A 144,179-nucleotide genomic window follows, 5' to 3' on the forward strand; every position below is an offset into this window, starting at 1 on the left:
GCTGTGCAACTCTAGACCTGGGTCAGGATATTTGCCCTTCTTCAATAGAAAGTAACACTTTACATTTGGGGGTGCTGTCAATACTGTTCACACTCTTTTCAGGTTTCTGTACCATTCCCAGAGCAATGGTGCATCCCCATGAGCTTGTCAGCCCAATAACTAAACAAGGAAACAATAAAAACAAGCATTTGCAATGCAATAGGTCTCGCATTAGGAAAGTTTGAGCTATTGGTATTGTAAATTACACATTTTTTATTTATGTGTTGGTTTTGAAAATAGCGATATTAATAGCTTTGTCATTTACAATGCCAATAGTTTTAACTTTCGCAAATGAGACACCTATAGCATTTGTAATGCAATATGTGTTGTATTTATGCGACTTAGATGTATTGATTTTACATATAACAATGACTTTTAATTTTTTTAAACAATTAATACTTAAATAAAAGTTATTGTAATTTATAATGGCAATACCTTAAACTTTTGTAAATAACTATTGTGAAGTTTGTGAAGATAATGTTCAGTGTATTTTATTATGACGAAAATCCAAGATCAGAAGTGAAATATTAACATCTTTTTGTGACATTTGTAATAAAGCTTGAAACATTGAGAGAACATATTTGAACCAGTTGTTGTTGAATGGTTGCACAGATTGATGCTGTGGTGGCGCTGAGTGATGTTGTGGTGGTGACGAGTGATGCTGTGGCGTTCAGTGATGCTGTAGTAGTGCATAGTTATGTTGTGGTGCGATAGATAGAGTGAGGGTGATAGATAGATAGATATATAGATAGTTAGGTAGATAGATAGATAGATAGATAGATAGATAGATAGATAGATAGATAGATAGATAGATAGATAGATAGATAGATAGATAGATAGATAGATAGATAGATAGATAGATAGATAGATAGATAGATAGATAGATAGATAGATAGAGGGCGATAGATAGATAGAAAGATAGAGTGAGGGCGATAGACAGATAGATAGAGTGAGGGCGGTAGATAGCTAGATAGAGAGCTGTGCAGAAAGCCTGGCTTCAGCACATGTCTTTTCGAAATAGAAGAGGTAAATAAAGCCATGTGACTGACGCTCTTTATTTCTGCCAGCCTACTTTGTTGTGCCACTGTGCATATTTTTGGATCACAAATCCTGTCCGTGCCAATCAGCGGACGTCTGTTACATGCGGAGTGCACGTAATGGCTTATTAAAATATTTCACAAAGCTACCTTCATGTTCGAGTTTGCGCTCTACAAATAAAAATATTTATTGAAGGTCTTCATTTAAAATTGTAGTCTGCATTTTTTTTTAAACGGTGTGGCACCGGTACAAACAAAGTCCAGGAATAACTGTGCGCAAAGAACTGTGAAACCTGAAGACAGTTCGAGTTTCTTAAAACGCCATTAAAGAAAACAAACAAGCACTTAAAGAACTGTAAAAGATAAAGACACTTCTGCTTTATTTCACCGCCATTAAAGAAATAAACAAACACGCGTGCATAGAGTTTAAGCTTTATCTAAGTAGTAAGAGGCAGTTCCATATGCATTAAGTGGGTGTAAAGGATATTATCATAGCAATACATTTATTGAAGGTATTCATTAAAAAAAATAGAGTCTGCATTTGTTTGAAACGATGTGGCACCAGTACAAATAAAGCCCCTGAATAACTGTGTGAGCACTGGTAGGAGCACTAAGTAAGGCCACACATATAGTGAAGTGAAGGGGCTGGCGGCATTGCACACTTCTCTGGTACAGTTTTCGGGTTCACAAATCCTGCACGTGGCAGTCACTGGGAGGCTGGTACATGTGGCTGCAGGCGAGGGGAAGGCAGCGACAGTTGATCTAGTGAATTGTGACGTCATTTCCTCCACTTTCATATGTAAATGTAGGTGGCGCCAGTTGGAATCGCTCTGCAGGATACCGCCACCTGTGGTTTAAGATAATGTCTGCTGTTTAAGGTGGTGAGTGTGAGGTGTTAGCAGTAAAAGCAATGCAAAATAGGTAAAGGAGGAGGCAGCAGAAGCATTGGCCTAGCCAATAGGTCTCGCCTTTGGGACCTTATACGTGTGTAGCCATGCACCATTTCTTTTCTCCACTTCAAATGAAGATTGGTTCAGATTTAGCAGTTTTGTTGAATTAAATGCAGTTTAAAACTGACACTCAAACACAATTAAGTTTTTAAAATCAGAGCAGTTGATCCCACAAGAGTATTAGCCTTTAACAATATTACAGTGCCAAAGGTAAGTTGTGGAGGCTCGGAGGCAGCAAGACACAGATGTATGCAAATAGCAAACACGATGGAAAGGAAAGATGGCCGCCCCTGAGCTCTGCAGATAGTCGGATGTGATCTTTGCATAGATAGGATTCCGCATATGCCCCCTAATTTTCTATTCCGCCAAAAATGCGGTTTTAGAACTTTGAGAGGCTTCGTTATTAACGTGCGCAAATCTTTCCACTCATGAGAAAGGGCCACGCATTAAATCCCTAAAACTCGAGTTGTGTACCAAAAAACCCTCTCTCTGGTGTGTATTATACGCACTTTAATCGTGCTGGATTTGGCCTGAAACTGGTTTTCTCATTGTCTACAGCACACAATGATAGAGGTACTGCACTCCAATCCAAGCGCACAGCTTTTCACACGTGATTTTCCGTGCACGGAAAAAGACCTGGATGGGCATATCCGTGGCATAAGAAGTTGTTAAAACATAAGCAAATCACGTGTGAACTCTTATAGACGGCTAGCCCCCGCCTCCTATCTGGCCTGTACATATTCACTCCACTTAAAAAGCAGCCTTATCGCCATTAGAATGGGCGACTGGTGATTCCTGAAAGATTTACCCTTCTGGCGACGCACCGCGGAAGATGTAACTTGTAGAGGGTGTGGCAAAACAGCTGAAACTATGTTGCATGTGATCTGCCTCTGCCCAGCTTTTAATTCAGAACGCAGGCGGAGACTTAAACCAGAATGGAATAGGCTGGGTGCTAGGACTTGCAGGCAGGCTATCATGGTAGCTTTGAATCCGGAAAACACATCCTTAAACATAAGACTCATAAACTTCATTCTGCAAGCATACCGTAATTTCAATCAAAAGAGGCCCTGTTAAAGTGTCCCTCCCACTTTCCAACTCTTAGGGAGGTTAAAATAAAACGATCAGTAGCCTCAGGAATGTCGGTTGCTTCCTAAAAGCAGGATACCATCGATGCCGAGTATAACATAAAAGGGTGGAGGAGACGACTTTTTTCCCTATACATCATGCTTCAAGCTATTCTATTTTGTTTAAAGAGGCTTAAGAGAAGACAATTTCTGTTTTTATAATGACTGTTAACTGACCATGTTTTTATCCTTCACTGATTTTTTATCTTATTTATTGATACACAATGTGAATTTTGTAACCTTCTTTTAAAGATATATGTGTTATACTAAATAAAGATAATTGATTTGATTTGATTTGACGTGTGAAAAGAACAAAGAAAATAAAAATGTAATGAAGTAAAATTAAGGGAGTGCACGGCAATCTCTATTTGTGAAATTTGATATAACAGCACACAATGAGACACATTAAATCTGAAACAGAGACAGGGATTAACAATCCCTGAGGAGTTGCATGTGCTTGACTACTCTGGGAAGGGTTTACAGTAAAAAAGAGCAGTTAAGGCCCTGCTCCCAAAAAAAGCTATTAATTAGGCATTAACCAGTGCTAATAGAGGAGGGTGCTGTCTGGATGGTGGAGCCAACGCCTATTAATTGACAAAGGCCCACGAGAAGCGCTGCACAACTTTCCCGTCAACTGTGCATTTTGCACCTATTGTGAGAAAAGTAGGACGCATGTGTCTGTCCAGATGGGAAACTCTGGATACTGCGGATGCTAGAAGCATGCTGGGAGAATTATCAACGTTAAAGGCGTTGGTGCTGAGGTCTCACGGGGCCTTTAGAAAAGCATAATCGGTATGTCATGTGTCCACATTTATAAAAATTAAAAAAATCATCACTTGATATCCACCCTTAAATTGATCTTGAGGCAAGTTGTACTTACACTGAGCCAGCTCATTACATGCCGGTTTCTGGCATTTCAGCCGTCTTCGGCCCAGATTGCTTGAATCCTGATGGTGCAGTGAGAAAGGGACTCATGTCTGAGTATACCCTGCCACACCTATAGTGGCCAAAAACGATTCAGAAAAGGGGGTGGTGATGAACAGAGTGTCTGAATTAAGCAGACCACTCTTACCCAGTCCAAAGATCAGGGCTTGATCCATCACCGTTATTTATCTCACTGCACCATCCCAGCTCAGAACCTGGCTATATGCAAATCAGTCTGTCCCTGGCCCAGTGCATCATGGGAACAGGGCAGACTAAACTACCAAGCCAATTCTTCACCAGAAAGGAGACAAGCTACCGGGGACCGGTTTCTGGCATTTCAGCCGTCTTCGGCCCGGCTTGCTTGAATCCTGATGGTGCAGTGAGAAAGGGACTCATGTCTGAGTATACCCTGCCACACCTATAGAGGCCAAAAACGATTCAGAAAAGGGGGTGGTGATGAACAGAGTGTCTGAATTAAGCAGACCACTCTTACCCAGTCCAAAGATCAGGGCTTTATCCATCACCGTTATTTATCTCACTGCACCATCCCAGCTCAGCACCTGGCTATATGCAAATCAGTCTGTCCCTGGCCCAGTGCATCATGGGAACAGGGCAGACTAAACTACCAAGCCAATTCTTCACCTGAAAGGAGACAAGCTACCGGGGACCGGTTTCTGGCATTTCAGCCGTCTTCGGCCCGGCTTGCTTGAATCCTGATGGTGCAGTGAGAAAGGGACTCATGTCTGAGTATACCCTGCCACACCTATAGTGGCCAAAAACGATTCAGAAAAGGGGGTGGTGATGAACAGAGTGTCTGAATTAAGCAGACCACTCTTACCCAGTCCAAAGATCAGGGCTTGATCCATCATCATTATTTATCTCACTGCACCATCCCAGCTCAGAACCTGGCTATATGCAAATCAGTCTGTCCCTGGCCCAGTGCATCATGGGAACAGGGCAGACTGAACTACCAAGCCAATTCTTCACCAGAAAGGAGACAAGCTACCGGGGACCGGTTTCTGGCATTTCAGCCGTCTTCGGCCCGGCTTGCTTGAATCCTGATGGTGCAGTGAGAAAGGGACTCATGTCTGAGTATACCCTGCCACACCTATAGTGGCCAAAAACGATTCAGAAAAGGGGGTGGTGATGAACAGAGTGTCTGAATTAAGCAGACCACTCTTACCCAGTCCAAAGATCAGGGCTTGATCCATCACCGTTATTTATCTCACTGCACCATCCCAGCTCAGAACCTGGCTATATGCAAATCAGTCTGTCCCTGGCCCAGTGCATCATGGGAACAGGGCAGACTAAACTACCAAGCCAATTCTTCACCAGAAAGGAGACAAGCTACCGGGGACTGGTTTCTGGCATTTCAGCCGTCTTCGGCCCGGCTTGCTTGAATCCTGATGGTGCAGTGAGAAAGGGACTCATGTCTGAGTATAATCTGCCACACCTATAGTGGCCAAAAACAATTCAGAAAAGGGGGTGGTGATGAACAGAGTGTCTGAATTAAGCAGACCACTCTTACCCAGTCCAAAGATCAGGGCTTGGTCCATCACCGTTATTTATCTCACTGCACCATCCCAGCTCAGAACCTGGCTATATGCAAATCAGTTTGTCCCTGGCCCAGTGCATCATGGGAACAGGGCAGACTAAACTACCAAGCCAATTCTTCACCAGAAAGGAGACAAGCTACCAAGGACCGGTTTCTGGCATTTCAGCCGTCTTCGGCCCGGCTTGCTTGAATCCTGATGGTGCAGTGAGAAAGGGACTCATGTCTGAGTATACCCTGCCACACCTATAGTGGCCAAAAACAATTCAGAAAAGGGGGTGGTGATGAACAGAGTGTCTGAATTAAGCAGACCACTCTTACCCAGTCCAAAGATCAGGGCTTGGTCCATCACCGTTATTTATCTCACTGCACCATCCCAGCTCAGAACCTGGCTATATGCAAATCAGTTTGTCCCTGGCCCAGTGCATCATGGGAACAGGGCAGACTAAACTACCAAGCTAATTCTTCACCAGAAAGGAGACAAGCTACCGGGGACCGGTTTCTGGCATTTCAGCCGTCTTCGGCCCGGCTTGCTTGAATCCTGATGGTGCAGTGAGAAAGGGACTCATGTCTGAGTATACCCTGCCACACCTATAGTGGCCAAAAACGATTCAGAAAAGGGGGTGGTGATGAACAGAGTGTCTGAATTAAGCAGACCACTCTTACCCAGTTCAAAGATCAGGGCTTGATCCATCACCGTTATTTATCTCACTGCACCATCCCAGCTCAGAACCTGACTATATGCAAATCAGTCTGTCCCTGGCCCAGTGCATCATGGGAACAGGGCAGAATAAACTACCAAGCCAATTCTTCACCAGAAAGGAGACAAGCTACCGGGGACCGGTTTCTGGCATTTCAGCCGTCTTCGGCCCGGCTTGCTTGAATCCTGATGGTGCAGTGAGAAAGGGACTCATGTCTGAGTATACCCTGCCACACCTATAGTGGCCAAAAACGATTCAGAAAAGGGGGTGGTGATGAACAGAGTGTCTGAATTAAGCAGACCACTCTTACCCAGTCCAAAGATCAGGGCTTGATCCATCACCGTTATTTATCTCACTGCACCATCCCAGCTCAGAACCTGGCTATATGCAAATCAGTCTGTCCCTGTTCCAGTGCATCATGGGAACAGGGCAGACTAAACTACCAAGCCAATTCTTCACCAGAAAGGAGACAAGCTACCGGGGACCGGTTTCTGGCATTTCAGCTGTCTTCGGCCCGTCTTGCTTGAATCCTGATGGTGCAGTGAGAAAGGGACTCATGTCTGAGTATACCCTGCCACACCTATAGTGGCCAAAAACGATTCAGAAAAAGGGGTGGTGATGAACAGAGTGTCTGAATTAAGCAGACCACTCTTACCCAGTCCAAAGATCAGGGCTTGATCCATCACCGTTATTTATCTCACTGCACCATCCCAGCTCAGAACCTGGCTATATGCAAATCAGTCTGTCCCTGGCCCAGTGCATCATGGGAACAGGGCAGACTAAACTACCAAGCCAATTCTTCACCAGAAAGGAGACAAGCTATCGGGGACCGGTTTCTGGCATTTAAGCCGTCTTCGGCCCGGCTTGCTTGAATCCTGATGGTGTAGTGAGAAAGGGACTCATGTCTGAGTATACCCTGTCACACCTATAGTGGCCAAAAACGATTCAGAAAAGGGGGTGGTGATGAACAGAGTGTCTGAATTAAGCAGACCACTCTTACCCAGTCCAAAGATCAGGGCTTGATCCATCACCGTTATTTATCTCACTGCACCATCCCAGCTCAGAACCTGGCTATATGCAAATCAGTCTGTCCCTGGCCCAGTGCATCATGGGAACAGGGCAGACTAAACTGCCAAGCCAATTCTTCACCAGAAAGGAGACAAGCTACCGGGGACCGGTTTCTGGCATTTCAGCCGTCTTCGGCCCGGCTTGCTTGAATCCTGATGGTGCAGTGAGAAAGGGACTCATGTCTGAGTATACCCTGCCACACCTATAGTGGCCAAAAACAATTCAGAAAAGGGGGTGGTGATGAACAGAGTGTCTGAATTAAACAGACCACTCTTACCAAGTCCAAAGATCAGGGCTTGATCCATCACCGTTATTTATCTCACTGCACCATCCCAGCACAGAACCTGGCTATATGCAAATCAGTCTGTCCCTGGCCCAGTGCATCATGGGAACAGGGCAGACTAAATTACCAAGCCAATTCTTTCACCAGAAAGGAGACAAGCTACCGGGGACCAGTTTCTGGCATTTCGTCCGTCTTCGGCCCGGCTTGCTTGAATCCTGATGGTGCAGTGAGAAAGGGACTCATGTCTGAGTATACCCTGCCACACCTATAGTGGCCAAAAACGATTCAGAAAAGGGGGTGGTGATGAACAGAGTGTCTGAATTAAGCAGACCACTCTTACCCAGTCCAAAGATCAGGGCTTGATCCATCACCGTTATTTATCTCACTGCACCATCCCAGCTCAGAACCTGGCTATATGCAAATCAGTCTGTCCCTGGCCCAGTGCATCATGGGAACAGGGCAGACTAAACTGCCAAGCCAATTCTTCACCAGAAAGGAGACAAGCTACCGGGGACCGGTTTCTGGCATTTCAGCCGTCTTCGGCCCGGCTTGCTTGAATCCTGATGGTGCAGTGAGAAAGGGACTCATGTCTGAGTATACCCTGCCACACCTATAGTGGCCAAAAGCGATTCAGAAAAGGGGGTGGTGATGAACAGAGTGTCTGAATTAAGCAGACCACTCTTACCCAGTCCAAAGATCAGGGCTTGATCCATCACCGTTATTTATCTCACTGCACCATCCCAGCTCAGAACCTGGCTATATGCAAATCAGTCTGTCCCTGGCCCAGTGCATCATGGGAACAGGGCAGACTAAACTACCAAGCCAATTCTTCACCAGAAAGGAGACAAGCTATCGGGGACCGGTTTCTGGCATTTAAGCCGTCTTCGGCCCGGCTTGCTTGAATCCTGATGGTGTAGTGAGAAAGGGACTCATGTCTGAGTATACCCTGTCACACCTATAGTGGCCAAAAACGATTCAGAAAAGGGGGTGGTGATGAACAGAGTGTCTGAATTAAGCAGACCACTCTTACCCAGTCCAAAGATCAGGGCTTGATCCATCACCGTTATTTATCTCACTGCACCATCCCAGCTCAGAACCTGGCTATATGCAAATCAGTCTGTCCCTGGCCCAGTGCATCATGGGAACAGGGCAGACTAAACTGCCAAGCCAATTCTTCACCAGAAAGGAGACAAGCTACCGGGGACCGGTTTCTGGCATTTCAGCCGTCTTCGGCCCGGCTTGCTTGAATCCTGATGGTGCAGTGAGAAAGGGACTCATGTCTGAGTATACCCTGCCACACCTATAGTGGCCAAAAACAATTCAGAAAAGAGGGTGGTGATGAACAGAGTGTCTGAATTAAGAAGACCACTCTTACCAAGTCCAAAGATCAGGGCTTGATCCATCACCGTTATTTATCTCACTGCACCATCCCAGCTCAGAACCTGGCTATATGCAAATCAGTCTGTCCCTGGCCCAGTGCATCATGGGAACAGGGCAGACTAAATTACCAAGCCAATTCTTTCACCAGAAAGGAGACAAGCTACCGGGGACCAGTTTCTGGCATTTCCGCCGTCTTCGGCCCGGCTTGCTTGAATCCTGATGGTGCAGTGAGAAAGGGACTCATGTCTGAGTATACCCTGCCACACCTATAGTGGCCAAAAACGATTCAGAAAAGGGGGTGGTGATGAACAGAGTGTCTGAATTAAGCAGACCACTCTTACCCAGTCCAAAGATCAGGGCTTGATCCATCACCGTTATTTATCTCACTGCACCATCCCAGCTCAGAACCTGGCTATATGCAAATCAGTCTGTCCCTTGCCCAGTGCATCATGGGAACAGGGCAGACTAAACTACCAAGCCAATTCTTCACCAGAAAGGAGACAAGCTACCGGGGACCGGTTTCTGGCATTTCAGCCGTCTTCGGCCCGGCTTGCTTGAATCCTGATGGTGCAGTGAGAAAGGGACTCATGTCTGAGTATACCCTGCCACACCTATAGTGGCCAAAAACGATTCAGAAAAGGGGGTGGTGATGAACAGAGTGTCTGAATTAAGCAGACCACTCTTACCCAGTCCAAAGATCAGGGCTTGATCCATCACCGTTATTTATCTCACTGCACCATCCCAGCTCAGAACCTGGCTCTATGCAAATCAGTCTGTCCCTGGCCCAGTGCATCATGGGAATAGGGCAGACTAAACTACCAAGCCAATTCTTCACCAGAAAGGAGACAAGCTACCGGGGAACAGTTTCTGGCATTTCAGCCGTCTTCGGCCCGGCTTGCTTGAATCCTGATGGTGCAGTGAGAAAGGGACTCATGTCTGAGTATACCCTGCTAAACCTATAGTGGCCAAAAACGATATCAGAAAAGGGGGTGGTGATGAACAGAGTGTCTGAATTAAGCAGACCACTCTTACCCAGTCCAAAGATCAGGGCTTGATCCATCACCGTTATTTATCTCACTGCACCATCCCAGCTCAGAACCTGGCTATATGCAAATCAGTCTGTCCCTGGCCCAGTGCACCATGGGAACAGGGCAGACTAAACTACCAAGCCAATTCTTCACCAGAAAGGAGACAAGCTACCGGGGACCGGTTTCTGGCATTTCAGCCGTCTTCGGCCCGGCTTGCTTGAATCCTGATGGTGCAGTAAGAAAGGGACTCATGTCTGAGTATACCCTGCCACACCTATAGTGGCCAAAAACGATTCAGAAAAGGGGGTGGTGATGAACAGAGTGTCTGAATTAAGCAGACCACTCTTACCCAGTCCAAAGATCAGGGCTTGATCCATCACCGTTATTTATCTCACTGCACCATCCCAGCTCAGAACCTGGTTATATGCAAATCAGTCTGTCCCTGGCCCAGTGCATCATGGGAATAGGGCAGACTAAAATACCAAGCCAATTCTTCACCAGAAAGGAGACAAGCTACCGGGGACCGGTTTCTGGCATTTCAGCCGTCTTCGGCCCGGCTTGCTTGAATCCTGATGGTGCAGTGAGAAAGGGACTCATGTCTGAGTATACCCTGCCACACCTATAGTGGCCAAAAACGATTCAGAAAAGGGGGTGGTGATGAACAGAGTGTCTGAATTAAGCAGACCACTCTTACCCAGTCCAAAGATCAGGGCTTGATCCATCAACGTTATTTATCTCACTGCACCATCCCAGCTCAGAACCTAGCTATATGCAAATCAGTCTGTCCCTGGCCCAGTGCATCATGGGAACAGGACAGACTAAACTACCAAGCCAATTCTTCACCAGAAAGGAGACAAGCTACCGGGGACCGGTTTCTGGCATTTCAGCCGTCTTCGGCCCTGCTTGCTTGAATCCTGATGGTGCAGTGAGAAAGGGACTCATGTCTGAGTATACCCTTCCACACCTATAGTGGCCAAAAACGATTCAGAAAAGAGGGTGGTGATGAACAGAGCGTCTGAATTAAGCAGACCACTCTTACCCAGTCCAAAGATCAGGGCTTGATCCATCACCGTTATTTATCTCACTGCACCATCCCAACTCAGAACCTAGCTATATGCAAATCAGTCTGTCCCTGGCCCAATGCATCATGGGAACAGGGCAGACTAAAATACCAAGCCAATTCTTCACCAGAAAGGAGACAAGCTACCGGGGACCGGTTTCTAGCATTTCAGCCGTCTTCGGCCCGGCTTGCTTGAATCCTGATGGTGCAGTGAGAAAGGGACTCATGTCTGAGTATACCCTGCCACACCTATAGTGGCCAAAAACGATTCAGAAAAGGAGGTGGTGATGAACAGAGTGGCTAAATTAAGCAGACCACTCTTACCCAGTCCAAAGATCAGGGCTTGATCCATCACCGTTATTTATCTCACTGCACCATCCCAGCTCAGAACCTGGCTATATGCAAATCAGTCTGTCCCTGGCCCAGTGCATCATGGGAACAGGGCAGACTAAACTACCAAGCCAATTCTTCACCAGAAAGGAGACAAGCTACCGGGGACCGGTTTCTGGCATTTCAGCCGTCTTCGGCCCGGCTTGCTTGAATCCTGATGGTGCAGTGAGAAAGGGACTCATGTCTGAGTATACCCTGCCACACCTATAGTGGCCAAAAACGATTCAGAAAAGGGGGTGGTGATGAACAGAGTGTCTGAATTAAGCAGACCACTCTTACCCAGTCCAAAGATCAGGGCTTGATCCATCACCGTTATTTATCTCACTGCACCATCCCAGCTCAGAACCTAGCTATATGCAAATCAGTCTGTCCCTGGCCCAGTGCATCATGGGAACAGGACAGACTAAACTACCAAGCCAATTCTTCACCAGAAAGGAGACAAGCTACCGGGGACCGGTTTCTGGCATTTCAGCCGTCTTCGGCCCGGCTTGCTTGAATCCTGATGGTGCAGTGAGAAAGGGACTCATGTCTGAGTATACCCTTCCACACCTATAGTGGCCAAAAACGATTCAGAAAAGGGGGTGGTGATGAACAGAGTGTCTGAATTAAGCAGACCACTCTTACCCAGTCCAAAGATCAGGGCTTGATCCATCACCGTTATTTATCTCACTGCACCATCCCAACTCAGAACCTAGCTATATGCAAATCAGTCTGTCCCTGGCCCAATGCATCATGGGAACAGGGCAGACTAAAATACCAAGCCAATTCTTCACCAGAAAGGAGACAAGCTACCGGGGACCGGTTTCTAGCATTTCAGCCGTCTTCGGCCCGGCTTGCTTGAATCCTGATGGTGCAGTGAGAAAGGGACTCATGTCTGAGTATACCCTGCCACACCTATAGTGGCCAAAAACGATTCAGAAAAGGGGGTGGTGATGAACAGAGTGGCTAAATTAAGCAGACCACTCTTACCCAGTCCAAAGATCAGGGCTTGATCCATCACCGTTATTTATCTCACTGCACCATCCCAGCTCAGAACCTGGCTATATGCAAATCAGTCTGTCCCTGGCCCAGTGCATCATGGGAACAGGGCAGACTAAACTGCCAAGCCAATTCTTCACCAGAAAGGAGACAAGCTACCGGGGACCGGTTTCTGGCATTTCAGCCGTCTTCGGCCCGGCTTGCTTGAATCCTGATGGTGCAGTGAGAAAGGGACTCATGTCTGAGTATACCCTGCCACACCTATAGTGGCCAAAAACGATTCAGAAAAGGGGGTGGTGATGAACAGAGTGTCTGAATTAAGCAGACCACTCTTACCCAGTCCAATGATCAGGGCTTGATCCATCACCGTTATTTATCTCACTGCACCATCCCAGCTCAGAACCTGGCTATATGCAAATCAGTCTGTCCCTGGCCCAGTGCATCATGGGAACAGGGCAGACTAAACTACCAAGCCAATTCTTCACCAGAAAGGAGACAAGCTACCGGGGACCAGTTTCTGGCATTTCAGCCGTCTTCGGCCCGGCTTGCTTGAATCCTGATGGTGCAGTGAGAAAGGGACTCATGTCTGAGTATCCCCTGCCACACCTATAGTAGCCAAAAACGATTCAGAAAAGGGGGTGGTGATGAACAGAGTGTCTGAATTAAGCAGACCACTCTTACCCAGTCCAAAGATCAGGGCTTGATCCATCACCGTTATTTATCTCACTGCACCATCCCAGCTCAGAACCTGGCTATATGCAAATCAGTCTGTCCCTGGCCCAGTGCATCATGGGAACAGGGCAGACGAAACTGCCAAGCCAATTCTTCACCCGAAAGGAGACAAGCTACCGGGGACCGGTTTCTGGCATTTCAGCCATCTTCGGCCCGGCTTGCTTGAATCCTGATGGTGCAGTGAGAAAGGGACTCATGTCTCAGTATACCCTGCCACACCTATAGTGGCCAAAAACAATTCAGAAAAGGGGGTGGTGATGAACAGAGTGTCTGAATTAAGCAGACCACTCTTACCCAGTCCAAAGATCAGGGCTTGGTCCATCACCGTTATTTATCTCACTGCACCATCCCAGCTCAGAACCTAGCTATATGCAAATCAGTCTGTCCCTTGCCCAGTGCATCATGGGAACAGGGCAGACTAAACTACCAAGCCAATTCTTCACCAGAAAGGAGACAAGCTACCGGGGACCGGTTTCTGGCATTTCAGCCGTCTTCGGCGCGGCTTGCTTGAATCCTGATGGTGCAGTGAGAAAGGGACTCATGTCTGAGTATACCCTGCCACACCTATAGTGGCCAAAAACGATTCAGAAAAGGGGGTGGTGATGAACAGAGTGTCTGAATTAAGCAGACCACTCTTACCCAGTTCAAAGATCAGGGCTTGATCCATCACCATTATTTATCTCACTGCACCATCCCAGCTCAGAACCTGGCTATATGCAAATCAGTCTGTCCCTGGCCCAGTGCATCATGGGGACAGGGCAGACTAAACTACCAAGCCAATTCTTCACCAGAAAGGAGACAAGCTACCGGGGACTGGTTTCTGGCATTTCAGCCGTCTTCGGCCCGGCTTGCTTGAATCCTGATGGTGCAGTGAGAAAGGGACTCATGTCTGAGTATACCCTGCCACACCTATAGTGGCCAAAAACAATTCAGAAAAGGGGGTGGTGATGAACAGAGTGTCTGAATTAAGCAGACCACTCTTACCCAGTCCAAAGATCAGGGCTTGGTCCATCACCGTTATTTATCTCACTGCACCATCCCAGCTCAGAACCTGGCTATATGCAAATCAGTTTGTCCCTGGCCCAGTGCATCATGGGAACAGGGCAGACTAAACTACCAAGCCAATTCTTCACCAGAAAGGAGACAAGCTACCGGGGACCGGTTTCTGGCATTTTAGCCGTCTTCGGCCCGGCTTGCTTGAATCCTGATGGTGTAGTGAGAAAGGGACTCATGTCTGAGTATACCCTGCCACACCTATAGTGGCCAAAAACGATTCAGAAAAGGGGGTGGTGATGAACAGAGTGTCTGAATTAAGCAGACCACTCTTACCCAGTTCAAAGATCAGGGCTTGATCCATCACCGTTATTTATCTCACTGCACCATCCCAGCTCAGAACCTGGCTATATGCAAATCAGTCTGTCCCTGGCCCAGTGCATCATGGGAACAGGGCAGACTAAACTACCAAGCCAATTCTTCACCAGAAAGGAGACAAGCTACCGGGGACCGATTTCTGGCATTTCAGCCGTCTTCGGCCCGGCTTGCTTGAATCCTGATGGTGCAGTGAGAAAGGGACTCATGTCTGAGTATACCCTGCCACACCTATAGTGGCCAAAAACGATTCAGAAAAGGGGGTGGTGATGAACAGAGTGTCTGAATTAAGCAGACCACTCTTACCCAGTCCAAAGATCAGGGCTTGATCCATCACCGTTATTTATCTCACTGCACCATCCCAGCTCAGAACCTGGCTATATGCAAATCAGTCTGTCCCTGGCCCAGTGCATCATGGGAACACGGCAGACTAAACTACCAAGCCAATTCTTCACCAGAAAGGAGACAAGCTACCGGGGACCGGTTTCTGGCATTTCAGCTGTCTTCGGCCCGTCTTGCTTGAATCCTGATGGTGCAGTGAGAAAGGGACTCATGTCTGAGTATACCCTGCCACACCTATAGTGGCCAAAAACGATTCAGAAAAAGGGGTGGTGATGAACAGAGTGTCTGAATTAAGCAGACCACTCTTACCCAGTCCAAAGATAAGGGCTTGATCCATCACCGTTATTTATCTCACTGCACCATCCCAGCTCAGAACCTGGCTATATGCAAATCAGTCTGTCCCTGGCCCAGTGCATCATGGGAACAGGGCAGACTAAACTACCAAGCCAATTCTTCACCAGAAAGGAGACAAGCTATCGGGGACCGGTTTCTGGCATTTAAGCCGTCTTCGGCCCTGCTTGCTTGAATCCTGATGGTGCAGTGAGAAAGGGACTCATGTCTGAGTATACCCTGCCACACCTATAGAGGCCAAAAACGATTCAGAAAAGGGGGTGGTGATGAACAGAGTGTCTGAATTAAGCAGACCACTCTTACCCAGTCCAAAGATCAGGGCTTTATCCATCACCGTTATTTATCTCACTGCACCATCCCAGTTCAGCACCTGGCTATATGCAAATCAGTCTGTCCCTGGCCCAGTGCATCATGGGAACAGGGCAGACTAAACTACCAAGCCAATTCTTCACCTGAAAGGAGACAAGCTACCGGGGACCGGTTTCTGGCATTTCAGCCGTCTTCGGCCCGGCTTACTTGAATCCTGATGGTGCAGTGAGAAAGGGACTCATGTCTGAGTATACCCTGCCACACCTATAGAGGCCAAAAACGATTCAGAAAAGGGGGTGGTGATGAACAGAGTGTCTGAATTAAGCAGACCACTCTTACCCAGTCCAAAGATCAGGGCTTGATCCATCACCGTTATTTATCTCACTGCACCATCCCAGCTCAGAACCTGGCTATATGCAAATCAGTCTGTCCCTGGCCCAGTGCATCATGGGAACAGGGCAGACTAAACTACTAAGCCAATTCTTCACCAGAAAGGAGACAAGCTACCGGGGACCGGTTTCTGGCATTTCAGCCGTCTTCGGCCCGGCTTGCTTGAATCCTGATGGTGCAGTGAGAAAGGGACTCATGTCTGAGTATACCCTGCCACACCTATAGTGGCCAAAAACGATTCAGAAAAGGGGGTGGTGATGAACAGAGTGTCTGAATTAAGCAGACCACTCTTACCCAGTCCAAAGATCAGGGCTTGATCCATCACCGTTATTTATCTCACTGCACCATCCCAGCTCAGAACCTGGCTATATGCAAATCAGTCTGTCCCTGGCCCAGTGCATCATGGGAACAGGGCAGACTAAACTACCAAGCCAATTCTTCACCAGAAAGGAGACAAGCTACCGGGGACTGGTTTCTGGCATTTCAGCCGTCTTCGGCCCGGCTTGCTTGAATCCTGATGGTGCAGTGAGAAAGGGACTCATGTCTGAGTATACCCTGCCACACCTATAGTGGCCAAAAACAATTCAGAAAAGGGGGTGGTGATGAACAGAGTGTCTGAATTAAGCAGACCACTCTTACCCAGTCCAAAGATCAGGGCTTGGTCCATCACCGTTATTTATCTCACTGCACCATCCCAGCTCAGAACCTGGCTATATGCAAATCAGTTTGTCCCTGGCCCATTGCATCATGGGAACAGGGCAGACTAAACTACCAAGCCAATTCTTCACCAGAAAGGAGACAAGCTACCGGGGACCGGTTTCTGGCATTTCAGCCGTCTTCGGCCCGGCTTGCTTGAATCCTGATGGTGCAGTGAGAAAGGGACTCATGTCTGAGTATACCCTGCCACACCTATAGTGGCCAAAAACGATTCAGAAAAGGGGGTGGTGATGAACAGAGTGTCTGAATTAAGCAGACCACTCTTACCCAGTTCAAAGATCAGGGCTTGATCCATCACCGTTATTTATCTCACTGCACAATCCCAGCTCAGAACCTGGCTATATGCAAATCAGTCTGTCCCTGGCCCAGTGCATCATGGGAACAGGGCAGACTAAACTACCAAGCCAATTCTTCACCAGAAAGGAGACAAGCTACCGGGGACCGGTTTCTGGCATTTCAGCCGTCTTCGGCCCGGCTTGCTTGAATCCTGATGGTGCAGTGAGAAAGGGACTCATGTCTGAGTTTACCCTGCCACACCTATAGTGGCCAAAAACGATTCAGAAAAGGGGGTGGTGATGAACAGAGTGTCTGAATTAATCAGACCACTCTTACCCAGTCCAAAGATCAGGGCTTGATCCATCACCGTTATTTATCTCACTGCACCATCCCAGCTCAGAACCTGGCTATATGCAAATCAGTCTGTCCCTGGCCCAGTGCATCATGGGAACAGGGCAGACTAAACTACCAAGCCAATTCTTCACCAGAAAGGAGACAAGCTATCGGGGACCGGTTTCTGGCATTTAAGCCGTCTTCGGCCCGGCTTGCTTGAATCCTGATGGTGTAGTGAGAAAGGGACTCATGTCTGAGTATACCCTGTCACACCTATAGTGGCCAAAAACGATTCAGAAAAGGGGGTGGTGATGAACAGAGTGTCTGAATTAAGCAGACCACTCTTACCCAGTCCAAAGATCAGGGCTTGATCCATCACCGTTATTTATCTCACTGCACCATCCCAGCTCAGAACCTGGCTATATGCAAATCAGTCTGTCCCTGGCCCAGTGCATCATGGGAACAGGGCAGACTAAACTGCCAAGCCAATTCTTCACCTGAAAGGAGACAAGCTACCGGGGACCGGTTTCTGGCATTTCAGCCGTCTTCGGCCCGGCTTGCTTGAATCCTGATGGTGCAGTGAGAAAGGGACTCATGTCTGAGTATACCCTGCCACACCTATAGTGGCCAAAAACAATTCAGAAAAGGGGGTGGTGATGAACAGAGTGTCTGAATTAAGCAGACCACTCTTACCAAGTCCAAAGATCAGGGCTTGATCCATCACCGTTATTTATCTCACTGCACCATCCCAGCTCAGAACCTGGCTATATGCAAATCAGTCTGTCCCTGGCCCAGTGCATCATGGGAACAGGGCAGACTAAATTACCAAGCCAATTCTTTCACCAGAAAGGAGACAAGCTACCGGGGATCAGTTTCTGGCATTTCGGCCGTCTTCGGCCCGGCTTGCTTGAATCCTGATGGTGCAGTGAGAAAGGGACTCATGTCTGAGTATACCCTGCCACACCTATAGTGGCCAAAAACGATTCAGAAAAGGGGGTGGTGATGAACAGAGTGTCTGAATTAAGCAGACCACTCTTACCCAGTCCAAAGATCAGGGCTTGATCCATCACCGTTATTTATCTCACTGCACCATCCCAGCTCAGAACCTGGCTATATGCAAATCAGTCTGTCCCTGGCCCAGTGCATCATGGGAACAGGGCAGACTAAACTGCCAAGCCAATTCTTCACCAGAAAGGAGACAAGCTACCGGGGACCGGTTTCTGGCATTTCAGCCGTCTTCGGCCCGGCTTGCTTGAATCCTGATGGTGCAGTGAGAAAGGGACTCATGTCTGAGTATACCCTGCCACACCTATAGTGGCCAAAAACGATTCAGAAAAGGGGGTGGTGATGAACAGAGTGTCTGAATTAAGCAGACCACTCTTACCCAGTCCAAAGATCAGGGCTTGATCCATCACCGTTATTTATCTCACTGCACCATCCCAGCTCAGAACCTGGCTATATGCAAATCAGTCTGTCCCTGGCCCAGTGCATCATGGGAACAGGGCAGATTAAACTACCAAGCCAATTCTTCACCAGAAAGGAGACAAGCTATCGGGGACCGGTTTCTGGCATTTAAGCCGTCTTCGGCCCGGCTTGCTTGAATCCTGATGGTGTAGTGAGAAAGGGACTCATGTCTGAGTATACCCTGTCACACCTAAAGTGGCCAAAAACGATTCAGAAAAGGGGGTGGTGATGAACAGAGTGTCTGAATTAAGCAGACCACTCTTACCCAGTCCAAAGATCAGGGCTTGATCCATCACCGTTATTTATCTCACTGCACCATCCCAGCTCAGAACCTGGCTATATGCAAATCAGTCTGTCCCTGGCCCAGTGCATCATGGGAACAGGGCAGACTAAACTGCCAAGCCAATTCTTCACCAGAAAGGAGACAAGCTACCGGGGACCGGTTTCTGGCATTTCAGCCGTCTTCGGCCCGGCTTGCTTGAATCCTGATGGTGCAGTGAGAAAGGGACTCATGTCTGAGTATACCCTGCCACACCTATAGTGGCCAAAAACAATTCAGAAAAGGGGGTGGTGATGAACAGAGTGTCTGAATTAAGCAGACCACTCTTACCAAGTCCAAAGATCAGGGCTTGATCTATCACCGTTATTTATCTCACTGCACCATCCCAGCTCAGAACCTGGCTATATGCAAATCAGTCTGTCCCTGGCCCAGTGCATCATGGGAACAGGGCAGACTAAATTACCAAGCCAATTCTTTCACCAGAAAGGAGACAAGCTACCGGGGACCAGTTTCTGGCATTTCGGCCGTCTTCGGCCCGGCTTGCTTGAATCCTGATGGTGCAGTGAGAAAGGGACTCATGTCTGAGTATACCCTGCCACACCTATAGTAGCCAAAAACGATTCAGAAAAGGGGGTGGTGATGAACAGAGTGTCTGAATTAAGCAGACCACTCTTACCCAGTCCAAAGATCAGGGCTTGATCCATCACCGTTATTTATCTCACTGCACCATCCCAGCTCAGAACCTGGCTATATGCAAATCAGTCTGTCCCTGGCCCAGTGCATCATGGGAACAGGGCAGACTAAACTGCCAAGCCAATTCTTCACCAGAAAGGAGACAAGCTACCGGGGACCGGTTTCTGGCATTTCAGCCGTCTTCGGCCCGGCTTGCTTGAATCCTGATGGTGCAGTGAGAAAGGGACTCATGTCTGAGTATACCCTGCCACACCTATAGTGGCCAAAAACGATTCAGAAAAGGGGGTGGTGATGAACAGAGTGTCTGAATTAAGCAGACCACTCTTACCCAGTCCATTGATCAGGGCTTGATCCATCACCGTTATTTATCTCACTGCACCATCCCAGCTCAGAACCTGGCTATATGCAAATCAGTCTGTCCCTTGCCCAGTGCATCATGGGAACAGGGCAGACTAAACTACCAAGCCAATTCTTCACCAGAAAGGAGACAAGCTACCGGGGACTGGTTTCTGGCATTTCAGCCGTCTTCGGCCCGGCTTGCTTGAATCCTGATGGTGCAGTGAGAAAGGGACTCATGTCTGAGTATACCCTGCCACACCTATAGTGGCCAAAAACAATTCAGAAAAGGGGGTGGTGATGAACAGAGTGTCTGAATTAAGCAGACCACTCTTACCCAGTCCAAAGATCAGGGCTTGGTCCATCACCGTTATTTATCTCACTGCACCATCCCAGCTCAGAACCTGGCTATATGCAAATCAGTTTGTCCCTGGCCCAGTGCATCATGGGAACAGGGCAGACTAAACTACCAAGCCAATTCTTCACCAGAAAGGAGACAAGCTACCGGGGACCGGTTTCTGGCATTTCAGCCGTCTTCGGCCCGGCTTGCTTGAATCCTGATGGTGCAGTGAGAAAGGGACTCATGTCTGAGTATACCCTGCCACACCTATAGTGGCCAAAAACGATTCAGAAAAGGGGATGGTGATGAACAGAGTGTCTGAATTAAGCAGACCACTCTTACCCAGTTCAAAGATCAGGGCTTGATCCATCACCGTTATTTATCTAACTGCACAATCCCAGCTCAGAACCTGGCTATATGCAAATCAGTCTGTCCCTGGCCCAGTGCATCATGGGAACAGGGCAGACTAAACTACCAAGCCAATTCTTCACCAGAAAGGAGACAAGCTACCGGGGACCGGTTTCTGGCATTTCAGCCGTCTTCGGCCCGGCTTGCTTGAATCCTGATGGTGCAGTGAGAAAGGGACTCATGTCTGAGTATACCCTGCCACACCTATAGTGGCCAAAAACGATTCAGAAAAGGGGGTGGTGATGAACAGAGTGTCTGAATTAATCAGACCACTCTTACCCAGTCCAAAGATCAGGGCTTGATCCATCACCGTTATTTATCTCACTGCACCATCCCAGCTCAGAACCTGGCTATATGCAAATCAGTCTGTCCCTGGCCCAGTGCATCATGGGAACAGGGCAGACTAAACTACCAAGCCAATTCTTCACCAGAAAGGAGACAAGCTACCGGGGACCGGTTTCTGGCATTTCAGCTGTCTTCGGCCCGTCTTGCTTGAATCCTGATGGTGCAGTGAGAAAGGGACTCATGTCTGAGTATACCCTGCCACACCTATAGTGGCCAAAAACGATTCAGAAAAAGGGGTGGTGATGAACAGAGTGTCTGAATTAAGCAGACCACTCTTACCCAGTCCAAAGATCATGGCTTGATCCATCACCGTTATTTATCTCACTGCACCATACCAGCTCAGAACCTGGCTATATGCAAATCAGTCTGTCCCTGGCCCAGTGCATTATGGGAACAGGGCAGACTAAACTACCAAGCCAATTCTTCACCAGAAAGGAGACAAGCTATCGGGGACCGGTTTCTGGCATTTAAGCCGTCTTCGGCCCGGCTTGCTTGAATCCTGATGGTGTAGTGAGAAAGGGACTCATGTCTGAGTATACCCTGTCACACCTATAGTGGCCAAAAACGATTCAGAAAAGGGGGTGGTGATGAACAGAGTGTCTGAATTAAGCAGACCACTCTTACCCAGTCCAAAGATCAGGGCTTGATCCATCACCGTTATTTATCTCACTGCACCATCCCAGCTCAGAACCTGGCTATATGCAAATCAGTCTGTCCCTGGCCCAGTGCATCATGGGAACAGGGCAGACTAAACTGCCAAGCCAATTCTTCACCTGAAAGGAGACAAGCTACCGGGGACCGGTTTCTGGCATTTCAGCCGTCTTCGGCCCGGCTTGCTTGAATCCTGATGGTGCAGTGAGAAAGGGACTCATGTCTGAGTATACCCTGCCACACCTATAGTGGCCAAAAACGATTCAGAAAAGGGGGTGGTGATGAACAGAGTGTCTGAATTAAGCAGACCACTCTTACCCAGTCCAAAGATCAGGGCTTGATCCATCACCGTTATTTATCTCACTGCACCATCCCAGCTCAGAACCTGGCTATATGCAAATCAGTCTGTCCCTGGCCCAGTGCATCATGGGAACAGGGCAGACTAAACTGCCAAGCCAATTCTTCACCAGAAAGGAGACAAGCTACCGGGGACCGGTTTCTGGCATTTCAGCCGTCTTCGGCCCGGCTTGCTTGAATCCTGATGGTGCAGTGAGAAAGGGACTCATGTCTGAGTATACCCTGCCACACCTATAGTGGCCAAAAACGATTCAGAAAAGGGGGTGGTGATGAACAGAGTGTCTGAATTAAGCAGACCACTCTTACCCAGTCCATTGATCAGGGCTTGATCCATCACCGTTATTTATCTCACTGCACCATCCCAGCTCAGAACCTGGCTATATGCAAATCAGTCTGTCCCTTGCCCAGTGCATCATGGGAACAGGGCAGACTAAACTACCAAGCCAATTCTTCACCAGAAAGGAGACAAGCTACCGGGGACTGGTTTCTGGCATTTCAGCCGTCTTCGGCCCGGCTTGCTTGAATCCTGATGGTGCAGTGAGAAAGGGACTCATGTCTGAGTATACCCTGCCACACCTATAGTGGCCAAAAACAATTCAGAAAAGGGGGTGGTGATGAACAGAGTGTCTGAATTAAGCAGACCACTCTTACCCAGTCCAAAGATCAGGGCTTGGTCCATCACCGTTATTTATCTCACTGCACCATCCCAGCTCAGAACCTGGCTATATGCAAATCAGTTTGTCCCTGGCCCAGTGCATCATGGGAACAGGGCAGACTAAACTACCAAGCCAATTCTTCACCAGAAAGGAGACAAGCTACCGGGGACCGGTTTCTGGCATTTCAGCCGTCTTCGGCCCGGCTTGCTTGAATCCTGATGGTGCAGTGAGAAAGGGACTCATGTCTGAGTATACCCTGCCACACCTATAGTGGCCAAAAACGATTCAGAAAAGGGGATGGTGATGAACAGAGTGTCTGAATTAAGCAGACCACTCTTACCCAGTTCAAAGATCAGGGCTTGATCCATCACCGTTATTTATCTCACTGCACAATCCCAGCTCAGAACCTGGCTATATGCAAATCAGTCTGTCCCTGGCCCAGTGCATCATGGGAACAGGGCAGACTAAACTACCAAGCCAATTCTTCACCAGAAAGGAGACAAGCTACCGGGGACCGGTTTCTGGCATTTCAGCCGTCTTCGGCCCGGCTTGCTTGAATCCTGATGGTGCAGTGAGAAAGGGACTCATGTCTGAGTATACCCTGCCACACCTATAGTGGCCAAAAACGATTCAGAAAAGGGGGTGGTGATGAACAGAGTGTCTGAATTAATCAGACCACTCTTACCCAGTCCAAAGATCAGGGCTTGATCCATCACCGTTATTTATCTCACTGCACCATCCCAGCTCAGAACCTGGCTATATGCAAATCAGTCTGACCCTGGCCCAGTGCATCATGGGAACAGGGCAGACTAAACTACCAAGCCAATTCTTCACCAGAAAGGAGACAAGCTACCGGGGACCGGTTTCTGGCATTTCAGCTGTCTTCGGCCCGTCTTGCTTGAATCCTGATGGTGCAGTGAGAAAGGGACTCATGTCTGAGTATACCCTGCCACACCTATAGTGGCCAAAAACGATTCAGAAAAAGGGGTGGTGATGAACAGAGTGTCTGAATTAAGCAGACCACTCTTACCCAGTCCAAAGATCATGGCTTGATCCATCACCGTTATTTATCTCACTGCACCATACCAGCTCAGAACCTGGCTATATGCAAATCAGTCTGTCCCTGGCCCAGTGCATTATGGGAACAGGGCAGACTAAACTACCAAGCCAATTCTTCACCAGAAAGGAGACAAGCTATCGGGGACCGGTTTCTGGCATTTAAGCCGTCTTCGGCCCGGCTTGCTTGAATCCTGATGGTGTAGTGAGAAAGGGACTCATGTCTGAGTATACCCTGTCACACCTATAGTGGCCAAAAACGATTCAGAAAAGGGGGTGGTGATGAACAGAGTGTCTGAATTAAGCAGACCACTCTTACCCAGTCCAAAGATCAGGGCTTGATCCATCACCGTTATTTATCTCACTGCACCATCCCAGCTCAGAACCTGGCTATATGCAAATCAGTCTGTCCCTGGCCCAGTGCATCATGGGAACAGGGCAGACTAAACTGCCAAGCCAATTCTTCACCTGAAAGGAGACAAGCTACCGGGGACCGGTTTCTGGCATTTCAGCCGTCTTCGGCCCGGCTTGCTTGAATCCTGATGGTGCAGTGAGAAAGGGACTCATGTCTGAGTATACCCTGCCACACCTATAGTGGCCAAAAACGATTCAGAAAAGGGGGTGGTGATGAACAGAGTGTCTGAATTAAGCAGACCACTCTTACCCAGTCCAAAGATCAGGGCTTGATCCATCACCGTTATTTATCTCACTGCACCATCCCAGCTCAGAACCTGGCTATATGCAAATCAGTCTGTCCCTGGCCCAGTGCATCATGGGAACAGGGCAGACTAAACTGCCAAGCCAATTCTTCACCAGAAAGGAGACAAGCTACCGGGGACCGGTTTCTGGCATTTCAGCCGTCTTCGGCCCGGCTTGCTTGAATCCTGATGGTGCAGTGAGAAAGGGACTCATGTCTGAGTATACCCTGCCACACCTATAGTGGCCAAAAACGATTCAGAAAAGGGGGTGGTGATGAACAGAGTGTCTGAATTAAGCAGACCACTCTTACCCAGTCCAAAGATCAGGGCTTGATCCATCACCGTTATTTATCTCACTGCACCATCCCAGCTCAGAACCTGGCTATATGCAAATCAGTCTGTCCCTGGCCCAGTGCATCATGGGAACAGGGCAGACTAAACTACCAAGCCAATTCTTCACCAGAAAGGAGACAAGCTATCGGGGACCGGTTTCTGGCATTTAAGCCGTCTTCGGCCCGGCTTGCTTGAATCCTGATGGTGTAGTGAGAAAGGGACTCATGTCTGAGTATACCCTGTCACACCTAAAGTGGCCAAAAACGATTCAGAAAAGGGGGTGGTGATGAACAGAGTGTCTGAATTAATCTGACCACTCTTACCCAGTCCAAAGATCAGGGCTTGATCCATCACCGTTATTTATCTCACTGCACCATCCCAGCTCAGAACCTGGCTATATGCAAATCAGTCTGTCCCTGGCCCAGTGCATCATGGGAACAGGGCAGACTAAACTGCCAAGCCAATTCTTCACCAGAAAGGAGACAAGCTACCGGGGACCGGTTTCTGGCATTTCAGCCGTCTTCGGCCCGGCTTGCTTGAATCCTGATGGTGCAGTGAGAAAGGGACTCATGTCTGAGTATACCCTGCCACACCTATAGTGGCCAAAACAATTCAGAAAAGGGGGTGGTGATGAACAGAGTGTCTGAATTAAGCAGACCACTCTTACCAAGTCCAAAGATCAGGGCTTGATCCATCACCGTTATTTATCTCACTGCACCATCCCAGCTCAGAACCTGGCTATATGCAAATCAGTCTGTCCCTGGCCCAGTGCATCATGGGAACAGGGCAGACTAAATTACCAAGCCAATTCTTTCACCAGAAAGGAGACAAGCTACCGGGGACCAGTTTCTGGCATTTCGGCCGTCTTCGGCCCGGCTTGCTTGAATCCTGATGGTGCAGTGAGAAAGGGACTCATGTCTGAGTATACCCTGCCACACCTATAGTGGCCAAAAACGATTCAGAAAAGGGGGTGGTGATGAACAGAGTGTCTGAATTAAGCAGACCACTCTTACCCAGTCCAAAGATCAGGGCTTGATCCATCACCGTTATTTATCTCACTGCACCATCCCAGCTCAGAACCTGGCTATATGCAAATCAGTCTGTCCCTGGCCCAGTGCATCATGGGAACAGGGCAGACTAAACTGCCAAGCCAATTCTTCACCAGAAAGGAGACAAGCTACCGGGGACCGGTTTCTGGCATTTCAGCCGTCTTCGGCCCGGCTTGCTTGAATCCTGATGGTGCAGTGAGAAAGGGACTCATGTCTGAGTATACCCTGCCACACCTATAGTGGCCAAAAACGATTCAGAAAAGGGGGTGGTGATGAACAGAGTGTCTGAATTAAGCAGACCACTCTTACCCAGTCCATTGATCAGGGCTTGATCCATCACCGTTATTTATCTCACTGCACCATCCCAGCTCAGAACCTGGCTATATGCAAATCAGTCTGTCCCTTGCCCAGTGCATCATGGGAACAGGGCAGACTAAACTACCAAGCCAATTCTTCACCAGAAAGGAGACAAGCTACCGGGGACCGGTTTCTGGCATTTCAGCCGTCTTCGGCCCGGCTTGCTTGAATCCTGATGGTGCAGTGAGAAAGGGACTCATGTCTGAGTATACCCTGCCACACCTATAGTGGCCAAAAACGATTCAGAAAAGGGGGTGGTGATGAACAGAGTGTCTGAATTAAGCAGACCACTCTTACCCAGTCCAAAGATCAGGGCTTGATCCATCACCATTATTTATCTCACTGCACCATCCCAGCTCAGAACCTGGCTATATGCAAATCAGTCTGTCCCTGGCCCAGTGCATCATGGGAACAGGGCAGACTAAACTACCAAGCCAATTCTTCACCAGAAAGGAGACAAGCTACCGGGGACCGGTTTCTGGCATTTCAGCCGTCTTCGGCCCGGCTTGCTTGAATCCTGATGGTGCAGTGAGAAAGGGACTCATGTCTGAGTATACCCTGCCACATCTATAGTGGCCAAAAACGATTCAGAAAAGGGGGTGGTGATGAACAGAGTGGCTAAATTAAGCAGACCACTCTTACCCAGTCCAAAGATCAGGGCTTGATCCATCACCGTGATTTATCTCACTGCACCATCCCAGCTCAGAACCTGGCTATATGCAAATCAGTCTGTCCCTGGCCCAGTGCATCATGGGAACAGGGCAGACTAAACTGCCAAGCCAATTCTTCACCAGAAAGGAGACAAGCTACCGGGGACCGGTTTCTGGCATTTCAGCCGTCTTCGGCCCGGCTTGCTTGAATCCTGATGGTGCAGTGAGAAAGGGACTCATGTCTGAGTATACCCTGCCACACCTATAGTGGCCAAAAACGATTCAGAAAAGGGGGTGGTGATGAACAGAGTGTCTGAATTAAGCAGACCACTCTTACCCAGTCCAATGATCAGGGCTTGATCCATCACCGTTATTTATCTCACTGCACCATCCCAGCTCAGAACCTGGCTATATGCAAATCAGTCTGTCCCTGGCCCAGTGCATCATGGGAACAGGGCAGACTAAACTACCAAGCCAATTCTTCACCAGAAAGGAGACAAGCTCCCGGGGACCAGTTTCTGGCATTTCAGCCGTCTTCGGCCCGGCTTGCTTGAATCCTGATGGTGCAGTGAGAAAGGGACTCATGTCTGAGTATCCCCTGCCACACCTATAGTGGCCAAAAACGATTCAGAAAAGGGGGTGGTGATGAACAGAGTGTCTGAATTAAGCAGACCACTCTTACCCAGTCCAAAGATCAGGGCTTGATCCATCACCGTTATTTATCTCACTGCACCATCCCAGCTCAGAACCTGGCTATATGCAAATCAGTCTGTCCCTGGCCCAGTGCATCATGGGAACAGGGCAGACGAAACTGCCAAGCCAATTCTTCACCAGAAAGGAGACAAGCTACCGGGGACCGGTTTCTGGCATTTCAGCCATCTTCGGCCCGGCTTGCTTGAATCCTGATGGTGCAGTGAGAAAGGGACCCATGTCTCAGTATACCCTGCCACACCTATAGTGGCCAAAAACAATTCAGAAAAGGGGGTGGTGATGAACAGAGTGTCTGAATTAAGCAGACCACTCTTACCCAGTCCAAAGATCAGGGCTTGGTCCATCACCGTTATTTATCTCACTGCACCATCCCAGCTCAGAACCTAGCTATATGCAAATCAGTCTGTCCCTTGCCCAGTGCATCATGGGAACAGGGCAGACTAAACTACCAAGCCAATTCTTCACCAGAAAGGAGACAAGCTACCGGGGACCGGTTTCTGGCATTTCAGCCGTCTTCGGCGCGGCTTGCTTGAATCCTGATGGTGCAGTGAGAAAGGGACTCATGTCTGAGTATACCCTGCCACACCTATAGTGGCCAAAAACGATTCAGAAAAGGGGGTGGTGATGAACAGAGTGTCTGAATTAAGCAGACCACTCTTACCCAGTCCAAAGATCAGGGCTTGATCCATCACCGTTATTTATCTCACTGCACCATCCCAGCTCAGAACCTGGCTATATGCAAATCAGTCTGTCCCTGGCCCAGTGCATCATGGGAACAGGGCAGACTAAACTGCCAAGCCAATTCTTCACCTGAAAGGAGACAAGCTACCGGGGACCGGTTTCTGGCATTTCAGCCGTCTTCGGCCCGGCTTGCTTGAATCCTGATGGTGCAGTGAGAAAGGGACTCATGTCTGAGTATACCCTGCCACACCTATAGTGGCCAAAAACGATTCAGAAAAGGGGGTGGTGATGAACAGAGTGTCTGAATTAAGCAGACCACTCTTACCCAGTCCAAAGATCAGGGCTTGATCCATCACCGTTATTTATCTCACTGCACCATCCCAGCTCAGAACCTGGCTATATGCAAATCAGTCTGTCCCTGGCCCAGTGCATCATGGGAACAGGGCAGACTAAACTGCCAAGCCAATTCTTCACCAGAAAGGAGACAAGCTACCGGGGACCGGTTTCTGGCATTTCAGCCGTCTTCGGCCCGGCTTGCTTGAATCCTGATGGTGCAGTGAGAAAGGGACTCATGTCTGAGTATACCCTGCCACACCTATAGTGGCCAAAAACGATTCAGAAAAGGGGGTGGTGATGAACAGAGTGTCTGAATTAAGCAGACCACTCTTACCCAGTCCAAAGATCAGGGCTTGATCCATCACCGTTATTTATCTCACTGCACCATCCCAGCTCAGAACCTGGCTATATGCAAATCAGTCTGTCCCTGGCCCAGTGCATCATGGGAACAGGGCAGACTAAACTACCAAGCCAATTCTTCACCAGAAAGGAGACAAGCTATCGGGGACCGGTTTCTGGCATTTAAGCCGTCTTCGGCCCGGCTTGCTTGAATCCTGATGGTGTAGTGAGAAAGGGACTCATGTCTGAGTATACCCTGTCACACCTAAAGTGGCCAAAAACGATTCAGAAAAGGGGGTGGTGATGAACAGAGTGTCTGAATTAATCAGACCACTCTTACCCAGTCCAAAGATCAGGGCTTGATCCATCACCGTTATTTATCTCACTGCACCATCCCAGCTCAGAACCTGGCTATATGCAAATCAGTCTGTCCCTGGCCCAGTGCATCATGGGAACAGGGCAGACTAAACTGCCAAGCCAATTCTTCACCAGAAAGGAGACAAGCTACCGGGGACCGGTTTCTGGCATTTCAGCCGTCTTCGGCCCGGCTTGCTTGAATCCTGATGGTGCAGTGAGAAAGGGACTCATGTCTGAGTATACCCTGCCACACCTATAGTGGCCAAAACAATTCAGAAAAGGGGGTGGTGATGAACAGAGTGTCTGAATTAAGCAGACCACTCTTACCAAGTCCAAAGATCAGGGCTTGATCCATCACCGTTATTTATCTCACTGCACCATCCCAGCTCAGAACCTGGCTATATGCAAATCAGTCTGTCCCTGGCCCAGTGCATCATGGGAACAGGGCAGACTAAATTACCAAGCCAATTCTTTCACCAGAAAGGAGACAAGCTACCGGGGACCAGTTTCTGGCATTTCGGCCGTCTTCGGCCCGGCTTGCTTGAATCCTGATGGTGCAGTGAGAAAGGGACTCATGTCTGAGTATACCCTGCCACACCTATAGTGGCCAAAAACGATTCAGAAAAGGGGGTGGTGATGAACAGAGTGTCTGAATTAAGCAGACCACTCTTACCCAGTCCAAAGATCAGGGCTTGATCCATCACCGTTATTTATCTCACTGCACCATCCCAGCTCAGAACCTGGCTATATGCAAATCAGTCTGTCCCTGGCCCAGTGCATCATGGGAACAGGGCAGACTAAACTGCCAAGCCAATTCTTCACCAGAAAGGAGACAAGCTACCGGGGACCGGTTTCTGGCATTTCAGCCGTCTTCGGCCCGGCTTGCTTGAATCCTGATGGTGCAGTGAGAAAGGGACTCATGTCTGAGTATACCCTGCCACACCTATAGTGGCCAAAAACGATTCAGAAAAGGGGGTGGTGATGAACAGAGTGTCTGAATTAAGCAGACCACTCTTACCCAGTCCATTGATCAGGGCTTGATCCATCACCGTTATTTATCTCACTGCACCATCCCAGCTCAGAACCTGGCTATATGCAAATCAGTCTGTCCCTTGCCCAGTGCATCATGGGAACAGGGCAGACTAAACTACCAAGCCAATTCTTCACCAGAAAGGAGACAAGCTACCGGGGACCGGTTTCTGGCATTTCAGCCGTCTTCGGCCCGGCTTGCTTGAATCCTGATGGTGCAGTGAGAAAGGGACTCATGTCTGAGTATACCCTGCCACACCTATAGTGGCCAAAAACGATTCAGAAAAGGGGGTGGTGATGAACAGAGTGTCTGAATTAAGCAGACCACTCTTACCCAGTCCAAAGATCAGGGCTTGATCCATCACCATTATTTATCTCACTGCACCATCCCAGCTCAGAACCTGGCTATATGCAAATCAGTCTGTCCCTGGCCCAGTGCATCATGGGAACAGGGCAGACTAAACTACCAAGCCAATTCTTCACCAGAAAGGAGACAAGCTACCGGGGACCGGTTTCTGGCATTTCAGCCGTCTTCGGCCCGGCTTGCTTGAATCCTGATGGTGCAGTGAGAAAGGGACTCATGTCTGAGTATACCCTGCCACACCTATAGTGGCCAAAAACGATTCAGAAAAGGGGGTGGTGATGAACAGAGTGGCTAAATTAAGCAGACCACTCTTACCCAGTCCAAAGATCAGGGCTTGATCCATCACCGTGATTTATCTCACTGCACCATCCCAGCTCAGAACCTGGCTATATGCAAATCAGTCTGTCCCTGGCCCAGTGCATCATGGGAACAGGGCAGACTAAACTGCCAAGCCAATTCTTCACCAGAAAGGAGACAAGCTACCGGGGACCGGTTTCTGGCATTTCAGCCGTCTTCGGCCCGGCTTGCTTGAATCCTGATGGTGCAGTGAGAAAGGGACTCATGTCTGAGTATACCCTGCCACACCTATAGTGGCCAAAAACGATTCAGAAAAGGGGGTGGTGATGAACAGAGTGTCTGAATTAAGCAGACCACTCTTACCCAGTCCAATGATCAGGGCTTGATCCATCACCGTTATTTATCTCACTGCACCATCCCAGCTCAGAACCTGGCTATATGCAAATCAGTCTGTCCCTGGCCCAGTGCATCATGGGAACAGGGCAGACTAAACTACCAAGCCAATTCTTCACCAGAAAGGAGACAAGCTCCCGGGGACCAGTTTCTGGCATTTCAGCCGTCTTCGGCCCGGCTTGCTTGAATCCTGATGGTGCAGTGAGAAAGGGACTCATGTCTGAGTATCCCCTGCCACACCTATAGTGGCCAAAAACGATTCAGAAAAGGGGGTGGTGATGAACAGAGTGTCTGAATTAAGCAGACCACTCTTACCCAGTCCAAAGATCAGGGCTTGATCCATCACCGTTATTTATCTCACTGCACCATCCCAGCTCAGAACCTGGCTATATGCAAATCAGTCTGTCCCTGGCCCAGTGCATCATGGGAACAGGGCAGACGAAACTGCCAAGCCAATTCTTCACCAGAAAGGAGACAAGCTACCGGGGACCGGTTTCTGGCATTTCAGCCATCTTCGGCCCGGCTTGCTTGAATCCTGATGGTGCAGTGAGAAAGGGACCCATGTCTCAGTATACCCTGCCACACCTATAGTGGCCAAAAACAATTCAGAAAAGGGGGTGGTGATGAACAGAGTGTCTGAATTAAGCAGACCACTCTTACCCAGTCCAAAGATCAGGGCTTGGTCCATCACCGTTATTTATCTCACTGCACCATCCCAGCTCAGAACCTAGCTATATGCAAATCAGTCTGTCCCTTGCCCAGTGCATCATGGGAACAGGGCAGACTAAACTACCAAGCCAATTCTTCACCAGAAAGGAGACAAGCTACCGGGGACCGGTTTCTGGCATTTCAGCCGTCTTCGGCGCGGCTTGCTTGAATCCTGATGGTGCAGTGAGAAAGGGACTCATGTCTGAGTATACCCTGCCACACCTATAGTGGCCAAAAACGATTCAGAAAAGGGGGTGGTGATGAACAGAGTGTCTGAATTAAGCAGACCACTCTTACCCAGTTCAAAGATCAGGGCTTGATCCATCACCGTTATTTATCTCACTGCACCATCCCAGCTCAGAACCTGGCTATATGCAAATCAGTCTGTCCCTGGCCCAGTGCATCATGGGAACAGGGCAGACTAAACTACCAAGCCAATTCTTCACCAGAAAGGAGACAAGCTACCGGGGACCGGTTTCTGGCATTTCAGCCGTCTTCGGCCCAGCTTGCTTGAATCCTGATGGTGCAGTGAGAAAGGGACTCACGTCTGAGTATACCCTGCCACACCTATAGTGGCCAAAAACGATTCAGAAAAGGGGGTGGTGATGAACAGAGTGTCTAAATTAAGCAGACCACTCTTACCCAGTCCAAAGATCAGGGCTTTATCCATCACCGTTATTTATCTCACTGCACCATCCCAGCTCAGAACCTGGCTATATGCAAATCAGTCTGTCCCTGGCCCAGTGCATCATGGGAACAGGGCAGACTAAACTACCAAGCCAATTCTTCACCAGAAAGGAGACAAGCTACCGGGGACCGGTTTCTGGCATTTCAGCCGTCTTCGGCCCGGCTTGCTTGAATCCTGATGGTGCAGTGAGAAAGGGACTCATGTCTGAGTATACCCTGCCACACCTATAGTGGCCAAAAACGATTCAGAAAAGGGGGTGGTGATGAACAGAGTGTCTGAATTAAGCAGACCACTCTTACCCAGTCCAAAGATCAGGGCTTGATCCATCACCGTTATTTATCTCACTGCACCATCCCAGCTCAGAACCTGGCTATATGCAAATCAGTCTGTCCCTGGCCCAGTGCATCATGGGAAAAGGGCAGACTAAACTACCAAGCCAATTCTTCACCAGAAAGGAGACAAGCTATCGGGGACCGGTTTCTGGCATTTAAGCCGTCTTCGGCCCGGCTTGCTTGAATCCTGATGGTGTAGTGAGAAAGGGACTCATGTCTGAGTATACCCTGTCACACCTAAAGTGGCCAAAAACGATTCAGAAAAGGGGGTGGTGATGAACAGAGTGTCTGAATTAAGCAGACCACTCTTACCCAGTCCAAAGATCAGGGCTTGATCCATCACCGTTATTTATCTCACTGCACCATCCCAGCTCAGAACCTGGCTATATGCAAATCAGTCTGTCCCTGGCCCAGTGCATCATGGGAACAGGGCAGACTAAACTGCCAAGCCAATTCTTCACCAGAAAGGAGACAAGCTACCGGGGACCGGTTTCTGGCATTTCAGCCGTCTTCGGCCCGGCTTGCTTGAATCCTGATGGTGCAGTGAGAAAGGGACTCATGTCTGAGTATACCCTGCCACACCTATAGTGGCCAAAAACAATTCAGAAAAGGGGGTGGTGATGAACAGAGTGTCTGAATTAAGCAGACCACTCTTACCAAGTCCAAAGATCAGGGCTTGATCTATCACCGTTATTTATCTCACTGCACCATCCCAGCTCAGAACCTGGCTATATGCAAATCAGTCTGTCCCTGGCCCAGTGCATCATGGGAACAGGGCAGACTAAATTACCAAGCCAATTCTTTCACCAGAAAGGAGACAAGCTACCGGGGACCAGTTTCTGGCATTTCGGCCGTCTTCGGCCCGGCTTGCTTGAATCCTGATGGTGCAGTGAGAAAGGGACTCATGTCTGAGTATACCCTGCCACACCTATAGTGGCCAAAAACGATTCAGAAAAGGGGGTGGTGATGAACAGAGTGTCTGAATTAAGCAGACCACTCTTACCCAGTCCAAAGATCAGGGCTTGATCCATCACCGTTATTTATCTCACTGCACCATCCCAGCTCAGAACCTGGCTATATGCAAATCAGTCTGTCCCTGGCCCAGTGCATCATGGGAACAGGGCAGACTAAACTGCCAAGCCAATTCTTCACCAGAAAGGAGACAAGCTACCGGGGACCGGTTTCTGGCATTTCAGCCGTCTTCGGCCCGGCTTGCTTGAATCCTGATGGTGCAGTGAGAAAGGGACTCATGTCTGAGTATACCCTGCCACACCTATAGTGGCCAAAAACGATTCAGAAAAGGGGGTGGTGATGAACAGAGTGTCTGAATTAAGCAGACCACTCTTACCCAGTCCATTGATCAGGGCTTGATCCATCACCGTTATTTATCTCACTGCACCATCCCAGCTCAGAACCTGGCTATATGCAAATCAGTCTGTCCCTTGCCCAGTGCATCATGGGAACAGGGCAGACTAAACTGCCAAGCCAATTCTTCACCAGAAAGGAGACAAGCTACCGGGGACCGGTTTCTGGCATTTCAGCCGTCTTCGGCCCGGCTTGCTTGAATCCTGATGGTGCAGTGAGAAAGGGACTCATGTCTGAGTATACCCTGCCACACCTATAGTGGCCAAAAACAATTCAGAAAAGGGGGTGGTGATGAACAGAGTGTCTGAATTAAGCAGACCACTCTTACCAAGTCCAAAGATCAGGGCTTGATCTATCACCGTTATTTATCTCACTGCACCATCCCAGCTCAGAACCTGGCTATATGCAAATCAGTCTGTCCCTGGCCCAGTGCATCATGGGAACAGGGCAGACTAAATTACCAAGCCAATTCTTTCACCAGAAAGGAGACAAGCTACCGGGGACCAGTTTCTGGCATTTCGGCCGTCTTCGGCCCGGCTTGCTTGAATCCTGATGGTGCAGTGAGAAAGGGACTCATGTCTGAGTATACCCTGCCACACCTATAGTGGCCAAAAACGATTCAGAAAAGGGGGTGGTGATGAACAGAGTGTCTGAATTAAGCAGACCACTCTTACCCAGTCCAAAGATCAGGGCTTGATCCATCACCGTTATTTATCTCACTGCACCATCCCAGCTCAGAACCTGGCTATATGCAAATCAGTCTGTCCCTGGCCCAGTGCATCATGGGAACAGGGCAGACTAAACTGCCAAGCCAATTCTTCACCAGAAAGGAGACAAGCTACCGGGGACCGGTTTCTGGCATTTCAGCCGTCTTCGGCCCGGCTTGCTTGAATCCTGATGGTGCAGTGAGAAAGGGACTCATGTCTGAGTATACCCTGCCACACCTATAGTGGCCAAAAACGATTCAGAAAAGGGGGTGGTGATGAACAGAGTGTCTGAATTAAGCAGACCACTCTTACCCAGTCCATTGATCAGGGCTTGATCCATCACCGTTATTTATCTCACTGCACCATCCCAGCTCAGAACCTGGCTATATGCAAATCAGTCTGTCCCTTGCCCAGTGCATCATGGGAACAGGGCAGACTAAACTACCAAGCCAATTCTTCACCAGAAAGGAGACAAGATACCGGGGACTGGTTTCTGGCATTTCAGCCGTCTTCGGCCCGGCTTGCTTGAATCCTGATGGTGCAGTGAGAAAGGGACTCATGTCTGAGTATACCCTGCCACACCTATAGTGGCCAAAAACAATTCAGAAAAGGGGGTGGTGATGAACAGAGTGTCTGAATTAAGCAGACCACTCTCACCCAGTCCAAAGATCAGGGCTTGGTCCATCACCGTTATTTATCTCACTGCACCATCCCAGCTCAGAACCTGGCTATATGCAAATCAGTTTGTCCCTGGCCCAGTGCATCATGGGAACAGGGCAAACTAAACTACCAAGCCAATTCTTCACCAGAAAGGAGACAAGCTACCGGGGACCGGTTTCTGGCATTTCAGCCGTCTTCGGCCCGGCTTGCTTGAATCCTGATGGTGCAGTGAGAAAGGGACTCATGTCTGAGTATACCCTGCCACACCTATAGTGGCCAAAAACGATTCAGAAAAGGGGATGGTGATGAACAGAGTGTCTGAATTAAGCAGACCACTCTTACCCAGTTCAAAGATCAGGGCTTGATCCATCACCGTTATTTATCTCACTGCACAATCCCAGCTCAGAACCTGGCTATATGCAAATCAGTCTGTCCCTGGCCCAGTGCATCATGGGAACAGGGCAGACTAAACTACCAAGCCAATTCTTCACCAGAAAGGAGACAAGCTACCGGGGACCGGTTTCTGGCATTTCAGCCGTCTTCGGCCCGGCTTGCTTGAATCCTGATGGTGCAGTGAGAAAGGGACTCATGTCTGAGTATACCCTGCCACACCTATAGTGGCCAAAAACGATTCAGAAAAGGGGGTGGTGATGAACAGAGTGTCTGAATTAATCAGACCACTCTTACCCAGTCCAAAGATCAGGGCTTGATCCATCACCGTTATTTATCTCACTGCACCATCCCAGCTCAGAACCTGGCTATATGCAAATCAGTCTGTCCCTGGCCCAGTGCATCATGGGAACAGGGCAGACTAAACTACCAAGCCAATTCTTCACCAGAAAGGAGACAAGCTACCGGGGACCGGTTTCTGGCATTTCAGCTGTCTTCCGCCCGTCTTGCTTGAATCCTGATGGTGCAGTGAGAAAGGGACTCATGTCTGAGTATACCCTGCCACACCTATAGTGGCCAAAAACGATTCAGAAAAAGGGGTGGTGATGAACAGAGTGTCTGAATTAAGCAGACCACTCTTACCCAGTCCAAAGATCAGGGCTTGATCCATCACCGTTATTTATCTCACTGCACCATACCAGCTCAGAACCTGGCTATATGCAAATCAGTCTGTCCCTGGCCCAGTGCATCATGGGAACAGGGCAGACTAAACTACCAAGCCAATTCTTCACCAGAAAGGAGACAAGCTATCGGGGACCGGTTTCTGGCATTTAAGCCGTCTTCGGCCCGGCTTGCTTGAATCCTGATGGTGTAGTGAGAAAGGGACTCATGTCTGAGTATACCCTGTCACACCTATAGTGGCCAAAAACGATTCAGAAAAGGGGGTGGTGATGAACAGAGTGTCTGAATTAAGCAGACCACTCTTACCCAGTCCAAAGATCAGGGCTTGATCCATCACCGTTATTTATCCCACTGCACCATCCCAGCTCAGAACCTGGCTATATGCAAATCAGTCTGTCCCTGGCCCAGTGCATCATGGGAACAGGGCAGACTAAACTGCCAAGCCAATTCTTCACCTGAAAGGAGACAAGCTACCGGGGACCGGTTTCTGGCATTTCAGCCGTCTTCGGCCCGGCTTGCTTGAATCCTGATGGTGCAGTGAGAAAGGGACTCATGTCTGAGTATACCCTGCCACACCTATAGTGGCCAAAAACAATTCAGAAAAGGGGGTGGTGATGAACAGAGTGTCTGAATTAAGCAGACCACTCTTACCAAGTCCAAAGATCAGGGCTTGATCCATCACCGTTATTTATCTCACTGCACCATCCCAGCTCAGAACCTGGCTATATGCAAATCAGTCTGTCCCTGGCCCAGTGCATCATGGGAACAGGGCAGACTAAATTACCAAGCCAATTCTTTCACCAGAAAGGAGACAAGCTACCGAGGATCAGTTTCTGGCATTTCGGCCGTCTTCGGCCCGGCTTGCTTGAATCCTGATGGTGCAGTGAGAAAGGGACTCATGTCTGAGTATACCCTGCCACACCTATAGTGGCCAAAAACGATTCAGAAAAGGGGGTGGTGATGAACAGAGTGTCTGAATTAAGCAGACCACTCTTACCCAGTCCAAAGATCAGGGCTTGATCCATCACCGTTATTTATCTCACTGCACCATCCCAGCTCAGAACCTGGCTATATGCAAATCAGTCTGTCCCTGGCCCAGTGCATCATGGGAACAGGGCAGACTAAACTGCCAAGCCAATTCTTCACCAGAAAGGAGACAAGCTACCGGGGACCGGTTTCTGGCATTTCAGCCGTCTTCGGCCCGGCTTGCTTGAATCCTGATGGTGCAGTGAGAAAGGGACTCATGTCTGAGTATACCCTGCCACACCTATAGTGGCCAAAAACGATTCAGAAAAGGGGGTGGTGATGAACAGAGTGTCTGAATTAAGCAGACCACTCTTACCCAGTCCAAAGATCAGGGCTTGATCCATCACCGTTATTTATCTCACTGCACCATCCCAGCTCAGAACCTGGCTATATGCAAATCAGTCTGTCCCTGGCCCAGTGCATCATGGGAACAGGGCAGACTAAACTACCAAGCCAATTCTTCACCAGAAAGGAGACAAGCTATCGGGGACCGGTTTCTGGCATTTAAGCCGTCTTCGGCCCGGCTTGCTTGAATCCTGATGGTGTAGTGAGAAAGGGACTCATGTCTGAGTATACCCTGCCACACCTATAGTGGCCAAAAACGATTCAGAAAAGGGGGTGGTGATGAACAGAGTGTCTGAATTAAGCAGACCACTCTTACCCAGTCCAAAGATCAGGGCTTGATCCATCACCGTTATTTATCTCACTGCACCATCCCAGCTCAGAACCTAGCTATATGCAAATCAGTCTGTCCCTGGCCCAGTGCATCATGGGAACAGGACAGACTAAACTACCAAGCCAATTCTTCACCAGAAAGGAGACAAGCTACCGGGGACCGGTTTCTGGCATTTCAGCCGTCTTCGGCCCGGCTTGCTTGAATCCTGATGGTGCAGTGAGAAAGGGACTCATGTCTGAGTATACCCTTCCACACCTATAGTGGCCAAAAACGATTCAGAAAAGGGGGTGGTGATGAACAGAGTGTCTGAATTAAGCAGACCACTCTTACCCAGTCCAAAGATCAGGGCTTGATCCATCACCGTTATTTATCTCACTGCACCATCCCAACTCAGAACCTAGCTATATGCAAATCAGTCTGTCGCTGGCCCAATGCATCATGGGAACAGGGCAGACTAAAATACCAAGCCAATTCTTCACCAGAAAGGAGACAAGCTACCGGGGACCGGTTTCTAGCATTTCAGCCGTCTTCGGCCCGGCTTGCTTGAATCCTGATGGTGCAGTGAGAAAGGGACTCATGTCTGAGTATACCCTGCCACACCTATAGTGGCCAAAAACGATTCAGAAAAGGGGGTGGTGATGAACAGAGTGGCTAAATTAAGCAGACCACTCTTACCCAGTCCAAAGATCAGGGCTTGATCCATCACCGTGATTTATCTCACTGCACCATCCCAGCTCAGAACCTGGCTATATGCAAATCAGTCTGTCCCTGGCCCAGTGCATCATGGGAACAGGGCAGACTAAACTGCCAAGCCAATTCTTCACCAGAAAGGAGACAAGCTACCGGGGACCGGTTTCTGGCATTTCAGCCGTCTTCGGCCCGGCTTGCTTGAATCCTGATGGTGCAGTGAGAAAGGGACTCATGTCTGAGTATACCCTGCCACACCTATAGTGGCCAAAAACGATTCAGAAAAGGGGGTGGTGATGAACAGAGTGTCTGAATTAAGCAGACCACTCTTACCCAGTCCAATGATCAGGGCTTGATCCATCACCGTTATTTATCTCACTGCACCATCCCAGCTCAGAACCTGGCTATATGCAAATCAGTCTGTCCCTGGCCCAGTGCATCATGGGAACAGGGCAGACTAAACTACCAAGCCAATTCTTCACCAGAAAGGAGACAAGCTCCTGGGGACCAGTTTCTGGCATTTCAGCCGTCTTCGGCCCGGCTTGCTTGAATCCTGATGGTGCAGTGAGAAAGGGACTCATGTCTGAGTATCCCCTGCCACACCTATAGTGGCCAAAAACGATTCAGAAAAGGGGGTGGTGATGAACAGAGTGTCTGAATTAAGCAGACCACTCTTACCCAGTCCAAAGATCAGGGCTTGATCCATCACCGTTATTTATCTCACTGCACCATCCCAGCTCAGAACCTGGCTATATGCAAATCAATCTGTCCCTGGCCCAGTGCATCATGGGAACAGGGCAGACGAAACTGCCAAGCCAATTCTTCACCAGAAAGGAGACAAGCTACCGGGGACCGGTTTCTGGCATTTCAGCCATCTTCGGCCCGGCTTGCTTGAATCCTGATGGTGTAGTGAGAAAGGGACTCATGTCTGAGTATACCCTGTCACACCTAAAGTGGCCAAAAACGATTCAGAAAAGGGGGTGGTGATGAACAGAGTGTCTGAATTAAGCAGACCACTCTTACCCAGTCCAATGATCAGGGCTTGATCCATCACCGTTATTTATCTCACTGCACCATCCCAGCTCAGAACCTGGCTATATGCAAATCAGTCTGTCCCTGGCCCAGTGCATCATGGGAACAGGGCAGACTAAACTACCAAGCCAATTCTTCACCAGAAAGGAGACAAGCTCCCGGGGACCAGTTTCTGGCATTTCAGCCGTCTTCGGCCCGGCTTGCTTGAATCCTGATGGTGCAGTGAGAAAGGGACTCATGTCTGAGTATCCCCTGCCACACCTATAGTGGCCAAAAACGATTCAGAAAAGGGGGTGGTGATGAACAGAGTGTCTGAATTAAGCAGACCACTCTTACCCAGTCCAAAGATCAGGGCTTGATCCATCACCGTTATTTATCTCACTGCACCATCCCAGCTCAGAACCTGGCTATATGCAAATCAGTCTGTCCCTGGCCCAGTGCATCATGGGAACAGGGCAGACGAAACTGCCAAGCCAATTCTTCACCAGAAAGGAGACAAGCTACCGGGGACCGGTTTCTGGCATTTCAGCCATCTTCGGCCCGGCTTGCTTGAATCCTGATGGTGCAGTGAGAAAGGGACCCATGTCTCAGTATACCCTGCCACACCTATAGTGGCCAAAAACAATTCAGAAAAGGGGGTGGTGATGAACAGAGTGTCTGAATTAAGCAGACCACTCTTACCCAGTCCAAAGATCAGGGCTTGGTCCATCACCGTTATTTATCTCACTGCACCATCCCAGCTCAGAACCTAGCTATATGCAAATCAGTCTGTCCCTTGCCCAGTGCATCATGGGAACAGGGCAGACTAAACTACCAAGCCAATTCTTCACCAGAAAGGAGACAAGCTACCGGGGACCGGTTTCTGGCATTTCAGCCGTCTTCGGCGCGGCTTGCTTGAATCCTGATGGTGCAGTGAGAAAGGGACTCATGTCTGAGTATACCCTGCCACACCTATAGTGGCCAAAAACGATTCAGAAAAGGGGGTGGTGATGAACAGAGTGTCTGAATTAAGCAGACCACTCTTACCCAGTTCAAAGATCAGGGCTTGATCCATCACCGTTATTTATCTCACTGCACCATCCCAGCTCAGAACCTGGCTATATGCAAATCAGTCTGTCCCTGGCCCAGTGCATCATGGGAACAGGGCAGACTAAACTACCAAGCCAATTCTTCACCAGAAAGGAGACAAGCTACCGGGGACCGGTTTCTGGCATTTCAGCCGTCTTCGGCCCAGCTTGCTTGAATCCTGATGGTGCAGTGAGAAAGGGACTCACGTCTGAGTATACCCTGCCACACCTATAGTGGCCAAAAACGATTCAGAAAAGGGGGTGGTGATGAACAGAGTGTCTAAATTAAGCAGACCACTCTTACCCAGTCCAAAGATCAGGGCTTTATCCATCACCGTTATTTATCTCACTGCACCATCCCAGCTCAGAACCTGGCTATATGCAAATCAGTCTGTCCCTGGCCCAGTGCATCATGGGAACAGGGCAGACTAAACTACCAAGCCAATTCTTCACCAGAAAGGAGACAAGCTACCGGGGACCGGTTTCTGGCATTTCAGCCGTCTTCGGCCCGGCTTGCTTGAATCCTGATGGTGCAGTGAGAAAGGGACTCATGTCTGAGTATACCCTGCCACACCTATAGTGGCCAAAAACGATTCAGAAAAGGGGGTGGTGATGAACAGAGTGTCTGAATTAAGCAGACCACTCTTACCCAGTCCAAAGATCAGGGCTTGATCCATCACCGTTATTTATCTCACTGCACCATCCCAGCTCAGAACCTGGCTATATGCAAATCAGTCTGTCCCTGGCCCAGTGCATCATGGGAAAAGGGCAGACTAAACTACCAAGCCAATTCTTCACCAGAAAGGAGACAAGCTATCGGGGACCGGTTTCTGGCATTTAAGCCGTCTTCGGCCCGGCTTGCTTGAATCCTGATGGTGTAGTGAGAAAGGGACTCATGTCTGAGTATACCCTGTCACACCTAAAGTGGCCAAAAACGATTCAGAAAAGGGGGTGGTGATGAACAGAGTGTCTGAATTAAGCAGACCACTCTTACCCAGTCCAAAGATCAGGGCTTGATCCATCACCGTTATTTATCTCACTGCACCATCCCAGCTCAGAACCTGGCTATATGCAAATCAGTCTGTCCCTGGCCCAGTGCATCATGGGAACAGGGCAGACTAAACTGCCAAGCCAATTCTTCACCAGAAAGGAGACAAGCTACCGGGGACCGGTTTCTGGCATTTCAGCCGTCTTCGGCCCGGCTTGCTTGAATCCTGATGGTGCAGTGAGAAAGGGACTCATGTCTGAGTATACCCTGCCACACCTATAGTGGCCAAAAACAATTCAGAAAAGGGGGTGGTGATGAACAGAGTGTCTGAATTAAGCAGACCACTCTTACCAAGTCCAAAGATCAGGGCTTGATCTATCACCGTTATTTATCTCACTGCACCATCCCAGCTCAGAACCTGGCTATATGCAAATCAGTCTGTCCCTGGCCCAGTGCATCATGGGAACAGGGCAGACTAAATTACCAAGCCAATTCTTTCACCAGAAAGGAGACAAGCTACCGGGGACCAGTTTCTGGCATTTCGGCCGTCTTCGGCCCGGCTTGCTTGAATCCTGATGGTGCAGTGAGAAAGGGACTCATGTCTGAGTATACCCTGCCACACCTATAGTGGCCAAAAACGATTCAGAAAAGGGGGTGGTGATGAACAGAGTGTCTGAATTAAGCAGACCACTCTTACCCAGTCCAAAGATCAGGGCTTGATCCATCACCGTTATTTATCTCACTGCACCATCCCAGCTCAGAACCTGGCTATATGCAAATCAGTCTGTCCCTGGCCCAGTGCATCATGGGAACAGGGCAGACTAAACTGCCAAGCCAATTCTTCACCAGAAAGGAGACAAGCTACCGGGGACCGGTTTCTGGCATTTCAGCCGTCTTCGGCCCGGCTTGCTTGAATCCTGATGGTGCAGTGAGAAAGGGACTCATGTCTGAGTATACCCTGCCACACCTATAGTGGCCAAAAACGATTCAGAAAAGGGGGTGGTGATGAACAGAGTGTCTGAATTAAGCAGACCACTCTTACCCAGTCCATTGATCAGGGCTTGATCCATCACCGTTATTTATCTCACTGCACCATCCCAGCTCAGAACCTGGCTATATGCAAATCAGTCTGTCCCTTGCCCAGTGCATCATGGGAACAGGGCAGACTAAACTGCCAAGCCAATTCTTCACCAGAAAGGAGACAAGCTACCGGGGACCGGTTTCTGGCATTTCAGCCGTCTTCGGCCCGGCTTGCTTGAATCCTGATGGTGCAGTGAGAAAGGGACTCATGTCTGAGTATACCCTGCCACACCTATAGTGGCCAAAAACAATTCAGAAAAGGGGGTGGTGATGAACAGAGTGTCTGAATTAAGCAGACCACTCTTACCAAGTCCAAAGATCAGGGCTTGATCTATCACCGTTATTTATCTCACTGCACCATCCCAGCTCAGAACCTGGCTATATGCAAATCAGTCTGTCCCTGGCCCAGTGCATCATGGGAACAGGGCAGACTAAATTACCAAGCCAATTCTTTCACCAGAAAGGAGACAAGCTACCGGGGACCAGTTTCTGGCATTTCGGCCGTCTTCGGCCCGGCTTGCTTGAATCCTGATGGTGCAGTGAGAAAGGGACTCATGTCTGAGTATACCCTGCCACACCTATAGTGGCCAAAAACGATTCAGAAAAGGGGGTGGTGATGAACAGAGTGTCTGAATTAAGCAGACCACTCTTACCCAGTCCAAAGATCAGGGCTTGATCCATCACCGTTATTTATCTCACTGCACCATCCCAGCTCAGAACCTGGCTATATGCAAATCAGTCTGTCCCTGGCCCAGTGCATCATGGGAACAGGGCAGACTAAACTGCCAAGCCAATTCTTCACCAGAAAGGAGACAAGCTACCGGGGACCGGTTTCTGGCATTTCAGCCGTCTTCGGCCCGGCTTGCTTGAATCCTGATGGTGCAGTGAGAAAGGGACTCATGTCTGAGTATACCCTGCCACACCTATAGTGGCCAAAAACGATTCAGAAAAGGGGGTGGTGATGAACAGAGTGTCTGAATTAAGCAGACCACTCTTACCCAGTCCATTGATCAGGGCTTGATCCATCACCGTTATTTATCTCACTGCACCATCCCAGCTCAGAACCTGGCTATATGCAAATCAGTCTGTCCCTTGCCCAGTGCATCATGGGAACAGGGCAGACTAAACTACCAAGCCAATTCTTCACCAGAAAGGAGACAAGATACCGGGGACTGGTTTCTGGCATTTCAGCCGTCTTCGGCCCGGCTTGCTTGAATCCTGATGGTGCAGTGAGAAAGGGACTCATGTCTGAGTATACCCTGCCACACCTATAGTGGCCAAAAACAATTCAGAAAAGGGGGTGGTGATGAACAGAGTGTCTGAATTAAGCAGACCACTCTCACCCAGTCCAAAGATCAGGGCTTGGTCCATCACCGTTATTTATCTCACTGCACCATCCCAGCTCAGAACCTGGCTATATGCAAATCAGTTTGTCCCTGGCCCAGTGCATCATGGGAACAGGGCAAACTAAACTACCAAGCCAATTCTTCACCAGAAAGGAGACAAGCTACCGGGGACCGGTTTCTGGCATTTCAGCCGTCTTCGGCCCGGCTTGCTTGAATCCTGATGGTGCAGTGAGAAAGGGACTCATGTCTGAGTATACCCTGCCACACCTATAGTGGCCAAAAACGATTCAGAAAAGGGGATGGTGATGAACAGAGTGTCTGAATTAAGCAGACCACTCTTACCCAGTTCAAAGATCAGGGCTTGATCCATCACCGTTATTTATCTCACTGCACAATCCCAGCTCAGAACCTGGCTATATGCAAATCAGTCTGTCCCTGGCCCAGTGCATCATGGGAACAGGGCAGACTAAACTACCAAGCCAATTCTTCACCAGAAAGGAGACAAGCTACCGGGGACCGGTTTCTGGCATTTCAGCCGTCTTCGGCCCGGCTTGCTTGAATCCTGATGGTGCAGTGAGAAAGGGACTCATGTCTGAGTATACCCTGCCACACCTATAGTGGCCAAAAACGATTCAGAAAAGGGGGTGGTGATGAACAGAGTGTCTGAATTAATCAGACCACTCTTACCCAGTCCAAAGATCAGGGCTTGATCCATCACCGTTATTTATCTCACTGCACCATCCCAGCTCAGAACCTGGCTATATGCAAATCAGTCTGTCCCTGGCCCAGTGCATCATGGGAACAGGGCAGACTAAACTACCAAGCCAATTCTTCACCAGAAAGGAGACAAGCTACCGGGGACCGGTTTCTGGCATTTCAGCTGTCTTCCGCCCGTCTTGCTTGAATCCTGATGGTGCAGTGAGAAAGGGACTCATGTCTGAGTATACCCTGCCACACCTATAGTGGCCAAAAACGATTCAGAAAAAGGGGTGGTGATGAACAGAGTGTCTGAATTAAGCAGACCACTCTTACCCAGTCCAAAGATCAGGGCTTGATCCATCACCGTTATTTATCTCACTGCACCATACCAGCTCAGAACCTGGCTATATGCAAATCAGTCTGTCCCTGGCCCAGTGCATCATGGGAACAGGGCAGACTAAACTACCAAGCCAATTCTTCACCAGAAAGGAGACAAGCTATCGGGGACCGGTTTCTGGCATTTAAGCCGTCTTCGGCCCGGCTTGCTTGAATCCTGATGGTGTAGTGAGAAAGGGACTCATGTCTGAGTATACCCTGTCACACCTATAGTGGCCAAAAACGATTCAGAAAAGGGGGTGGTGATGAACAGAGTGTCTGAATTAAGCAGACCACTCTTACCCAGTCCAAAGATCAGGGCTTGATCCATCACCGTTATTTATCCCACTGCACCATCCCAGCTCAGAACCTGGCTATATGCAAATCAGTCTGTCCCTGGCCCAGTGCATCATGGGAACAGGGCAGACTAAACTGCCAAGCCAATTCTTCACCTGAAAGGAGACAAGCTACCGGGGACCGGTTTCTGGCATTTCAGCCGTCTTCGGCCCGGCTTGCTTGAATCCTGATGGTGCAGTGAGAAAGGGACTCATGTCTGAGTATACCCTGCCACACCTATAGTGGCCAAAAACAATTCAGAAAAGGGGGTGGTGATGAACAGAGTGTCTGAATTAAGCAGACCACTCTTACCAAGTCCAAAGATCAGGGCTTGATCCATCACCGTTATTTATCTCACTGCACCATCCCAGCTCAGAACCTGGCTATATGCAAATCAGTCTGTCCCTGGCCCAGTGCATCATGGGAACAGGGCAGACTAAATTACCAAGCCAATTCTTTCACCAGAAAGGAGACAAGCTACCGAGGATCAGTTTCTGGCATTTCGGCCGTCTTCGGCCCGGCTTGCTTGAATACTGATGGTGCAGTGAGAAAGGGACTCATGTCTGAGTATACCCTGCCACACCTATAGTGGCCAAAAACGATTCAGAAAAGGGGGTGGTGATGAACAGAGTGTCTGAATTAAGCAGACCACTCTTACCCAGTCCAAAGATCAGGGCTTGATCCATCACCGTTATTTATCTCACTGCACCATCCCAGCTCAGAACCTGGCTATATGCAAATCAGTCTGTCCCTGGCCCAGTGCATCATGGGAACAGGGCAGACTAAACTGCCAAGCCAATTCTTCACCAGAAAGGAGACAAGCTACCGGGGACCGGTTTCTGGCATTTCAGCCGTCTTCGGCCCGGCTTGCTTGAATCCTGATGGTGCAGTGAGAAAGGGACTCATGTCTGAGTATACCCTGCCACACCTATAGTGGCCAAAAACGATTCAGAAAAGGGGGTGGTGATGAACAGAGTGTCTGAATTAAGCAGACCACTCTTACCCAGTCCAAAGATCAGGGCTTGATCCATCACCGTTATTTATCTCACTGCACCATCCCAGCTCAGAACCTGGCTATATGCAAATCAGTCTGTCCCTGGCCCAGTGCATCATGGGAACAGGGCAGACTAAACTACCAAGCCAATTCTTCACCAGAAAGGAGACAAGCTATCGGGGACCGGTTTCTGGCATTTAAGCCGTCTTCGGCCCGGCTTGCTTGAATCCTGATGGTGTAGTGAGAAAGGGACTCATGTCTGAGTATACCCTGCCACACCTATAGTGGCCAAAAACGATTCAGAAAAGGGGGTGGTGATGAACAGAGTGTCTGAATTAAGCAGACCACTCTTACCCAGTCCAAAGATCAGGGCTTGATCCATCACCGTTATTTATCTCACTGCACCATCCCAGCTCAGAACCTAGCTATATGCAAATCAGTCTGTCCCTGGCCCAGTGCATCATGGGAACAGGACAGACTAAACTACCAAGCCAATTCTTCACCAGAAAGGAGACAAGCTACCGGGGACCGGTTTTTGGCATTTCAGCCGTCTTCGGCCCGGCTTGCTTGAATCCTGATGGTGCAGTGAGAAAGGGACTCATGTCTGAGTATACCCTTCCACACCTATAGTGGCCAAAAACGATTCAGAAAAGGGGGTGGTGATGAACAGAGTGTCTGAATTAAGCAGACCACTCTTACCCAGTCCAAAGATCAGGGCTTGATCCATCACCGTTATTTATCTCACTGCACCATCCCAACTCAGAACCTAGCTATATGCAAATCAGTCTGTCGCTGGCCCAATGCATCATGGGAACAGGGCAGACTAAAATACCAAGCCAATTCTTCACCAGAAAGGAGACAAGCTACCGGGGACCGGTTTCTAGCATTTCAGCCGTCTTCGGCCCGGCTTGCTTGAATCCTGATGGTGCAGTGAGAAAGGGACTCATGTCTGAGTATACCCTGCCACACCTATAGTGGCCAAAAACGATTCAGAAAAGGGGGTGGTGATGAACAGAGTGGCTAAATTAAGCAGACCACTCTTACCCAGTCCAAAGATCAGGGCTTGATCCATCACCGTGATTTATCTCACTGCACCATCCCAGCTCAGAACCTGGCTATATGCAAATCAGTCTGTCCCTGGCCCAGTGCATCATGGGAACAGGGCAGACTAAACTGCCAAGCCAATTCTTCACCAGAAAGGAGACAAGCTACCGGGGACCGGTTTCTGGCATTTCAGCCGTCTTCGGCCCGGCTTGCTTGAATCCTGATGGTGCAGTGAGAAAGGGACTCATGTCTGAGTATACCCTGCCACACCTATAGTGGCCAAAAACGATTCAGAAAAGGGGGTGGTGATGAACAGAGTGTCTGAATTAAGCAGACCACTCTTACCCAGTCCAATGATCAGGGCTTGATCCATCACCGTTATTTATCTCACTGCACCATCCCAGCTCAGAACCTGGCTATATGCAAATCAGTCTGTCCCTGGCCCAGTGCATCATGGGAACAGGGCAGACTAAACTACCAAGCCAATTCTTCACCAGAAAGGAGACAAGCTCCCGGGGACCAGTTTCTGGCATTTCAGCCGTCTTCGGCCCGGCTTGCTTGAATCCTGATGGTGCAGTGAGAAAGGGACTCATGTCTGAGTATCCCCTGCCACACCTATAGTGGCCAAAAACGATTCAGAAAAGGGGGTGGTGATGAACAGAGTGTCTGAATTAAGCAGACCACTCTTACCCAGTCCAAAGATCAGGGCTTGATCCATCACCGTTATTTATCTCACTGCACCATCCCAGCTCAGAACCTGGCTATATGCAAATCAATCTGTCCCTGGCCCAGTGCATCATGGGAACAGGGCAGACGAAACTGCCAAGCCAATTCTTCACCAGAAAGGAGACAAGCTACCGGGGACCGGTTTCTGGCATTTCAGCCATCTTCGGCCCGGCTTGCTTGAATCCTGATGGTGTAGTGAGAAAGGGACTCATGTCTGAGTATACCCTGTCACACCTAAAGTGGCCAAAAACGATTCAGAAAAGGGGGTGGTGATGAACAGAGTGTCTGAATTAAGCAGACCACTCTTACCCAGTCCAAAGATCAGGGCTTGATCCATCACCGTTATTTATCTCACTGCACCATCCCAGCTCAGAACCTGGCTATATGCAAATCAGTCTGTCCCTGGCCCAGTGCATCATGGGAACAGGGCAGACTAAACTGCCAAGCCAATTCTTCACCAGAAAGGAGACAAGCTACCGGGGACCGGTTTCTGGCATTTCAGCCGTCTTCGGCCCGGCTTGCTTGAATCCTGATGGTGCAGTGAGAAAGGGACTCATGTCTGAGTATACCCTGCCACACCTATAGTGGCCAAAAACAATTCAGAAAAGGGGGTGGTGATGAACAGAGTGTCTGAATTAAGCAGACCACTCTTACCAAGTCCAAAGATCAGGGCTTGATCTATCACCGTTATTTATCTCACTGCACCATCCCAGCTCAGAACCTGGCTATATGCAAATCAGTCTGTCCCTGTGCATCATGGGAACAGGGCAGACTAAATTACCAAGCCAATTCTTTCACCAGAAAGGAGACAAGCTACCGGGGACCAGTTTCTGGCATTTCGGCCGTCTTCGGCCCGGCTTGCTTGAATCCTGATGGTGCAGTGAGAAAGGGACTCATGTCTGAGTATACCCTGCCACACCTATAGTGGCCAAAAACGATTCAGAAAAGGGGGTGGTGATGAACAGAGTGTCTGAATTAAGCAGACCACTCTTACCCAGTCCAAAGATCAGGGCTTGATCCATCACCGTTATTTATCTCACTGCACCATCCCAGCTCAGAACCTGGCTATATGCAAATCAGTCTGTCCCTGGCCCAGTGCATCATGGGAACAGGGCAGACTAAACTGCCAAGCCAATTCTTCACCAGAAAGGAGACAAGCTACCGGGGACCGGTTTCTGGCATTTCAGCCGTCTTCGGCCCGGCTTGCTTGAATCCTGATGGTGCAGTGAGAAAGGGACTCATGTCTGAGTATACCCTGCCACACCTATAGTGGCCAAAAACGATTCAGAAAAGGGGGTGGTGATGAACAGAGTGTCTGAATTAAGCAGACCACTCTTACCCAGTCCATTGATCAGGGCTTGATCCATCACCGTTATTTATCTCACTGCACCATCCCAGCTCAGAACCTGGCTATATGCAAATCAGTCTGTCCCTTGCCCAGTGCATCATGGGAACAGGGCAGACTAAACTACCAAGCCAATTCTTCACCAGAAAGGAGACAAGATACCGGGGACTGGTTTCTGGCATTTCAGCCGTCTTCGGCCCGGCTTGCTTGAATCCTGATGGTGCAGTGAGAAAGGGACTCATGTCTGAGTATACCCTGCCACACCTATAGTGGCCAAAAACAATTCAGAAAAGGGGGTGGTGATGAACAGAGTGTCTGAATTAAGCAGACCACTCTCACCCAGTCCAAAGATCAGGGCTTGGTCCATCACCGTTATTTATCTCACTGCACCATCCCAGCTCAGAACCTGGCTATATGCAAATCAGTTTGTCCCTGGCCCAGTGCATCATGGGAACAGGGCAGACTAAACTACCAAGCCAATTCTTCACCAGAAAGGAGACAAGCTACCGGGGACCGGTTTCTGGCATTTCAGCCGTCTTCGGCCCGGCTTGCTTGAATCCTGATGGTGCAGTGAGAAAGGGACTCATGTCTGAGTATACCCTGCCACACCTATAGTGGCCAAAAACGATTCAGAAAAGGGGATGGTGATGAACAGAGTGTCTGAATTAAGCAGACCACTCTTACCCAGTTCAAAGATCAGGGCTTGATCCATCACCGTTATTTATCTCACTGCACAATCCCAGCTCAGAACCTGGCTATATGCAAATCAGTCTGTCCCTGGCCCAGTGCATCATGGGAACAGGGCAGACTAAACTACCAAGCCAATTCTTCACCAGAAAGGAGACAAGCTACCGGGGACCGGTTTCTGGCATTTCAGCCGTCTTCGGCCCGGCTTGCTTGAATCCTGATGGTGCAGTGAGAAAGGGACTCATGTCTGAGTATACCCTGCCACACCTATAGTGGCCAAAAACGATTCAGAAAAGGGGGTGGTGATGAACAGAGTGTCTGAATTAATCAGACCACTCTTACCCAGTCCAAAGATCAGGGCTTGATCCATCACCGTTATTTATCTCACTGCACCATCCCAGCTCAGAACCTGGCTATATGCAAATCAGTCTGTCCCTGGCCCAGTGCATCATGGGAACAGGGCAGACTAAACTACCAAGCCAATTCTTCACCAGAAAGGAGACAAGCTACCGGGGACCGGTTTCTGGCATTTCAGCTGTCTTCCGCCCGTCTTGCTTGAATCCTGATGGTGCAGTGAGAAAGGGACTCATGTCTGAGTATACCCTGCCACACCTATAGTGGCCAAAAACGATTCAGAAAAAGGGGTGGTGATGAACAGAGTGTCTGAATTAAGCAGACCACTCTTACCCAGTCCAAAGATCAGGGCTTGATCCATCACCGTTATTTATCTCACTGCACCATACCAGCTCAGAACCTGGCTATATGCAAATCAGTCTGTCCCTGGCCCAGTGCATCATGGGAACAGGGCAGACTAAACTACCAAGCCAATTCTTCACCAGAAAGGAGACAAGCTATCGGGGACCGGTTTCTGGCATTTAAGCCGTCTTCGGCCCGGCTTGCTTGAATCCTGATGGTGCAGTGAGAAAGGGACTCATGTCTGAGTATACCCTGCCACACCTATAGTGGCCAAAAACAATTCAGAAAAGGGGGTGGTGATGAACAGAGTGTCTGAATTAAGCAGACCACTCTTACCAAGTCCAAAGATCAGGGCTTGATCCATCACCGTTATTTATCTCACTGCACCATCCCAGCTCAGAACCTGGCTATATGCAAATCAGTCTGTCCCTGGCCCAGTGCATCATGGGAACAGGGCAGACTAAATTACCAAGCCAATTCTTTCACCAGAAAGGAGACAAGCTACCGGGGATCAGTTTCTGGCATTTTGGCCGTCTTCGGCCCGGCTTGCTTGAATCCTGATGGTGCAGTGAGAAAGGGACTCATGTCTGAGTATACCCTGCCACACCTATAGTGGCCAAAAACGATTCAGAAAAGGGGGTGGTGATGAACAGAGTGTCTGAATTAAGCAGACCACTCTTACCCAGTTCAAAGATCAGGGCTTGATCGATCACCGTTATTTATCTCACTGCACAATCCCAGCTCAGAACCTGGCTATATGCAAATCAGTCTGTCCCTGGCCCAGTGCATCATGGGAACAGGGCAGACTAAACTACCAAGCCAATTCTTCACCAGAAAGGAGACAAGCTACCGGGGACCGGTTTCTGGCATTTCAGCCGTCTTCGGCCCGGCTTGCTTGAATCCTGATGGTGCAGTGAGAAAGGGACTCATGTCTGAGTATACCCTGCCACACCTATAGTGGCCAAAAACGATTCAGAAAAGGGGGTGGTGATGAACAGAGTGTCTGAATTAATCAGACCACTCTTACCCAGTCCAAAGATCAGGGCTTGATCCATCACCGTTATTTATCTCACTGCACCATCCCAGCTCAGAACCTGGCTATATGCAAATCAGTCTGTCCCTGGCCCAGTGCATCATGGGAACAGGGCAGACTAAACTACCAAGCCAATTCTTCACCAGAAAGGAGACAAGCTACCGGGGACCGGTTTCTGGCATTTCAGCTGTCTTCCGCCCATCTTGCTTGAATCCTGATGGTGCAGTGAGAAAGGGACTCATGTCTGAGTATACCCTGCCACACCTATAGTGGCCAAAAACGATTCAGAAAAAGGGGTGGTGATGAACAGAGTGTCTGAATTAAGCAGACCACTCTTACCCAGTCCAAAGATCAGGGCTTGATCCATCACCGTTATTTATCTCACTGCACCATACCAGCTCAGAACCTGGCTATATGCAAATCAGTCTGTCCCTGGCCCAGTGCATCATGGGAACAGGGCAGACTAAACTACCAAGCCAATTCTTCACCAGAAAGGAGACAAGCTATCGGGGACCGGTTTCTGGCATTTAAGCCGTCTTCGGCCCGGCTTGCTTGAATCCTGATGGTGTAGTGAGAAAGGGACTCATGTCTGAGTATACCCTGTCACACCTATAGTGGCCAAAAACTATTCAGAAAAGGGGGTGGTGATGAACAGAGTGTCTGAATTAAGCAGACCACTCTTACCCAGTCCAAAGATCAGGGCTTGATCCATCACCGTTATTTATCTCACTGCACCATCCCAGCTCAGAACCTGGCTATATGCAAATCAGTCTGTCCCTGGCCCAGTGCATCATGGGAACAGGGCAGACTAAACTGCCAAGCCAATTCTTCACCTGAAAGGAGACAAGCTACCGGGGACCGGTTTCTGGCATTTCAGCCGTCTTCGGCCCGGCTTGCTTGAATCCTGATGGTGCAGTGAGAAAGGGACTCATGTCTGAGTATACCCTGCCACACCTATAGTGGCCAAAAACAATTCAGAAAAGGGGGTGGTGATGAACAGAGTGTCTGAATTAAGCAGACCACTCTTACCAAGTCCAAAGATCAGGGCTTGATCCATCACCGTTATTTATCTCACTGCACCATCCCAGCTCAGAACCTGGCTATATGCAAATCAGTCTGTCCCTGGCCCAGTGCATCATGGGAACAGGGCAGACTAAATTACCAAGCCAATTCTTTCACCAGAAAGGAGACAAGCTACCGGGGATCAGTTTCTGGCATTTCGGCCGTCTTCGGCCCGGCTTGCTTGAATCCTGATGGTGCAGTGAGAAAGGGACTCATGTCTGAGTATACCCTGCCACACCTATAGTGGCCAAAAACGATTCAGAAAAGGGAGTGGTGATGAACAGAGTGTCTGAATTAAGCAGACCACTCTTACCCAGTCCAAAGATCAGGGCTTGATCCATCACCGTTATTTATCTCACTGCACCATCCCAGCTCAGAACCTGGCTATATGCAAATCAGTCTGTCCCTGGCCCAGTGCATCATGGGAACAGGGCAGACTAAACTACCAAGCCAATTCTTCACCAGAAAGGAGACAAGCTATCGGGGACCGGTTTCTGGCATTTAAGCCGTCTTCGGCCCGGCTTGCTTGAATCCTGATGGTGTAGTGAGAAAGGGACTCATGTCTGAGTATACCCTGTCACACCTAAAGTGGCCAAAAACGATTCAGAAAAGGGGGTGGTGATGGACAGAGTGTCTGAATTAAGCAGACCACTCTTACCCAGTCCAAAGATCAGGGCTTGATCCATCACCGTTATTTATCTCACTGCACCATCCCAGCTCAGAACCTGGCTATATGCAAATCAGTCTGTCCCTGGCCCAGTGCATCATGGGAACAGGGCAGACTAAACTGCCAAGCCAATTCTTCACCAGAAAGGAGACAAGCTACCGGGGACCGGTTTCTGGCATTTCAGCCGTCTTCGGCCCGGCTTGCTTGAATCCTGATGGTGCAGTGAGAAAGGGACTCATGTCTGAGTATACCCTGCCACACCTATAGTGGCCAAAACAATTCAGAAAAGGGGGTGGTGATGAACAGAGTGTCTGAATTAAGCAGACCACTCTTACCAAGTCCAAAGATCAGGGCTTGATCCATCACCGTTATTTATCTCACTGCACCATCCCAGCTCAGAACCTGGCTATATGCAAATCAGTCTGTCCCTGGCCCAGTGCATCATGGGAACAGGGCAGACTAAATTACCAAGCCAATTCTTTCACCAGAAAGGAGACAAGCTACCGGGGACCAGTTTCTGGCATTTCGGCCGTCTTCGGCCCGGCTTGCTTGAATCCTGATGGTGCAGTGAGAAAGGGACTCATGTCTGAGTATACCCTGCCACACCTATAGTGGCCAAAAACGATTCAGAAAAGGGGGTGGTGATGAACAGAGTGTCTGAATTAAGCAGACCACTCTTACCCAGTCCAAAGATCAGGGCTTGATCCATCACCGTTATTTATCTCACTGCACCATCCCAGCTCAGAACCTGGCTATATGCAAATCAGTCTGTCCCTGGCCCAGTGCATCATGGGAACAGGGCAGACTAAACTGCCAAGCCAATTCTTCACCAGAAAGGAGACAAGCTACCGGGGACCGGTTTTTGGCATTTCAGCCGTCTTCGGCCCGGCTTGCTTGAATCCTGATGGTGCAGTGAGAAAGGGACTCATGTCTGAGTATACCCTGCCACACCTATAGTGGCCAAAAACGATTCAGAAAAGGGGGTGGTGATGAACAGAGTGTCTGAATTAAGCAGACCACTCTTACCCAGTCCATTGATCAGGGCTTGATCCATCACCGTTATTTATCTCACAGCACCATCCCAGCTCAGAACTTGGCTATATGCAAATCAGTCTGTCCCTTGCCCAGTGCATCATGGGAACAGGGCAGACTAAACTACCAAGCCAATTCTTCACCAGAAAGGAGACAAGCTACCGGGGACCGGTTTCTGGCATTTCAGCCGTCTTCGGCCCGGCTTGCTTGAATCCTGATGGTGCAGTGAGAAAGGGACTCATGTCTGAGTATACCCTGCCACACCTATAGTGGCCAAAAACGATTCAGAAAAGGGGGTGGTGATGAACAGAGTGTCTGAATTAAGCAGACCACTCTTACCCAGTCCAAAGATCAGGGCTTGATCCATCACCATTATTTATCTCACTGCACCATCCCAGCTCAGAACCTGGCTATATGCAAATCAGTCTGTCCCTGGCCCAGTGCATCATGGGAACAGGGCAGACTAAACTACCAAGCCAATTCTTCACCAGAAAGGAGACAAGCTACCGGGGACCGGTTTCTGGCATTTCAGCCGTCTTCGGCCCGGCTTGCTTGAATCCTGATGGTGCAGTGAGAAAGGGACTCATGTCTGAGTATACCCTGCCACACCTATAGTGGCCAAAAACGATTCAGAAAAGGGGGTGGTGATGAACAGAGTGTCTGAATTAAGCAGACCACTCTTACCCAGTCCAAAGATCAGGGCTTGATCCATCACCGTTATTTATCTCACTGCACCATCCCAGCTCAGAACCTGGCTCTATGCAAATCAGTCTGTCCCTGGCCCAGTGCATCATGGGAATAGGGCAGACTAAACTACCAAGCCAATTCTTCACCAGAAAGGAGACAAGCTACCGGGGAACAGTTTCTGAAATTTCAGCCGTCTTCGGCCCGGCTTGCTTGAATCCTGATGGTGCAGTGAGAAAGGGACTCATGTCTGAGTATACCCTGCCACACCTATAGTGGCCAAAAACGATATCAGAAAAGGGGGTGGTGATGAACAGAGTGTCTGAATTAAGCAGACCACTCTTACCCAGTCCAAAGATCAGGGCTTGATCCATCACCGTTATTTATCTCACTGCACCATCCCAGCTCAGAACCTGGCTATATGCAAATCAGTCTGTCCCTGGCCCAGTGCATCATGGGAACAGGGCAGACTAAACTACCAAGCCAATTCTTCACCAGAAAGGAGACAAGCTACCGGGGACCGGTTTCTGGCATTTCAGCCGTCTTCGGCCCGGCTTGCTTGAATCCTGATGGTGCAGTAAGAAAGGGACTCATGTCTGAGTATACCCTGCCACACCTATAGTGGCCAAAAACGATTCAGAAAAGGGGGTGGTGATGAACAGAGTGTCTGAATTAAGCAGACCACTCTTACCCAGTCCAAAGATCAGGGCTTGATCCATCACTGTTATTTATCTCACTGCACCATCCCAGCTCAGAACCTGGCTATATGCAAATCAGTCTGTCCCTGGCCCAGTGCATCATGGGAACAGGGCAGACTAAAATACCAAGCCAATTCTTCACCAGAAAGGAGACAAGCTACCGGGGACCGGTTTCTGGCATTTCAGCCGTCTTCGGCCCGGCTTGCTTGAATCCTGATGGTGCAGTGAGAAAGGGACTCATGTCTGAGTATACCCTGCCACACCTATAGTGGCCAAAAACGATTCAGAAAAGGGGGTGGTGATGAACAGAGTGTCTGAATTAAGCAGACCACTCTTACCCAGTCCAAAGATCAGGGCTTGATCCATCACAGTTATTTATCTCACTGCACCATCCCAGCTCAGAACCTAGCTATATGCAAATCAGTCTGTCCCTGGCCCAGTGCATCATGGGAACAGGACAGACTAAACTACCAAGCCAATTCTTCACCAGAAAGGAGACAAGCTACCGGGGACCGGTTTCTGGCATTTCAGCCGTCTTCGGCCCTGCTTGCTTGAATCCTGATGGTGCAGTGAGAAAGGGACTCATGTCTGAGTATACCCTTCCACACCTATAGTGGCCAAAAACGATTCAGAAAAGAGGGTGGTGATGAACAGAGTGTCTGAATTAAGCAGACCACTCTTACCCAGTCCAAAGATCAGGGCTTGATCCATCACCGTTATTTATCTCACTGCACCATCCCAACTCAGAACCTAGCTATATGCAAATCAGTCTGTCCCTGGCCCAATGCATCATGGGAACAGGGCAGACTAAAAGACCAAGCCAATTCTTCACCAGAAAGGAGACAAGCTACCGGGGACCGGTTTCTAGCATTTCAGCCGTCTTCGGCCCGGCTTGCTTGAATCCTGATGGTGCAGTGAGAAAGGGACTCATGTCTGAGTATACCCTGCCACACCTATAGTGGCCAAAAACGATTCAGAAAAGGGGGTGGTGATGAACAGAGTGTCTGAATTAAGCAGACCACTCTTACCCAGTCCAAAGATCAGGGCTTGATCCATCACCGTTATTTATCTCACTGCACCATCCCAGCTCAGAACCTAGCTATATGCAAATCAGTCTGTCCCTGGCCCAGTGCATCATGGGAACAGGACAGACTAAACTACCAAGCCAATTCTTCACCAGAAAGGAGACAAGCTACCGGGGACCGGTTTCTGGCATTTCAGCCGTCTTCGGCCCGGCTTGCTTGAATCCTGATGGTGCAGTGAGAAAGGGACTCATGTCTGAGTATACCCTTCCACACCTATAGTGGCCAAAAACGATTCAGAAAAGGGGGTGGTGATGAACAGAGTGTCTGAATTAAGCAGACCACTCTTACCCAGTCCAAAGATCAGGGCTTGATCCATCACCGTTATTTATCTCACTGCACCATCCCAACTCAGAACCTAGCTATATGCAAATCAGTCTGTCGCTGGCCCAATGCATCATGGGAACAGGGCAGACTAAAATACCAAGCCAATTCTTCACCAGAAAGGAGACAAGCTACCGGGGACCGGTTTCTAGCATTTCAGCCGTCTTCGGCCCGGCTTGCTTGAATCCTGATGGTGCAGTGAGAAAGGGACTCATGTCTGAGTATACCGTGCCACACCTATAGTGGCCAAAAAAGATTCAGAAAAGGGGGTGGTGATGAACAGAGTGGTTAATTAAGCAGACCACTCTTACCCAGTCCAAAGATCAGGGCTTGATACATCACCGTGATTTATCTCACTGCACCATCCCAGCTCAGAACCTGGCTATATGCAAATCAGTCTGTCCCTGGCCCAGTGCATCATGGGAACAGGGCAGACTAAACTGCCAAGCCAATTCTTCACCAGAAAGGAGACAAGCTACCGGGGACCGGTTTCTGGCATTTCAGCCGTCTTCGGCCCGGCTTGCTTGAATCCTGATGGTGCAGTGAGAAAGGGACTCATGTCTGAGTATACCCTGCCACACCTATAGTGGCCAAAAACGATTCAGAAAAGGGGGTGGTGATGAACAGAGTGTCTGAATTAAGCAGACCACTCTTACCCAGTCCAATGATCAGGGCTTGATCCATCACCGTTATTTATCTCACTGCACCATCCCAGCTCAGAACCTGGCTATATGCAAATCAGTCTGTCCCTGGCCCAGTGCATCATGGGAACAGGGCAGACTAAACTACCAAGCCAATTCTTCACCAGAAAGGAGACAAGCTCCCGGGGACCAGTTTCTGGCATTTCAGCCGTCTTCGGCCCGGCTTGCTTGAATCCTGATGGTGCAGTGAGAAAGGGACTCATGTCTGAGTATCCCCTGCCACACCTATAGTGGCCAAAAACGATTCAGAAAAGGGGGTGGTGATGAACAGAGTGTCTGAATTAAGCAGACCACTCTTACCCAGTCCAAAGATCAGGGCTTGATCCATCACCGTTATTTATCTCACTGCACCATCCCAGCTCAGAACCTGGCTATATGCAAATCAGTCTGTCCCTGGCCCAGTGCATCATGGGAACAGGGCAGACGAAACTGCCAAGCCAATTCTTCACCAGAAAGGAGACAAATTACCGGGGACCGGTTTCTGGCATTTCAGCCATCTTCGGCCCGGCTTGCTTGAATCCTGATGGTGCAGTGAGAAAGGGACCCATGTCTCAGTATACCCTGCCACACCTATAGTGGCCAAAAACAATTCAGAAAAGGGGGTGGTGATGAACAGAGTGTCTGAATTAAGCAGACCACTCTTACCCAGTCCAAAGATCAGGGCTTGGTCCATCACCGTTATTTATCTCACTGCACCATCCCAGCTCAGAACCTAGCTATATGCAAATCAGTCTGTCCCTTGCCCAGTGCATCATGGGAACAGGGCAGACTAAACTACCAAGCAAATTCTTCACCAGAAAGGAGACAAGCTACCGGGGACCGGTTTCTGGCATTTCAGCCGTCTTCGGCGCGGCTTGCTTGAATCCTGATGGTGCAGTGAGAAAGGGACTCATGTCTGAGTATACCCTGCCACACCTATAGTGGCCAAAAACGATTCAGAAAAGGGGGTGGTGATGAACAGAGTGTCTGAATTAAGCAGACCACTCTTACCCAGTTCAAAGATCAGGGCTTGATCCATCACCGTTATTTATCTCACTGCACCATCCCAGCTCAGAACCTGGCTATATGCAAATCAGTCTGTCCCTGGCCCAGTGCATCATGGGAACAGGGCAGACTAAACTACCAAGCCAATTCTTCACCAGAAAGGAGACAAGCTACCGGGGACCGGTTTCTGGCATTTCAGCCGTCTTCGGCCCAGCTTGCTTGAATCCTGATGGTGCAGTGAGAAAGGGACTCACGTCTGAGTATACCCTGCCACACCTATAGTGGCCAAAAACGATTCAGAAAAGGGGGTGGTGATGAACAGAGTGTCTAAATTAAGCAGACCACTCTTACCCAGTCCAAAGATCAGGGCTTTATCCATCACCGTTATTTATCTCACTGCACCATCCCAGCTCAGAACCTGGCTATATGCAAATCAGTCTGTCCCTGGCCCAGTGCATCATGGGAACAGGGCAGACTAAACTACCAAGCCAATTCTTCACCAGAAAGGAGACAAGCTATCGGGGACCGGTTTCTGGCATTTCAGCCGTCTTCGGCCCGGCTTGCTTGAATCCTGATGGTGTAGTGAGAAAGGGACTCATGTCTGAGTATACCCTGTCACACCTAAAGTGGCCAAAAACGATTCAGAAAAGGGGGTGGTGATGAACAGAGTGTCTGAATTAAGCAGACCACTCTTACCCAGTCCAAAGATCAGGGCTTGATCCATCACCGTTATTTATCTCACTGCACCATCCCAGCTCAGAACCTGGCTATATGCAAATCAGTCTGTCCCTGGCCCAGTGCATCATGGGAACAGGGCAGACTAAACTGCCAAGCCAATTCTTCACCAGAAAGGAGACAAGCTACCGGGGACCGGTTTCTGGCATTTCAGCCGTCTTCGGCCCGGCTTGCTTGAATCCTGATGGTGCAGTGAGAAAGGGACTCATGTCTGAGTATACCCTGCCACACCTATAGTGGCCAAAAACAATTCAGAAAAGGGGGTGGTGATGAACAGAGTGTCTGAATTAAGCAGACCACTCTTACCAAGTCCAAAGATCAGGGCTTGATCTATCACCGTTATTTATCTCACTGCACCATCCCAGCTCAGAACCTGGCTATATGCAAATCAGTCTGTCCCTGGCCCAGTGCATCATGGGAACAGGGCAGACTAAATTACCAAGCCAATTCTTTCACCAGAAAGGAGACAAGCTACCGGGGACCAGTTTCTGGCATTTCGGCCGTCTTCGGCCCGGCTTGCTTGAATCCTGATGGTGCAGTGAGAAAGGGACTCATGTCTGAGTATACCCTGCCACACCTATAGTGGCCAAAAACGATTCAGAAAAGGGGGTGGTGATGAACAGAGTGTCTGAATTAAGCAGACCACTCTTACCCAGTCCAAAGATCAGGGCTTGATCCATCACCGTTATTTATCTCACTGCACCATCCCAGCTCAGAACCTGGCTATATGCAAATCAGTCTGTCCCTGGCCCAGTGCATCATGGGAACAGGGCAGACTAAACTGCCAAGCCAATTCTTCACCAGAAAGGAGACAAGCTACCGGGGACCGGTTTCTGGCATTTCAGCCGTCTTCGGCCCGACTTGCTTGAATCCTGATGGTGCAGTGAGAAAGGGACTCATGTCTGAGTATACCCTGCCACACCTATAGTGGCCAAAAACGATTCAGAAAAGGGGGTGGTGATGAACAGAGTGTCTGAATTAAGCAGACCACTCTTACCCAGTCCATTGATCAGGGCTTGATCCATCACCGTTATTTATCTCACTGCACCATCCCAGCTCAGAACCTGGCTATATGCAAATCAGTCTGTCCCTTGCCCAGTGCATCATGGGAACAGGGCAGACTAAACTACCAAGCCAATTCTTCACCAGAAAGGAGACAAGATACCGGGGACTGGTTTCTGGCATTTCAGCCGTCTTCGGCCCGGCTTGCTTGAATCCTGATGGTGCAGTGAGAAAGGGACTCATGTCTGAGTATACCCTGCCACACCTATAGTGGCCAAAAACAATTCAGAAAAGGGGGTGGTGATGAACAGAGTGTCTGAATTAAGCAGACCACTCTCACCCAGTCCAAAGATCAGGGCTTGGTCCATCACCGTTATTTATCTCACTGCACCATCCCAGCTCAGAACCTGGCAATATGCAAATCAGTTTGTCCCTGGCCCAGTGCATCATGGGAACAGGGCAGACTAAACTACCAAGCCAATTCTTCACCAGAAAGGAGACAAGCTACCGGGGACCGGTTTCTGGCATTTCAGCCGTCTTCGGCCCGGCTTGCTTGAATCCTGATGGTGCAGTGAGAAAGGGACTCATGTCTGAGTATACCCTGCCACACCTATAGTGGCCAAAAACGATTCAGAAAAGGGGATGGTGATGAACAGAGTGTCTGAATTAAGCAGACCACTCTTACCCAGTTCAAAGATCAGGGCTTGATCCATCACCGTTATTTATCTCACTGCACAATCCCAGCTCAGAACCTGGCTATATGCAAATCAGTCTGTCCCTGGCCCAGTGCATCATGGGAACAGGTCAGACTAAACTACCAAGCCAATTCTTCACCAGAAAGGAGACAAGCTACCGGGGACCGGTTTCTGGCATTTCAGCCGTCTTCGGCCCGGCTTGCTTGAATCCTGATGGTGCAGTGAGAAAGGGACTCATGTCTGAGTATACCCTGCCACACCTATAGTGGCCAAAAACGATTCAGAAAAGGGGGTGGTGATGAACAGAGTGTCTGAATTAATCAGACCACTCTTACCCAGTCCAAAGATCAGGGCTTGATCCATCACCGTTATTTATCTCACTGCACCATCCCAGCTCAGAACCTGGCTATATGCAAATCAGTCTGTCCCTGGCCCAGTGCATCATGGGAACAGGGCAGACTAAACTACCAAGCCAATTCTTCACCAGAAAGGAGACAAGCTACCGGGGACCGGTTTCCGGCATTTCAGCTGTCTTCGGCCCGTCTTGCTTGAATCCTGATGGTGCAGTGAGAAAGGGACTCATGTCTGAGTATACCCTGCCACACCTATAGTGGCCAAAAACGATTCAGAAAAAGGGGTGGTGATGAACAGAGTGTCTGAATTAAGCAGACCACTCTTACCCAGTCCAAAGATCAGGGCTTGATCCATCACCGTTATTTATCTCACTGCACCATACCAGCTCAGAACCTGGCTATATGCAAATCAGTCTGTCCCTGGCCCAGTGCATCATGGGAACAGGGCAGACTAAACTACCAAGCCAATTCTTCACCAGAAAGGAGACAAGCTATCGGGGACCGGTTTCTGGCATTTAAGCCGTCTTCGGCCCGGCTTGCTTGAATCCTGATGGTGTAGTGAGAAAGGGACTCATGTCTGAGTATACCCTGTCACACCTATAGTGGCCAAAAACGATTCAGAAAAGGGGGTGGTGATGAACAGAGTGTCTGAATTAAGCAGACCACTCTTACCCAGTCCAAAGATCAGGGCTTGATCCATCACCGTTATTTATCTCACTGCACCATCCCAGCTCAGAACCTGGCTATATGCAAATCAGTCTGTCCCTGGCCCAGTGCATCATGGGAACAGGGCAGACTAAATTACCAAGCCAATTCTTTCACCAGAAAGGAGACAAGCTACCGGGGATCAGTTTCTGGCATTTCGGCCGTCTTCGGCCCGGCTTGCTTGAATCCTGATGGTGCAGTGAGAAAGGGACTCATGTCTGAGTATACCCTGCCACACCTATAGTGGCCAAAAACGATTCAGAAAAGGGGGTGGTGATGAACAGAGTGTCTGAATTAAGCAGACCACTCTTACCCAGTCCAAAGATCAGGGCTTGATCCATCACCGTTATTTATCTCACTGCACCATCCCAGCTCAGAACCTGGCTATATGCAAATCAGTCTGTCCCTGGCCCAGTGCATCATGGGAACAGGGCAGACTAAACTGCCAAGCCAATTCTTCACCAGAAAGGAGACAAGCTACCGGGGACCGGTTTCTGGCATTTCAGCCGTCTTCGGCCCGGCTTGCTTGAATCCCGATGGTGCAGTGAGAAAGGGACTCATGTCTGAGTATACCCTGCCACACCTATAGTGGCCAAAAACGATTCAGAAAAGGGGGTGGTGATGAACAGAGTGTCTGAATTAAGCAGACCACTCTTACCCAGTCCAAAGATCAGGGCTTGATCCATCACCGTTATTTATCTCACTGCACCATCCCAGCTCAGAACCTGGCTATATGCAAATCAGTCTGTCCCTGGCCCAGTGCATCATGGGAACAGGGCAGACTAAACTACCAAGCCAATTCTTCACCAGAAAGGAGACAAGCTATCGGGGACCGGTTTCTGGCATTTAAGCCGTCTTCGGCCCGGCTTGCTTGAATCCTGATGGTGTAGTGAGAAAGGGACTCATGTCTGAGTATACCCTGTCACACCTAAAGTGGCCAAAAACGATTCAGAAAAGGGGGTGGTGATGAACAGAGTGTCTGAATTAAGCAGACCACTCTTACCCAGTCCAAAGATCAGGGCTTGATCCATCACCGTTATTTATCTCACTGCACCATCCCAGCTCAGAACCTGGCTATATGCAAATCAGTCTGTCCCTGGCCCAGTGCATCATGGGAACAGGGCAGACTAAACTGCCAAGCCAATTCTTCACCAGAAAGGAGACAAGCTACCGGGGACCGGTTTCTGGCATTTCAGCCGTCTTCGGCCCGGCTTGCTTGAATCCTGATGGTGCAGTGAGAAAGGGACTCATGTCTGAGTATACCCTGCCACACCTATAGTGGCCAAAACAATTCAGAAAAGGGGGTGGTGATGAACAGAGTGTCTGAATTAAGCAGACCACTCTTACCAAGTCCAAAGATCAGGGCTTGATCCATCACCGTTATTTATCTCACTGCACCATCCCAGCTCAGAACCTGGCTATATGCAAATCAGTCTGTCCCTGGCCCAGTGCATCATGGGAACAGGGCAGACTAAATTACCAAGCCAATTCTTTCACCAGAAAGGAGACAAGCTACCGGGGACCAGTTTCTGGCATTTCGGCCGTCTTCGGCCCGGCTTGCTTGAATCCTGATGGTGCAGTGAGAAAGGGACTCATGTCTGAGTATACCCTGCCACACCTATAGTGGCCAAAAACGATTCAGAAAAGGGGGTGGTGATGAACAGAGTGTCTGAATTAAGCAGACCACTCTTACCCAGTCCAAAGATCAGGGCTTGATCCATCACCGTTATTTATCTCACTGCACCATCCCAGCTCAGAACCTGGCTATATGCAAATCAGTCTGTCCCTGGCCCAGTGCATCATGGGAACAGGGCAGACTAAACTGCCAAGCCAATTCTTCACCAGAAAGGAGACAAGCTACCGGGGACCGGTTTCTGGCATTTCAGCCGTCTTCGGCCCGGCTTGCTTGAATCCTGATGGTGCAGTGAGAAATGGACTCATGTCTGAGTATACCCTGCCACACCTATAGTGGCCAAAAACGATTCAGAAAAGGGGGTGGTGATGAACAGAGTGTCTGAATTAAGCAGACCACTCTTACCCAGTCCATTGATCAGGGCTTGATCCATCACCGTTATTTATCTCACTGCACCATCCCAGCTCAGAACCTGGCTATATGCAAATCAGTCTGTCCCTTGCCCAGTGCATCATGGGAACAGGGCAGACTAAACTACCAAGCCAATTCTTCACCAGAAAGGAAACAAGCTACCGGGGACCGGTTTCTGGCATTTCAGCCGTCTTCGGCCCGGCTTGCTTGAATCCTGATGGTGCAGTGAGAAAGGGACTCATGTCTGAGTATACCCTGCCACACCTATAGTGGCCAAAAACGATTCAGAAAAGGGGGTGGTGATGAACAGAGTGTCTGAATTAAGCAGACCACTCTTACCCAGTCCAAAGATCAGGGCTTGATCCATCACCGTTATTTATCTCACTGCACCATCCCAGCTCAGAACCTGGCTATATGCAAATCAGTCTGTCCCTGGCCCAGTGCATCATGGGAACAGGGCAGACTAAACTACCAAGCCAATTCTTCACCAGAAAGGAGACAAGCTACCGGGGACCGGTTTCTGGCATTTCAGCCGTCTTCGGCCCGGCTTGCTTGAATCCTGATGGTGCAGTGAGAAAGGGACTCATGTCTGAGTATACCCTGCCACACCTATAGTGGCCAAAAACGATTCAGAAAAGGGGGTGGTGATGAACAGAGTGTCTGAATTAAGCAGACCACTCTTACCCAGTCCAAAGATCAGGGCTTGATCCATCACCGTTATTTATCTCACTGCACCATCCCAGCTCAGAACCTGGCTCTATGCAAATCAGTCTGTCCCTGGCCCAGTGCATCATGGGAATAGGGCAGACTAAACTACCAAGCCAATTCTTCACCAGAAAGGAGACAAGCTACCGGGGAACAGTTTCTGAAATTTCAGCCGTCTTCGGCCCGGCTTGCTTGAATCCTGATGGTGCAGTGAGAAAGGGACTCATGTCTGAGTATACCCTGCCACACCTATAGTGGCCAAAAACGATATCAGAAAAGGGGGTGTGATGAACAGAGTGTCTGAATTAAGCAGACCACTCTTACCCAGTCCAAAGATCAGGGCTTGATCCATCACCGGTATTTATCTCACTGCACCATCCCAGCTCAGAACCTGGCTATATGCAAATCAGTCTGTCCCTGGCCCAGTGCATCATGGGAACAGGGCAGACTAAAATACCAAGCCAATTCTTCACCAGAAAGGAGACAAGCTACCGGGGACCGGTTTCTGGCATTTCAGCCGTCTTCGGCCCGGCTTGCTTGAATCCTGATGGTGCAGTGAGAAAGGGACTCATGTCTGAGTATACCCTGCCACACCTATAGTGGCCAAAAACGATTCAGAAAAGGGGGTGGTGATGAACAGAGTGTCTGAATTAAGCAGACCACTCTTACCCAGTCCAAAGATCAGGGCTTGATCCATCACCGTTATTTATCTCACTGCACCATCCCAGCTCAGAACCTAGCTATATGCAAATCAGTCTGTCCCTGGCCCAGTGCATCATGGGAACAGGACAGACTAAACTACCAAGCCAATTCTTCACCAGAAAGGAGACAAGCTACCGGGGACCGGTTTCTGGCATTTCAGCCGTCTTCGGCCCTGCTTGCTTGAATCCTGATGGTGCAGTGAGAAAGGGACTCATGTCTGAGTATACCCTTCCACACCTATAGTGGCCAAAAACGATTCAGAAAAGAGGGTGGTGATGAACAGAGTGTCTGAATTAAGCAGACCACTCTTACCCAGTCCAAAGATCAGGGCTTGATCCATCACCGTTATTTATCTCACTGCACCATCCCAACTCAGAACCTAGCTATATGCAAATCAGTCTGTCCCTGGCCCAATGCATCATGGGAACAGGGCAGACTAAAAGACCAAGCCAATTCTTCACCAGAAAGGAGACAAGCTACCGGGGACCGGTTTCTAGCATTTCAGCCGTCTTCGGCCCGGCTTGCTTGAATCCTGATGGTGCAGTGAGAAAGGGACTCATGTCTGAGTATACCCTGCCACACCTATAGTGGCCAAAAACGATTCAGAAAAGGGGGTGGTGATGAACAGAGTTGCCAAATTAAGCAGACCACTCTTACCCAGTCCAAAGATCAGGGCTTGATCCATCACCGTTATTTATCTCACTGCACCATCCCAGCTCAGAACCTGGCTATATGCAAATCAGTCTGTCCCTGGCCCAGTGCATCATGGGAACAGGGCAGACTAAACTACCAAGCCAATTCTTCACCAGAAAGGAGACAAGCTACCGGGGACCGGTTTCTGGCATTTCAGCCGTCTTCGGCCCGGCTTGCTTGAATCCTGATGGTGCAGTGAGAAAGGGACTCATGTCTGAGTATACCCTGCCACACCTATAGTGGCCAAAAACGATTCAGAAAAGGGGGTGGTGATGAACAGAGTGTCTGAATTAAGCAGACCACTCTTACCCAGTCCAAAGATCAGGGCTTGATCCATCACCGTTATTTATCTCACTGCACCATCCCAGCTCAGAACCTAGCTATATGCAAATCAGTCTGTCCCTGGCCCAGTGCATCATGGGAACAGGACAGACTAAACTACCAAGCCAATTCTTCACCAGAAAGGAGACAAGCTACCGGGGACCGGTTTCTGGCATTTCAGCCGTCTTCGGCCCGGCTTGCTTGAATCCTGATGGTGCAGTGAGAAAGGGACTCATGTCTGAGTATACCCTTCCACACCTATAGTTACCAAAAACGATTCAGAAAAGGGGGTGGTGATGAACAGAGTGTCTGAATTAAGCAGACCACTCTTACCCAGTCCAAAGATCAGGGCTTGATCCATCACCGTTATTTATCTCACTGCACCATCCCAACTCAGAACCTAGCTATATGCAAATCAGTCTGTCGCTGGCCCAATGCATCATGGGAACAGGGCAGACTAAAATACCAAGCCAATTCTTCACCAGAAAGGAGACAAGCTACCGGGGACCGGTTTCTAGCATTTCAGCCGTCTTCGGCCCGGCTTGCTTGAATCCTGATGGTGCAGTGAGAAAGGGACTCATGTCTGAGTATACCCTGCCACACCTATAGTGGCCAAAAACGATTCAGAAAAGGGGGTGGTGATGAACAGAGTGGCTAAATTAAGCAGACCACTCTTACCCAGTCCAAAGATCAGGGCTTGATCCATCACCGTGATTTATCTCACTGCACCATCCCAGCTCAGAACCTGGCTATATGCAAATCAGTCTGTCCCTGGCCCAGTGCATCATGGGAACAGGGCAGACTAAACTGCCAAGCCAATTCTTCACCAGAAAGGAGACAAGCTACCGGGGACCGGTTTCTGGCATTTCAGCCGTCTTCGGCCCGGCTTGCTTGAATCCTGATGGTGCAGTGAGAAAGGGACTCATGTCTGAGTATACCCTGCCACACCTATAGTGGCCAAAAACGATTCAGAAAAGGGGGTGGTGATGAACAGAGTGTCTGAATTAAGCAATTCAATTCAATTCAATTTATAATCTTTATTCGGTTCTTAAAAAGACACCATAAAAGCACAGATACAAAATACACACATAAAATACACACATAAAAAGCTTTTAGTGTAACACATAAATAAATCACTAAATACGGGAGTCCTTGATTAAAATGTTCGTGCAATTTGACTCATCATGGGAACAGGCAAATGTCAATGGTCAATTTTCTCTAGTATTTCTTAGTCTTATCGCTACACGAATAAAATTTATGGTGCAAAAGAGGGTATATGCATCCTCTGCTTCCTGTAGGAATCTCAGAGCCGTTCTTGCATGTTTAGGTTTTATGTCTTTCAAAATCCCCACCAGGAACTTACGTCTAGGCATAGTATAAAATGGGCACAATAGGACGAAATGAAGGGTATCCTGCGGAGACCTGTGGTCGCAGCCGCAGGTACCCTTCTCCGCCAGTGTGTGAGTAAACCCTGCCGGGACCGCAAGAATATGATGTAGCATGTTTAGTCTGAACCGTGTCATGACAAAGCGGTCCTGGGCGTTAAACATGACTCTTAAATACGGTTCCATTCCATGCTTTACTGTGAGTTCGTTATAGGTGGAATTTGTGGGTTTACAATTTTCTTTTTCTGCTCTTAATAGCTTGAGCTGTGCCAAGAAGAGGTTCTTTACCAATGATTTACTCTCAGGTGTTATGGAGTCTGGGGATGTGAAAAAGTTTATGCAATCGATTTCGGCTAGGGATTTCTTTACATAGTTCAGCCAAGGGATGATGTCACCTTTATCTTTTTTGAGGCAGTCCTCGATGATTTGTCTTGTGAGGGCGGCCTCTGGGTTAGTCCATATTTTGACCCATGCCAGGAGGGGTTTAATTTTGATTTTATCTTCTATGAAGAGTTCTCCTAGTTCTTCATGGATTATGTGGGCCGGTACACTCTGAGGGACCTTCAAAATTCTCCTCATGAATTTGTTTTCTTCAGTCTGTATCTGCTGGGCTTTACTGTCCAAGAAGCCCCACACTTCTGCGCCATAGGAGACTTTCGCGCAACAAATTGCCCTGTAAAGGTTCAAGATTTGTTCCGGGGACCATTTTCCCAGTCTTTGCCCGTATCCCATGATAGCTCCTACTGAAGCTGCAAGTTTCGTAGAATGTTTTTCGGCCAAGGGTTTAAAAGTGAGGTGATGATCAAATAGTACCCCCAAATACGAAAAGGTCTGGACTTTGTCGATTTTGTGCGACCCAATGTGAAAGGAAAAAGATCCTTTTGTAGGTTTTCCGACGGACATGATGTAGGATTTTTCCAGATTAGTTGCCAGGTCTAGTTTGTCCATAAATCTGACAAACCCATCAATCAGTTTTTGCAGGCCTAGGGGGGTTCTAGCAAGCAGAACCGCGTCATCGGCGTATAATAACACAGGTACCGCACGATGACCAATTTGGGGTGAGTCCACCTTGAGATTAAGCAGGTCTTTTTCCAGCGAATTAATGTAAATGGAGAACAAAAAGGGCGCAAGGATACAACCTTGCCTTACTCCACTTGTGCAAGTGAAGGGGTCGGTCTTCTTACCCTCTTGGCTGTACCTTACACCTGCAGTGGTGTTCCGGTGGAGATTTTGCAAGGTGTCCACTAGCGGTTGGTCCACTCCTAGTTCTACTAACATGCTCCAGAGCTTTCTCCTATTTACACGGTCGAAAGCCGCTGAAAGGTCCATAAACCCCATGTGAATGGACCCCTTTCCAGCGATGGTATATTTGGCTATCAGAAGGTAAAGATTTAAACATTGGTCAGTGGTGGATCTGCCTTTCCTGAAGCCGTATTGCATTTCTGAAAGGATTTGATGTTCCTCGGCCCAATCTTGCAATCGCTGTAGGATGACTCGCCCTAGCACTTTTGCGGTCACGTCTATAAGCGATATGGGTCGGTAGCATTGGGGGTCATCGCGGTTCCCTTTCTTATAAATTGGGACTATGGTCGCCGTTGACCAGGACTGGGGTAGACCTGCCACCACCGCCTCATTTAAAACCCTGGTGAGTAACGGTGCCCACAAGTCAGGTTGACTCAGGTACAGGTCTGGTGGAATTCCGTCCGGGCCCGGGGCCTTATTTTTACTTAGTCCAATTATTCCCCTTTTGACTTCTTTCAAAGAGAAGTCTAGCTTTGCCGGCTGGTGTTTCCTCGATGTGTTCTCCAGAGCTAGGTGATTTGAGTGGTTATATAGGCTCTGGAAGTGGGTCTGCCATTGCTCCGGTAAGATGATGTTTGTGATTTTTGGAGCCCCTTGGTCCTGGAAGCAAGGGGAATTAATCACTTTCCAGAAGCTAACAATGTCTTTTCTTTCGGCGGCGTCCCTTAAGTCCTCCCAGGCCTGGTTTTGTAGGTTTTGCTTGCGGATTTTCAGGGCCTTTTTATACTCCGCTCTGCTCTTTGTCACCCTGATCTTATCCCTTGGTTTACAGTGGAGGCTATCATTCAGTTTTTTAAGTGCCTTGGTGCAGTTCGCATCGAACCAGCGGGGATTTGAGTTCATTTTATTAGATCCCGTGGTCGTTAGTGAATTATTTACGTGTTGTGCGATTTCTTCGAAAGCCTTGACCACCCGGTCTCCGCATACACTTGGGTCTAAGCATTTGTCAATTGCATCTTTAGCATCTATTAGTAATTTTTTATAAAAACTGACCCCATCAATTTTTGCCCATTTAATTCTTCTTCCCTGATCCACAGCTTTTTCCACGGTGTCAGGTTTCTTTGGGCATGTGTTAAAATCAAAACCTTCGATTGCAATAAAGACCGGGTTATGATCACTAAAACTGCTGGCCTCTATTTTAGTGTTGGTAATGTTTCTTTTTAGGATGGGCGAGACTAGAATAAAATCAATGTAGGAGTGGCACCCTCTTCCTTTGTACGTTGGTGTCAATTCTCCTAGTTCGCCCAATGCCATAAGGTCTAGCGTTTGGGTTAAGTTGTTCCTTTTCGTTAATCTCTCCAAATCCCATCCCTCTTTTGTATGTGCAAAATGCGGGCCTTTCATTAAAGTGCATCTTGACCAGTCTTTATTAAAAGGTTTTAGTTTGTCGCATAAATGACAGTTAAAATCTCCCGTTAGTATTACGCTCAGTTCATTTGGTGTCTTGTGTAAAAGGTTTAAGTTTCTTAAGCATTCCTCTAATTCAAAAATGGCTTTTCCCCTCTCCATCAGTGCTGGGGAGTTGTACCAATTAACTAGGAAGAGGGTTATTCTTGCTGAGGTGAACCTTAGAACTTGTAGGTTGTGTGATGCCCATTTGATGTTACTCCAGGTGCCCTTAATGTCTAGGTTGACATATATGGCCAGAACCCCACTTGCTCTCCCAGAAGTTACTTTTTTGGCTGGGAGACAAAAGCTTTTGTATCCTTCCAGGCTGTAGTCATTTAATTCAAGAGCCCAAGTTTCCTGCAGGCAAATGATTTGGAATTTTTTGATGTAGCTCAGCCATTCCTGTGATTCGAACTTGGCCGCTAGTCCTGCAATGTTCCAGGATGCTATTAGTAGATTTGCTGGCGTCATTTCTTTAGTGGTTCTTTTTGGTTCATCTGGTAGGGGCATAACCTGTTTGCTTGTTTCTGTTAGGGTGGCATTGTTGGAATGAGTGTCGCTAAGAATATTTGGTGGGTTTGTCCCTTTTTCTCTTCCAAGGCTGGTATTCGGAATTTTGGTGTATCCTCCTCTGTCGGGCACGTCAGCTATTTCATTGTCCATCCCCTTTTCCATTCCTGTTAGTGGTAGATTTTCCACCTTCAACCTCTCAGTCTTGGGGGACTGATTGTCCCATCCCTGTCAATCGACCTCTTCCAGCGCACCGAATCTGTTCCAGTGTGCATATTGCATTAGGGAGGAGTCGTAGTTTGGCACGGCAAAGTTTGGTCTTTGCCATTGTGGTGGACCATAGTGGGTACCAGGATATGGTAAGTTTTTAGGGAAGGTTCTGTTGTTCTGCCTGATTCTTTGGGGTGCAAAGGGATAGAAATAAGACAAGTGTACCGGGTGGATCTGTGATCGGGTATAGCTAGGTGGGGCACTACAGATAAAATTAACTGCGTCCATATCTCTAAAGTTTATCGTAATTATATCCCCTGCTATGGTCTTGGTGCCTTTGCCGATCCACTCCCCTCTTCTTACAGACAAGATTTCCCCAAAAACATTGGGGGGCAAGGTTCTGTGTATTTGTAGCCACTGTGCGCATTTATTTTTCAGTTCTATTTGGGTTTCCCGTTGGCCTTCCCTTAGAGGTGGAACTCCTGTTAACACCACTACATAGGGCAGTGCTTCAGGCGGGAGGTTAATTGACCTAAAGCGAGTAGATGTTTTGTTTTCTTTAGTTGGTGCAGTGGGCGGAGGCTTTGGGTTCACGTTGGGGGTTTGGATGTTGTTTACTTCCAACGTTTGGGGAGGTCCTGGGTTTGATTTGTTGTTTTCAGTAGTTGTTTTTTTACTGCTTTTCCCTCTGTCTGGTGTGGAGGAAACCTTTTGGTTATCTTTAATACTTTTTTGACTGGCTCTGTTTGGGGTTTTTGTGGGCGCATCAGGGATCGTAGGGACCTTGTCCTTAGTTTGGCTATGGGATGTAACGTCGGTCTGTTTTCTTAAACCGCCTTCTTGCCCTGGTTGGGTTTTTGTGCCATTCCCTCTGTAGTTTACAATTGAGGTTAGTCTGTCTATTTTTGCTATGAGGGGTTTTAGCAGCACAGTAATGGAGTGTTCGAGGTCCGTTTTAAGGTCAGCCACCATGTTGGTGATCCAACACGGTATTCCCGAGGCAGGTGGGTTTATTGGTGTAACCAGGTTGTGATTTCTAGTTTTAGAGGATCCTTTTGAGGATCCCTTTTTCCCCCCACGTTTAGGGCCTTCCTTGTGCAGATTTTTCTCAATGCTGCAGGGAGCGTTAATATGGTTGTGTGTTTGTACAACAGATCTCTCGCTGCGAATATCTGCAGAGACCTGCGCACAAGGTAGGTCAGCGAAAGAAGAGGGAGAAAGGGGCAAGCTGGTGTCGAATTCCTCTACCAAATCTCGAGAAGCCTCGGTCAGGTTGATGAGGGATTCCTGGGTTTCCTGAATAATTGTCACGGGTGGAAGTGACATTCTTCTTTCAGTATCTGCGATGGCATTTGACACTGCCCCTATTGTTTGTTTGAGCATTTTGTCAATCGCAGTCAGTGTTGGTAATGGCGGTGGAGGATCCGTTTTATTTTTTGCGCTCGATCTTAAAGTGGGCATCTTGGGCTTCTTGGTGGTCTTCCTCATAATCTGTAGTGCTATGTACAGATGGTAGATTTTACTAGAGCGGATATAACCGACTAGAAGCCTGGTTCAAGAGTTGTAAAGAACGATTTTTCAGGGGGGTGGCCCAGCCCAGCCTCTTCTGGCCTCTGAGGGCCACAGAGGGCCCGCCCTTTGCCCGGGCTTCGCTCGGCGTCCCGCTCGCGTCCCGCTAAGCGGTAAACTGCTGATTATAAGGAGGTTTTGCAGGCAGGGGGCGTGTCTTCCTGGGGGCGCGCCCGTGCACACCTGTGCAGCGCAGGGACTCCTGGTCTTTTGAGTCCCTGCGGCGCGCTCCCTCGATGTTATCTCGGTGCTCCTCCTCCTGGGACAGACCCAACAGCGCGAGTGCTCTCCCAGCCTCGACCCCACGCCACTCACCGCGCAGCAGCGCCCGCGAAGCGGGTGCTGCAAGTTGTAGCGTTGCGGGAGGGCGGTCAATCCCTCCTGGGACACAGGGAGGCCGGGTGTCAGCAAAAGGCGAGGGTAGAAAGTCTGGAAAGCCTAACGGCGACAGCAGCAACAGTCTGGTAAGAACAGAGAATCCCGCTGGAGGCTACACAGTTTCCCGCTTAAATAGGCTGGACAAGCAGGGGGCGTGTCTTCCTGGGGGCGCGCCCGTGCACACCTGTGCAGCGCAGGGACTCCTGGTCTTTTGAGTCCCTGCGGCGCGCTCCCTCGATGTTATCTCGGTGCTCCTCCTCCTGGGACAGACCCAACAGCGCGAGTGCTCTCCCAGCCTCGACCCCACGCCACTCACCGCGCAGCAGCGCCCGCGAAGCGGGTGCTGCAAGTTGTAGCGTTGCGGGAGGGCGGTCAATCCCTCCTGGGACACAGGGAGGCCGGGTGTCAGCAAAAGGCGAGGGTAGAAAGTCTGGAAAGCCTAACGGCGACAGCAGCAACAGTCTGGTAAGAACAGAGAATCCCGCTGGAGGCTACACAGTTTCCCGCTTAAATAGGCTGGACAAGCAGGGGGCGTGTCTTCCTGGGGGCGCGCCCGTGCACACCTGTGCAGCGCAGGGACTCCTGGTCTTTTGAGTCCCTGCGGCGCGCTCCCTCGATGTTATCTCGGTGCTCCTCCTCCTGGGACAGACCCAACAGCGCGAGTGCTCTCCCAGCCTCGACCCCACGCCACTCACCGCGCAGCAGCGCCCGCGAAGCGGGTGCTGCAAGTTGTAGCGTTGCGGGAGGGCGGTCAATCCCTCCTGGGACACAGGGAGGCCGGGTGTCAGCAAAAGGCGAGGGTAGAAAGTCTGGAAAGCCTAACGGCGACAGCAGCAACAGTCTGGTAAGAACAGAGAATCCTGAATTAAGTGGTCTGAATTAAGCAGACCACTCTTACCCAGTCCAATGATCAGGGCTTGATCCATCACCGTTATTTATCTCACTGCACCATCCCAGCTCAGAACCTGGCTATATGCAAATCAGTCTGTCCCTGGCCCAGTGCATCATGGGAACAGGGCAGACTAAACTACCAAGCCAATTCTTCACCAGAAAGGAGACAAGCTCCCGGGGACCAGTTTCTGGCATTTCAGCCGTCTTCGGCCCGGCTTGCTTGAATCCTGATGGTGCAGTGAGAAAGGGACTCATGTCTGAGTATCCCCTGCCACACCTATAGTGGCCAAAAACGATTCAGAAAAGGGGGTGGTGATGAACAGAGTGTCTGAATTAAGCAGACCACTCTTACCCAGTCCAAAGATCAGGGCTTGATCCATCACCGTTATTTATCTCACTGCACCATCCCAGCTCAGAACCTGGCTATATGCAAATCAGTCTGTCCCTGGCCCAGTGCATCATGGGAACAGGGCAGACGAAACTGCCAAGCCAATTCTTCACCAGAAAGGAGACAAGCTACCGGGGACCGGTTTCTGGCATTTCAGCCATCTTCGGCCCGGCTTGCTTGAATCCTGATGGTGCAGTGAGAAAGGGACCCATGTCTCAGTATACCCTGCCACACCTATAGTGGCCAAAAACAATTCAGAAAAGGGGGTGGTGATGAACAGAGTGTCTGAATTAAGCAGACCACTCTTACCCAGTCCAAAGATCAGGGCTTGGTCCATCACCGTTATTTATCTCACTGCACCATCCCAGCTCAGAACCTAGCTATATGCAAATCAGTCTGTCCCTTGCCCAGTGCATCATGGGAACAGGGCAGGCTAAACTACCAAGCCAATTCTTCACCAGAAAGGAGACAAGCTACCGGGGACCGGTTTCTGGCATTTCAGCCGTCTTCGGCGCGGCTTGCTTGAATCCTGATGGTGCAGTGAGAAAGGGACTCATGTCTGAGTATACCCTGCCACACCTATAGTGGCCAAAAACGATTCAGAAAAGGGGGTGGTGATGAACAGAGTGTCTGAATTAAGCAGACCACTCTTACCCAGTTCAAAGATCAGGGCTTGATCCATCACCGTTATTTATCTCACTGCACCATCCCAGCTCAGAACCTGGCTATATGCAAATCAGTCTGTCCCTGGCCCAGTGCATCATGGGAACAGGGCAGACTAAACTACCAAGCCAATTCTTCACCAGAAAGGAGACAAGCTACCGGGGACCGGTTTCTGGCATTTCAGCCGTCTTCGGCCCAGCTTGCTTGAATCCTGATGGTGCAGTGAGAAAGGGACTCACGTCTGAGTATACCCTGCCACACCTATAGTGGCCAAAAACGATTCAGAAAAGGGGGTGGTGATGAACAGAGTGTCTAAATTAAGCAGACCACTCTTACCCAGTCCAAAGATCAGGACTTGATCCATCACCGTTATTTATCTCACTGCACCATCCCAGCTCAGAACCTGGCTATATGCAAATCAGTCTGTCCCTGGCCCAGTGCATCATGGGAACAGGGCAGACTAAACTACCAAGCCAATTCTTCACCAGAAAGGAGACAAGCTACTGGGGACCAGTTTCTGGCATTTCGGCCGTCTTCGGCCCGGCTTGCTTGAATCCTGATGGTGCAGGGAGAAAGGGACTCATGTCTGAGTATACCCTGCCACACCTATAGTGGCCAAAAACGATATCAGAAAAGGGGGTGGTGATGAACAGAGTGTCTGAATTAAGCAGACCACTCTTACCCAGTCCAAAGATCAGGGCTTGATCCATCACCGTTATTTATCTCACTGCACCATCCCAGCTCAGAACCTGGCTATATGCAAATCAGTCTGTCCCTGGCCCAGTGCATCATGGGAACAGGGCAGACTAAACTACCAGGCCAATTCTTCACCAGAAAGGAGACAAGCTACCGGGGACCGGTTTCTGGCATTTCAGCCGTCTTCGGCCCGGCTTGCTTGAATCCTGATGGTGCAGTGAGAAAGGGACTCATGTCTGAGTATACCCTGCCACACCTATAGTGGCCAAAAACGATTCAGAAAAGGGGGTGGTGATGAACAGAGTGTCTGAATTAAGCAGACCACTCTTACCCAGTCCAAAGATCAGGGCTTGATCCATCACCGTTATTTATCTCACTGCACCATCCCAGCTCAGAACCTAGCTATATGCAAATCAGTCTGTCCCTGGCCAAGTGCATCATGGGAACAGGACAGACTAAACTACCAAGCCAATTCTTCACCAGAAAGGAGACAAGCTACCGGGGACCGGTTTCTGGCATTTCAGCCGTCTTCGGCCCGGCTTGCTTGAATCCTGATGGTGCAGTGAGAAAGGGACTCATGTCTGAGTATACCCTTCCACACCTATAGTGGCCAAAAACGATTCAGAAAAGGGGGTGGTGATGAACAGAGTGTCTGAATTAAGCAGACCACTCTTACCCAGTCCAAAGATCAGGGCTTGATCCATCACCGTTATTTATCTCACTGCACCATCCCAACTCAGAACCTAGCTATATGCAAATCAGTCTGTCCCTGGCCCAATGCATCATGGGAACAGGGCAGACTAAAATACCAAGCCAATTCTTCACCAGAAAGGAGACAAGCTACCGGGGACCGGTTTCTAGCATTTCAGCCGTCTTCGGCCCGGCTTGCTTGAATCCTGATGGTGCAGTGAGAAAGGGACTCATGTCTGAGTATACCCTGCCACACCTATAGTGGCCAAAAACGATTCAGAAAAGGGGGTGGTGATGAACAGAGTGGCTAAATTAAGCAGACCACTCTTACCCAGTCCAAAGATCAGGGCTTGATCCATCACCGTTATTTATCTCACTGCACCATCCCAGCTCAGAACCTGGCTATATGCAAATCAGTCTGTCCCTGGCCCAGTGCATCATGGGAACAGGGCAGACTAAACTGCCAAGCCAATTCTTCACCAGAAAGGAGACAAGCTACCGGGGACCGGTTTCTGGCATTTCAGCCGTCTTCGGCCCGGCTTGCTTGAATCCTGATGGTGCAGTGAGAAAGGGACTCATGTCTGAGTATACCCTGCCACACCTATAGTGGCCAAAAACGATTCAGAAAAGGGGGTGGTGATGAACAGAGTGTCTGAATTAAGCAGACCACTCTTACCCAGTCCAATGATCAGGGCTTGATCCATCACCGTTATTTATCTCACTGCACCATCCCAGCTCAGAACCTAGCTATATGCAAATCAGTCTGTCCCTGGCCAAGTGCATCATGTGAACAGGGCAGACTAAACTACCAAGCCAATTCTTCACCAGAAAGGAGACAAGCTACCGGGGACCAGTTTCTGGCATTTCAGCCGTCTTCGGCCCGGCTTGCTTGAATCCTGATGGTGCAGTGAGAAAGGGACTCATGTCTGAGTATCCCCTGCCACACCTATAGTGGCCAAAAACGATTCAGAAAAGGGGGTGGTGATGAACAGAATGTGTGAATTAAGCAGACCACTCTTACCCAGTCCAAAGATCAGGGCTTGATCCATCACCGTTATTTATCTCACTGCACCATCCCAGCTCAGAACCTGGCTATATGCAAATCAGTTTGTCCCTGGCCCAGTGCATCATGGGAACAGGGCAGACTAAACTACCAAGCCAATTCTTCACCAGAAAGGAGACAAGCTACCGGGGACCGGTTTCTGGCATTTCAGCCGTCTTCGGCCCGGCTTGCTTGAATCCTGATGGTGCAGTGAGAAAGGGACTCATGTCTGAGTATACCCTGCCACACCTATAGTGGCCAAAAACGATTCAGAAAAGGGGCTGGTGATGAACAGAGTGTCTGAATTAAGCAGACCACTCTTACCCAGTCCAAAGATCAGGGCTTGATCATCACCGTTATTTATCTCACTGCACCATCCCAGCTCAGAACCTGGCTATATGCAAATCAGTCTGTCCCTGGCCCAGTGCATCATGGGAACAGGGCAGACTAAACTACCAAGCCAATTCTTCACCAGAAAGGAGACATCGAGGATTTGTGTGCTCTTATATTTTAGACATGGCCTTCATAGAGCATTTAAACCATCTGCTCACATGTGTACTTAAAGATTCCAGTCAGCCTTCAAAGCACGTTCATTCACTTCATGGAAAAACAAGTTTCAGTACATAGTGCGAGGAGGAGGGGTGAGGTCTGACCCGAAGCCTTCTTCCTGCACGGTTGCTTGGCTTTGGTTTATCTGCAAATACGGAGCTGAGAAGGAAAAGCAATTAACTAAATACAGGCACAGGATCGGGTGACCAAACAATGCAGCTAATGAGGCCTAGAAAAAGAGATCTTACGTGAAAAATAAAAATGGATAAGACGAGTAAAAACGGGGAGAATCAAAGTAGAGAGACACAGTAGAGGAAGACAGAGCTCGAGTGATAAATATACAGAGAAATGTTGAATAAACGGAGGGAAAGAGAGAGAGGAGAGAATATCCGAGCTCTGTAAGTAATACGATGTAAGGGGCGGGGTGAGAGAACCCAGCAAAGAGACATTAATATGCCGCCAGTAAGACAAATTGGGAGAGCAAAACAAGCGATGCGCGCTCTGTGCTGGGGGAGGGACATTAAAGGAAGGGGGCGGACACGAGCCTGTGAAACTCGCAGCGGAGATCAAAGGAAGAGTGGGAGGGACATTGGCAAGTGAGGGGTGAGGGGGTGTGCAGCTTGGTGAGCTGAAGTGGCAGCAGAGGCGGAGCGCAGAGCGCGCGGATGAAGTGTCTGGTAGCAAATGGCAGCTATTCATAATACGCGTGGTTGTGCTCACATGCACTGTACCGGACCCGCAGTTTGGGTACACTTTTGAAAGCCTTACTATAATCTCGCCAAGCATCCCTAACGGAATGGCTTGGGCGAGACCTTGAAAGGGGGGGTAATAGATTACACTGGCTGGCATAACAGCACACAATTCACCCTGATGCATTTTGATAAATACAGTGCTCGATTACACAAATGTTAGTTAAAACTCGCTAGAATTCACCATTATTGGTGCAGTCATTGCTGTCTATTTCAAGACATTTGTTTCAGGCTATTTGTCCTTCTTCATTAGAGAGTAGCACTTTAAGTTTGGGGTGCTGCAAAGCTGCTCGCAGTCTTTACATCTGATAACAGGCAGGCCTCTTTTCCTGTTTGGCCAGTCGCTTTGAACAGCTGTTAAGTTGCAGTAAATTCTGTGAGATTGTGCCTGCCTTTTGCGAAACAAATGACTGGGATGACAACTCCCTTTCTTATCAATACCCATCTAAATAGAGCTCCTTTTATTGATGTCAAGGGATAATCCGATTGAGAGAGTCCAAATGGTTATGACTGATTCATTTCTTAGCATGGCCACTGATTGTGTTACCTGCTGGTTTTATCAACATCGTGATGATGAAGTCGAGTAGGGCAGGGATATTACATGACCAACTGCGTACCACTACAAGACGTCCAAGTGTTTGTCGGGCGTACTTCCCTTCACTACAAATGAACATTAGAAGCCTTGTTTAATCGTCAGCAAAGATGCACTTAAATTAGATAGGTTACATCGTTCTTCACTTATCCTCATGGCTTGATGGACAAATGGTGCAAGTGGACATAAGTTAAGCATGTGATAAAACGTGATTAGTTGATAACTCATCGAAAGGCAAGAGGATGTAGACTAGCGGCCACAGCTGCCGACTTTGGAATGGGAGAACCATGTTTGAGTCGCTGCATCGCTTCAACATCCTGTGAATCTGAGCAAATCACAGGGGGGCAGATTTACAAGCCCCGTACGCCACTTTTGCGCCGCCGTTGCATCACTTCTGGGACGCAGCGGCGGCGTAAAGGCAGCGCCATGCTGCGGGGTATTTACAACGTGATGCATTTAGGGAGATGCGTCACGTTGTAAAGCCCTGCACCACATGAAACCTGTGTCAGGTTTCATGTGGGCGTTCTGGCGCATGGGGGCGTTATGGCGCAGGAACGCCTCAGAAAAGTGGCTGAGTGAAATCTATAAGATTTCACTCAGTCACTTTTCCAACCCCGCTGCGTCAAAACTTTACGCCTGCTTGTAGCAGGCATAAGGAGTGATGCAGCACAGCAAGTATAGGGGGCACCCGAGCAGTGCTGGAATTGCGTCGTGCTTGCGACACAACTCTAGCACTGTGGCGCATCCATGGTGGCGCAAGAGGTTTCTGCTGTGACCCAAAATAACTGGTGCATCCATGCTGATATGCAGGGAGCGCCGGTTATTGTTAATCTGCCCCAGGATTTTTTTGTGCCAAAAAATGTTATGTCTCGTTGTGTAATGTAACTGGTGCTGGTGCAAAGCGCTCCAGTACCTTCGGGTCGAATTCACGCTGTATAAACCTGCTCAAAAATAAAACCAAGACAAGCACGCATACAACCACATATGTCTATGCTTACGTTAGGCAGGCATGAAACATTGTCCTAGAATAAGCACAGAGATAAACGGCAAAATTATGAGTTACGAGCGGAAATCACACTCTGTTCAAACATGAGTGGGCCACTGTTCCCGCACTTGAATTTACTAGGTGCGGGATATATGGAAAAGATTTTTCCGACCGGAAAAAACAACCAGTGAAATGTCCTTGATCTCAGACTGCATTGCATCCTGGACCTGTTTTCTTGCCCCCGTGTGACCCTCCGCCGTGCACAGGGAGAGCATCTAAGTCTCTCCTCCACCACCTGCCAGACGACAGTCTTTCTTGGATGGCCTCAACCTCCCCAGCATCTTCCCTCTCCTTCAACCACATCAAAAGGGAAATACCATGAGCAATTCTGCCCAGGAAAAGGGGGACCGCAAGGTTAGTCCTCATTCCACGGAGATAAACTGTTGGTGTCTTTCTGCATGGATTTATGGGTGCAAACATGCCACCCCACCAGTACCGTGCAACTCATATTTGGGGCCCAAGAGGTGGGTTTCTCAAAGGGTGCCATCTAAAAAGAGACTGCTTGAGGAGTGGCTAAGTACATGCGATGAAAATGTGGTTGACATACATGAAGTTCAGAAACATACAAAAGAAAAGTCTAGAAATGCCACACTTTGAGGTGAGTTGTAAAGAAAGTTTGCCGGAAACACTCTAGAGGAAGAGAATATGTGTAAAAAAACATGTAGTAAAATGTTGTCGTGTGTAAAAAAACATGTACTAAAATGTTGTCATGCGTCATAACTCCCTTAACACGTTTTCATTGCACTTTAGCACTCCAATCTGACCATGGTCACGTGCCAGTACTTTACAAAACTCTGTATAAATTAATAAAAACACTTATTGTAATGCCAACACTGTTGACATTTCCTATCACTTTTAACGCCCCCCCCCTTAAAAATGTCCGTCTTCCTACTCAAATAAATAGGACTAACATTCTTTGTAATGCTTGTTTCAAAACCTTCTCAAATGTTTGCATACTCGTCTTGAGCATATCCATCGCCTTCGCAATTACTATCCCCACAGCAACAGGGTTGTAATGGTGGTAACCTTGCATAACACTGCACTGGGCTATGATAAAAGTCACAGCAGCTGTTTTATCAGAGCAGATCCCCGACAGTGGTTCCAGGATTTTTTTTTAAAGAAAAAGGCCATCATCGCCGATTAATTAAAATGCCTGGGGTCCTGGAAATGACATCATCCAAACGTTCAGGCGCTGTTGACATCGCCGGAAGTGGCATCACATTACATTTTGACTCTGATGATGTTAACGAGGGTGTTGCCACGACCTTTGACATAATGGCATTAAGGTAGTAACAATAAATTAAATATTCAACATTAAATGTCAGATTAATAAGAGAATGTAGCAGGTTTCTAAACGCACCACAGGGGGTGTTTGCAGAAATGTTACCTCAGGCCACGCCGCCTTCCTTCATCAATGTGCAAACGCGCCCCGTGATGCGTTTTAAGTTGGGGAATTAATTCTCTTTCAATACTGAGGGTCCCGGAGGACCAAATATCCCAACAGGTATCTCCAGCAGGTGCCAGGGAGCTGCGTTGCAGACAGGTGTTTAGAGGCCATGCCCCTTTTTACACCTCTCTGCAATGCAGCTCTGTGGTGCTTAGTAGAGGTACCTAATGGGCTAGTTTGACCCTAGGGATCCTTAGGATTGAAGGGGACTTAATCTCTCAACTTAGAACGGTCACAGGGCGCGTTTACACAGTGGTGAAGGGAGGGGACGGGATCTGACGTGATGTGTGCAAACACGCCCTGTGGCGCATTTTAAGTTGGGGAAAAAATTCAACTTCAAACCTGATGGACCACGGGGGCCAAGTAATCAACCAGGTGCTTCCAGGAAGCGCACTGCCCTGCGTTGCAGAGAGGTGGTGCATGCCGTGCCACTTTTTACATCTCTCTGCTACGCAGCTCTGTGGCGCTTACTGGATGTACTACGAATTCCAATTTACTCACCTGTTATCAGGAGAGACCTCAGTGCTGCATCTTTGAGCCCAGTACTGGTCCTCAAAAGTAATTCTAACCATACTTACCAGTAACCTGAATTTCCATTTTATAGGCTAACATTGACTGGTTTCACTTGGAAATTCTTCTAAGTGTGGAGTTTTGGAACTTTAAAATATTCCTCCAAAATCAGCTGAACTACGAATTCCGATTTACTCACCTGTTATGAGGAGAGACCTCAGTGCTGCATCTTTCAGCCCAGAACTGATCCTGAAAAGTAATTTTAACAGTACTTACCAGTAACTTGAATTTCCTTCCATAGGATATCATTGCCTGCTATATAAAATATATATATAAATAAAAAATATATAAAATAAAAATAAAAATATTACAATTTCAATATTTTTAAAAACTTTTTTTTCAATTTATATTAAACAAATGTATTGTAATTAAAAAAATTAAATATCTAAAAATAAATAGTTTAAAACAATGTATTAAATCAGTATACAAAAAATATAACAATTAATACATTTAAAAATTATCATTTACAAAACCTTTGAAATTCACTGAAAAAACCATAGGTTTCAGCCATGTTACAGTTAGGAATTAGCATTTATAAAACCTTAGAAATTCACTGAAAAAAACATAGGTTTCAGCCAAGTTATAGTTAGGAATTAGCATTTAAAAAACCTTAGAAATTCACTGAAAAAAACCATAGGTTTCACACATGTTATAGTTAGCTGGACATTTCACTCATACAAAACCATTGAAATGCCCCCGTTATTGTTAGTTCAGCTAACTATAACTTGCGCGCCCTCAATGCACTGCTGATGACGTCACATATTACATCACTCATGACATGGTCAGTGACATCACTGATGACATCACTGATGAGATCAACCTTGTAAAAGAGTGGCAGACCTCCTCTCACCGTAATGTAACCTTTGATACATACAATCAAAACTATAAACTAACATTTTCAAAACAATGGAGATACCAATTACAACAACCTATTTAGTAATTCCAAAATATACATAGACATCACTCATTAACCAACAAGTCTATATAGTTACTCATACATGTACTCACTCATCATATGTACTCATACACCTATAGATCCTGGTACACACTGACACTCATCCAGATTTACTCACACACATACTCACACATGCAAATAAACTATCAAACATCCATTTACTTGCATATACAGCTATACACACACCACTACACTTACTTCTACAGAAACGTACACATACTTACTCTCTTAAACAATCACTTATAGAAACACATACTTATTTATACAGGAACTCTTCTCACTCTCACATATACTCACTTATATACATCAATACTCACATATACTAGTTTAAAACATATGTAGTTACTCATAAAGATACTATTGACATTCATTCACTAACACACCCATACACACACTCATCCACCAATACAGTCCTGCACACATGCTGTCTTCAAAACACATATAAACAGTGAGTCAGTCATTCATGCATCTATGCGCTAAGTAATATCCCCCACCAAACCATACAGACAATCATACTGATACTCAAAAAACCAACTATTAACCCATATATACACTCATGTAGCTACTCACCAACCCATGCAGCCACTTATACACAAAGTGAGACAATTATACAGATATTTACATATTTAAACATTACTCGTTAATACATGTATTCACTAAGATACACTTAATAAGTCAGTTATACAATCAATTTTACAAAACAAAACATCCATTTAGACACTTATTTACCCATTTATTCTTCCATCGACCTTTAGATATACATAGATAAAAAATATTTATTTTTCAGAAAGACACACATTCACTGGATGATGTCATCAGTGATATCATCAGTGATGCCATTTGAGATGTCATCAGTGATCTCATCAGGTATGTCACTGACCATGTCATGAGTGATGTAATATGTGATGTCATCAGCAGTGCATTGCGGGTGCGCGAGTTATAGCTAGCTGAATTAACTATAACGGGGGAATTTCAATGGTTTTGTATGAGTGAAATGTCCTGCTAACTATAACATGTGTGAAACCTATGTTTTTTTCAGTGAATATATATATATATAATACACACAAGTGCAATACTCATGATTTCCCATTGTAGGTGGCTAGGTGGCCCCCACCAGTTTTATCTGTTGTCCCCATGGATCTCCCCAAAAAATCCTTCCTAGAAACATTTAGGGGCTCATTTATGAGCAAGTAACGCCGTACATTGCAAGTCACCATGCTACACTACACACTGTGATAGAGAGATGACCAGAATGTGCTGTATTTAAGTCAATATAGTGAATTCCTGTCTTTCCCTTGCACTGGCGACATTTTGGCAGCCTTGCGCCAATGCAAGCAACCTTGCACCATGGTTCCTGTGTTGCATGCAGGATTGTTTTGGTTCAGGAAGGGGCACCTTCCTGCACAAAAGCAATAGTGAGAGGCAAATTCCTCTTTTTATGTTTGCTGCAGAATACAGCACATATAGAAAGAGGAAGAAATGTGGAGATATATGCCCCCCCTGGGAAGGTGAATGATTTTGAGGCATTCCCAGGTTTACTAGTTCTTGTTTATCTGGCGATGGGTCAAAATACATGGGAGTTGAGTGGGAACACCCATGCAATGCCTACCCATTGCTGGGTAAAGCATTGCAATGATTTGCACTGCGATTCGTTACTCCAAATTTTTGAACACACTCGGAGCCACACAAAATGGCTTCTCGTGGGTTAAAAAATCTAACTTAGTAATTTTAGTCATACATGTGCCACTTTGCGTGATGCAAACATGATGCCACCCTCTCAAAAATTAGCCCCTTTGGATACAAATACATTAATTAACATGGCCCACTTTTAATCGAGCAACAAAAACTAAACAGGACTCATTTGAGCCCCATTTTCCTTCAGTTCCTGCCACTGCCTTCGTGGTCCCTCAGACCAGGAGTCGCAAGGAGCGAGCAAGGGCGGCCACAGCTGTGACCCCTAGTAACCCCCAAATGACGTCCAGATAAAAGGCATGAAAGTTAAAATTATATCTCTGACTCACCTGGTATTCTTGAAAAGGCCTTATGCTATTCCTACAGAGTATTCTGATAAAATGAATTAAGCAAAATGTTGATACACAAACATTGTGGAAACCAAATATTTATATTGGAAATTAAGATTGAAGTGCAACTAAGATAACTAATCAAATTGTGGAGGAAAAAAACACAATTGGACCATGCTATTGTCCCTATGTTACACAAGGAGATAAAAGTCAGCATTCCCTTACATAAGCTCATCTTTGGGTGTGGACATTTTAGTGTGTATATATACATTGCATGAAAACAATGTATCTGTAGAGTTTCCATTAAGTGCGATATTTATCTATAAGAACAATCCACATCCAAAACCACCCAGAATCACCTATGTGCAAAATCACAAAAGAAATCCCGGTAACAAAGGTTTACATTCCAGGCACAGAGGGAGAATTACTGGCAGACAACAGCAAATGACCAAAGTCCTAGGTACCAGGTAAACTGAAACCATGGGGTGCTTCCTCTTAGGCTACAGAATAACATCAAACACACTATGAACTGCATGACCCTCAAGTTGAACCAAAGTTCTAGATTGGTGGTTAAATCCCTGTACATCCTGTTCGACGGTGTTTGAAATTCTCTATCCTCCTTCTTGGATGTCAATGTCTACACCAAGATTGCACATCTCTTCCTGGGTGGTACTGGTGCTGACACTGTGTGATGCTATTGTTGACTGAAGAAACAGCAATGCTACCATTAGGATTGTTATTATTCTTTGCCTCACTACTGTGTCTCTTTCATACCTTCCTTCTATCATCAAGAGACCCATAGCAACGGTGCCTGTTCTTGACATTACAAATAAAGCCCCACGAGGGTTGTGGCAGTTCCTGTGCAAATAATGTGTACTCGATTGGTCAGAGTGCTTCAGTCCCAGTCAGTGGTTGGATTTCGTGCCCTCTGTACATTATTAGGTTATTTTCTTTTAGAGTACGCATTTATATATGTACGTTTGTATGTATACATGTATGTATATGAATTATGTAACTGTATGTATGCGTATATGGATATATGTATATATATATATATATATATATATATATATGTGTGTGTATATATATATATATATATATATATATATATATATATATATATATATATATATATATATATATATATATATAAATGTGTGTGTGTGTGTGTGAGTATTTTTGTGGTGCTTGCATAGTGCAAACCTATTTGAAAGCCTACAGAGTGCTGTGCAGGGTTAAAGACAAAGATACACTCAACATGTAATTGTATCTGGTTCCTAAGAGCAAAAGTGGACTGTTACTGCATTGCGAATATTGTTCTTCACTGAGGTGGGATTGTACAGTCCTGATAGATTAGGGAGCATCATCCAGCACCAGCGCTTTTTTCTTTGTGCTTTTCTTACTCTCCAGTCTGATGGTATCTTAGATACAGGTGAATAGAGATCTATCAGAGATTGTGAGGTTGTTAGTCAGAAAGGCAGGGGTGTCAGTTGTGATGGCTTTGTAGATGATGCATCTGGATTTAAATATGGTGTGAGATAGCAATGGACATTACTTGGAGGCTGACAAACATGACATTGCCACCGTCCAGCTACAAGTGTAGGAATCCATAAATGGCAGTTCTGAATTGCTTTCTATGATGAATGTTTTAATATTCTTTATTAGAAAGAGCTGATACCAGGCCATTTTGTTATTGGTGTTGTGTTCCTGAGGGTGAGGTGGGTGTCCTGGGTAAATGCACGTGATTTGTCATTGGTGAAAGCTGTAGCTCAAATCTGGCAAGGTTAAAATTATTGAGCCTGGTTTGTCTAGGTGTTACTTGTTGTTCTTGATGAGTAGCAGAAATCATGGTCTGCCTGGGTCAGGATTCAGAGGAATACTGGACATCCAGGTATGGATTAGGGGCAGGCAGTGTTTAAGGCATTGGGTATCTACAGCAGAGGAATCTTTCAAATATAGTTATGTGGCAATCAGTGCATTAGTACATTTTGATGCTTTTGTCTGTGAAAAAATTCTTGAGGTGCTCCATATTATGTTTGAAGATAATAGGGGGCAAGGTGAATCCCTGAGGGACTCTGCCGGCCAAAGGTTTCTTCTGGACCTGTAGGTGCCTATGTGAACAAACTGGTGTGTGTTGGATATGTAAGAGAAGCACCAGTGAGAATGTCACAGAGAATCCCATTTGAGATAGATTTCAGGGTGTGGATAAATATCAAATGGTTGAAGGTGTTATTGGCAGCGAAGAGCTTAATCAATAGTAAAGGCAGGGGTTGTCTTTATCTACAGTCAGGGGGCATTGCCTATGATGGGTATTGTAGCTGTTTCTCTACTGCAGTATGATCTAAAGCTGTATTGGTAGTTATAAGGACATGATTGGTGCTTAATGATCTCCAAGTGTTGTGTCAATTGCTTTTTTGATTGTCTGACGGATGAGTTGCAGGTGCATGATAAGCCCTTAGTTGGCAAGGTTATGTTATGGTAAATGGATTTTATAAAACGTATAGCTACTCAATTGAGTGTCGCGGCCCTAGGCTTGATGACAGTTTATTGCTGTGCAGTAGTGACCCCCGAACTGGGTGTTAGAGCTGAAACAACAATGTTTTCAGTGATTACCTGAATGCTATAAGATCCTGCGTCATCCTTAATTCCACCGGCAAGTTATTCCACCGTTTCGCCACTTGCACCTGGAAGGAGCGTCCCCAATCCGTGCATGGAGGTATCTGGGGGTTCTTGTCAGGTGGAGTGCTGAAGGCCTAAGTGAGCGGTGAGGGTGGTAGAATCAGACTCTCTTCACTATGTACCCGTCGCCAATGCCTTGGAGGGCCTTGAAAGCTATAACCTAGGCCTTAAATTGGATCCTCTTGCGAAATGGGAGCATGTGCAGGAATTTCAACTAATTATCAGTGTCTTGTGTGGGTTTTGTCAGGAGTGTCAGAATCTGGCCTGTCTTGAGAGCTTCAGGGAAAAAAACATTGAGAGAGGGTGGAATTGGGGCTTGTTAGTAAGGAAGATACCTTCTCTGGAGTGGACTTTGAAGAAGGATTAAGGTAAGACTTCATCTTCATGGGTGGTGGGTTTAAGGGAGTAGAGGATGTCAACAATGTCTACAACAGACAGTGGTTTGAAAAATGTCCAATGTGGGATGCAGCTCAGATTTGTGGGTGTTAGGGGAGGTGCAGGCCTGGTGCTGCCAAAGTACTGTTGGATTAATTGGATTTAGTTCATTAGTTTGAGGGGCAAAACGTATTTGCAATTTGGGCTTATCTGTGTGTTACTATACATGTTGATATTGCTGCTGTGTACATTTTGTTGCATTTCAAGGATGATTTTGTGTCCTGGGACACTTGAGGCATCTATCTTACTTTTTCACCTCTTTGTAAGCTCTGTTAACTTCCCTTACTATAAAGTTACACTGTTCCTTTATGGTGGCAAAATAATGTAATAAAACTTCTTTGTTTGTGTGTCTTAGGCTTTGTTAAGGTATGTGTGCGTCTGTGTATGTCTGGGTATGCTTCTGCATGTGTGTGTGTTGAAGGCCCAAGTTTGAACATTCCTGGATGTTGGAAGAACTAAAAAGTTTGAGTCATCCCTCAACTGTCATACATTGGTGCATTCAGTGGGCTGTAAGATTTTTGTCCTTCAATGAAACCAAGTGAAATGACAAACAAAACAAGAATTATTAGTTAAAGAAAAGACTAAAATGTGTTATATGGTGTTATCTTTTCATCATACAATACAGCAACACAAGCACATATGCTAGTTTACCAAATCACTGTTGTGTCACTTTCTCACTTGTTTTAAACTTGTTTTAAATTGCCATTTTCAACATTTGAAAATGTTCTTCAAATTCTAAATCATGTCAGTGTGCGCAGTGCATATTCTTGATGCATTCGCATTTGGTAGAGGTATTTTATTAGTGTAAATAACAAGGACCCCCTGTGAAGAAAATCAATTCATGGTACAGGGAAATAGACAGTGTAAAAAACTTTTTGGCATAATGTCAACACAATGGGAGGGAGAAATAGCACAAAAGAGGTAGGACTCAAAATATATAAAAAACCGATATCGTTTAATAAGTATAAATATTCACGTTAAAAGCAATTAATAACAAGACATAAGTATAAATCAATAAATCAATAATACACAAAAAAGCAACATACAAATACTACATGAAACATACAAATAAAGAGTACTTTTACAGTGGCAATATGTGTTGTTCGACGCGCGTTTCGGCGTTTGAGAAACGCCTTCTTCAGGAGCCACAAATATTATCTGGAAGACATATTAAATTCATAATCAAATAAAGAAATATATACATCACAAATCTGTTAAAAAAATTACATACAAAGAAGTGCATTTAAAATTATACTCAAATATAAAAACATAGTATAACAAAGAATACAACAATGTCCAAGTGCCAATAACTCCCTACTTGTTCAGCTGGTGGAATACAGCTGAAACAAGCTACAACTAGCAAACTTAACATTTGAGCAGTAGTAATTTTTCAAGGGGAAATCCCTTGTGGGCAAACCAAAGATAAAGACTATGGGGAAAATACGAATACACAGTACCCAGCTGATAGGTGATCTCAACCTCGAGAGGGTGGAGTGTGGCCAAAGTGGATGGAAGGACATCACTCTTCGATTCTACGATCTGTTCTAACACGATGGGGCAACCTATCAATTCCCAGTCTCAGATAGTCAGAGATAACAATGACACCGCTTGTCAAGTTCTATTTATTCTAAATCGATGTACCTATATTGTTGTATGAGCATAATTACATGTATAAGTCTCAAGTCCATAGGGGAAAGAACAACTTACTGCAAAGTGTAGCATGTTTTATAACTTGTGCTTACCGAGGCACTTGATTGCCAGGTTAATTCGGTGTAAAAAGCCTTTACCGGTTGAACGCTAATAGATACACATTCAACAAGACGGCTGGTTATCCTTACAAGTTGTATTGAAAATTAAAAATCTGAAAACAAGGAAAAAGGTGGTGAATAAACAACGAATATTTGTAGAAGGTGCCCTCCAATTGTATCAGCGTATCAATAAGATAAAAAACAGTTTGCAGGGGTATTCATACTAATAACAAGATGTGAGGGTATTAATTAAAAAAGTAACCCACTGTCAACTATGTGATCTCTCAAATAGTCATGTTGAAAAGGGGACCTACCGGTAGGTTGATTAAGGAATAACTTGTCCGCTTTGTAAAACCCACTGATAGGGACATACGAGGAGTGAGGTCATTAGAGTATTCACTTCGAGAATGATAGTGCAAAGTTTACGAAAAGAAGCTGTGAAAAAAATAACAAACAGCAACGGGCGGTCAGTTCTCACGACTCACTCGAACAAGGGGCGGTAATAATAATAATTCCGCTCACACAAGAACAGCTAAGATCGAACTGTGTGACACATAATAACTGATTATAGTATCTTACCGAAAGCCGGAATAGATAATTGTTGCCTTCCTTATCTGGATTAAATAGAAGAAAGCTGCCGGTGCTTGCCGTTGTAATAAGGCTGAGGGAGGGTGAGTTACCACGCCAAATTTGCACTTCTAAAAGTGAAGGTGGATAAAAAATATACCCGAATCAAACAGACTATACTTACAATGTCGGCTAGAAGACAGTAGTGCGATATGTTGTGTTAAAACTGATAATCCAATCTTACCGTGGACAAATATAAAAGGCTGTAGCTTTTATCGTCTATATCAGTCAATAGACGTTGGAGATTGCCGTTGCAATAGAGGAGTGGGAAGATGTATCACCACGCCAGGTTAGCGTTTCTAAAAATAGAGTTAGATAAAGCAAACTCAAATAAGTTGTAGATAGATATTCAGTATATAACTAATTTAAAACAAATTGGGGTTTACTAACGAGCGAGAACTACTTCCTTACCGGAGAAGAAGATATTCCGATCTGTATTTGACAACCTTCGGGAGCCGCACAAAGGATAAGTGCTGGCCTCCCGCAGCTGTTGGGAGTACGAAAGAACCCAATGTGCCGCCGTCTGGCTCCTTATATACGGGCCAATGGTTGATGTTGAAGCGATGCTGTAGTAGCTAAAGCCACGCCCTTAGGGGAGATATCCCTTTAACAGCTGAAGGTGGGGACTAAATTGTAAATGAAAGCACCTATTGAACACGCCAGGTAGATGACGTATCGATAGTCTGGAAACGCCTCTGGGAACAAAGTAATGCATGTAAACCAGGAGGCGGCAACAAAATAGACTGATGAAATGGCGTGCCCCGCAAATCGTGCCAAGGATGCACCTCAGTCTGGTGCATACTAAACTGCACGGTGAAAAATGCTAAAGAGGAGGGGGGATATATATGTTTAGCAGATTAAGAAGCTATATAATCTATAGGAGGACCCTCTCATGAACGTGGAAGGGAAATGGATACGCCTCTGGAAAATAGGGGAGTGGTTTTATAGGTGCACTAAGAATTAAAACAAACGGGCAAGCAAAGCCCAAGATGCCTACACTGAAATATTAGAAAATATCAGCAAAGATATTCAACGTGTCTAATGTGGACCTAGCATCTACTTCAATAACATGACAATGATTGGGAAAGTAATCACTATTATACAGCTAATGTGATCCTGAACGGACATCCCAAAACATAATGGGAAGTGAGATAAGATGATATTTTTATAACCGCGACAGCGAATGTACGCTGGAAAATTGATCGAGGATTGGAAAAAAGGTCACAAGATAGTACCTAAGATGTGCTAATTGTGTTTGCTGAAATTTAGGTCATTTCCCTGAATAAACTGGTTATGACATCTGAGAGCTGATTAATACCCTTATTACAAGTTAAATGAAGTACCATAGCGCGAGTCCCAGCAGCCGGACTCACTGCTACCAGCCAGAATCTTCACATAGAATTCCACCAATTATGAGTTAGACCCCAGAAACTGGAACATCTCTGGGGGTGTGGAATACTGCATTACCATTCCCTTTTACCACCTGCTCAGAACTGGTGGGTGGCAGTGGCTTCCCTGTGGGGCAGCGTGGGAGGAGAATGACTGGGAGGGCAGGGGAAAGAAAGAGAACACTGGTTTTGGCAGGGCGGGGGTTTATATGCACTCAAGGGACCGGGGACAAGGCTTCACCCAGGACAATTCTGCTCTGTCTGACTCATAATAAGTGCTGTTTGCGTGCTCGGGGTTGCTCGCGAATACGCATTTTGAAAGTGCAAACAAACAAAAAATTCCATGGATAGCGGTAATTTTTGGCAATTCCGCCTTTTCTGCAGAACGGAAAATTACCCAAATTCCACGAGCGGAACAGAATTTACCACCCAGGCCTAATAATAAGGGATCATGTGTATTTTAGATGTGGTCAAGGCCCTGCTAATGGTAAGGTTCTGTCCATTGTCTATGGCCATCGTTCACTATCTGTCTCATTTCACTGTATTCTATGAATGTAGCTACATTTCCCTGCTGTGGAGAGAATGTGAAATTAGTCCCTCAGTTTGATATATGGGTTATGACAACAGCCTCCAGCCTTAGACCTTAACCCATTATTCGATGCATTTAAATGTATTTCTCTTGACAAGTAGCTCTTCCAACATTGCAGGCTTCATTTTTACATGTTGTGGAAACTCCAGCTGATGAGGGTCCAGCTATCCCTAAATTCAGAGGTTGACTTTTACTTTCCTTGACCCGGTTCAGCACTCGCTGCCTTTCGGCTAGCTTTGTGCTATACAAATACCACATAGATAAATACATGAGTTAAGTGACTGCTCAGATATTCCATTGTTCCTATCTCTTCAAGCATATTGGCTACTAGCAAATGTCCATATGCATTTTAGGTCAGGGGATATGGGTTTCACCTGCAACATGTCCTTTCGAAATAGCCAAGTTTCCAAGCAATCTTAAAGATGCACAAATACCCAGTAGACTTAGGGCCTTTGCTCAGGATACACAGCAGTTCTAGAATAGACGGCAAGGAGTCCTGCTGTCCCAAGTGTGCGTTCCAAACAGAGCATGCAACAATGGATGTATGTATGTATGTATGTGTGTTCTTATATAGCGCTCGACTTACCCTAGGGCATCTCGGTGCTTGCCTCGGGAACCCGTCCTGGCTTTTCCCTGTGAGATAACCTGTACTGGGCATCCCCAAGGTGGAAGCCAGGCATCCCGCCACAGGGGGCCATAGCGGAGATTAAGCAAACTTAATGCCCAGAGTTGCAGAGTGTGAACCCGTGATTAGAGTGAGCACCAAACCGAGAATTATCGAGTCCGTGGACAATTGGGATCAAGACCCTGCCGCGTCGGTAATTGAACCCTGGTCCCGGGTCCGACCTCTGCTTCAGGGTATGCCTCCTTTAACCAGTGAGCCACACTTTTCCACGATGATAGAAAAACAGAACCTCTGGATACCAGAGTCACAGGGCAGGTTTGTGCTGTCAAGTACATAAAATGCCTGTACCCAACATGCTAAGGGACAGGTCAATCGTTAACCACAACTTGAAAAAAGTCAAAGACCAAGGACTATTAGTCTACCACAGGGACGTTCTTTTGATACTCCACACAAAAAAGCTATACCAAAATAAGGCACATCAACCTTCTACATTGTAGAAATTGATAATGAACAACACAGTCTTCTATGCAAATCGCAAGTCAGTGAAAACAGACATTCATCTCCACTGTCTACAGTCCTGTACTCACCACATCAGCTTGTACCACATCTGCGTACCTTATATAAATAGATAAATAAATAAATAAAACAAATAAAATAACATGTAATCATCTTTACAGTGCATTATGTTGAGTTTGGAATAGTAAATCTACTGCAGACCGAATTGAGGTCTTCAGAAAGTAAATTAACCATCAATTTGACATTTGGAAGTTCCCCACTGTTTACTTCAAGATTAGTCTGTTTTCAGAAGATAGGCACTGTAACTAATGGTGCCCAAACAAATACAACAAGCATTGGCATAGCCAATAGGTCTCGCTTTTGGGACCTTATAAGTAGTTATGCAGCACAATATCCTTGGTGCTATAAAGTCAACGGTTACATGGCTAAACACTTATAAGGTCCCAAAGGCGAGACCTATTAGCTATGCCAATGCTTGTTTTCAAGGTGAGGATGTTACTGGGTCAGGCCTGTTTTTTGTCTGTCCCTGATTGCTGCTTCAGGAAGGTCTTTCTCTTGATTGTGCCCTGTTATGGGTGAGCCAACACCTCCTGCTGTGAGAAACATCACTGTACACAAAGGCTGTGTCTGTAGGTCAGCCTGAGAGGCACTTGAAAGGAATGTTTGACGTTACAACGCATACTTTTACAATGCATACCTTTACAACACATTTTTTGCAACGCAACATCCATTACAACGCATTCCATTACAACGCATGCCATTACAACAAATTTTTAAAAACTACCTTTACAACACATTCCATTACAACGCATACTACCTTTACAACGCATACCATTACATTGCATGTATGGTAAGTATTGGATAGTGTAGGGGTAAAAATTACTATTCCAACTCCAGGGGTTTGCAACAGTAGGGTAAGTGTTGGATAGTGTAGGAGTAAAAATTACTATTCTAACTCCAGGGGATGCAACAGTAGGGTAAGTGTTGGATAGTGTAGGGGTAAAAATTACTATTCTAACTCCAGGGGGTGCAACAGTAGGGTAGGTGTTACATAGTGTAAGGGTAATATGCGTTGTGATGGTATGCGTTGTAATGGTATGCATTGTAATGACTATGTTGCAATGACATGCATTGTAGTGGTATGCGTTGTAGTGTCATGTGTTGTAATGGTTGCATTGTAATGGCATGCGATGTAATGGATGTTGTGTTGTAAAAGTTTTGTTGTAATGGTAGTGCGTTGTAAAAGTTGCATTGTAAAGGTTGTTTCCCCTTGAAAGAGAACCAAGTCATCCTAGTGTGTGCTTATCAAAAATAACATAAATGTAATCTCACAGAAAAGCGATAAGGATACGTTTTCTTTTGGTTATTAGGCTACGCGTTCTGCCTACAACCATGTAATTTAATTATAGCAATAATCTAAGTGGTTCCTACCTACGGGCTAGATAAGCAAAACTATTGGTGTGCACAGAAAACAACCATTCTAAACTCCACATGTCTCAGTAGCCAGTTCAGTATCTTGACTGAATACAGACAACAGACGCCCCCCCACCCCGAATTTCCAGCACTGACAATGTACACGTCACCGCCGGCGCGCATTTACAAGGTCTCTTTGCCACAGGCCACTGTGATTTAGACAAAGCGCCTTGAGGTGTCTGAAACATTGGATGTCAGCGCTATGCAAAACACGCTGCTTACATTAGACCGTTAAAGTGTCTATCAGCACATGGAGGTAGCCAGCATAATGGAAGTAACAAGGACTGAACGGAAAGTAAATATAATAAAACAAGGGCAAACATGTGCTTCGAGCAAAGTATAAACTGTAAACAGTTCATAAAACTGTGTGTAGCTGCACAGAAATGCAAAGCATAATTATATGCAAAGTATACATAAAATAAAAATGTGTTGTTGTGCTAAAGCCATAAAGCGCACCCTTTATATTCAGCGCTGCGGGTGTCGAGAGAAGCAGAAAGAACATTGGACACAGCGTTTGTGGAAGAAATATTTGATAACTGTAGCAGCAAAGTGATGATTACACAATAGATCGGTGTGCACAGGCAGGCTTAAAATCCAAGTTATTAGGGTAATAAAAACATGCCAATGTGACCAAAGAATGACAAGAACACAACACGCCAGTAAGAATGTAAAACATGCGACATTGCAATAGAAGCAAAAAGGAAAACTGAAGACAAGATAAAAACAAATGGGAGGGGTGGGGGAGTGCAGCTGGAAGCAGGGGCTTGCAGCGTTTACCTTGCGGGAGCGAGTGCAATAATTGCTAACATATGGTGCCGCTTGCTCCAGCAAGGGAATCGTCAAACGTGAACGCATTGCTATTGAAAGCAATGCAAAGCGTGCAGATTTTTGGGCGAAAAGCAGATCAATTTCAAGAGGTCCCCTCCTATGCAGCGCATGCGCGCTGCTTAGGTGAGACCAAAAAAGGGAGGTGGTGGAGCCAATATGGTGGAGAGAGTGGTTGCAATGCCATGAGGCTCCTGCCCGGCCCTTCAAATTCCTACAAATTGTCATACGTGTAAGGCCACTGGGACCATCACCAGCTAACATGCCCCCCCCCCACACCCCTGTGGATCGGGGGGAATCCAGAGAAATTAGCCTTTGATCGAGGCGGCAGCGCGGAATGCTGGCTGCATGGCCGGAGGGGAAGCCGAGGCAGGCCTGGGTTCCAGCGTGCGAGCCTGCACAGCTCCAACAGGAGGGTTGCAGCTGATAGGAGCGGGAGCCGAGACCTCCGAGTCGGGCCACCAGAGACCAGCCACCAGAGACCAGCATGCAGTACCTGCTGGACAAGACATGGAGCAGGGCTCCATCCAAACTGAAGAGGCCTGCTTGCCAGGGGCTTCGGCTGAGGCCTGGGACCACCCTTTCTGTGCTGGACTGTGCTGTGGAAGACTACACTGGGGGAATTGGCACTGGTGACTGCTGTGCCCCACGCCCTAGCTGGTGGCACAGCCTTAGATAGTTTGATGGCCCGCATCTTTCCCAGGGGCCTTAAGAAGATTATACAAAATGAGGAGGAGCTCCCCTGAGAGATGGGCTACACTGACATCGCTCAAAATAGTGCCTCCACGCCTACAGCTCGTGCAGCAGCTCCAGTGAGCTCAGGACCTTGAGGCCTGGGGCAGGGCAAGCAATAACAGCACTTCATTTAGGACGGTAAATCACGCTGGGAGACAGTGGCAAACATTCCAGGGAGGACCCCGGGCAGGGCGTTCCTGAGTAAGAGATGGTGCAGTGGCAGGAGGCAAGGCAGAGCATGTGATGACTGCCTGGCGAAGTGGGACTCCAGCGGACGGCCCTTCCTATCTCGCATCCTACCACCTTAAGATGAAGAGATTGGAGTCCCTGCTGTGAGGGGGGGTGGTGGATCATGTGCTCTGAGGTCCAGTGCCTGGTCAGATCGGACCGAAGGATGCTGTTTCTCTGGTGAGGGATACTTGTGGATGGATAGGACCCGGTCATAGTTCGCCTTAAGATTTCCAAGCTGCTGCCCCCAAAACGAATATGAGTATGCTGACGGCCTCTCCTGCGCCAGTGGATCCAATCCATCTGTTTGAGGCCACACTGGAGAAACACACCGGAATGTTTGACAACATTCTGCAGGCCTTACATGACCCAAAGACTGCGATAGAAGCCCAGATGGGAGTAAAACAAATGGTAACTGGGTTGCTGTGGGCTGATCATGCCAATCTTGTGGATAGGATGGAAAATGTGGAGTCCTCATTGATGTCAATTGCGACCATGCAGGCCCAGCTGAAGATGCTACAAGCAGAAGTGCAAGAGGTTAAGGCGTATGTGTTGGACTCTCTGTGAAACAATATCGGTGGGCCCGAACATGGGGTTATTCCTTAAACTGGCTGACCACTGTGGTCTTGGCTGATAAAATCCAGAAATTCCTTTCCGAGAGGTCACGCAAGATCCCAGACCGACCTCCCTCTCCGGGGGCCCCCGTGCATCCAGTGATAGTGTGTCTGCTGAATTTTAAAGACCGGGACCTGCTGCTGCAGCTGTTGTGGGCAAAAGGCCCCTGGCAGCAAAATGGTAATCTCATCACGGCTTATCTGGACTACCCTGAAGACTTGCAAAAGAAATGCAACACTTTTGGTACTATCAAGGAGCAACTCCAGATTCTAGGAATGTCTTTCGCCTTAATTTTCCAACCTTGAACCCGAGTGGAAGATTCTGATGTAGCCCACTTCATCCAGACACCAGATGAGGCCTGGGAATGGTTGAGACCCAAGGTGACACAGACCCACCTAACGCTGAAGGGGGTGACAACCTGAACTGGAGCAGGACCAAACCATGTCGCTGGTGCACCTGCCAGACACACACCTTCCCATCAAAGGAGCAGGCAGCCAAGGAACACGTGCACTACATGGTGTAAGCAGATATGAGGTCCTAGAGCCTGAGACAGACTTGGAGTCTGTAGTGGGTGTTCCCAGTTTGGAGCACAACAGGATTGTCATCCTGGAGGCCTCGCCATGGCGGCAGATACCTGAACTGTGATTTGGTGGGTGTGGTAAGTATAAGTGCACCTACTGCTATGTGCTGATGTGGGGCAGCACGCGGGTCCAAGACTACCCTGTGTGTTTTCATTACAGAAGTGCAGATATTGGACACAGGACCTGTGGTACCTGCTCAGAGGCTTTCTCTCTGATTCCTTCCCCCCCTAGAGACTTATCGTAAGGACATTCTGTTGGCAAAGTGCCTTATGTTTTGCTGTTGGGCTCATTTGGGGGGGGGGGGGTATTTGTTGCATGATGTACGTTTGCATTCAAGCCAAGGGGAAGGGTGTTATTGTTGTAATACGTTGTTTGTGGTTTGCATGAGGTACAATGCTAGAGGATGATTTGAAGTGTGAGGGAAGTGCAAAACGGGTGGATACACTGATGTCCTGCATATAGATCTCTATATATGGTGATGGTTATGTCGGTGCTGGGGAGGCAACACAGGGTGTGAACTTATCTCAGAAAACAACACATTCATATTGTGTGCATACAGGAATTGCATCTCACGAGGGAGGAGCTGGCAAAGTGATGGAGTGGGCAGGAGTTTGGGACTGAATATTCAGCCTGTGCTCATGGGGTACTGATCTGATCAGTCCTGGGAGTGCCCTTTGTACATACCAGGGTGGTGACTGACCCTGATGGGTGGTATTTGATGCTGGAGGGAGTATTAAATGGCAGACTTCTGACAGTAGTGGCCTTGTATGATCCCAATGCGCTCCAAGGGGAATTCTCTGATGCTTTGTTTTGTGATGGAAGGACGCAAAAATGGTTGTGAAGTGGATTTATTTAAGTATAATCAGAACGACCCCCAAAGTCTACGCCTCAGCTCCACAGCCAAGCTTCTCTGCTGGACTCCAACAGGCTGGATTCCAACAAAGAACCTTGTTGCTAGGAGAAGATCTAAACAATAGCAAGGGGTAAAACATAACACATCTCCCTCACTAACAATAAACAGAAAAATATCAACAAATGATAACATAATCAATAGCATAGCAAATACACTTCACATACATATATAATCATCGAATTTCTTAGGTCTTATTATTTGACGTGTACTGGGAACTCTCGTGAAATCATCCTTGGATTTCTCTATGATTTCAGAATTTTCTTTTAACCACAATTTTATCTCAGCATCGTTACACTTGCCGACTTTGCAAATGTTCCACCATTTCCCATCAGATGTTTTAATAGCATTACCCTTAACTTCAAAAACCTTCTTGGGACTGGATAATTTAAATTTACCTTTTTTTACTAGAATGTTAGGACAAACTCTCACAAAGTCTCCTTGGTTTATCTCTATTTTGTCCTTGCAAATTTTATCATTATGTCTTGTTTGATAGTTCATCTGATACCTAGCAAATTTATCACGTATTTCCAACTCTTTAACATTCTTCTTTCCACTTCTGCCCATCCATGAGGGTACTGCTACAGTACAAGGAACTCTTCCTTTGAGAAAACAAAATGGAGTCTCACCAGTTACAGAGTTTGGAGTGGTTCTGTAATTCCACAACATTTTTTTCTTCTGAGATCTCCAACAAATATTCATTGAAGTAGCCAACTGAATGTTTTCTACCAAAACTCGGTTGAAGCGCTCCACCAAACCATTTCCCCTTGGGTGATACCCAGGCGTCCCCAAATGTTTAATTCCCCATCTGTTTAGAAACTCATCAAATTCATGGTAAATAAATTGTGGACCATTGTCTGATAGAATTTCTGCCGGACACCTCTCTCTAGTAAAAATCTCTTCACAAAATGCAATAATGCTACTAGTCTTGACATCTGTTACCAATGTCACTTCCGGCCATTTAGAATAATAATCCAACAGCACTAATGCATATTTGTCTACTGAACCTAAACCTTCAAATGGTCCACATATATCAATACCAAGTCTCTCCCATGCTTTATCAGGTAACTTCATAGGTGTGATGGGAGAGTCTCTTTAGACATGTGACTTGTCACTCCTTGCACAAGATATGCACTCTCTCACATACCTTTCTATGTCCCTATTCATATTTGGCCTCCAAAAATTCCTCCTGGCCTTCATTTTTACAGCAGACATTCCTCCATGACCTTCATGCAGTAAAGTCATTAACTTGACCCTCAACGGACTAGGTACCACCTGTTTGTCATTCCGTCTAATTATTCCATTCACCACAGATAATTCTTTCCAAACATCTTTATACATTACAATATCTTCACCCATTTTACCACTAATACCCGAAGGCAAAACCTTTATCACCTTCACCAATGACGAACAAGAATTGATAGCATCCTTCCATTCACATTCACTGATGGCCTTATGAAGCTCTTCAATATTAGCAATTAACAAATCATTTTCTTCACTGCCCTCATCACACTTACATTCTACAGGCAATCGCGACATACAGTCAGCATTTATATTCCTCACTCCTGGCACATATTTCAATTCGAAAGTATATTCCTGTAACCTATATAGCCACTTTGCTTTGCGTGGGGTAGCTCTGCCAGCGCCTGTGGTAGTAAAAAAATCGAGTAAAGGCCGGTGATCTGTGCGAAGTTCAAATTTGTGCCCCAAATATATATTCTGAAATGTTGTACTCCCCACCAACAAGCTAATGCTTATTTTTCTATGGTGGAGTAGGATGGTTCAGAAACCTTTTAAAGTGCGTGACAAAAAGGCAATCACACATTCTTCACTGTCATGCTCTTGCATCAATATAGCTCCCAACCGGTTACTAGCAAGGCAGGAAGGTCCAAGGATTCCAAGGCTAAACAACGCTTAATAGCTGGTTTTATGAGTAGATGGAAACACACTCGAAGCTCTGGACCTCTTGAGCTTCATAAGAAAAAGCAAGTTTAAGGAAAGGAGAGTGTGTGTTCCATGAAGAGTCAGTATTGTACTTATTGGGATGAATGCCCATTCTTTCAGAATTTCATATAGAGGACACGACTACTTCAGGTTGCAGTGTGACATCTTTATTGTTATGTTGTGAAACATGGACAGCCGACAAGTGTTTCGCCCCCTATTGGCGAATTGCGCCGGGGCTTTCTCAAGGCGGAGTGGCGTTTCCATCGGGGGCAATCTCTTTGTTGGAATGTTTGAGCGGCAGGCCCAGCCACGGAGAAATGTTGTACTCCCCACCGACAAGCTAATGCTTCTTTTTCCATGGTGGAGTAGGATGGTTCAGAAACCTTTTAAAGTGCATGACGGAAAGGCAATCACACATTCTTCACTGTCATGCTCTTGCATCAATACAGCTCCCAACCGGTACCCACTAGCATCAGTCATAATAATGGATTTGTTTTGCGGATTAAAAGATTTTAAAGTAGTTGCATTGGTTACAGCTTTTTTTACGGTCTCAAATACAATTTGGCATTCCGTCGACCATATAAAATGTATACCTTTCTTCATTATATCACATAACGGCTGTACTATGTCAGAAACGTGTACAAACTTAGAATAATATTCATCTAAACCAAGGTAAACCAATCAGCTAGTGGTGGAGCTTTTTCAAAATTTTCTACCAAATTTAGTTTTGGTTTTATTCCCTTGAGAGACAGTGTATGTCCTAAATATTCCACCTCCTCTTCGCAAAATGTACATTTATTCAAACTTATTGTGAGACCTGCACCCTCAAGTTTCATTAACACACATCTCAGAATTTCATAATGTTGAATTTCATCTTTTCCCCATTTCAACACATCGTCTTCAAACACTAAGGTATTCTTTACATCCTTTAAAAATGTTTGCATTATTCTCTGGAAAATGCAGATGCCAATGCTAATCCCAATTGCATCCTAATAAATTGAAATGCACCCTCAAGAGTAATGAAAGATGTTAGGTGTTTGGATTCTGCTTGTAAACTTACCTGGTGGTAAGCACAAGATAGATCTAAAGTGGTGAAATATCTTCCACCTTCCACACTTGATAACATCTCATTTATACGGGGTAAAGGGTGCCTATCGACCCATATACAATCGTTTAAATCCCTCAAGTCCACACACATGCGAATCTTGCCGTTGGGTTTGTGCGCAATTACAATTGATGCTTCAATCGGCTCAATGATCTTTTCTTTACACAACCTCTGTAATTCCTCCCTCAGTTTTCACCTCATAGGCACATTGCACACTTTATGTACTTTGGGTTTGGCATCTTTCTTTACAATTATCTGATGTTTGAATTCTTTAAGACATCCCAATTCCTCTTTGAATAGATTAGGAAAATTCACTACCCATTTACTTGTTTTTTCTGCCTCTGTTATAATACTTGTAAAGGATGATTGGGATCCAATATGATCCTTAAACTCTTCTGTTCTTTCCACTCCAATAAGCATCTCCCAGATTGTACAACATATATTTTAGCTATAGTAGAACGACCTTTGAATTTTATATTTGCATTAAAATATCCTAACACAGGTAATTTGACTCCACAATATCCAAGTGGCACAACATCAGTGGGAATAAATGTGGTGGATTCTAAATTTTCCAATTGTTGTTATCTATTAAAGTAGAAGGAGAACATGAATCCGCCCATACCTGCCCATCAAAATCTTTGACAGAAATAATATATTTTGGAGGCAAATAAGTGTCATTCAAATTATTTTGCAAACTATTCACATTTTCAATTACCATGACTTCAATGTCACTCTCTTCTTCATCACCTAATACTTCTCCATTGCGATTCATATCTGATTCATTTATCGTACTTACATTTTTCCTTGCACTGGATATGTCATGTGGAGGTTGGGCCATCCAAAAGACAGCAATATTACTAGAATAACGAGGGGTTAGCGGGGACGCTATGCAGGTGGGTTTGAGAGGACACTGCATAAAAACCAAATGGGTGGTTAGAACATCTTTAACACAGGTTCTGTTTCCACTACAAGGGAAGCCATGGTGTGGCGAGAAGGAGGCAGAAACTGATCTAAGGGCCCTAATACAGGAGAAAGCACTACAGAAGCGGCAAAGAGATGTGGCTCAATGACATAGCAACATCTACTATAAATCCTATCTTGCTCGACAACATGCCAAGGGTGCTAAGCCTGGGTATATCCTGGCTTGGATGCTGAGGTTGGAAACCACCCAAACGATGATCAGGGCAATCCAAAATGATAGTGGATGCATTGTGAATGCTCAGGCTGTCATCAATGCAGAATTTGTATGCCCTCTCACCCGTACAAGACCTAGAACAGGGCCGCGCCTCTGTGGGATCGCCTCCCCTCTACTCCGCCTTAATCCATTGCAGTCACTGGAGCTAGAGTAGCCGTTACATTTAGAGGAAATACAGGCTGCTGTCTGACAAATGCCCGCAATAAATTACCGGGTACCAATAGATTTCCTGTAGATGCTATGCCACCTATAATGTGACTCTTTCCCTCAAATTACTCAAGGAGTATCGAGAGGAGCGCCAAGAGGCAATCCTGCCCAAATCTCTCCATGAGACCCTCATTGTGGAGCTAACACGGCAGGAACCCTTAGAAGGAAGCTCTTATCACTCTTTATCTATGTTAAACCTTGACTTCAAGATTCTGAGCAAGGTACTCGTGAACCGGCTTGTAGACAACTCAAACACCAACTTTTAACTGCAACTCGTACAAAGTTCCAACCATTTACGGCATGGGGCACTTCTTTTTCAGTACCAGCCGTTGTTTGATACCGCTACCAAGCAGAAACTGATTTAAATAAGAAATGGAATTGTGCACCTGAAAATATAACAGTCGACAAATCCTCAGTTGTCTTTTAAAAAATATTCTTCCTTTATTTCATATTAATGTGTAAAATTTCCATTAAAGGAACATCCAGTCAACCCGTTTCATTCAAACAAGCATTTGAACCTCATCTGGGCTGTGAATAGTACACAAAAACATATATAAGAAACCATACCCTAACATGAATTTGCACCAAAAACAATGAGATACTTTTAAAAACAAAAAGGTCACACAATAAAAATGCCATAATATACAATAACAAACAACAAAGTAACACTCACAAAACATTAAATCCATAGTCTCATAGCAAAATATCACTGAACCAATGCAGGAGCTAGTGTGCAAGGAAACCCCTCTAGAGAAAATTTAAAATTGATAAACCCAGAAGGGAGGAATGAATCAATAAGGCTAAATTCCAAAATTGTACCATATTTAACTGATATTTACCATAATCAATGATATCATATCATGTTTCTTCCACTCCCTCAATACTTCCATAATTTATAATACCTTCAATATTTTAATATTTGTCACACATTGCAACTTTATATTTCTTATAATTATTTTGCAAATCCTGTGTTACATTATTTTTCCCCATATATGGGTAGAGGTGAACATATCTCTAGTATTTTAATATATCTTTAGAATCCTGTTACGAAAAATAGTGATAGCAGTCTCCAAATTCATTGGTCAAATCAGGCAGAAATTGTAATTGTATAATCTCCATATTCCTGAGACAAATCCTCTAGAAACACATTCATCTGATCCAATAAGGAATGGGGCACTAGTGTCCCCCATATGAAACATGAAGAAATTGATTTTGAATGATTCATGATTCACCAATAAAATCAACCCAAAGCATTTAAGAGTCAATAAGATTCCAGGTACCTGCTATGGGCAATCACCCTATGTTGTGCCAAAATTATGTCAAAATTGCATTCATCCATCGTTCACATATCCATATCTGCCAGCCAAGGCAACCAAAAATAACCCAGATCTGCAGACCCCCACCATGTGTCATCAATAATCCTCACGCAATATGCACGATCCTAGCACAGGTGACAACATCAGGTCTTAAACATTCCTGTGACTCACACAGCACCACCCCCAAAAACCTGTTTCTTGACACCAGATGCACCACATGCCTCACAAGCACAAGGAACACAGCAGCCATATTGGAATGGGGAAATAATAATATCAATAACAATGATCAGCAAGAAATATTGCCCGAGCAGGGTGCCGTGTGAAGTTCCGTGGTGCTATACGTACATTACTCAGTAGCCCAAAAGACCTCAATAAGGGTCCCAGTGCTTCACAAGCCTTAAAAAAGTAATCTAATTCAAAAGTGATTTCATACCACTGCTTCTGTTAAACGTTTGTATATATGACCAAAGGTAAAGATGCATTTTGAAAAATGTTATTCAACACACCCCATCGGAGTGCTTATATGTTCAAGAATCATGTGAATGAAAGTGTGCCCAAGGTAGATTGGGTAATACCAATACACACACAAAGAGAGTCCATTCAAATGGCAGACATATTGGAAATGAATATTCAATAGAGCTAACAAATAACTAAATGAATCAAGTATACTAATCTCATAACACCCCCACCTCAACTGAGATTGTCACCAAGGTGATACCCCCAGGAAGGGAAAGGGAATAATTATCATATCATATGTGTCTGTGCACTTGATTCAGAACATTATTTCTGCGAGGACCTGCCACAGGTCCAATAGAAAACTGGCACAACATAGGGTAACATAAGATAGGGGCTTGAGCTAAGGAGGGAGTGTCCACAAACTATCATGTATAAGAGTAAAAACCACATCCTGATGAACCAGCAGTTGCTGGTGCTAATATCACTGTTGCAACGCAACCAGATTGGTTTTGATCCTCACATGGCAACTTTCGACAACACACACAGATTGTGTCACAAAATGAGGGCAGTAGAGGGGATGACAAACCTTCCTATAGCGGTGTCCATAGACATTGAGAAGGCGTTTGATACTCTGGGATGAACCTATCTCCAGGTGGTGTTGGAAAGCCAAGGGTTAGGTTCAGAATTCCTTAGCTTCATCAAGTTGCTGAACACCGCCCTTCAAGACAGAGTAAAGACGGGTCATCGGATCTCGCGCAAGTTCACAATAGGAGGGGCATTAGACAGGGCTGCTCTCTATCACCCAATATCTTCGCTCTGGTGATGGAACCATTAGCGTGCCTACTGCAGACATGAGGACCAGTTTGGGGCGTGCAGTTGTGGATGGACTGGCATGTAATATCACTGCACACAGACAACACCCATATATATTTATAGAAAAAAAAAGAAAAAAGGCCAACAAGCATAAAAATGCAATGACGATATATCTATAAAAAAAAGGCCAACACGTCTAAAGTAACTTTCATAAGTAATTGTCACTACGTCAAGGCCTGACAATCAGTTAATACGTTGCTATTATATAGAATCCTTTTCACTGCTGCACGCTTATTTCACATTTAAATCCAAGAGGCGCAAACATAATAACCCGCTATTCAGTTTCAACGCCCTGTGATAGATGTGCAATATGAAATCTATACTTGCCTACCTATACATTCGTTCACTATACTGTGGCAGACTATTAAAATACGATATTAAAATTGTTATACTCTGGTAGAATACTGTCAGTCCTAGTATCAGCTTTCTTCTCTTTTTGACCATCCCTTAGTGGTATAATATATTCTTTTGATTTCTCTTGATTTGAATACATTTTATTTGTAAATAAAAACGTTTCACAATACAAAAAGCCAAGCTATTGACCAATTTTAGACGAACCTGATTTTTCAACTTCTGACTATTGCTTGGAACTTTGATGTAAAGGGCAACAAAACAGTCTATTAAATGTAAAAGAATTCTGAGTTTATAGGGTGTGCCATTAAAAATAACATTTCCTTATTCTTTCACAAAATATAATAAAAATCTAAACCGGAATTGGTTAGCTTGCTTCTGAGTTTTTAAAAGACATTCGTGCATTTAAACCTGCTCGAATCTTAAAGTTGCCTTCAACACTAACCTCAAACTCAACACTCTCGTCATCAGCGGGGCCAAAGTTGCCACATTCTGTTAATCGACCTCTGGAAAATCCGACCTGTCTTCACTTTCCACCTCGCAAAAATATTATTCGAGTCTTTATTCTTACCCATAATGAATGATAATATTCTCTCCTTCTGCAGCTCTTTTACTGTTTATTTTTCTGCTGCAAGTGATCTTTACTTTTGACACTCAGGTTCTTTCCCTCCCACAACCCACTCCCACCCAGGTTTCACTACTCATTCCTCGCCTCCTCCTTGTTTCCCTCCCTGGGCCGGAGAGCAGCTTAGTTACAGCAGGGTGATCTGAGTTGTTTTCTTCATTTATAGGTTTTGTGATAGTGTTATCCCTGAAACCTCTTTTACCTTCATCCATTGGCCCCAATGCCAAGGGTAATCTTGGGTTGTAGCGGGCTTCTACTCCCATGGTCCCCAGTTGTACTCTGTCTGCTGCCCTCAGCTATACACCTCTTCCCTTCTCCCCTTCGAATTTCCTTCAGTTCTCGCCCCTAACCGACTCCAGCTGGACACCCTCTCCTTTTCTCCACAGCCACTTTGCCCCACAGTCATTTTGTTCAAAATAGCCTCAAGTCGGCTGTAGACATCTTTATCATGATTTCCCCTTTCTTCGTGTTGGCTCTGTTTTACATCCATGCACTAGATTGACCGCACCTACTTATATCCAGCTTGCTTTATCTGCTTGACAAATTGTAAATAGTGCCTTCAAGCGCTACATTAAAGTTGAGAAAGTTTAATTTAAAATTTATGGGCGACTGCTCCCTGCCCTATGCTCCCACCAAAGAAGCAAACATTCACAAAGCCAAGGGCTCTTGCTTTGATTAGTGTGAAAAATGTTTTAGTGTTGACTATGGAAAAGGGCGCTTTGTATAGTTTTCAAAGAGTGTGTGTATGTTTTAGGTGCGTGTGTACGTGTGCGCTCATGTGAATTTTTGTGTGAGTGACCGTGAAAAGGTATTTAGAAGAATTCTTAGTAGAAGGGTTCAAGGACTGGATTGTAGAGGTGTCTCAATGGACCTTTTAACTCCTGAAGAGGAATACTTCAGGATTAATAGTGCATCAGTCGAGTAACTCACTTTGTAAAGTACAGAATAGTGTAACTGAAGAGGTTTGTGAGATCAAGAATAGAGATCATCAAAATAGATCAAACCATGAAACAGCCCGTTCAGTCAGTATATATATATTTTTTTTTTGTCCTCATTTTCGCCCTTGGTGATCAACTAGTGGCATGTAGAAGCGATCTTACTGTCTCAGATAAACTGGAAGGAGCTCCGGGGAGTGCAGCTTTAATTGCCCCTCAGTAAGTAGTATCGTATTCCGACAAAGCCACCTTGAAATAACCATATGGGACGCATGCTGCGTTCATATACCCATCATGTTGGAATATATTGGGTATAGTCGAACAGAAAAAGAAGAGGATGCCAAGCAGCTTAATCATTGGACCTTGGGGAAAAAAAAAAAAAAACCCCAAGATCAACCAAAACTCTTTACCAATTTAGCAGACTCCAGAATTTTCTCTTGCTTTGATTTCCGGATCTTAAAAGGTCCATCTTTGATGTTTGTAGAACTGACCTTTGCCAATCCAGCAAGATTGGAGGTGATGGATCTTTCCATTTTTTACATATTTCCCTCCTTGCCAACAAAATACAGAAGAAAAGTAAGTTTTTTGCTGGACCATGAAGTCAGTATATTATCTAATACCTGGTCAAGAGTAACCAGGTTACACCAGCAACTACACTGATTTGTATTTTACAACTTGAAGTTACCTGACAGGTATACTTTTACTCTTTTCAAACCAGTGGTTTCCTCTTAGGCATGGTCAACCTTAAGGTTGAGGACCAGCGGTTTGCTCTTAGACATAGTTAACTTTAAGAAGTACCAATATACTTTGTTATAACATCTCCTTCTTGTAACCTTTCTTGTTGAACCAATTTAGAAAGACTCAACATACATGTATCACCCAAGCTAAACAGCAGGTTCTTTTACATGTATTGTATTTACACATATATTGTTTTAGGGTTTGCCTACCAACAGCTTTAGTTGATTAATCGAAGAACTAAGGTGAATAATGCAATACACGGAGTGGATTTAGGCTCAACCCCATGCTCATGTTTGGATGGGGTATCTTAGCTCCCTGCTCTTGATTTTATGGCTTTCCTCTCTATTCTTGTTTTTTCTTCACCCTGGAGCATAGTGTCTTTAACATTCTTTTGCCTGGTTAAATTATATCCTTCCACTTCTTACATGAGGGAACTACTTTTTTATTTTCTCGTATATTACTCAATGGGAGCACATGGCTTTCCTCTGCCTCTCTCTCCACCATCTGCTTATCAACCCTGTCACCCCGTAATCCATCCCCCTGTGCCTCTCCACCGGACTTCATACATTTCCTATCATTTAGTTTTATAACTGATTGTTCTAGGGGTTGGCACCTGCACACTGTTAAAAGGTCACTTTCTTCATCACTCATCCATTGGTCCCTGCAACTCACCTTCTCTGTGGGCCTGGCAGCTGTACACCACTACCAGGCTGTTCGCTTCTACTGCTTTGTGTGAAATTGCTCACATACATTAAAAAAAATCGATTCTAAAATAGGCCCTGTCCATCTTAGAACTTCAAGTAAAAGTTTACAGAATTCGAAATTGGATGATGATACCACAGAAGGCAAGCACATGCACGTGCATACAATACTGCTAATCTTGTCTTGCTTTTTCCTTACTAGAAACAAATTTAAAGATGGGATCCAGCAGACATCTTTCTCATTAAAGACAAAACGCCCAAAGTTGGCCACTCATGCATGCACCTGTGTGCCCATGCTTTATGACATATTGGTGACCATATTGGAATTGTTTGTTTTAATAGGTCTGCAATCACCATTTAAAGGTGTGTTGAATTGGCTTTGCCACTGCTTGTCTTGTTTGCAGTGATATATATGTTTGTTCACAAATATACTCACAAGGCACGCAAACCATAAGCCATAAATGTTTGTTTGCAGTCACAGTTATCAAGCAATTTTTGCTATAATGTCTATTAGCCTTAAGCCTTGAAAAAGACAGAGGCAACACCTACTCATGAGTGAAAAGTGTATTCTCATGAAACCAAATGAACAAATACCAATCAAACAATGTATACCATAATCACAAGAAGAATTGTTTTTGATTACTATAACAAGAAACGAATGATATTCAATTTAATTACACTATTTATGTTGTCTATCTGCATATTACGCATTGAACCCTAATAGCTTTGCCTCCTCCCTACATTGAATCACCAAATGCCTTGAAGTTGATGTTGACCCCAGTATCTTTTTCAACATCACCAAGAAAACCTAGAGACACTTCTGTCAGATCAGCTTCAAGCTCAAGATGAAACTATATCTCCAAGTCACCACCCAGTCTTTGCCTTCTCTCATGCACCACTTTTACCCCAATCCTAACACCTCTCCATGCAACCTTTCACCTGATTATGGCTGAATGAATATTGCCCACATCAGCAATCAACATTACCCTCACAATCAAAAACATACAGTACCCTCCTCCGCCACCTGCACATGAAATTCAAATCTGTGTGCATCATCTCCAAAATCATGCACACTCAGAAAAGCAGACTATCTAGCAGATAATCTCTATTTCCTCTTGCTGTGGCTAGCCCTTACATGCTCATTACCATAAATATCAACCAGCTGGCCCTGGAAATACCTAAAGAAGATAAGAAATTATCAATCCCAAAGCCTACACCCCTATTGCTCACCCTTTTTGTAATGAAGCGCACCCACCTTAGAATGCTACCCTTATTCTTGGACTTCAAGTATGATCTCTACACCCACCTTTTTCCAAAAAAACTCTCATAATAATTCTAACTATGTAAATATGCAGATCTGTAAATTAATGTGATTACCTACAAAACTTACTCCAGTTTACTGCTGTTGAAAAAATGACCCAGGCTTCTGTAACTCTGACGTGGTGTCATATAATGCCCACGTGTAAGTAGAGTGTTCCACTATCCCTCAAGCTTTGTCTGTCCTCTATAAATATCCCAAAGTTTACCAGAATAATTATTAATCAGGTGAAGGAGTTTTCGATGCCCTCAGTGCTTAACTTTTTTAAATTACACGTGCCAGAGCCCAAAGTTTCCCTCAGAAACCTACAGCCGGTACTGATGAATGCCAAGATTGTAAAATACCAAGGCTGCCTAGTCTTGGTATTTTAGCTAGCATTATTCATTAATCTTTTATTTACTCCTCTGAGCAGCAAACAATTTAAGCAATCAAGAATCAGAACACTTAAAGAACATACAATGAATAGAATCTTCTAGTCTTGTGAAATTGCCATTGTCCACCTCCAGCTTCTCCTTTGTGTACTGCATCTGAGCAGATAAGTGCTTCTTTGTTTATATAATTTCAAAATCTTTATTAACTATTTTTGAATAGGCGTTTGGGTGCATGGTGTCGTTAGAATGAATGATTCATGTATTTTTTCACACATTTATGGGTTGGGGTGTATATTTCTAGCATGTATACTTAGAATTAAAAGGATATAAATTTATTTTCTTTTTTTTTAGTTCAAAGTTATTTTATAAACAGATACATTAGCAATTCTGTTACGAGGTTAGCCAAACGTAGTTTGTAGTGCAGTGATTACAGGTACTTTGAAATATATGTTTAGCTAATCCCCTCTACTTTGACCTGCTGGAAAATTAGGCAAAGGATGATAGAAAGAAAGACGCAGGAAAGGAAGGGATGAAAAGAGGACACAAGAGAGGTTCTGTGGCAATGAGCCTAATTGGGCTTATAGCCATGTGACAAAGCAGACACCTCACTAGTTTGAGGTTCCGTGACAATTGTAAGTGGTGTTTTCAACTCGCCCGTATATGGTCGAGTCTGGTATCTATGAACCGCAAATGACGAGTTTAGTGGGTGTACGCGTTTTCGCTGTGCTAGCCTAAACCGTTCGTTTGTTTCGTGGGTTTCTTCATCTGAACCCACGGGTTCCATTTTAGATACGGCATCCATTTTGTTTCTTGCCCTCAAGTAGCCAGCGAACGGACACTGTCCGCTTCGTGACCCTGGGATTCCCAAACTCTTGCGGAAGACACGTGTTCCTTTGAGGGTGTCTTTATGATGAGGGGGATGACACTGTAAGGCAGATGGCCCTGCTCGAGGCTCATCTTGCCGTCCCGGTCTATTGTCTCAGTTGTGCATTCATTAGGCACGTCTCCTTTGATCCCTGCAATCGTGTTTCCTGATACCACCCCCTTTATACTCTTTCGATCTGTTCGCTATCCTCGTATTCCTCTGCACCTGTTTCTGACTCTTCCTTGATTCATTCACAGCCGAACGGAATGCACTAATGGTGGGAAGATGTACTATTACAGTTGGGAACCGACAAATGCTACTGTAATTATGTTCCGGGCCCTGAATACATGAAAGCAACCCCCTATGAAATTTACTGTGGGAACCGGGTTGTAACCTTTTGTTTGCCATGTTATCTTGTGACGAAAAACTGTATAAAAGGAGCGATCCACAGATACAATTTGAAGCAGTCTCCGTGAACATACATGTTATGTACTTCTCGTGACTTCTGTGTTCGATGCAGTAAATAAACCTCAAATCTTTGACGTCGAAGGAAGTGTCCCGTGTCTCTGTCATTTGTACGCCGGAACAGGTAACCCACGAAGGTTTCAGGTGTTATCCCTGGCACCGCTGGGTCTTAGAAAAACCCAGTCCTTCAGTTGGCGCCCAACGTGAGGCTGCATCACCGGTACCGGTCCAAAGCCCGACGATCGTGAGGAACTTCGTGTGAAATCTCCGAGGGAAGGTGCACCCCGCTTCATCGATCCTGTTGTCGAAACAAGTGGCCCGAAGACTTTTCCCGCGAAGATCCCCGCCTCCTGACGGCTGCGACGGACTGCTGCCCTGACTGTAGACCTGTTTTGGCGCCTGGCGTAGACCTTGGTACAGCGAGACGATTGACGGGCCTTCCTGGTGACGCCATTGTTCTTTGAGTTAAGTATTTGTGGGTCGCTCCCAAAATCCTTAGTTGTTGTGGGTGCTTAGTTGTTGCATGGTTCCATTGCATTTGTGGTTCTTTGTATTTCGCTCCTAGTTGTTCTATTTGACATCTGCAATCGCCAAAAACCGAGGGTTTTTGCACTTTTGCAGGGACATTGTAATCCTATAACCCTTGACGTTTGTGAAACTCGGTTAGTGTGCACGATGCCTGGCCGTAGTACTCTGTTCAGTTGCTTTAGAGGTTGTGGTGCGGATTCCCGATTGGAGGACTCGTGTCCGATACCTCCAGTTGGAACTCCAATTTACGGATTATATAGTCGACATTGTGTGGGTCCTATCGCATTCAATGATTGCTGGGTTCGTTACACTAAAAATGACGGTGTCCTTAGTTGGCCACCTCATGGTAGTTTTGAGACCCCGATTTTAGATAATCTTGAAGCTAAATTGTTTCAAAAGAAAGCAAGGCCGGCCATGTTTGATTCCTTTCGGTTATGGCGTAAGGAAGCCAAGCAGAAAGAAATCAAACAGCTTAAACGTAATAAGAGAGAAGGTATCGTTACAACGATGAGAAATGCAGAGCAGTTTCAGCGAGACAAAGAAGAGAAGGAAAAGGAAATTTTTGATAGATTACAACGTATGACAGTGGATAAATGTTATCCCGCTTTACCGACGGGTACGGATAAGAAGGGAGAGGAAGCAGTAGAGGACCCTTTGTTGTCTTATCTACTGAAGTCGCCACCTCCATATGCACAGGATACCACAGCTCCCGTGGTTCCTCCTGTTCCTCAACCTGCTGTTCCGGCAGCTGTTAATCAGCCTGTCGTTGGCCCTGCCATTGCGAATCCTCTTGTTCCTATTCCTCTACCTGCTCCTGTTCCTACTGCTCCACCGTCTATACCTTCTCAAGCTGTTGTTCCCGCTACTTCTGCTCTTGTAGCTACTCCTACTGCTCCTGCTGCTCCTGTCTTTAGCCCTCATGTTGTTGCTCCTGTACTTTACTCCTCTTCTCCGTCTGTTCGAAGACGCATTCCTAACACTGTTGCTAATCTTTATTCTCCTTTTGGACCGCTTCTTGGGTCCGATGATTCTGATGCTCCCCAACGACGAAGTCAGCTTCCTGGTGGTAGGGAACGTGATACATTGATCAAAATGGCACGTAATTGGATTAGGTACCCTCTTAAAAATCCTCCGCGCACAATTGTTGAGACTTTCTCTCAATTCAATGTGCCAACACAGAGATTCGTGTTTGATGAAATGTGTAAAATCTTACGTGAAGCAATATCTAATGATGAGGTCAACGAAGTACCGGTTGACGTAACTGAACTTCAGCTTCAGTTTGCGAGTGGTATACTTGTGGGTAGCAATGTTCGACGTGCTCTTGAGCATCTTTTATCTTTTCGTCCCACTGTGATACCCCGAGCATTGTTTAAAGATGAAATTGAGGAGTGGATGGCAACGCCTGGTCAGTATCCTATGGGTGAAGTTCCACCAGTGTGGAGGCCAGGTGATGCGAATGCTAATCCTGCTATTCCACCACACTTCCAGAGAGTGTGGATACACCTTCCATGGAAACGATTGGAAGTTTTGCAGGTTAAGCAATCTTTGCCTGACCCTCGCAAAAATCCTGCAGGGTACTATAAAGAATTGTCTCAGTTAGTGGATGCTACGATAATGAATCTTGCCGACATCGATATGTTGTTCGGCAATGTCGTACCGCAACCGATTTGGGCGAAAATTCGTCAAGAAAATCATGTAGCCGAGTTAGGCGGTGATTGGGCTGCTCTTGTGGCCGCCGATGGACTACAAGTCGGTGGGGCTAAGCCTGAACAGCTCATTACTGATCTCCCCCAAAGAATAATTACCCTTATGAAAACGCCAGCTATGAAAATTAACTGGGACAAATTGTCTGCTTGCAAGCAAAAGAAGGACGAGAGTGTCTCCGATTTCTTTACGAGATTTGAGGAGGCATTCATCGATCACAGTGGTCAAGATATGGGCACTGAGAGAGGCCAGAGATTGTTTGTGGATAAATTTGTGTCAAATCTGTTGCCTGAACTTAGCAACAAATTAAAAAATTCAGAAAGTGCGTTGGCAGTTTCGACCGCTGCTCAGATATTGGCCACGGCCCAATATTATGAAAATAGAGAGAAAGAAGAAAAAGATCGTGCAGACAAAAAGACGAAAGAGCTCAAAACGAAAGTTTTGTTGCAACAAGCATATCCTCCGCGCTCGAATCAGAATGATTCTCAGCAGCGGAATAGATCGCAGTCACAGCCCGCTAGGTCACAGTCTCGAAATGACTCTCCTTCGCAGCGATCTATGCTTGGGTACAACCAGTGTGCCTATTGTAGAGGTGAGGGTCATTTGAAATTTGATTGTCCAGTTTTGCGCGATCGAAATAGTGGCAATTCATCTAGAGGAGGTCGTAGTGGTCCTCAACAGGCTTCACGAGGTAGAGGTCGTGGCGTTACTCAGAATCAAAATGAGCGTTCTAATAATTCCTCTGATTCCAATAATTGTTTTGATCAGCGTGGATCATCGTCAGGTAGATCCGCACAGTACAATGTGGACGATTATTACGTCGATCAGGGTACTGACGACGGTAATTACTAGGACAGCCATAGACAAGGAGAGGGAGTAGTATCAGTTCCGGTTGATCAGAGAGGGCCTTATGTCGCAGTTGCCACCTTGGGCGTAGTTGAGCCTTTTCTGTTGGACACTGGTGCAGCGAAAAGTTCCATCATGCATTCGAAACTCCCTGGAGCACCTTTGTCTGGCTTAACAAATGTTTCCGTTGGATTCTCTGGCGCCCCTGTTAGCAATCCGGTTTCTCGCCCTTTGCCCCTTACAATTGGGCCACGTGAGCTGAAAGCTCCTTTGATTTTGACCACTGGTTGTGGTGAAAATCTTTTGGGCCTGGATTTGTTGAAACGTCTGTATGCGACTTTGTATTGTTCTCCTGCGGGAGTGAAGCTTACATTGGGTGAGAGAGTAATCTCTCCTATGTACTTGTCCATCGATAAACTCCCACCGGAATTGAGTTCTTTTCCTGCATCTTTGTGGGCAACAGGTCCCAATGACGTGGGCCTGCTTGACATCTCCCCTTATGTTGTCCAATTGAAATCGAATGTGCGATTACCACGTATTCCCCAGTATCGTATCTCCCTTGATGGTGAGCGAGCGTTGTTAGCGATCATCTATGATTTGATCGAGAAAGATGTTATCGAGAAGACTCTGGGAAACGTGTGTAATAGCCCTGTGCTACCCATTTTGAAACGCACTGATCCATCTAAGCCTCCTGTTTATCGTTTTGTCATTGATTTACTGGAGGTGAATAAAATTGTGGTTCCTCAGTTCCCTGTGGTGCCTGACATTACGGCTTTACTGACTCTGATTCCAGCATCTGCGTCCTGGTTCTCAGTGATCGATCTGAAGAATGCTTTCTTTAGCATTCCGATTGCTGAGGAAAGCAGGGACCTTTTCGGTTTCTCGTTAGGTGGCCGCAGCTTTAGGTTTAAACGCACTCCTCAGGGCTACTGTGAGAGTCCATCGATATACAGCCAAGCCCTGAAGAGCCAACTTGATGCGTTTGTGTTACCGGCTGGTGCGGCCTTGATCCAATATGTCGATGACTTATTGGTGGCTGCGGACACACAAGACATTTGTAAAACTGCTACGGTGTCTTTGTTGCAACATCTCCTGTGACTTTCATCACAAGGTGTCCCCTTCTAAACTGCAATATTGTTGCCAAGAAGTAACCTATCTAGGTCACTTATTGTCAAAGGAGGGAAGAAGGTTGACCCCAGAGAGAATTGCAGCGATCGCTCGGATGACTGTGCCAACAACTCAGAGAGATGTGCGTGCCTTTTTAGGTATCACGTCATACTGCAGGCAATGGATCCCAAATTTTTCATTGCTAGCGAAACCATTGGTAGCTCTTACGTGCAAGGATGTTCCAACTCCTTTGCCATGGACGGAAGAGTGTCAGAAAAGTTTTTCTGAACTGCGTGATGCGTTGTGTTCGGGTCCTGTGTTAGGTACTCCTGACTACAGTAAGCCGTTTACACTATACGTTCACGAGAGGGAAGGTTGTGCGTTGAGTGTTTTGACGCAACAATTTGGCGGTAAGCAGCGTCCATGTGCATATTTTTCCTCGACCTTGGACCCGGTAGCCAGAGCATTGCCCAGTTGTTTAAGAGCGACAGCGGCAGCTGCGGTGTCCATCCGACAATCTTCAGGACTGGTCATGGATAATATGCTTACGGTGATGGTTCCGCATGCAGTTGACACTCTTTTGAATCGTACGATAACCCAACACCTGACGAGCGCAAGGTTGTCTGGTTATGAGTTGATGCTTTTGGCAAGTCACATTCAAATAAAGCGCTGCAATGTCCTAAACCCGGTGACTTTGTTGCCAACCAATATGGAATCAGACGAGGTACCACCACACGATTGTTATTTGCGAACTGAGGAAGAAATGAAGGGTCGTGTTGACCTAAAAAACACTCCATTGGAAGAACCCGATGGTACTTTGTATGTGGATGGTTCGTGTTTTAAGTTGCCGAATGGTGATGTGACGACTGCGTATACTGTGGTAACGTTGAGTACGGTTGTGGAAACTGCAAGACTGAATCAGAACTCCGCACAGGCGGCAGAGCTAATTGCCTTAACCAGAGCGTGTGTTTTGTTGAAAGGAAAGAGGGTGAATGTGTTTACCGACAGCCAGTATGCTTTTGGCGTCGCCCATAGCTTTGGACGATTGTGGAGAGAGAGAGGTTTTATGACGTCGCATGGTACGAAGATCCAGCATGGACAGCTTGTGAATGATCTTTTAGATGCACTTACATTGCCCAAACAGGTGGCGATTATTAAATGTAGTGCACACCGTAAGGTGACGGATGATGTTGGTCGTGGCAATGCGTTTGCTGATGAGATCGCTAAGGAGACTGCGAGAAATCTTACAACTAGAATGTATGTGACGAGTTCGGTAAGGTGGCCTGCAGGAACTGGTATGTGTGAGGACACTACTGAAAGTGTGAAAGCGATTCAGAATGAGGCCACCGAGATTGAAAAGACCAAGTGGAAGGAGAGCACAGGAAAGTTGGATGCGAATGGCTGTTGGATTGATTTGTCGGAGAATGAAAGGTGGATGCTGCCGGATGCATATGTGCTAGCTGTTGTGACCATGGCACACGGTTTGTCACATATTAGTGCGAAAGGTATTTGCAAGTTGTTGTCCCCCGTATGGAAGAATGATGGTATCGCCAAGTGTGCTGAGAGATTGGTCAAGAATTGCATGATATGTATGGTGTACAATCCTGGCAAGGGAACTCCTACACCCCCTGGCCACTTTGCTCCTCCTACATGTCCCTTTGAGGTAATTCAGTTGGACTTCATCCATATGGAGCGATGCAATAACCTAAAATACGTTTTAGTTGTGGTTTGTGCATTCTCCCGATGGATCGAAGCTTACCCTCTCAAAGACAATACTGCCTTGTCTACAGCGAAAGTCCTACTGAAGGAATACTTTCCTCGGTATGGAATGCCACGGATTGTATGGTCTGATAACGGAAGTGAGTTTGTGGGGAGTGTGATGAAGAGTGTGTGTAAGGGCCTTGGAATTACACAAAAATTCCATAGCGCCAACCATCCCCAGTCAGCAGGTTTGGTTGAGGGGTACAATGGTACTATAAAACTAAAACTCGCAAAGATTCAGGCTACGACTGGTCTCTCGTGGCCTGATGCTTTGCCTTTGGCTCTTCTGTCAACTAGGGCGACTGTACACTCTCGAGTAGGGCTCAGCCCATATGAGATTGTGTTCGGCCGTCCTGCAAATATTTGGGGGGATCCTACACCCAGTGCATTCACCAATCTTGAATATCCAATGCTGATTGATTACCTTCATGATCTGACTGCTAAACTGAGGTTGATTCATCAACAGGTCTTTGAAGCACTGCCGGCGCAGACGGAGGGTCCAGGCCACCAGCTCCAACCCGGAGACTGGGTGGTTACCAGGAATTTTGGCCGAAAGCGAAACCTTGAGCCGAGGTTCATTGGACCCTTCCAAGTGCTCCTCGCCACGAGAACTGCTGTTCGTTTGGAGGGCCGCAAGCATTGGGTGCATGCCACCCACACCAAAAAGGTACCAATACCTTTACCAGCGGACTCGTGGGTGAGGACTGGCATCGCCGCATCTGAAACCAAAGCTTTGCCGAACTTTGTGCCGTTCAGTGACGCTCAGCCTGTGGGAGATACTTCAGTGCAGCCAGATAATACTATTGAACCTTTGTCATAGGAGAATTCAAGATCTGAACTATTATCTGACAGACAGGACTCTGTTTCATCATCCGACCAATTGTTTGAAGAGCAGCCTCGTCCTGGAAGAAGCAGATATTTTCTTCGTTCCAATACTAGAGACTAATAAAATTATTTTTGCTTTTTCCTTTTGAAATTCACGTTACCCCATTATCACTCTGAACATTTTTGAACAACTGTGGTTTTTGTTTGAATTCTGAGTTCTTTTCCGCATATGTGCGTTTGTTTCCACAGCTAGGAGGTTTTGTATATATTGTTTAATTAAAAGAACCTTACATCCGGGTGGACCGTAGGGCCGTGCGGGTACTTCCTTCTGTTTAGTTGGTCCTGACACTAGGTTGGAGGCCGTCGATTCCTAGGAACTCCTGGGGATTGACTATTGCTACACAGAACGAAGTGCGTCAAGAACGTTGCGGACGGTTTTAGAGGATGGCTTTCTCAAAGCTGTCGGAAGTGGAGAAGACTCAAGCGCAAAGATTCGAATTGCATAGGATTGTACGTACTAAATGCTTTATGTTTCAGGTGTTCCTTCTGTTCCTAACTGTTTCCTCGTTATTGGTGGGTGGAGTGTATTATGTGATACAGTCATTATTGCCTTCTGCTTCACCTACCCCTTCTTCTGAACCTAAACCTACTTCCACTGTTTCTCCTCATTCCTTCCATATCTTACCACAACACGAGCAGGTTAGACGTGCGGAATTTATGAACAATTCCTTCGTTCAGCTCCTTCATCAGCATCAGTTGGTGATGAACACTACCAACTGTTGGGTGTGTGGGTTAATGCCACATACCACCAATAGGGGAATTCCGTACTTGGTTCTTCCTTACAGTTCCCAGGGTTCAGCTCGAGCATTCCAAACAATGTTTCGTAGCGCACCAGATTCTTACCCCCATCGAGAGCCACGCACTGCAGATCATGGTCCTGGCCCGTACCACAAGCCTTTGGCAAGAGCGATTGCCGATTTAGATAGGGATATCTTCGACGCATCGCTTATCCCAGAGGAAGAGGTGCGAGCATACAGAGATCTGAGTGAGGCTGAGTATAGCATGTCAGTGGGTGATCGGCAGCTTAAAAGCTCGTCTCCGATCTGGATTGTACCCCATCTCGGTAATTTCTGTCTGAAAGGCCTAGGCCGAAGCCCACGAGCTCAGCTTGGGAGGAGTGCCTGTACCGAAACATATGTTTTGCCGTCGGCCTCTTCTCCTGTTCTTCTGACTGCCAACGGTACTTACTTTGTTTGTTACGACCGCACATATACATGGCTGCCTCGTGACTTTTCAGGCACATGTTATATTGCGAATTTGTTGCGGCCGACCTTTACTGTTGGGTCGGATTATCACAAGACCAGAGTTGTGAGAGGCGTAATTAGCGAAGAGGACACTGCCGGTCAAGAAGCAGGAGACTTCTTTAAGGGTTTCTTGCCGTTTTGGGGACCTATGATCAATAGTAGGAACCTGAGACAGTTGACTCGAGTGGTGGAATCGACCGCTAATATCACTGCGAGCGCCCTTGGCAACATTACAGCAGAGCTTCAGGCGGACAGGCTTATGACGTTACAAAATCGTATGGTTTTAGACGTTGTCCTTGCAGATAGAGGTGGAGTATGTAAGGTGATCCATTCGAGTTGCTGCATTTTCATTCCTGACAACGCTCCAGCTGTCTATCAAGCCATCTCGAAGTTGCATAAGATCTCCGAGTCCATACACGTGGACGTAGGGGATTGGACGCTACTAGGGTGGTTTTGGGGCCTGATGTCGACGTGGGGTTGGAAGATTCTGATGATCATTGGGGTTGTTGTAGCATTTCTTTTCACATGTTGTCTTTGTGTACAGTGTTTTCCTGCCGTTTGTGGCCTCTGTGATACGACGTGTATAAGACGGCCACCTGTTACCAAGGAAGCACTGATGGATAGAATAATGTTGCAGCAACATCTGGATGGTCTGATGAATATCGAGATCGATTCTGATTCCGACTAGTGCTTGCCTACATGAGGGCAAAAGGAGCGTCTGAGGTTCCGTGACAATTGTAAGTGGTGTTTTCAACTCGCCCGAATATGGTCGAGTCTGGTATCTATGAACCGCAAATGACGAGTTTAGTGGGTGTACGCGTTTTCGCTGTGCTAGCCTAAACCATTCGTTTGTTTCGTGGGTTTCTTCATCTGAACCCACAGGTTCCATTTTAGATACGGCATCCATTTTGTTTCTTGCCCTCAAGTAGCCAGCGAACGGACACTGTCCGCTTCGTGACCCTGGGATTCCCAAACTCTTGCGGAAGACACGTGTTCCTTTGAGGGTGTCTTTATGATGAGGAGGATGACACTGTAAGGCAGATGGCCCCGCTCGAGGCTCATCTTGCCGTCCCGGTCTATTGTCTCAGTTGTGCATTCATTAGGCACGTCTCCTTTGATCCCTGCAATCGTGTTTCCTGATACCACCCCCTTTACACTCTTTCGATCTGTTCGCTATCCTCGTCTTCCTCTGCACCTGTTTCTGACTCTTCCTTGATTCATTCACAGCCGAACGGAATGCACTAATGGTGGGAAGATGTACTATTACAGTTGGGAACCGACAAATGCTACTGTAATTATGTTCCGGGCCCTGAATACATGAAAGCGACCCCCTATGAAATTTACTGTGGGAACCGGGTTGTAACCTTTTGTTTGCCATGTTTTCTTATGGTGAAAAACTGTATAAAAGGAGCGATCCACAGATACAATTCGAAGCAGTCTCCGTGAACATACATGTTATGTACTTCTCGTGACTTCTGTGTTCCCTGCAGTAAATAAACCTCGAATCTTTGACATCGAAGGAAGTGTCCTGTGTCTCTGTCATTTGTACGCCGGAACAGGTAACCCACGAAGGTTTCAGGTGTTATCCCTGGCACCGCTGGGTCTTAGAAAAACCCAGTCCTTCAAGTTAGCTTTCTGATTAATGAGTTAGATTCTTTCTGAATGGCAACATTTTTTAAGTTTGCCTGGGTCTTCAATGCAGATGATCACATGCTTTTTTTTTCTCTAGCACCTTCTAAACAGAGTGTGGGCAAATAACATTGATAAGGTAAGCGGCCATCTTTGATATTTCCACGCATGCGCGTCTGACTTTTTTCTCATCAGTACATGTGTACAAAGATTTCAAAAGGAAATTGGGCTTGTTTTTTTAGCCGTGAGCACCGAAGCTTGTGACTAGGCAACAAGCTTTCTTTGGCATCCTTGCGAGAAGTAAAGCCCTGAGATTATGCATTTTAAAAAGTGCTGATTATTTAAACTGCGATTTTAAGCATATTTGGGCGAAATTAGTTTGAATAGAGAGATTAATTTAGAAGTTAATATTTGAAGCAGTAATTGTCATTTCTGGCCATGGAAAAAAAAGAGGATAATCAGGAGCACATAACAAAGAGGTTAATTTCTCAAGAGCTAAAAGAAACCATTCAAGAAACAGTTACATCTGTATTAAGGTATAAATATATTTTTCGGTGTTGAGGAGGAGGAATACTTTACTTTTTCAGAAGATGAGGATAGAGGTAATAGAGGCCCAGGTGGGAAATGCATTAAAAAATAATTTTAAACAATAATTGTAACAGAAAGGAAGTCCATGGCCGTTCGCAAAGAATGGGTGTCCAAAAAGGCACACAAGATGTGCAGGATTGCAAATGAGGGCATTCATTTAAATATTTGGGGGTATATTGGAGAAGGAATGGATAGAAATGAAATGAGTATTTTTTATAGCTCATCTATGGGGATTGTTTGGAGGAAGAGTTTGGAAACAGTGTTGGCATGAAAAATATGGTTAAGGAAACCGTTAGAGGTCCTATGTGAAAGAGGTTATTAGATCCAGAGCAAATGAGACATCTTAAGAATTCTGGCTAGTGGCCTCTAGATCATGTAGGGGATTTTTTAAATACTGGATTGTAAGGATGTTCGAAAAGGAGGAAAAGAAATGTTATGAGGACTGAATATTCAAGACAAGTAATTGATGAGAAAGAAACATGGGCCCGGAGATGATTACAATTTTTTTAAAGATGGAAACAAACCCTCGATACGGTTTAGAGACATTATTAAAACAGCTGCTGGATATGCTGGGTAATTCAGCAAGACTTTTAAATATGGTTGAAGAATCATATATTAAAGGAAATTATTCGGATGTACACTTGATGAGAGGTTGCTGTAAGCAAGATGTATGCTTTCTGGGAAACGCAAATGCAAGTCTGATAGCAGAGAGACGTAAATTGGTGCTAATGCGTATTAGCTCAAAGTGCCTAATAAAGAGTCTAGTGAGGAGGCCACAGGCTTATTGTTTGGGGAAGGTATGGTTAAAACATTGGGAAAATATGTGGGGATGTTCACAGCTTTGGATAAAGCTCAATCAATTATGTGTAGGGTGTTTGGGTAATTTATATGGAAGGCCCAAGAGGAGAGGACGACCTCTCAGCTGAGGATATTACAAGCCCTAATATTCAGGTTATCAGAATAGAGGAACGTTCAGAGGAAAAAAGGAATGTCTGAATTCTTTCCCCAAATGGAGGGAGGAGGCAAGAGTCGTCAACAAGGCACAAGGCCAAAGTAGCAATTCAGGGCAATGTCAGTATGAGGATGTTTAATGGTTTTACCCGGGGAAATTTGGGAGGAAAGGTGAGGTTTCATCTGGTTCAGTGAAAAAAGATTACAAACGATCCCTATGTTTTGGCCACAGTAGCAAAGCATCAAATATAATTCTATTTTTATCCAAAATAGACAAAAGTAACAACTGATTTATGCTTAAAAAAAGATGTAGAAATAATTGTATCAGTGAAAATGACATAGATATTAGAGAAAGGTGTAATACTAAAGGTAAATGAGAGTTAACTATGGTTTGTAAGTACTCTAATTCTTGTGGAGTAAAAGGTTAAAGTTTGGAGACTAGTAATACATTTGACAGAACTGCATTACTATGTAACCTACTAGCATTTCAATATGGAGGGAATTCATCTTTTGAGGGTTATGTTACAGGAATTAGAGTGGATGGTGAAGATGGATCTCAAAGATGCATATTTCTCAATTCTAATTGTTTTGGGAAGTCAGTCCTATTTTCAGTGAAGATGGAAGGGTCACTTGTATCAGGTCAGGGACCTGATACAATTGACCAAGGGTGTTGAGTGGAATGTCCACCACAACACCTATTGCCCTCCATTTTCACACTAAGTACTACAAGAAAGGGTGCCTTATTTACAAGGCAGGGTTAAGCAATGTTAATTGGCTTAACTCTGCCTTGCAAATAAGGCAAGGCCCTAATCGCCCTCACAACGTCTCTGCTAGTGCCATAGTGGTGGCGACATGGGCTTGTAAATATGCCCCTGTGTGTCAGGGTGGTTACAAGAAAGTACAGAGACATCAGAATCAGGGATAATCTTATTTATGCAGGCTTGTTGTTACAGCAAGTCGTGGATCCCCTTTCATTCCTGCCTTCATCCATCTAGATCTCATTTCTTGTCCCCTATCACCCACTACTTTTCTCTCTCACACCCAGGAATGGTGTTCACAATCTTCCAAGGTGACTCAGGAGCTGGGTGGCTGCAGGAGTCTAAACCATGCTTCCTACTAAACATCTCAGCCCTTTTCCAGCAGAACTAAGTTAGACACAGTTGATGAACATGAAGGAGAGAGCGAGAGAAAGAACAAGATGAACATAACAAGTTGAAAAAAAAAATAAAAGACAAAGAGAATATGCCACAACACCTGATCTCAAGTAGAGATACATCTCATATTACCTTAATTAGCCACCTATGCCTTTCGATGGTGCAAGCTGGGCACTGACCAGCCATGGTTTACCCTGGTGGCTCAATGCTCATGGGGCTGGAATCCCCACTGGCTTGACTGCTGGTTAATAAAGCGTGGCTTCTGCCAGGGTCAGACTGGTCCATAAGGCAATCTGGGAGTGGGCTGGTCTGACAGGTCAGTGTGTGGGCTGGGTACTTAACTGTTTGTTGGCATGTTTTGGCTTAACCGTTTTCTCTTTATTTCCCTGATATTACCACAAACCTGAAGCCGGCACCAATACTTGAGTCTCCCTTGAAAAACACTACATAGCATATCTTTAAAATTTCAAAACTGCGCGATTTGCAAATGTGGGCCACTTTTTTAGGTATCTGATTTGCTAATGAGGGCCACATTTATGTTGCTGTCCGGGTCTATTCTCTGTCACAGTCCAACCCTGCCTTTTACTACCTTCCAGCTCTCCTTCAGTGACAATATTCTTCTCAACTCTTGAGGTGTGGTACTTCTTGAAGTGAGAATTTGTTTTTGTTTTTGAGTGTGACACCATCGCTAAGGTTACCATGGTGTCCTGGACCTGTCATTAGAAACAGTGTGTCAGATTTCCCATTCTGCCATTGATCCATTAACACAGATGCACTGGTGCTATCTCAAAGGGCATAATTTTTAATGCAAGGACCCATTACGTACTACAAATAACCATAAGCATCACCAACAACATTGTCTCACATTCTGTTGTCGAATTGCTCATAATTATGTGAAGTAGTGTAATTATACAATTTATGGAATTTTGCGTAACAAGTTTGACAAGAAATTCATGAAAGTAGGCACAATATGCTGGCATCATTTCATTTTCACCCCGGCTTAGTCCTGCTACAGAAGGCACTTTAGTTCTTCCTGTACTTACAGTTGTAGGTGTATCAGCCCCAGGGAGTGGTATTGCACCATTGGTAAAATGGCTTCATATATATGAAGTGTGACTTGCACATCTTTCAGCTTACCATGACCTTGAAGTTGACAAATCACTCCACATAACACAATGTTGTGATGATACATGGTAGGTCATTGCAATGAGCTCCATGGGTTGTGCGGTGATGTTGCTAAGAAGACATGGGCCTGGCATTTCTTCTCTAAGGACATGTATGCTTTCTACCAATGAGGAGTTTACCATACATGAGCATAGCACTGAACTTTTTTAAATGTGTTAATGGATGCTTACCTACCCATTGGAAATCTTCAACACTGAATGGTGACAGTTGTGGCTTGACTTTCATTTTGTCACATTGAGTCAAGCACATGATCCTGCAGGTTTCTCTGATGTCCAGTACGGTACAAAGACAGTGGCATGCTTCTCGGCGTGCACAATGATGGATGGTTCCTTATTGATGTCCTCTTGTCCAGCATCTAGACTTACTCTTGTGGCCCTCCTGGCATTAGGGTTTCCGCTATGAGATTCATGTGCTCTGCATCCCCTCAGTGTTGCCCTCTTTCTTGCTCAAGGGCTACCTCATCCCAGATTTTGGGTCCAGTTTCTTTTTGTCAGGTACTCTGAGATAGCTACGGATTGTTAGTAGTGGACTTGTCTGGAAGAAGGTACTGATTCATTACAGTATCTCAAGAGTTTGTGTCAACACTGTAGGGTGCCTTGAACCACTATTGGGGTAATGTTCACTTTCTTGTGTGCCTTTTCATAGCTCCAAAAACTGGGCAGTCTCACCTTGAACAGCAGTAGTGTGTGGGACTTCGAGTCACATGTGAAATCCATGTCGTTCTTCATTGCCAGTTTCTTGTGCGATCACAAGAATGCAGAAGGACACCAGAATGAAGTATGATCTTTATTTAGTCTCATCATTACAGCAAGTGTTGGAGTCCCCTTCATTCCTACCTTCCTCCTGCCCGGTCCCCTTTTATTCTCTCTTCCCACATGTGTGTGCATCAGGGCTGGACTGGCCGTAGCAGGCACCAGGTGTTTTCCCAGTGGGCTGAAAGGGTAGGGGCCGGTTTTAGACCAGTGGAGCCGTTTTTTAGGGCTCGGGCCTGCGTCTCCACGAAGTGGGGGCGGAGCTTCCGAGCTCTTTTGTATTCGAAAAAAAAAAGAATTCTGAAAGGGGTCCAGGCTGGCACATTCCTTAGTGCGCGCCGCGTTTTTTATGGCATCTGCCTAGTGATTCGTCTTCGCTGTGCTGTGTATTTAGTAGCCTTGACGTGAGAGGTTATATTTACTTTTCGTCCGTCATTCATTTCAGTTTCATGGCATAAAGTGTGCGGTTACGTGCACGGAAGACTTATTAATCTTAATTAGGAGCTGTCAGGGTGGCCGTGTAATGCATTCCAGATGGTGTGCGCGCGTTCACGATAGAGCAGTGAGTTTGTCGGGCGCGCGTCCTCCTCACGTGCACACAGGCATAGCGAATCAGTGTCATAGCAAAAAGACAACATTTTGTCACGTCTGTTATGAATTTATGACTTGTACTTTCAGGTAGGTTACATCAGCTCGATTAATGTTTCACCCACGGCCTGTTTCGAATACAAGTTCAGTTGTTATATAGTCCCGAATTCAAAATGGTCTCTCGCAGTAAAGTTTTCTACGAGTTGAATTTAATTCTGACAGGGTCCGTTTTGCATGCATGTGTTTAAATCACAAAGGCGACATGCAAGGGAAGAGTACAATTGATGTGGTTTTTTTTTCGGTTTGTGTTTATTAAATGAGTGCAGTTGGAGGCATGAAAGGGCTCTTGGCAACAGGCGGTGAAAGCTGGGAGGCGTGATGTGGCCTCTTTGTTTCCGTAGTGCTGGTCGGTGACGGCGCGCTATTCTTCTGCTGCGGTTGATGGATGACCTGCTCAGAGGAGGGCAGATTTGAGGGAATGGCCTGCCGACAACGAAACTTCATCTGTGTGACTGGAGGGTTTTTAAATACTAAAGTTGTGGCCATCAACGAGACTTGCCTCTTCTTCGTAGTTCAAGAACTTTTCTTAAACAAAAACGTCACAGCTTAATAAATCATTATCTTGATTAAGACCGCTAGCATGCTTTCTAGAAGCAGTTTGCACCCGCACACAAGTTTGAGGAAAGTTCTTAACACGCTCCACCCCTTGAAGGTGACCGTGACTTCTTATGCTTCGTTTTTCGGTCATCTTTTTTATTTCGGTTAATGGGGAAATATGATCTAGGAACCTACCAATTGGGTAAAGGCGATTGTCAGAAGGCGGCACCATGAGCAGAAGACTTCAGGACAGGCAGGCTACGTATTGCAGTAATACCCTCAGCTGTAAAAAAAAAAAAAATCTGACAAAATTTAAAGTTGTCCGGGGCTTACGGTAATGGTTACAGACTACATTAAATGTTCTTTGGGGATAAACCAGCTGCTGCAAAAAACTGTCTGACTTGCAAGTCTTGGGGTATAATAGTGGTAAGATGCAACCTGTGGTTATTGCGCTCGAGAGATCTGTGTGTAACCTCTGGCCGTAGGTTTGAATGTTAAAATAGTTCAAATGATTAATATGCCTATTTCAGAATATAGCGTATATTTGTAGTTCACATATTTATGTGTAACATAGACCAGTGGCTTAGTGAGCAAGGGACCCACGTCTGGGCATATCCTTCCCACATAGGGTGACAGCAAAACACACAAGATGATGGACGGAATGTTGCACAATGGCAAAACATTCACCCCCAGTCACAGATGTGGGTTTAATCTATCGTTATTTTGCTCACCAAGCCACCCCAGTTCAGACATGGCCATATGCAAATCAGTCTTGACCCTGTGCCTCATGGGAACAGTCCAGCCCGAACTGCCAAGCCACATCTTCCCTGGACTGGAATAAAGCATCCTAAGACCGGTTTCTGGCTATCAGCCGTCTTCAGCCAGGATAGCTTGACTCCAGTGGCTTAGTGAGCACGGGACCCACGTCTGGGCATACCCTTCTCACATAGAGTGAACAGCAAAACACACAAGATGATGGACGGAATGTTGCACAATGGCAAAACATTCACCACCAGTCACAGATCGGGGTTTAATCCATCGTTATTTTGCTCACCAAGCCACCCCAGTTCAGACATGGCCATATGCAAATCAGTCTTGACCCTGTGCCTCATGGGAACAGTCCAGCCCGAACTGCCAAGCCATGTCTTCCCTGGACTGGAATAAAGCATCCTAGGACCGGTTTCTGGCTATTAGCCGTCTTCAGCCAGGATAGCTTGACTCCAGTGGCTTAGTGAGCACGGGACCCACATCCGGGCATACCCTTCCCACATAGGGTAAACAGCAAAACACACAAGATGATGGACGGAATGTTGCACAATGGCAAAATATTCACCCTCAGTCACAGATCTGGGTTTAATCCATCGTTATTTTGCTCACCAAGCATCCCCAGTTCAGACATGGCCATATGCAAATCAGTCTTGACCCTGTGCCTCATGAGAACAGTCCAGCCCGAACTGCCAAGCCATGTCCATGGAATTAGGCCCAGATCTCTGTACTGGGGTGAGTGTATGACATTGTTCTGCATTCTGTCCATCAATTGTTGTTTTTGCATTTGTCACCCCGAGTGAGATGGGTATGCTCAGACGTGAGTCCCATGCTCTCCACACCACTGGAGTCAAGCTATCCTGGCCGAAGAAGGCTGATAGCCAGAAACCGGTTCTAGGATGCTTGTTTCCGGTCCAGGAAAGACATGACTTGGCAATTCAGGCCGGACTGTTCCCATGAGGCACAGGGTCAAGGCTGATTTTGCATATGGCCATGTCTGAACTGGGGTGGTGTGGAGTGCAAAATAAAATGATGGATTTAGGCCCAGATCTCTGTACTGGGGTGAATGTATGACATTGTTCTGCATTCTGTCCATAATTTGTTGTTTTTTGCATTTGTCACCACGAGTGGGATGGGTATGCTCAGACGTGAGTCCCATGCTCTCCACACCACTGGAGTCAAGCTATCCTGGCTGAAGACGGCTGATAGCCAGAAACCGGTCCTAGGATGCTTGATTCCGGTCCAGGAAAGACATGGCTTGGCAGTTCGGGCTGGACTGTTCCTATGAGGCACAGGGTCAAGGCTGATTTGCATATTGCAATGTCTGAACTGGGGTGGTGTGGAGGTCAAAAAAATGATGGATTTAGGCCAAGATCTCTGTACTAGGGTGAATGTATGACATTGTTCTGCATTCTGTCCATCAATTGTTGTTTTTGCATTTGTCACCCCGAGTGGGATGGGTATGCTCAGACGTGAGTCCCATGCTCTCCACACCACTGGAGTCAAGCTATCCTGGCTGAAGACGGCTGATAGCCAGAAACCGGTCCTAGGATGCTTGATTCCGGTCCAGAAAAGACATGGCTTGGCAGTTCGGGCTGGACTGTTCCCATGAGGCACAGGGTCAAGGCTGAATTGCATATGGCCATGTCTGAACTGGGGCGGTGTGGAGTGCAAAAAAATTATGGATTTAGGCCCAGATCTCTGTACTGGGGTGAATGTATGGCATTGTTCTGCATTCTGTCCATCAATTGTTGTTTTTGCAATAAACTTTGGAGGCATGATGACCTTGTAATAAGACAAAAAATAAGGTTGGACCCTAACAGCAAAATCATGTTTTACGGTTAACTTTAGAGAAGGCCGAAATAAACTTTTTTAGATCTTTTGACAGAATGTAAAACATTATTTGAGACTTTTGCTCGTGCTTGTTTAAACGTTACCTTTAAGTACCTGCATGAGCTGGGTCACTCACTGAGACAAGTACACATGTTAATCTTTTCCTCTTCAGTTAATATGAAACTTAGAAGAGAAAGTTTGGACTCTGAGCTCGGCTTTATTTCCCAGTGGATTTCGGAAATTTGGCATGGAGCTTTATGCTGAAAGCACAGCCGTTTTCATTGTTAATTTCACTCTGTGGAACTAGAAGTCTTCCAAGTAGGTCTGCAAGTTGAAGAACATGGCAGCTCTGTACTTTTAGAAGGATTTTGACTTTTAGAATGGTGTAGAAAACATGCTTCTCATTACAAATACCCTTCTTAATATGCACTTAACTTGTACCTCTGGTTGTGGATAGTGTGCACTGGCACTCATGTTTGGGGACCGAGACTTAATTTTATCATCAGACTTAGACCCAGAGGAAGGCAGAGAAAGGCAACAAAGTGAGAAAGAAGGGGACAGAGAAAGAAAAATAAACAGTAACAAAGTGAGAAAGCAGGTAAGATAAGAAAAGAGGTATATGGTTGAATCAAGGTTAGTTAGCTATGGTATTTGGAAACATCTGCATTTGGCAGCACTGCTGGTGGGTCCTAAGAAACTTATTCATCCTGCACATATTTTTTTTAATCAAACACTGGATCGTGCACAGTTAATAGACATCTCCAGAAATAAACTATTTACTCTCATTATGTTAACTAGTGCTGGGAATAGTCTCTGTCCAGAACAAGTAGGAGGAGAATGCATAAATAGCCAAGACTTGCGGGTACCAGGTGTATTAACAAGTCTAAGAAAAAGCTTATGCTTGGTAGTGGCCATCTCACGCATCCGTTTCCACGGAAATGAGTCAGGGATGCAACCTGAATCAGTGATGCAGTCAGAACATATAGTGACAGGATGGCCAAGCTTTCAATTTTCATACAAGATACTGCAAAAATGTGCTTTGTGAAATTTTGCATTAATTTACATATCTGTGCAACAGATTTACACATTTTCAAAAAATAAAAATTCACAATTTTGTACAGGTCTAACTTTCTTACTATAAAAAGTTCTTAGTTTTCAATAATAGACACACAGTGGTCGCAGGAGACAAACAGAGAAAGAAAAAGAAGCAAAAAAAAGAGGTGTGGATTCAGAGGGGGTGAAAGAAGGAAAGAAAGAAAGTCTGAATAAAAGAAAGAACGAAAGAAAGAAAGAACAAAAGAAAGAGCCCATGAAGGCGCATATTTGCAGCTTCAGATTGTCCTAGTAAATGATGTGTATTGCGTTTGTCTCCATTATGTGCTGAACAAGAAGGTATTTTTGGTCACTGATTGGAACAGAAGAACATTATTGCTGTTTGAACACTAACACCTACTCCTTCTACCTCCTTTACCTGAATTTGGATCTTTTAACTTTGGTGTAAGGAAAGCTTTCTGAAAATTTTCAACCAAAAAAATAAATAAATAAAGTGTTCACCCATGTGTAATAATTTGACAATAGTGTGACATATTTAGCATTCAAAATGAAGCATTAATGTTCAAATTCTGAGATTTAACACGTAATGGAATATTCTTATTAATTTATCTGTTTTGTCCTTATCACTCCTTATATATTTGTTCTTTTTATTTTTTACCACTATATTTCATTGTAAATTAAATTTGGGTAAACTGATGCATTGTGATAAATCATTCATTTGTCTGCAGAAGTAAACTTGAATGAGATCCAAGGGTCAGGAGTACAAAGGCCTACATCATACACAACATTCTGATTTAGTAAATCAGAGTGTTTGGAAATTGCAAAACACGTTTTCAAATCTATGAAGCCCATTTATCGATTTGGAAAATGTTTTGTTTAAGAAACCATACAGAATCAGTATTTAGAAGAAGTGTGTTTATGGTGTCCCTTCCAAATACCGATTCCTTGTCATATGTAAAAATGATCTGCAGTCAAAATCCAGTCGCAAAACATTAAGGTAGTGGTACCCAATTCACAAATAGGGAGGAGTCCGTGTGACCACTGCTTACTCTTAAAGATGTTTTTTAAACTTTACCTTTTTTTAAAAAAGCACATTCTGTTTTCCTAAACGAAAGCGAGCCACTTATTAAAAAAAGATGTATTAAAAAGCAATCACAGACATGTTGGTCTGCTGACCACAGCAAGCCACCATTCCACTGATGGCAGTGAATTGTGGTGAATCGGATTTGCAATCTACCTCATTAATATGCATGAGGTAGGTCACTTCCCTAACCATTACACTTTGGATTTTTAAAAAGCGACCGATTATTAGGGATGGGAGTAACTTGCATAATTCTGTGTCTCGTAATCATGTGGAATTACCCAAAAAGTCAATAAGATTACTCAGAATCGATACAACACCATCACCCTCATCGCTCTCAATCCAGGACAAACCCCCACCTCCTGCAGGGCCACCCCGAAGCGCACTCATGGTCCCTTCACCTGCCAGAACTGCAGCTTCTCCTGCATCAAAGACGCAAAGACACCCTTCACGACAAAACACAACCAGCTCCGATGCATCCTGGTCAACACCCGCTCCGCACGCAAACACGCCATTGAGCTCTGGGTCCTACTCAACCCCACATCTCCAGACGTCGCCTTCCTGACAGAGACCTGGATGAATGAAGCCTCCTATCCAGACATCGCCAAAGCTATTCCCGACCGATACAAGATCGCCCACAGAGACCTCACCAACAGAGTCAGAGGAGAAATCGCCATCGTCCACAAGAAGACCATCAGGGTCTCAACAAACACCGATGACACTCTCAGCACCGCCGAACACATGCACTTCCAGATCCACATGGACCCCAAGACCACCCTAAGAGGCATCCTCATCTACAGACTACCCGGACCTCACCACAATTCTACGACGCCATCACCAACTTCATCAGCACACACGCACTGACCTCCACCAACTACATCCTCCTCGGAGACCTGAACTTCCATCTGGAGAACAACAACAACAGCAACTCATCCACCCTGATAGACAACCTCGCCAACCTTGGACTGGAACAGCTCATCACGACGCCGACCCACATCGCGGGACACACGCTCGGCGCCATCTTCTCCTCAAGCCCACACGTCTCCTTCAGCCACGTCTCCTAACCCACCTGGACCGGCCACCACTGCATCCACTTCACCTTCTGGAAACCAGTCGCACATCATCACACCCTACAGATCCCCCGTCGCTGCTGGGGCAAAATCACCAAAGTACAACTACAGACGATGGATGGACGACTGTGCCAACACCTTAGCCCCGCTGAAAAAAGAAACTGTCAAAGACACCAGCAAGAGAGACAACTTATTCACCCCGGAAAGCGCATCTGCCGGAAGTTGGAGAACATATGGTACAGCGAGAAGTCACCGGGCAGCCGCGCAGCCCACAAAGACACCATCCGCAACCACCACCACCCCCACCTCATCAGGACCACCAAGAGAACCTCCTTCAAAGACTGCCTCGACAACAACGCACACAACAGCAAAGAGCTCTTCAACGCCGTGAAGGAACTCTCCAACCCCAGCTCCAACGCCAACGACATCCCACTGTCGCATGCCCTGTGCGACTACCTCGCCACCTTCTTCCACCGCAAGATCGCCGACATCCACGATAGCTTCAACCCCTGGACGACCCTAACAGGCCCCAACATGCCGGAACCACCACACCCCACCGACCACAACCCCTGACAACCTGGACCAACGTGAGCATCGAAGACACTTCGAGACCGAGACCTTCCCTGAAAGCTCGAAACACGCTGAGATCAACGCCCTACTGAAGAAACCCAAGGAGGACCCGAGCGAACTGAAAAACTTCCGGCCCATCTCCCTGCTTCCGTTCCCAACTTTGGTCATCGAGAAGATAGTCAACATCCAGCTCACCTGCTACCTCAACGACAACAGCATCCTGGACCCCTCCCAGTCAGGATTCCACAGCAATCACAGCACAGAGACCGCCCTCATCGCCGCCACAGACGACATCAGGATCCTACTGGACAACGGCGAGACGGGGCCCTCATCCTTCTGGACCTCTCCGCCGCCTTCGTCACCATCTGCCACACTAGGCACACGACTCCACGACGCAGGGATCCGAGACAAGGCCCTGGACTGGACCTCCTCCTTCCTCTCTGGCAGAACCCAGAGAGTCCGCCTCCCCCGTTCCGATCCGAAGCCTCAGAGATCATCTGCAGCGTCCCAAAGGGATCCTCTCTCAGCCCGACGCTGTTTAGCGTCTACATGGCGCCTCTCGCACGCATCGCCCGACATCACAACCTCAACATAATCTCCTATGCTGATGACAGGCAACTGATCCTCTCCCTCACCAAGGAACCCCTCACCGCCAAATCCAACCTCCACCAGGGAATGAAGGCCGTCGCCGACTAGATGGAGGATAGCTGCCTTAAGCTGAACACAGACAAGACGGAGATCCTCATCCTCGGGCCCAACCCCTCAGTATGGGATGACTCCTGGTGGCCCGCTTCGCTGGGGTCACCAACCGCACCCACCAACCACGCACGCAACCTGGAAGTCATCCTCAACTCGAAACTCACCATGCCCAAACAAGTCAACGCTGTCTCCTCCACCTTCTTCAACACCCTCCGTAAGCTCTGCAAGATCTACAGATGGATCCCGACAGACACAAGGAAAACAGTCAACCAGGCCCTAGTCAGCAGCAGACTTGACTACGGAAACGCCCTCTACGCCGGAGCCCCGACCAAGCTCATCAACAGACTGCAAAGAATCCAGAATGCCTCAGCACGCCTGATCCTCGACGACCCGCGCCGCAACCACATCACACCCCACCTGAGGAACCTGCACTGGCTCCCTGTCGACAAAAGAATCTCCTTCAAGCTCCTGATCCACGCACACAAGGCTCTCCACAAGACCGGCCCAGCCTACCTCAACAGTCGACTCTCCTTCTATGTACCCAACAGGAAACTCCGCTCCGCAGACCTCTCCCTGGCTCCCGTCCCACGCTTCCGCAAGTCAAGTCAAGTCAGATAATTTATATAGCGCGCTACATACCCAGAGGGTCTCAAGGCGCTTGAAGAAGGGTGGGGAATTACTGGTCGAAAATCCATGTTTTAAGTTGCTTTCTGAATGCTAGGTGGTTCTGAGTGAGGCGAAGGTGAGTGGGAAGTGAGTTCCAGGTTTTAGCTGCCAGGTAGGAGAAGTATCTTCCTCCCATGGTGGTTTTGTTGACGCGAGTTACAGCAGCAAGGGCTTGGTTGGAGGAGCGTAGCTGGCGGGAGGGGGTGTAGAAGGAAAGTCGTGTGTTGAGACATTCGGGTCCAAGTTCGTAAAGTGCTTTGTGAGCATGGGTTAGGAGGCGGAATGTTATCATCTTATTAATGGGGAGCCAGTGGAGGTTTTTCAGGTGACTAGAAATGTGGTCTTTACGCGGGATGTCTAGTATGAGTCTGGCAGATGCGTTCTGGATGCGTTGGAGTTTTTTCTGAAGTTTTGCGGTGGTACCGGCGTAAAGGGTGTTTCCGTAGTCCAGGCGACTCATGACCAGTGCGTTGGTGACCGTTTTTCTAGTTTCGGTGGGAAGCCAGCGAAATGTTTTTTTGAGCATGCGAAGAATGTTGAAGCAAGATGATGATACGGCGTTGATTTGTCTGTTCATCGAGAGTGAGGAGTCCAGGATGATGCCCAGGTTCCGTGCGTGGTCCGTCAGGATGGGTGCTTTTCCAAGGGCCTCTGGCCACCAAGAGTCATCCCAGGCGGAGGTACCTAAGATAAGGACTTCTGTTTTGTCTGAGTTCAGTTTCAGACGGCTGTGCTTCATCCACTCGGCTACTTCTTTCATTCCTTCATGTAGGTTAGTTTTGGCTGTGTTCGGGTCTTTGGTGAGTGAGAGGATTAGTTGAGTGTCATCAGCGTAGGAGATGATGTTGAGGTTGTGTTGGCGTGCGATGGTCGCGAGGGGGCTCATGTATACGTTGAAGAGGGTGGGGCTGAGTGAAGATCCTTGTGGCACACCGCATATGACTTCAGTGGCCTCTGATTTGAATGGTGGAAGGCGGACTCTCTGAGTTCTTCCGGTAAGGAACGAGGGGATCCATTCCAGTGCTTTTCCTTGGATTCCGATGTTTCTGAGGCGTTGTAACAGGGTGCTATGACAGACTGTGTCGAAGGCTGCGGAGAGGTCAAGGAGGATGAGGGTGACTGTGTCTCCATTATCCAGTAGAGTTCGAATGTCGTCGGTTGCTGCGATGAGTGCGGTCTCAGTGCTGTGTTTTGCTCGGAATCCGGATTGTGAAGAGTCGAGTGATTTGTTGGTTTTGAGAAAGGCGGCGAGCTGGTTGTTGACAGCTTTCTCGATGACTTTGGCTGGGAAAGGAAGGAGCGAGATGGGGCGGTAGTTTTTGAGTTCGGTGGGGTCTGCTGTGGGTTTTTTCAGAAGGGCGCTGAGTTCGGCGTGTTTCCAGCTTTCAGGGATGGTGGCGGAGTTTAGGGAGCAGTTGATGACGTCTCGGAGGTGTGGTGCAATGATGGAGTCTGCTTTGTTGAAGATGTGGTGAGGGCAAGGGTCTGTGGGGGATCCTGAGTGGATGGAGTTCATCAGGCGGATGGTGTCCTCAGTGGAGATTGGGTTCCAGTCATTAAGGATGTTCAAGGGGGGTGAAGGTGCGGCAGAAGGTTGGGTGGGTTGGTCTCCGGGTTGGTTGTTGAAGCTGTTGTGGATGTCTGCGATTTTGTTGTGGAAGAACAAAGCTAGGGAGTAGCAAAGGGTTTGAGAGGGAGTGATGTCGTTGGAGTTGGCTGAGGGGTTGGTAAATTCTTTGACAATGTTGAATAGTTCTTTGCTGTTGTGGGCGTTGTTGTCTAGTCGGTCTTTGAATGCGGCTTTCTTGGCAGTCTGGATCAGTTGGTGGTGTATGCGGGTGGCGTTTTTGAAGGCGTCCCTGGTGCTGGTGTTTGGGTCTTTTTTCCAGGCCTTCTCAAGGGAGCGACAGAGTTTCTTGGATTTCTTAAGGTCATCGTTGAACCAGGGAGCGTTTTTGCTGCCTAGTTTGATTTGACGTTTTTTCAAAGGTGCTAGGTTGTCGGCGCTGTTGGTTAGCCATTGAGTGAGGTTAGTGGCTGCTTGGTTGGGGTTTGAAGAGTGGGCAGGGGGGTTTTGAAGAAGCGATGAGGAGATCTGGTCAGTGGTGATTTTGTTCCAGTTTCTTCGCAGAGTAGGTTGAGGATGGTTATGGATTGTGGTCTTTTTGTAGGAAAAGTGAACGCAGCAGTGGTCCGTCCAATGGAGAACTGTGGTGTGACTGAAGGAGATATGTTTGCTGGAGGTGAAGATGGGGTCGAGTGTGTGGCCTGCGTAGTGAGTGGGGGTATTAACAAGTTGTTTGAGTCCGAGGTTTGCGAGATTGTCCAGAAGGGTGGTGGTGTTGCTGTTGTTGCTCTTTTCCAGGTGAAAATTGAGGTCTCCCAATAGAATGTAGTCCTCGGAGGGGAGGGCGTGTGGGGTGATAAAGTCAGTGATGTCTTCCCTGAATTGTGCGCGGGGTCCTGGAGGCCTGTAGAGGAGGGTGCCTCTGAGTGTGGTCTTGGGGTCGGTGTGGATCTGGAAGTGAAGGTGTTCGGCGCTAGCGAGGTTGACGTCTGAGCTGGTTGAGATGCGGATTCAATTCTTATGGACGATAGCGATGCCTCCTCCTGTTTGTTCGGTGCGGTCCTTACGGATGATCTTGTAGCCGTCCGGGATGGCAATGGTGATGTCTGGGGCTGATGAGGCGTTCATCCATGTTTCTGTTAGGAAGGCGACGTCCGGAGAGATGGTGTCTAGAAGATTCCAAAGGTCGATGGCGTGTCTGTGGACAGAGCGGGTGTTGAGCAGGATGCATTTAAGGTGGTTAGTGTTGGAGCTCTGTTTGGTGCTCGTGGATGAGGAGCTGGTCTTGGTGAAATGTAAATGTAAATGTATAGGCATTTATATAGCGCACTACTTACCCGTAGGGTCCCAAGGCGCTTCGACCGCTGCGAAACCCTTCCTGGCTTCCCTGAGAGATGGTCCCTTAATGGGTATCTCCAGGGTGAGACCAGGCATCCCCGGCGGTCTGGTGGGGCCGTTAGTGAAGATGAGGCAAGCTAATGCCCAGAGTTGCCGAGTGTGATTGCTGATCAGAGTGGGCACCGAGGCGAGAATTATCGAGTCCGCTGACCCTGGTCCAGAAACCTGCCGCGCCGGGAATCGAACCCTGGTCCCGGGCCATCCTCTGCTCTCGGGTCTGCCGCCTCTAACCAGTGAGCCACACTACTTCACACTGGTGCAGTCATACTTACAGGATTTGCAAGTGAAGGGTCCATGGATGTGTCCAGGAGCGGCTTGGGCGCAGTTTGGGAGTCGGCTGGGGTTTAGGGCTAAGAGGGTGGAGGCGTCGTATGTAATGCGGGTGGGGTGGGTGGTACGGGGGCCAGGGGCTCTGGCGCTGGGCGCGGTCCAGGCGCGGACGGGCGTAGACACAGTCGGAGGCAAATCCTTCTCCCACCGTGCCACCAAGACCTGGAACACCCTCCCCCTCATCCTACGACAAACCAAAGACCTTCTAACCTTCAGGAGACAACTGGCTGTTCGACCAGTAGCAACAGCACCCCCCTCTCCCCACCCTTAGCGCCTTGAAACCCTTGAGGGTATGTAGTGCGCTTTACAAATTATTTGATTGATGTATTGATTGATTGAGAATTATGCGAGAAGAGCAATTTGCATTTTGCACTATTTTCTTTATTGACACAAGGATGCATTTTCTACGAAGAAATAGTACTAATTGCAACAGAACATGAATAAATATGCCCTTGGGGTTGGATTTATCCAAACTACCCAGCAATTAGTGCTCGTTTTTTAGCACAAAATGCATGTACAAAATTGAAGCAAGCATGCATTTTGTAATAAGAAAATAGTGCTAAGTACTACAGAACAAACAGCAGTTCGAGCAGCCACTCGCTCACTAAGGGCCAGATGTACAAAGCTTTTTTTTCCATTGACAAATGGCCCGATTCACAGAATCTGCCTGTTTGCGAACGCATAAAGCCATTCCTTAATGGACAAAGGCCCAATTTACGATTTGGTAATCTGTTATCAAATGGAAATTTAGGTCTGCCATTCGGTATTAGGAAGGGGCGTGTGTAGAGCATCCCTTCCTAATGCCAAGTCACAGTAGTATGTGTGAAAGTTTTGCAACTGAAAAGGGTCGTAAAACATTTGCGTTTTCCTGCCTACTTCAAGTAGGTGGTAATTCATTCGCAAATGGGAAGGACCCCTTCCCATTGGTGAATCTTTGCCAAAACATTTTTTAATAGCAGGCAGTGGTCGGGCCACTGCCACCTCTTTAAAAATTAAAAGAAAACTTTTCATTCTTCTTTCTGAAGTGCTTCCCGTTTTCCTTTAAGTAAAATGGGTTACATAGATAAAAATGCTTTATTGAAAAGCAGTCACATGCATGGTGGTCTGCTGACCCCAGTAGGCCACCATCCCTATGATTTTTGCAATTCACAATCGGTGGCAAACCGAGACCTACCTCATTTATATTCACGAGATAAGTCTATTTGAGACCCACCGAGAATCGCAAAATGTGTTCAACACACAGTTGTACATTGCTGTTTGTGATTACCAAAATAGAGAATTGAAAAAATTTGCTATTTGGTAATCCCAAACACGTACCTTCATACATCTGGCCCCTAAATGTGCTCTTGCTGTAGTATTTCTCCCCAAACTTACTAATTACGCAGGCAAGCATAATCATGTTAGTATTGGTAATTCTGCATCAAAGAGTAACAGGTAATTACTCAAATTAGTCTGAATACCCCTGTATAACTGAAATTCCGCCCAGGCCTACCTACTAGTACACAGGTAAGTCCTTAGAAACATTTACTGGTCACAAAAATACTGGTCACGAGCTGCTACCACTATTTTGAGACCATGTATTAGTACATTTGGCCCCTCAAGCTCAAACTTTCCAACACAGAACTGTGCCAATTACTTTGTTTTGGATCGCATTTTCTTCAAAGGAAGCAAAACCATTGTGGTCTTTGTGTCTCTTTACTATAGGGACTGTCCTCCATCTATCCCCTTTATCAATCTCATTCGAAATGGCTCAGAAGAAAAAAATGCCTGCTAAACGAGTGCCAGACATTTTTTCCTCCCACAACATTGAAAACATTTACAATACGGGATGTGAGATGAGCTGCTAATACTGCATACCTATTGTTAATTTCTGAAAGTTGATCTGGTGTCTGTGTCAGCCATTATTGGACTGTTAGTTGTGCAGTAACATTTGGTATTCCCTAAATCTCTTGAAACAAAACATTGGCCACAACAATAAATCTGACTTTGGCTGTGATCTATTTGGCTTTGTCACTGCTTGTTTTGTTTTCTGTTGTAATTTTCTTGTAAAACGTATTGTTGAAGGAGCAGCTTGGCCAATATAAAAATAAAATGCTAAAAGCTATTTTTTTGTCTCTAAAGCACACATTTCCATGATAGGTCCTGCCACTGTAGGCAACTACTGTGCATGCGTTTGTGCTCCTTGTGAAAGAGCAGAATGACAATAACCTGCATGTTTCTCTATCTAGCCATTGAAGAGAAGACTTTTGCACATTTGGCCTGCCATTTAAGTTTACAGCAATCACCCTTCTTCTTGTGAAATACAGAGAACCACCAGGGTGGGAGCAGGAGTTAATTGTGTTTTCACATTCTGTTATAGTTGTCACCCTGCCAGGTGCCACACTTCTCCCAGAGAAGAAACTAGAAACCACCAAAATTCATGTGGTCACACAGTAATTCCACCACCAAAGCTCTAGGGTGGGACAGCAAAGTGGGGAAGACGGGACAGGCACGTCCCAACTTGTGAGGGTTTGTTGACTCTGACAAGTTTTGATTCTGGGTGGTACCTTTTCACTTACTGGGCCTGTGGCTGTGAGTTATTTTGTTTCCATTTCAAACACAACGCTGTTCTTGTATTAAAAATGTGTATTTGATGATGCTCATGCCGGGCGGTGGATTATAAAAAGACTTTATTTAATTTTCAGTTAGTTTGTTGTACTAAGGTGTCCCCTACAACTGCAAGTTGCTATTTAAGAATGCAAATACGTTTGCCCCTGATATAAAAAAGCTTTCAAGTCTAACTTCACAGTCACATCCAAGGCAAATTGTATTTGCTGTAGTGATTAACTTAGTGGAAAACTACTTGGTGCAGATAAAATACACTGCAATGAAAAACCCAACAGCCATTGTGGTCTGTTGCAAGGGAAAGTGCATTTCTTAAACCTTGTGGTTGCCCATGGAATGCACAAATGCTTTGGAACCATTGTTGCCTCTTCAAAGCACGGAATGCTCAGTCGATAACCATTTACACAATGTTAACTCTAATTTGTCAGTGTCCGCTCTGCAGGAAGCAGATAGCAGATAAAGACAGTAGCCCCTC

The sequence above is a fragment of the Lissotriton vulgaris genome, chromosome 7 (genome assembly GCF_964263255.1).
Source record: "Lissotriton vulgaris chromosome 7, aLisVul1.2, whole genome shotgun sequence".
NCBI lineage: Eukaryota > Metazoa > Chordata > Amphibia > Caudata > Salamandridae > Lissotriton > Lissotriton vulgaris.